Source organism: Drosophila persimilis, unplaced genomic scaffold (genome assembly GCF_003286085.1).
Source record: "Drosophila persimilis strain 14011-0111.01,24,50 unplaced genomic scaffold, DperRS2 tig00000002-arrow-pilon, whole genome shotgun sequence".
Classification (NCBI taxonomy): Eukaryota; Metazoa; Arthropoda; class Insecta; order Diptera; family Drosophilidae; genus Drosophila; species Drosophila persimilis.
In genome coordinates, this window is record NW_020825289.1 from 22,515,826 (window position 1) to 22,652,438 (window position 136,613).

At 48.3% G+C, this 136,613-nt stretch overlaps 15 protein-coding genes and 1 long non-coding RNA gene across 28 annotated transcripts in view; 10 read left to right on the top strand and 6 right to left on the bottom strand.

Moving 5' to 3' along the window:
• Nucleotides 1–1,855: 1,855 nt before the first annotated feature.
• On the top strand, nucleotides 1,856–6,157 carry LOC6601555. 4 transcript variants are annotated; one of them, XM_026986950.1, is made up of 4 exons: nucleotides 1,856–3,097; nucleotides 3,176–3,381; nucleotides 5,483–5,650; nucleotides 5,713–6,157. In XM_026986950.1, the coding sequence occupies exons 1-4, from the start codon at nucleotides 2,945–2,947 to the stop codon at nucleotides 5,741–5,743; spliced, it is 558 nt and encodes a 185-aa protein (XP_026842751.1). In that variant the 5' UTR covers nucleotides 1,856–2,944; the 3' UTR covers nucleotides 5,744–6,157. The 4 variants fall into 4 exon arrangements, with proteins under 4 accessions (XP_026842751.1, XP_026842752.1, XP_026842753.1 ...); XM_026986951.1 differs by having other exon boundaries at nucleotides 2,994–3,097; nucleotides 5,494–5,650; XM_026986952.1 differs by lacking the exon at nucleotides 5,713–6,157 and having other exon boundaries at nucleotides 2,994–3,097; nucleotides 5,345–5,532.
• On the bottom strand, nucleotides 3,606–5,225 carry LOC6601556 (serine protease grass). Of its 2 annotated transcripts, none has more exons than XM_002026640.2 (6): nucleotides 5,060–5,225; nucleotides 4,832–4,992; nucleotides 4,563–4,782; nucleotides 4,453–4,495; nucleotides 4,196–4,389; nucleotides 3,606–4,132 (listed from the first exon to the last, which is right to left on the bottom strand). In XM_002026640.2, the coding sequence occupies exons 1-6, from the start codon at nucleotides 5,136–5,138 to the stop codon at nucleotides 3,699–3,701; spliced, it is 1,131 nt and encodes a 376-aa protein (XP_002026676.1). In that variant the 5' UTR covers nucleotides 5,139–5,225; the 3' UTR covers nucleotides 3,606–3,698. The 2 variants fall into 2 exon arrangements, with proteins under 2 accessions (XP_002026676.1, XP_026842750.1); XM_026986949.1 differs by having other exon boundaries at nucleotides 5,049–5,108.
• A 124-nt stretch (nucleotides 6,158–6,281) lies between the features above and the next one.
• On the top strand, nucleotides 6,282–6,609 carry LOC6601557. The gene has a single exon (XM_002026641.2). It carries the CDS (start codon nucleotides 6,362–6,364, stop codon nucleotides 6,515–6,517), a length of 156 nt encoding a protein of 51 aa, XP_002026677.1. The 5' UTR covers nucleotides 6,282–6,361; the 3' UTR covers nucleotides 6,518–6,609.
• A 1,838-nt stretch (nucleotides 6,610–8,447) lies between these two features.
• Nucleotides 8,448–9,427, top strand: LOC6601558 (serine protease grass). Its single transcript, XM_002026642.2, has 4 exons — nucleotides 8,448–8,575; nucleotides 8,632–8,677; nucleotides 8,733–8,911; nucleotides 8,969–9,427. The coding sequence occupies exons 1-4, from the start codon at nucleotides 8,518–8,520 to the stop codon at nucleotides 9,376–9,378; spliced, it is 693 nt and encodes a 230-aa protein (XP_002026678.2). The 5' UTR covers nucleotides 8,448–8,517; the 3' UTR covers nucleotides 9,379–9,427.
• Nucleotides 9,428–9,981: 554 nt separating this feature from the next.
• On the top strand, nucleotides 9,982–11,216 carry LOC6601559 (serine protease grass). Its single transcript, XM_002026643.2, has 4 exons — nucleotides 9,982–10,207; nucleotides 10,267–10,312; nucleotides 10,365–10,549; nucleotides 10,610–11,216. The coding sequence occupies exons 1-4, from the start codon at nucleotides 9,982–9,984 to the stop codon at nucleotides 11,188–11,190; spliced, it is 1,038 nt and encodes a 345-aa protein (XP_002026679.1). The 3' UTR covers nucleotides 11,191–11,216.
• Nucleotides 11,217–11,801: 585 nt separating this feature from the next.
• Nucleotides 11,802–13,416, top strand: LOC6601560 (protein Cep89 homolog). The gene is made up of 3 exons (XM_026986208.1): nucleotides 11,802–12,038; nucleotides 12,100–12,609; nucleotides 12,698–13,416. The coding sequence occupies exons 1-3, from the start codon at nucleotides 11,820–11,822 to the stop codon at nucleotides 13,406–13,408; spliced, it is 1,440 nt and encodes a 479-aa protein (XP_026842009.1). The 5' UTR covers nucleotides 11,802–11,819; the 3' UTR covers nucleotides 13,409–13,416.
• Nucleotides 13,417–13,434: 18 nt separating this feature from the next.
• LOC6601561 (importin-11) lies at nucleotides 13,435–17,185 on the bottom strand. Its single transcript, XM_026986207.1, has 2 exons — nucleotides 15,018–17,185; nucleotides 13,435–14,627 (listed from the first exon to the last, which is right to left on the bottom strand). The coding sequence occupies exons 1-2, from the start codon at nucleotides 17,130–17,132 to the stop codon at nucleotides 13,530–13,532; spliced, it is 3,213 nt and encodes a 1,070-aa protein (XP_026842008.1). The 5' UTR covers nucleotides 17,133–17,185; the 3' UTR covers nucleotides 13,435–13,529.
• A 317-nt stretch (nucleotides 17,186–17,502) lies between these two features.
• LOC6601563 lies at nucleotides 17,503–18,252 on the top strand. Its single transcript, XM_002026647.2, has 3 exons — nucleotides 17,503–17,673; nucleotides 17,735–17,875; nucleotides 17,937–18,252. Exons 1-3 carry the CDS (start codon nucleotides 17,518–17,520, stop codon nucleotides 18,000–18,002), a joined length of 363 nt encoding a protein of 120 aa, XP_002026683.1. The 5' UTR covers nucleotides 17,503–17,517; the 3' UTR covers nucleotides 18,003–18,252.
• On the bottom strand, nucleotides 18,163–19,482 carry LOC6601564. 2 transcript variants are annotated; one of them, XR_003408446.1, is made up of 4 exons: nucleotides 19,334–19,482; nucleotides 19,093–19,276; nucleotides 18,826–19,033; nucleotides 18,163–18,737 (listed from the first exon to the last, which is right to left on the bottom strand). It is a non-coding gene; the product is annotated as an uncharacterized LOC6601564 (long non-coding RNA). The 2 variants fall into 2 exon arrangements; XR_003408445.1 differs by having other exon boundaries at nucleotides 19,085–19,276; nucleotides 19,334–19,481.
• Nucleotides 19,483–19,740: 258 nt separating this feature from the next.
• On the top strand, nucleotides 19,741–20,292 carry LOC6601565 (V-type proton ATPase subunit F 1). The gene has a single exon (XM_002026649.2). It carries the CDS (start codon nucleotides 19,804–19,806, stop codon nucleotides 20,176–20,178), a length of 375 nt encoding a protein of 124 aa, XP_002026685.1. The 5' UTR covers nucleotides 19,741–19,803; the 3' UTR covers nucleotides 20,179–20,292.
• Nucleotides 20,293–20,446: 154 nt separating this feature from the next.
• On the top strand, nucleotides 20,447–22,144 carry LOC6601566 (mannose-1-phosphate guanyltransferase alpha). Its single transcript, XM_002026650.2, has 4 exons — nucleotides 20,447–20,732; nucleotides 20,800–21,502; nucleotides 21,568–21,832; nucleotides 21,899–22,144. Exons 1-4 carry the CDS (start codon nucleotides 20,485–20,487, stop codon nucleotides 21,997–21,999), a joined length of 1,317 nt encoding a protein of 438 aa, XP_002026686.1. The 5' UTR covers nucleotides 20,447–20,484; the 3' UTR covers nucleotides 22,000–22,144.
• Nucleotides 22,145–22,207: 63 nt separating this feature from the next.
• Nucleotides 22,208–41,906, top strand: LOC6601567 (RNA-binding protein fusilli). Of its 6 annotated transcripts, XM_026985183.1 has the most exons (13): nucleotides 23,924–24,625; nucleotides 27,526–27,930; nucleotides 31,472–31,783; nucleotides 33,348–33,624; nucleotides 33,689–33,778; nucleotides 33,855–33,909; nucleotides 34,898–35,008; nucleotides 35,148–35,418; nucleotides 35,486–35,806; nucleotides 35,888–36,034; nucleotides 36,099–36,336; nucleotides 40,373–40,608; nucleotides 40,689–41,906. In XM_026985183.1, the coding sequence occupies exons 2-13, from the start codon at nucleotides 27,802–27,804 to the stop codon at nucleotides 41,151–41,153; spliced, it is 2,652 nt and encodes an 883-aa protein (XP_026840984.1). In that variant the 5' UTR covers nucleotides 23,924–24,625; nucleotides 27,526–27,801; the 3' UTR covers nucleotides 41,154–41,906. The 6 variants fall into 6 exon arrangements, with proteins under 6 accessions (XP_026840982.1, XP_026840981.1, XP_026840980.1 ...); XM_026985182.1 differs by having other exon boundaries at nucleotides 23,923–24,625; nucleotides 35,486–36,034; XM_026985181.1 differs by lacking the exons at nucleotides 23,924–24,625; nucleotides 40,373–40,608; nucleotides 40,689–41,906 and adding an exon at nucleotides 22,208–22,226 and having other exon boundaries at nucleotides 35,486–36,034; nucleotides 36,099–37,767.
• A 1,636-nt stretch (nucleotides 41,907–43,542) lies between these two features.
• On the bottom strand, nucleotides 43,543–70,884 carry LOC113565050. Its single transcript, XM_026985185.1, has 5 exons — nucleotides 70,828–70,884; nucleotides 62,762–62,978; nucleotides 56,618–56,671; nucleotides 43,793–43,890; nucleotides 43,543–43,736 (listed from the first exon to the last, which is right to left on the bottom strand). The coding sequence occupies exons 2-5, from the start codon at nucleotides 62,871–62,873 to the stop codon at nucleotides 43,680–43,682; spliced, it is 321 nt and encodes a 106-aa protein (XP_026840986.1). The 5' UTR covers nucleotides 62,874–62,978; nucleotides 70,828–70,884; the 3' UTR covers nucleotides 43,543–43,679.
• Nucleotides 70,885–127,649: 56,765 nt separating this feature from the next.
• LOC6601541 (zinc finger HIT domain-containing protein 3) lies at nucleotides 127,650–128,580 on the top strand. Its single transcript, XM_002026652.2, has 3 exons — nucleotides 127,650–128,042; nucleotides 128,097–128,269; nucleotides 128,325–128,580. Exons 1-3 carry the CDS (start codon nucleotides 127,840–127,842, stop codon nucleotides 128,525–128,527), a joined length of 579 nt encoding a protein of 192 aa, XP_002026688.2. The 5' UTR covers nucleotides 127,650–127,839; the 3' UTR covers nucleotides 128,528–128,580.
• Nucleotides 128,581–128,677: 97 nt separating this feature from the next.
• Nucleotides 128,678–131,253, bottom strand: LOC6601542 (beta-glucuronidase). Its single transcript, XM_002026653.2, has 5 exons — nucleotides 129,941–131,253; nucleotides 129,570–129,886; nucleotides 129,247–129,517; nucleotides 129,055–129,193; nucleotides 128,678–128,987 (listed from the first exon to the last, which is right to left on the bottom strand). The coding sequence occupies exons 1-5, from the start codon at nucleotides 131,102–131,104 to the stop codon at nucleotides 128,803–128,805; spliced, it is 2,076 nt and encodes a 691-aa protein (XP_002026689.1). The 5' UTR covers nucleotides 131,105–131,253; the 3' UTR covers nucleotides 128,678–128,802.
• Nucleotides 131,254–131,970: 717 nt separating this feature from the next.
• The window catches only part of LOC6601543 (beta-glucuronidase), a 5,279-nt gene continuing 636 nt past the window's right edge, over nucleotides 131,971–136,613 (bottom strand). The window contains exons 1-9 of one of the 3 annotated variants that reach the window (XM_002026654.2): nucleotides 135,807–135,867; nucleotides 134,031–134,434; nucleotides 133,655–133,967; nucleotides 133,052–133,589; nucleotides 132,841–132,984; nucleotides 132,701–132,785; nucleotides 132,467–132,643; nucleotides 132,268–132,406; nucleotides 131,971–132,203 (exon numbers count right to left, since the gene is read on the bottom strand). In XM_002026654.2, the coding sequence (XP_002026690.1) occupies nucleotides 132,022–132,203; nucleotides 132,268–132,406; nucleotides 132,467–132,643; nucleotides 132,701–132,785; nucleotides 132,841–132,984; nucleotides 133,052–133,589; nucleotides 133,655–133,967; nucleotides 134,031–134,434; nucleotides 135,807–135,852 (2,028 nt within the window). In that variant the 5' untranslated portion in view covers nucleotides 135,853–135,867 and the 3' untranslated portion in view covers nucleotides 131,971–132,021. Of the gene's footprint in view, nucleotides 132,204–132,267; nucleotides 132,407–132,466; nucleotides 132,644–132,700; nucleotides 132,786–132,840; nucleotides 132,985–133,051; nucleotides 133,590–133,654; nucleotides 133,968–134,030; nucleotides 134,435–135,159; nucleotides 135,233–135,806; nucleotides 135,868–136,613 lie in introns of those variants that run through there. The other 2 variants (XM_026986246.1, XM_026986245.1) reach the window with 2 other exon arrangements.

The window sequence follows — 136,613 nt, forward strand, 5'->3', positions numbered from 1 at the left end:
ACTAAAGCGATGTGAGGCCAACACGGTTCGGTGCTTTAACGTTGTTCAAACAACCGCCAGATTTTAATGAAGTTCAAGCTTAGAGGATACAGTGCCTGTCGATCCTTCAGATCCTTCAGTGAGAAGCCACTGGCCATATGGCCACATTGATATAGGATAACGTGCACTTGAAGCCACTCGACGTGGCTCGCATGTTTGCTCTGGCCTCACGCAACGATGACGGAGCCATCTCTTGGCAGCACTACTATTGGCACTGTCAAATGCGGATGTGGGTCGAGAGTGTGTGTATGTGAGTATGGCAGAGAGAGAGAGAGAGAGAGAGAGAGAGAGAGAGAGAGTGAAAGTTGACGCTTGTGGGAATCGATTTGATAAAGTCATCCAGCAGTCATCTGCTGCCATTCATTCCACTTACCACTGCATACGCTTTTAAAAGCCAGATATATATGTACATATTTATATGTATGTGCGGAATTAGCGCTAATCCGGATGTTTACTCGAGCATCGGATTCCAGATTGTGTTTATGGCACAGGCTCAAATTTAATTACCGTCGCCGAGGAGGTGCTTCTCTAGCGACTTTTAATGTGTTCCATGCAAATACGAATGGTGTTGGCTATAAGCACTCCGGTCTGCTCCATTCCATTCCTTATGCCAATTTCCGGGCATGGACAACAATTACGCGCATTATCCTTTAGACTGGATTTGAGCGCGGACTCGGACCAGGACACGGATCCGGACGATAACAAGCATTTGCTTAAACAAGCATAAATGGGAGATGCTAAGAGGACAGCAGGGATAAAAAACGGAAAACCCGAAGTAGCAATGCTCTACAGGAATCCAAAACTGATTGGCTGCCCATCCAGGAGCTGGATATCCCATATCAAACATCCAATCCTGCCTGTCCCGCCTTAAGACCAAGAATCTGGACTCCTAGAAAGGGTGCAGAAAGTGCTTTGCTCTGCAATTTTAATTTGGCTAAGTAGCAGCCAGTGACAGAAAGCGGGCCCAAGTTGGCGAATACCTTGTTACCCATTCTGGCCGTGGATCGACCCAAGGATATCCCAAGGGATGGGTTGCTACCTTGCAACCCTGCAGAGTCTGAAAAAACGCTAATTTAATTTTAACTTTCTGCAGCCTTTTGCCGGACTTCCTCCCCCCTATCCCAGCTCCGGGTGTGTCTCAGGCGCTGTGTTTGATTTTGTTGTCAGCGACTTTGGCACACTTTCGCATCGCATTAGAGAGCTCAGGCGGGAGAAGGAAATTTAGCGCTGAGACAGAGCCAGAAATGGAGCCAACGCATAAAAGAAGACCCGAAAGAGTAAAAGTAAAATATTTGTCATGCCAGGGAAGTTGCAAGTGAGCAGCGCTGATTGTGGCACTAAAATGAAACGAGTTCTTGTGCGGCGATAAGATTTCACCCTGCCTGCCCCAATGTAATCGGCCCTGAAGTTTTCCATTGCTTTAGACCCAGGTCCAGATCCGCACCCCACTTCCCTCCACTCTCTCGCCTCTCTATCTAATGTTGTTGGCAAACTTTTGTGACTGGCTTTGAAGCAGTTGGCACCTTGGTTCTCTGTTATTTACGCTGCCACGCCTGGGCCCGACAATCAACGGCAATTTGCCTCAGCTCCCCAGGACACGGGACCCCAAAACCCAGCACACAACGTTGACCGAATCCGCATTCGAATTCTTATTCACAAAGCATCCAATAAGCATAACAGTTGTCATCAGGAGTGGGTTTCGTCGTTTCGTGCCGCTGGCTCTCACCTCTAGTGAGGGTGCGGGGCGAGAGGGTGGAGGAGGAGGAGGGGGACGGGGATAGCGTCTGGGAACGGGGGTTGATAGAGGTGCGTTACCAACAAATCGTCGCCAGATGCCGGCGACAATAAAACGTTTTACAATGTAACCAAGGCGAGAAGAACACGCTGCTATCGCCCAAGAGCAAGGAGCACGGTGACTCCTTTCTCTCTCTCTCTGCTTGTGCCACCACCCATGTGGCAGTAACGTGCAACAAAGTTGATAATTGTTTATGGCGACGCCTTCGATTGGACTTTTATGTCTGCCAATACTGAGTAAGGGTGATGACCTACAAGTCCATTCCAGCAATCATTCACACAATGATTGAGTGCCCGTAGAATCCGTATAATCATAGCCCTGTTCATATAAATTACCCCGGCGATAGCAGTCTCAGATAAGCTCTCTCGAACAAAGACCGAGATCCATTGTAGCACACCCATCGATCGGGGCATTGGCTTGACGATGAAACTTGCCTCTATCTGCCGGGTGCCCATCCACGTCAGGGGTATCCTATCCTACCATCCTGCCTGGCTTCATTATATTGAAATTTTAGCATCGTTATTTTGCATAATTTGCGTTTCGCTTGAATGCAGCCACGCCACGCCACCTTGAAGTATTTCTATAACTACCAAGACGTTGAGGCTGATGTGAGACCAGAGTGGGATACGAGTGGAATAGGATACTGAGGGAGTTGTGTGTGACGGTTGTCAACGCTACCTGGGCACATGCGAAACGTGAACTTTGTGGCATCAAGTTAATGATTTTCACTTGTTGGAGCCCCTGCTCTCACATTCTTAGCAAGCAAAGTAATGAAGTTGATTTATTGTATTACAATCCGACTCCGGTTTCTTTGTACCTTCATCCCTCGTTCCTACGTTCCTTGCCTTACCGTTTTCCATTGTTTGAGAGCATTGAACTCTTCCCAATTGAACGATATAAATAGATCTAAATCCGTTGTGGTTTTCACGCCCGGAGAAGATCTGAGAACTGCGCATCTGTCTAGTTCCGTTAGAGCGCAGCACTTCCTTTGCGGCTATAAATAAAAAAACCAGTCGCATCCACAATACAACCCCAACCCCAACACCGATTCCGTCTGCGACTGCGACTCCGATTCTAGAGCGGCAGACACGCGTCTGCGTTCGTCAGCTGATGGAGCTATATATAGAAAATAGTGCCAGGGCCAGGCAGCCACCCAAAAGAGGAAGAGCCCAATCGAACGGACAAAGGGCTTCCATTCAGTGTATCGACGTGCGCGATGGAGTGCAGAGCTATTCCCATTCTTCCGAACTACGCCCAAGCCTGGTTCGTATCGCAGTTTACCCAAGACCCTCTCTCCCTGTCTAGAAGTAATTAAACCATCTTCCGCCTCTTCCGACACAGTGGGGATGTGTATATATCGCCACTTCCACGCAAGAGATCTTTGTGCCACACGCTGTTCGCCTACAGGACTCTGAACGATCCCGTCATCATTTTGATCACCTTGGCCGTAGTCGTCGGCTCCTTCTGTCTGCTGAGCGGCTTCATTCTGCTCTGCGTCGTCTCCAAAGCCTGGCAGGACGAGACCTCCGAGGCTATATTGCTAATGGGTAAGTGCTGCATCCCCTTGCATTCCATTCCATCCCACCCCATCCCGTCCTAATGTATTCATCGGTTGCTTAGGCATTGGTTTCTTCATCACATCCCTGTCCTGTGTATCGTGGAAGCTGACGAGAGCCCAGCGCCTCACCCAGATCGTGGAGGCCATCATTAATCGTGATACGACGGAGGCTGTTTAATTTTAAGCATTAGATGCCCAATTAGTCGGATCTAATTTATTTATATTCACTAAGCAAGAGAACTCTGTGTACCCAAGCTTATTTCATATATTTATTGCAATTATATTTACATCTGGGCGCTACTCCTGCTACTGGGCCACAGTCCGGGTGATCCAGGGAATGAATCTGGTGACGTCCGTGTAGACTGATGTCTGACCCTCCCCCGTCTCTCCCAGCTCCTTGTGGCCACAGTTTTCGGGGCCGTAGCTCACGATGCCGATCTGCACAAAGCGCTGTTTGCTCTTCTTGTACCAGAAGTTGAAGAGCAACGGGCCTCCAGAGTCGCCCTTGCAGCTGTCCTGGAGGGAGGCGCTGACGCAGATCTGGTTCTTGGCGATGGATCTGTTCTGCATAGCGGTGCAGCTGGCGAGGGGCAGGCGGGAGACCCCAGCCTCCATGGGAACATCGGAATCATTCCCATGGGCCGTCTGTCTGCCCCAGCCCGTCACTCGCATAACTTTCGTCTCCAGGATACTCTTTTGCAGCTCTACGTAGAGTGGCAGGCATATGGGATTAATGTGATCTGGCCATAGAGAATCCCACGTTACGACATGATATAGGATTTCCACGTGGAGGAAGCGCTTACCCTTAAACACCACGTCCCTCACCAGCTTGACGAGGGCTATATCATTCTTTTGGGTGAAACTCGAGTATCCCTCGTGCGGGATGATCTTTTCGATGCCAATGTCCTCGTAGGGCAGCTGACAACTTGTCTTCGAGTCCACAATCCTGCAGTCCACCTCAGAGGTAATATTGTGCTCTCCAAGCCTCACTGCCACGCTGCTCAGAGATCAGACTTAAATGATTAGTTGAATGGTTGGACAGAGGCTGAAATCTACTTACGGGAATCCATTGATCATGCAGTGAGCGGCGGTTAGGACGAAGCCTGCTTGCGGGAGGAGCGTTAGGACCAGTGAAACGATTCTTTCAGCGATGCAGGAAATTCTACTTACGTTTCGTGATAAGCGTGGCACCACACTGAAATTGGCCCCTTCCCTGGGTGCCGGGTTCTGTAGCATCATACTTTAGCAGAGCCATCCAAGGTCTCGATCCCATCTTGATTTCGCTGCCGCCAAGCACCTTGAGTCTCAAGAACTTGCCGCATGCCTCCTCAGACTGCTGTAGCAGCTCCAGTCCCGTTCCGTTCACGTGCTCTTCGCAGCAGACGAATGTCTACGGATCGTTGAGTGCACATTCCAAAGAGAATCATCATGTGACTTACCTTTTTGGTTGAGCAGCCAGCGTTTTCCTTGATCCTCGTTTCCTCCTCAGTTAGCGGTAATCCTTTCTTAATTTTCGTAACAAGATCCCTGAAGTAGGCACATTCTCCGAAGTGCTTACACCAGCCAGGCTTGTCCTCAAAGGTTGTGCAGAATAAGGGATCTGCAAGAACGGGGAGTCGGCATGAGTTCCTTTTCATCAGTAGCCCACTTCCAGACCATCGACAGACATTCTCCCCCTGCTCCAAAATGCTCCAACGACACCGACACCAGACACAGACATATCCCCAACAATTGTAGCCCCGTCATTCTCCTTTAGAAGCTACGTTCGGACTGAGCACCAATCAGTCCCGACTGTATGACATACATACATATGTACTATATAATGTTATATACTAGTATATGCACTCGTATCAGCGGATGATAGCGATTCTTAGAGAGAATCTCCGTCTCTATTCATCGCACGCTCTCCTGTAAAGAACATCTTTGTACTACGAGTTCCCACCATATTATAGATCATTGTACAGCCCTTACCCAAGAGCATCCCTATGTGTATTGTATAGCAGCTATGCAGCTGTGGCGTGGCGGGACAGAGGGCAGCTGCAACTGCATAGGGCTGGGGCTGTCGCTAAATGAAAACTTACCTGAAGAAGGCCTGCGCTAGCCGTTCATTTTCAGTTCGAGTCGCTACCTTGCCGAAAGATGCCGCACTTGCAGCGCCTTAACCCGACCTGGGCCAGGCATTCCATACACATCGCAAGAAGCCTCTGGCGCCGCTGTACCCAACTGTCGAGGAGTCCAAAGTTCCAGCGCTACGTGCGGTAAGCGAAAATTCATACATTCTCCCCCCAAGAGCCATCGCCAACTGATTCGATTGGTTCAGATTTCTACAGTCAAACCTGTGCCCCGTCTAGTCCGTGCTGCAGCTGCATTGCTGGAGTGGAGTTTGAGAGAAGATCGGGACTCTTTCAGCGGATGACAGCATCGGCAGCAAACTTTCTGCGATTCTTCCACCAAAAATGCGCAGCATTCGCAGTAATTGTGGCTGCTTTGAGAATCGACGCACGTAGGAGGGGTTGATGGATGCCAAAATTTAGCACACACTGCGCATTATTTATACACCATTATACCCCAAAGAAATGGCCAACGACCTTCACTCACTCCACAGAAATAGATCCACGGGAGCAATGGGATCCGCTGGAAGATTATAAAGACACCTCGTACTCACAATTCGTGAAGCATTTGCAAAAACTGCAATGAGATGGCGAGATGAAGAGGTCTACCTCTTATCGATGCCATGTCAATCACTTGATGATGACAGCGGGATCGAACGGGGCAATACCATAGCCCCGACTGGGAATCTACCCATTCTCGAACAGTATTCTCTTGGGGAAAACACATCCAGACGAGAACGCTGCCAGTGCAATAAATAGTAGGCGCGAGTGTTCATCGGCGTTCAGTCTCATTCTAAGCCTCAGCCCGATCGTGCCGGTACAGCTTTAAACCCGTAGCCCCAGCGAAATACTCTGAAAATGTTCACATCGATCAGATCTCACCAGCATCGCGCCGTCGGCCTGATCTTGCGGGCCCTCGCTGCTGGCAGTCTGTTGGTCCTGATGAGTGTCATCCACCAGGAGAACGACGACTCCGGATCCCACTACATCCACCCGCGGCACGCCATGCAATAGCCCCGACTAGGCCCGTCGCCGTATGGCCCAGACTACTTAATTATACTTGTAATAAGCTTAGGTTAAGTGCAATTAAAGCGTAATCTACAGTTCACAGTTTGTTTCCGGATAGCCGCGCTGATCGTGATTGCGCTCACCTACTGCTTCGGATAGTAAAAGCTGTAGAGATTAACCGGTTGCGGCCAGTGCGACATTACTAATGGCTCACACAGTGAATTTCCCTGATTCACACACCACCTATTTATAGACACAAATGTCGTTCAATTAATGTATATAATTTATGGAGGATGCCGCACTTTTCCGTGTACCAACTAAGTCTCTCCAGTCTGAATGTGTTTATTTATTTAGTTTGTGTCTAAGTAGACACACTTGAAATTCTGACCTCATATTATCGTATATTGAATTAATTTAATCTGTACAGCACTTAATAAAGTTAAACAGCTAAACAAATTTGTTGATTTTTTAAAAATAAATCAAAAAAATGTAGTATGCAAAGTATTATTTTATTTAAAATTCGATAGGTTTGACGCCACCTATCGCTGCCTGACAAGCGACTAATAGAAAGCTACCCTGTCTACGTCACACACACCTTTAGACTTCCTGCAGCTGCGCGTTCTGTAGCAGTGAGCCTTTTGACAGGCAGTGATTTGGCGGTTTCCAGTACTAGCCAGTTACGGCCAAATTTGAATTTAAAAATGTTATATAAATAACAATTTGTGTACCCTCGCTTTTATCTACACTTGGCAGATTTATTTATTTTTCTTTACCATTACCAAAAGGGTATGTAAGCCCAGAAGCCGAAAATGAAATAGTCCACCAATGCCAGCAGTTCTATAACCTAATATTCAAAATTAAAATTCAAAAGAGAAAACAGAACCAATCGATAAAATCATATAATCATACTAACTAGCCGAACTCCAGAGCCGAAGACCATGGGGATCAAATCCAGAAAGTTCGTTTGTATGAACTGCCACATCTATAAGCTTAATGCATTGTTAGTGATGCGACTGAAAATATTTCAGTATCCCTAACTGACAGTGCTACCCATTGTCAAAATGTACTGCCTCGAATGCAAAAAAAAAAAAAAATAAAAATAAAGAATTATTTGATTGAATTTTACAATGAAAACGAAGAAGGTGGCTTTCGTAGACTGGGGCTCATTCGCCGATAAGGTCTCCGAACAGGAATTGGTCGAGTCAATCACCACGAACCAGAACCTCAGGCAGAGCGTGGAGCAGAGTGGATGCATCTCGACGGGACGGTACTCACTCAGGTGAGACTGACGTGTTATCCTTCACATGGGCCACAAGCCCTACGGATGCTACATCTGCGGAAAATATTTCAACCGTGTCGGCAATCGGAACAACCACTTGTACGTGCACGGCATCAATTGGCCCCAACCATCAAACTGTGTGGTGACCTAACAATGACATATCAAGTAAAGAAACCTGTCATTTACTTTACTTCCTTTTTTATTTTGTTTTTATTTTGAGAAAAATATGATATAACGTAACTAAGCAAAGTGTGAAAAATATTAACAGAAGAACTAGAATTGCAGAATAAATTATCGAATTTATATAGAACTCACAGTCATTGACCTGTATCTAATTCCTGGGTCCGCTTCTATGCTTTATTATTCGTATATGTACAAGTGACAACACATACACAATCCGTGGTATCAGTTCTAAGGAACTTAAAATTAAAAATAAATAATAATAAATAAATAATACAAATTAATTGAAAATCAAAAATGCTGATTAACGGCATAGGTTCCCCTTGGTGTATATAAGTGCCCAACACGACTTAGTAGACATCAGTGTGTCCCAGTTCATTGCCTTGAAATGAAGATCATATTAGCTGCTGTTGCTGTGCTCGCTTGCCTGATCCTTTGTCATTCGGGATCTGGACAATTTCTACAGCCAGACTGCGGTGTCGTTCCTAATCATTTTACATTTAGAATAAAGGGGGGCACAGATGCAGCAATAGCCGCCAATCCGTGGATGGCATATTTGTATACGTCCTCAGCTTTCGTATGTGGCGGAACGCTTATCCACAAACGTAAGTCGTTAAACAGTAATAATCCATTTTGGAAAATACATTTTGTTTTTTTGCAGGGTTCGTTCTAACAGCAGCGCATTGCATCTCTCGCGAAATGCCACTGTAAGTACTTTCCTTGCAATTATAGTTGAAATATTGAAATGCTTTTGTTGTACAGAAAGGTTCGCCTGGGAGAGTTCGATGTCTCTAGTACTTCTGACTGCAGCGATTCGCAATGTCTTCCGCCCCATGAAGAATATTCCGTGGAAACGGCCTTTAGGAATCGTCTCTTCACTATGCAACTGGGAAGGCATGACATAGGTCTGCTCCGATTGACCACGGATGTGGAATATAAAGGTGGCCTATGCTATACAATATGAATGCTTTCAATAATCAAAAAATCCTCTCCCGTAGTCCACATTAGACCGATCTGTGTGTTCGTTGACCCTGAATTGCGGTCGTCGGTAGAGGCAATTGAGTCATTTACTGCCACTGGATGGGGTGTGACCGACAGCGGAAAGACAAGCCGAATACTTCAGAGAATAACCATCAACCGGCTCGACCGTAGCAAATGCAATCGCAAATTTCGGCAGACACTGCTACAGAGCCAGATCTGTGCAGGACACCGGCAAGGCGACACATGCAACGGGGACTCTGGCGGCCCATTGATAACATTTTTGAATGGAACCCAGAACCGCTACGTTCAGGTCGGAATTGTCAGTTATGGCAGCGCGAATTGCGATGGTCCGGGTATCTACACAGATGTTTTATACCATGCAGATTGGATCCAGCGCGTCGTGCGAGAAGACGAGATCAAGATCTGATTCAAACTTAAACAAAACAAAAAAAAAAACTATATATGTTACATATGTACTAGACTTTTCAGTTTTAAAAACCTAATCACAGCTATAGGCATCGATTTTTTTTAAACTGAGATCCCAATGTTTTTGTGGCATAAATTTTAACAATGGCGTGGGGCAGTAGGGATCAAAGGAAAGGGATTTCGTGGAACTGTTTAAGGCCTTGATCCGTATCGTAATAGGAGCTTTATGAGAACCATAATCATTAAAATTGCACTTGGCTGAAATTTCTCTTCTTTTGGGGAAAGCACACAATCTGCCCCTGCTTGATCTTTATGGTTACCAAGTTCTGGTTAATTGGACACTAAAATTTGAAATATTGGATTTATTTAATTGGAATCAAATAGCAACTTTTCTATTATTATCTTTATCATTTATTGTCGAGAGAATTTGGTGCTCATTTTGTAAGATCAAAATCTGACCTTATGCTCAAGAAAAGCCATACAATTTTTCGTAGGAAACAAGTTTTCTGGGAATTCAGTGATAACTAGGTGTCTGTTCTGATTAGTATTAATATGAGCGCCCCTCCTGGCTAGATATCAGTGTTCCCCGATTCGCTCAGTCGCAATGAAGAACCTAGTAGCGAGTATATTAATATTAGCTTGCTTGATCGTTTGCCAGTCGGGATCTGCACAATTTCTGGAGCAGAACTGCGGTGTTCGCGCAGGATCGGAAAGTTTGCTGAAGCCGAAAATAATTGACGGCTCTAATGCGGAAATAACTTCGAGTCCCTGGATGGCATATTTGCATACGTCTCCGGACTTTGTGTGTTCCGGGACGCTCATTCACAATCGTTCGTATTTGGAAGCTTGGCACTTTTTGCGCTAGAATAACACTTGGGTTCCTTTACAGAGTTCGTGCTGACTGCTGCGCATTGCATTCGTGATAGAGAAACGCTGTAAGTAGCCATAGCTAGATATAGGAGTACATATAGGATTTCGCTTAAACAGAAAGGTTCGCCTGGGAGACTACAACAGAAGGACAAGTACTGACTGCTCGGAAGCAGAAGCGGGCTGCCTTCCTCCAGCTGAAGAGTATGACGTTGATATGGCCATCAAAAATCGTTTTTACAACAGAAATGTGCATCCGAACGATATAGGACTGCTGCGACTGGCGCGAAAGGTCCAGTTCAAAAGTAAACAAGCACCTCCACAAGCAAAGATCCAGAATTGACGCTGCGATCTCTTTTTTGCAGTGCACATTCGACCAATCTGTCTGATCATGGATCCGAGGGTAACCCCTACGGTGGAGACACTTTCCTGGTTCACTGCCACTGGCTGGGGCAAAACCAGAAGTGGTAGCACCAGCGCCGTTCTTCAGACAATCACCTTGGACCGGTACCGTCGGAACGTGTGCAATGACCAATTCAGAGTATCGCTGGCAACGAATCAGTTCTGTGCCGGACACCGCACTGGCAACCTCTGCAACGGTGACTCCGGCGGGCCCTTGGGTAGAGTGGTAAAGTATCAGGGCCTGGAGCGCTACGTCCAGTTCGGGATTGCCAGCTACACCACCCGGAACTGTGTCGGCCCTTCTGTCTACACGGGTGTGGTCAGTCATGCAGAGTGGATCGCGCGTGTCATAAAGCTGTTCAACAATCCTGCTCCCACCAATAATCTACTATCTAGCCAGAAATTGGAAGGTCAAAAAACTAATCCACTATCCAGAAAGAATTTGGAAGGAGAACGTCCAACCAGTGAGGATTCAGATGCCCAGAAATCGGAAGAAGAAGCTCGCAATAGTACCGATATAGTGGCCCAGAATTCACTTTATTAATTTTTCTGAAAAAATTCCATTTGTACTGCGTTTTAAAACGAGATATATATAATAATATATAATAATAATATAATAAATGTGTCTAGCTAAAAATCTAGCTTTTTATGCCCGCTACTCACTTTTGAATATAGGGTATCTTACATTTGTGGTGAAAGTGGATGTGTGTAACTTCCAGAAGAAAGCGTTTTCGACCCATATATTCTTCTTAGCATCAATAGCTGAGTCGAGAGAGCCATGACTGTCTGTCTGTGGCATCCACAATTTGGAAGATACGAGAAAATTAAGAACGCACTATCATAGAGAATGACCACATCTGCCAGATTGCCGAATCTGGATCAGATCGAATCATTTTTATAACCAAAAGGTACAAATCAATTTGCACTTTGCAACGTTCCCCCTCGTTCTCACCCTCTCTTGCTCAGTACGTTCTCGCCGCAGCAGAGGGGTGACTATACCCGCGAAACAGGGTCAAACACAGGGTAGAACGTCATGGCAACGAGCGCCAGGACACATGACAGGTGTGTCGGCGGAGGTTGGTTGGCTGAGTTTGGGATTTGTTTACTTCGTCTCCACAGCAGGCTAGAGGCCCGGGCAGGAAATGTCAGAATTTGAATAAGAAAATTACTGAAATGAGTTCGCGGAGTGTAATGATCACGGATCTGGACCAGACCGACCAGGAGGAGGGGGTGGCGGAACGCCCGCCCACGCAGCCAAAGAGGAATCGGAAACCGCTGCAGACGCTGTCTGGAAACTTCAGTCGCCGCTCGAGGAGCGTGGAGGTGGAGCAACGCCAGCAGACGACACCCGCCGGGAGAAAGGATCGGAGGGATCGCACGCTCAACGGACTGGTAAGCAGCACCCCAAACCAAACCCAACCCAGCCACGCGCTCATCCCCATATCCGACACAGTTGCAGGCCAAGGACCAGCAGCTGGAGCAGCTGGTGCAGCGCCTTTCCACCCTGCATAAGTACAACGAACAGTTCGCCAAGGAGAACGAGCGGCTGCGCACCGACAGCTCCCAGCTGGAGAGCCGTCTAGCGGTGGCGGAGCAGCAGGTGACCAATTGCGACCGCTGCCAGGAGCTCAACCAGAAGCTGGGCGTCGTTCTTGGGCAGAACAGAACGCTGGTGAACGACGTGGACATGTTAAAGACTCTCGTCTTCCGTTTAAATGTGCAGATCGAGAACTACCAGGATCAGCGCAGGAACGGGGAGAAAGAATCGACGAGCTCGGCAGCGGCAGCCTGCTCCTCAGCCTTCACCGGCTGTCAGCCCCTGCCCACGCACACATTGGGCCCGCTACTGCAGGCCTACGACGAATCCATCCGCGACAAGGACGCTCTCCTGTTGCAGTACAACACAGAGTTCGAGCACTTCACGTGCGAGCTGAAGCGCGCCCTGGAGGATAACACAAAGCTGGTAAGTGACAGCCGTATCTCATACATCCCATATCCATAGGACACTCACCTGATCACTGACCACTGCTCTCTGCTGATGTCCCCTACAGTTGCAGTCCCAGGAGCAACTGCGCCGCGACCTGGGGGGATGGCGGGAAGAGCGTGTCTGCCTCCAGGCGCAGCTGGGCGTTTGCCGCTCAAAGGCCGAGGCGCAAACACGCAAGACCGACCTGGCCAAGGAGAAGCTGGTGGAGGTGATGCACTGCTACGAACAACGGATGCAGACGCTCCTTCTGGACATGGACCATCTGCAGGCGGCCTACGCCCGCACCAAATCGGAGCTTGCAGCCCTTAGGAGCACCGCTGTCCCCAATGCCACAAGCGCACCCAATGCAGCAGCAGGTCCAGTCGAGGTGGAGGCAATGCATCAGTGTCAGACTCTGCTGGAGGAACTGAAGCAGGAGCACGTCAGAGAGCGCTCCTCTCTGCAGGATCAGCTGAAGGCGAGCTCCATGCGGGCCGCCGCCCTTGCCCGCAGCACGGAGAAGGCCAAACACTCTCGGGACCGACTGAAAGCCCGTCTTCGCATGGCCCTGCAGTGGGCCCAGAAGCTGGAGGCGGGCCAGACGGAGATGAGGGAAACCTACGACGCAGTGCGACGCCTTGAGGTGCTCGTCAAGCACAAGGAGTCACAAATGCGCGGCCTGCACGCCCGCAACGTAGAGGAGCTGGACAAGCTGCGTCACAGGCTCGAGCAGAAGGACGAGACTATCCGCACCCTCCTGCGTGGCAAGCTGGAGCGACGCCCTGCCGTAGACTAGACCTGGACTAGACGCATTGACATGGCTAACAATTAAAAATATATAATTTCAATACAAAATACATTAATAACTTAGCGTAAAAAGCTTTCGAAGCACAGCAATGCTCGAGTTGCGTAGAGCATCAGCCGGACTCTACCGGCTCAGCCTCATTGGGAGCCTCTGCTCCTGAGCCGTCACCACCTCCTCCGCCAGCGCACACCACGCAGGCCTTGGGCACCGTCTGCTCTATGTACATGGTGATCCGTTCGAGCACCTCCGGGACGACGCTTCTGAGCAGCTGCTCGTAGCGGGCGGAGCCCAGCTGCGACTGGAGCGCCTGCAGCTGCCACTTGAGGTACTCGGTGAGGGGTATCTTGTAGACGGGATCCTTGAGCACCAGCTGCCGGTGGCGGTCATCGTGGTACGTCTTGGCGGGGTAGCCCTTCGAATGGAAGTCTTCGGTACATAACTGCTGCTGCAACTCGTCCAGTTCGTGCTCGTCGTGGATGACCAGGGAGTCGTAGTAGCGAGGCGTGGTCCTGGCGGCGCCATCCTCCGCCACCGCGAATTGCTTATCCATGACCTCGCCGAGCGTCTCGTCCACCAGCTGGAGGATGTGTGGCAGCCGGGCTAGCAGCAGTTCGTTGTTTCCGAAAATCGAGGCGAAGGCCAGGCAGAAGAGCTTTCTCTTCTCGGCGTGAGTGTCCGGCACCATGGGAAACATCTCGATCCACACGTCCAGGATGCGGGCCAGAGCGTCCGTGTGGGGCAGTTGCTGCACCACCGACATGAATACGGCTTGGTCGATGAGCAGCGTCCTAGCCACAATGGTTAGGTACCAGCCCATGGTCATGGGATACTCCTGCTTGAGGCAGACCTGCTGGAAGACGAAGGGCAGAGCGGGGCGCACCAATCGCAATCCCATCGACGCGTCCGTCTTGAGGCAGGTCTCGAAGATCCGCAGCATGGCGATGATGCCCTCAACGCGGATGTCCTCGAAGGAACGTACACAATAGTCCACGAACCCCTCGCCGTACCTACTCAGGTAGGCCTGGGCGTCCAGCAGGATGTACGCGTGGATGAGCTGGAGCACAGTCCGAAGGTTCTCCGACGACATCTCGATGATGGGCAGTAGGTGGTCGCACAGTGCCAGCAGTTCGGGGGTCAGGACAGTCGAATTTCCAATCACAGCCAGCCACAGCATGATTCCATCCTCGATGAGGTAGACGTGAGAGTGTTGCTGCAGGATGGAATGAATCACATTAGTCTGACGTAAATAACTGCATAAAAGAAGTAACACAAAGAAGTAAAACAAACTCTCGAGCACTCATGTATGCTGATGATGCTCTGTGTCGAGCATACAGCAATTCATTTCACTTTCTCTTGCAATCTCAATAATTTTCAGTCATAGTGTGTGCCAATTTGTTACCCCCCTTTTTGTTTCCTTACGTCTTTTGAGGGGTTCTCTTAAGCGAATTACCCTGGTTGATGATCTTGGTGTTCCTGATCACATTTATACCATGGTAGATAAGGCCATTATCGTGCTGGGGTTTATAGTTTAGAACAAAGGACACTAATAATTCCCTCTACCACTACTATATACTAATTCCCTTCCCAAAGAGTTACTCACCTGGAGGTCAGTGCTCAGCCTGATGACGCTGTAGAGGAAGGGTTTCATGGGCTCGGGCACATCTCGGATGGTGCGAACCAGCTGCTCCAAGGTGCCGATGATGGCGCAACGCAATAGGTCGTACTTCTCGCTCTCACGCCACAGCAGGGGAAGGTAGGCGATGAATTGCAGGGCCTGCGGTTCGATGTACTCGCTCATCTTTTCCACCAGCAGTGTCATGGTGCCCAGGACAACGATCTTGGTGTCGCACTCGCCGGCCTCGTGCAGCAGCAAGAAAAGAGCCTCGAACAACGGCGAGAAGTACGGGTGGAAGGCCTCCGGCATGAACTCAAAATCGTCTAACAGCAGGTTCAGGGTCCGGGCGGCGGCCAGTCGTGTGGGCATGTCCTCCTGGGGACGCAGCAGGTGAAGGCACGCCTCGTAGGCCAGCGGACGCAGCTCCCGCGGTAGCTGTACGCCCACCCAGTGTCCCACCATCCAGATGATGCGGCGTCTGAGAATTCGAAAGTTGGGGGCTTCGATGCGCAGCTCCGCCAGCAGCTGGGAGGTCAACCAGGAGCCAAAGTCCAGCTTGTTAAAGAAATGAAACGCCGCCTGTCCCACCGCATTGTAGATGGCGTCCTTTAGCAGGATAGCTTTGAGGTCGGAATCCGGCGAGAGCTGCAGCTGCTGTGCCCGGCGGACGAACTTCAGGACCTCGCCAATCATTACCGTCGAGTGCTGGGTGAAACAGGTGAAGTAGAGCGTTTCCACGCTAGGTCGTAGGGCGTATTTCCAGGCGTCGCCGCCGCCGTCGTCTTGGTCGTAGCCCTCGGGGTCCTGCTGCCACTCCTCCAGCTCCTGCTGGGTGAGCAGGAAGTAGTGGGTGACGATCTTCTCGCAGATGTACGTCACCCGCTCCACGGTGAAGAACTTGGCGTTGCTCTGAGCAGCCGAGGCGAGCAGTTCGTCCTCGAGGCTAGACCCAGCTCCGGTTCCTGTCGCCAGCTCCGTGGCCGCGGGGGCACAGATGCTGTCGTTGCCGCTCAACATGATGCCCTTGAGCATGTTCAGAGCCTGAATGGCAAAGTTGGTAAAGTTGATGCGGTCGCCGGCGTCAAAGATGAGGGCGGTGCCCTCGTGGAACACATAGTGGAAACTAAACTCCAGGGCCACAGACACAAATCGGGCAAAGGATATGGAGTGCCGCTCCACCAGTTCGTTCAGCGCCTTCATCATCTTCAGGATGAAGCGCTCCAGCTCGCTTATCAGTTGCGAGGCTCTGGCCGGGCCTGGTCCCATGCGCAGCTCGTAGCGCAGCTCCAGGCACTGGCGCAGGCGCTGAAACAGCTGCTCTACGAAATTCATGTGGTCAGTGGACTTGTACGGCTTGGAGCATCCGTAGACAATCAATTTCCTGAGGGATCGCATCACAATATAGGCCCGCTGCAGAGCGCTGAGGGCCTGAGCCTCCTCGCCGCTCTTTACCTGCTGCAGGAAGCGGCCGGTCAGAGTGGCCCAGATGTCCCACGCCAAGTAGCTAAAGATCTGGCTGCCCAGCTCCTCGAAGGCCCGCTGCTCGGCCATGAGGCGGCGCGAGGCCAGGGCTTTAATGACGTAGTGTAGGACTAAGAGAATTCTCTGTTGCAGTGCAGCGTCCGTCTCGCTGCTGCACGCCTGCAGCTGCTTCATCAGCGTGGGCAGCAGATCGGGCCAGAAGCGTGGGTAGTCGGTGCGAGCAAGGCGCCCAAACAGCACGGCCACCTGCAGTGCCACCTGGGGCACTTCTTCCGCGTCGTAGTGCTGCAGCAGGACGTCTCGTATCTGCTGCTTCTGCTCGGCCGGCAGCTCCTGCCGCGAATTAGGCCTCCAGTAGCGCTCGATGCCGTTCTTAAGGTAAACGGCTGCCATCCAACGGACCTTCAGCGCCACCTCCGCGTCAACCGCACTGCCGGGCAGCTTCACGCTCAGCCTGGCTATCGTGGGAAAGAACCCCGGCTGCTGCTCCCATTCGCTAAGTTGGGCTTCGGCCTTTTGCACAATCTCGTGGCTGGGGTTTGTGGCCGCCTGCAGGGTCTGGGCTACCAGCTGCTCGACCGCAGTAGTCGTCGTTGCTGTTCCCGTTGCCATTGCCATCTTCTTCCGCCCCACTTCCAACGTTTATAAGATGAAATGCAATGCAAAATTATTGACAAAATTATACGGCGCGTGCTGCTTCTTTCTTGAATAATGATATCGATAGCGTCACTAGCATTAGGGATGATAGATAGATCGATAACAAAAAATCAGGTAAAGGTTTAACAAATTCGACAAAACATATTGTAAATATTTCTATATTTCGCTCGTTTCGGTAAAATAGCATTGGTTAGTATTAATCGGCGTTCCAATTTTCGAATCTTAGTACTAACAGCACCAAAAACACAAACGGGATGATTTCTTATCGTTTTTCCATACCGAATTCATCCCTGATTGGGCTGTTCTGTGTCGTCACCATTAATTCAACCAAACAAGTAACGGGAAAATGGAACGTGCTGTGAATATCTGTTTTGTTCTCTCCGTAATTTTACTGAAATGTACACACGGTTACAAGGAGATGCCCGGATTGAGTGGCAAGATGTTCCCGAAGACTGCCACGTTCCACTTTCCAGAGTACGCCTACAAGGAGACGAGTAAGAATGTGCGTCCACGATGCTATTGATTTTTCTCCGGGCTGAATCGTTTACGTCTTTGACAAACAGGAAATAACCTACCACGAACAGGAGGTGGCCTGCGAGCAGCACACCCAGTGTGTCAATCTCAACGTGGGCGTGACCAAGATCAACTGCATAAGGCACTGCATATCTCCATCCTGCTACCAGGATATCTATGCCTTCAACGCGGTGAGTAAAATCAGTGAGAGGTCTCGCTTTCGAAACTCCTATTCCCATTGTGCTTCTGTAGCTGGAGGAGGGTGAAATCGATGTGAGACTGAACTCCTTCAAGGGGTGTGTCATCCAGAGGATGTAGCAAAAGTCCCCGCTCCTGCACCATCTATATCTCACGGATTACCTGCAGGAGATGCAATGGAAGATCACCGAATATCTTCGCCAGTGGATCCCCCTCGCCTAACCCTCTAGCTTTTTCTTAAGTATTCAGATGGGAACTGAGTCTACGACATTTACGATAATTTATGCATTAGTTAGAATACTTTATACATTCGATTGGACTGCCACATAAATACTATAACTGAATTAATAAACTGTCATATCAGTATGAAGTTCTCCTGGCCGCTTGCAGCAGTCGGCCTCATCGTGGACATTGTCATAGGTGGTACCATCGCAGATCAGAGCCTTGTCGCTGCCCTCGGCGGACTGTCAGCTGAAGTGATCCGCCCTGCAGTCCTTTCGTCACAGCGCCAGAAGGCGGATATACAGTCGTTGTTTATGTCACTACTCCCGCTACTTAAAATTATCTGGCCGGATACACGCCGTAGTTCTCCTTGTCCTGGGGGCACGAGCAAACGTCGTGAGTACTGTGTGTCACACCCCGCTGGCTATGCAGTTGTGGAAATAATTTGTGCGACTGTGCCGTGTGATTGCGCAGCACTTTCGCATCCAGTGTTCACACGGCCCGGATGTCGGTGAACTGCGACAGACAGATGCAGCTCCACGGAACGACGCTCTCCGTTGACAGTGATCCTCTCCAGTCCGGTCTTGTCGCCCAGCCAGTGCACAAATCCACCTAGGCGGCAATGTTGTTCACCTGCGGGATATGCATGGAAGCAAGGGTTTTTTTTAGAGAGGGAACAGGAGATTACACGTGTCCAGAGGTGTCCAATATGGTTGCTTACTTGTTCTTTCCATTGATGTCTACAACTTCTTCGGACTGTTGGTCCAGGTCCAGCGCCGTGACTTCTTACAGCTCCATACGCTCATTGCCATCGACTCGGACCCGAATGATGGCCTGATGGCTGCCAACATCTGTCGAGATGAGCAGACGCCTCGCTTTCATGGCATGCAAGGCAATGTTGCGAGGCTTCTGCGAGTTCGCCCAGGGAGCTAAAAGAGGAAACGTGTTAGAACACAGCTAAATAGGAGAGAGAGCTTCACCTGGGCACGGATATTCTTGCTGGACACCGGCAGCGGCACAATCGGGCAGTCTGTCGTAGCTGGGGGAGATGCAGGGCGTCGTTGTCGACATCTGCGTGATTGACTGGGGCAGCGCCGTCTCCACCGAACGTTGGTGTTGCCGTTAGCCGGTGTGGGTCCCAGTTTTCAGGCCAGTTTCAGCGATGGTCTGCTCTGTGGTCGGATTAATGGTTTGAAATGCTTTGCCCGATTTGCTCTTGTGCCACTTACTTGTTGATGAACACTACATTTAGAGCACCTCCGGAGTAGTCTGCGGGCTGAGACAGGGCGGAGTAGTGGGCCACAACTGCTGCAAAGGGCGCCGCCGGTCTTTAAAACAGCCGTAAACGGGAAAATCTCCCCCACAAAAATATAATATAGATTGTTTTGTTCCGCAATTGAGATGGCAGTGCTTCGATGAATCGTGATAGCTGATCGCTGGTGGTGACAGTTCCTCGATAGCATAATCGTAATCGATGCTATTAGTTAGTATCGATAGGCGGATAAAATATATCGTTTCGTGATATTTCCTCGTCAGGTGGCTCCGTGACAATTTCATCTCTGTGTAGTTGCGATGTAGAAACTCGAAGAAAAAGAAGAAGAAGGGTCATGTGATAGAGACCAACCAGCTGACCGAACAGAAAATAAAAGTTTTTCTTCAACTTGCAACTCCTCCGATCTAAAGTTAGCTAACAATCAACATGGCTCTACACTCTGCAATCAAAGGAAAGCTGATCTCTGTCATCGGCGATGAGGACACTTGCGTGGGATTCCTACTGGGTGGCGTGGGTGAGATAAACAAAAATCGCCACCCCAATTTCATGGTCGTGGACAAGAACACTCCCGTAAGCGAGTTGGAGGACTGCTTCAAGAGGTTCCTGAAGCGCGACGACATCGACATCATCTTGATTAACCAGAACTGCGCCGAGCTCATTCGCCATGTCATCGATGCCCACACTTCGCCAGTGCCAGCCGTCCTGGAGATTCCATCGAAGGACCACCCTTACGACGCCAGCAAGGACTCGATTTTGAGGCGTGCCCGTGGCATGTTCAACCCCGAGGATCTAGTGCGTTAAACAGCACTTTGGCATTGTTTGCAGCCATAGGAGTATTGCAGTTAAAGCCACCAACCCAATTCAATCTAATCCCCTACATTTCAGCTTTGTTTTGTATTAAAGACAAGTGTTAAAGTGTTTTTTGTTTTCAAATAAATAATATATATATGTATATCACATAATAGTACACTCCACTGTCTCCACGCCACCTAGCGGGTTTTCAGCGTACTACATACAATCAGCTGACCGAGAAGAGAATTTTTTCTGTTGCAACGTAAACACAAATAGACATAGTATTAGTCACAAGCTGCGCATTCCACGCACACCATGCTCAAGGCGGTTATCCTCATCGGCGGACCCCAGAAGGGTACTCGTTTCCGGCCACTCTCCCTCGACACGCCCAAGCCTCTGTTCCCGCTGGCCGGTCGACCCCTCATAGCCCATCACATTGAGGCCTGCGTCCAGCTGCCGGAACTCAAGGAGATCCTCATCATCGGATATTACCCCCAGACGCAGATGGAGGCCTTTGTGGGCGATATGCAGGCTCTGTATAGCAGCAGCAACATCAACATCAGGTGAGCAATAGTAGTGGCGTGGCAAGTGCAGATGGAGGATTGATGGAGTGACGTGTCCATTTCACAGGTACCTGCAGGAGTTCACATCTCTGGGCACGGCGGGCGGCATGTACCACTTTCGCGATCAGATACGGGCCGGAAATCCGCGGGCCTTCTTCGTGCTAAATGGCGACGTGTGCGCCGACTTTCCGCTGCAGGAACTGTACGACTTTCACACCCGGCGTCCCTCTAGCGCCCTGGTCACCATCATGAGCACGGAGGCGACTCGCCAGCAGTCCCTGCACTATGGCTGCCTCGTCTTCGATCGCGCCAGTGGAGCCGTCTCGCATTATGTGGAGAAGCCCAGCTCGTATGTGTCCACCTTCATCAACTGCGGCGTTTACGTCTGCTCTATGGACATTTTCACCCAGCTGGCGCAGATCTTCCATGCCCACGGACAGGAGTACGGCTGCGCGGGCTTCAGCAATGGGAACGGCAACGGAAATGGCCGTGATCAGGGCCACATCAAATGGGAACAGGAGGTGCTCACTCCTCTAGCGGGTACTAACCAGCTCTTTGCCATGACCGTGCCCAACTGGTGGTCCCAGCTGAAGACCGCCGGCTCGGCCATCTACGCCAATCGTCACTACCTGGGCCTCTATAAGCGCACACATCCGGAACGGCTGGCGAACGTGGGCTCGAAGCGCGGCGAGGGCGACGGCAACCTGATTTGCACTGTCCTGCCGGATGTATACGTGCATCCCAGTGCCACGGTCCACCACAGCGCAGTGGTGGGTAGCAGTTAATCTCAATTTTTGAATCTCCGGATTCATCCATCTCTCTTTATTGCATTCAGCTGGGCCCGAACGTGGCCATTGGGCCTGGTGTCACCATCGGCCCTGGGGTGCGCATCAAGGAGTCCATCGTGCTGGAGCAGGCCCAGATCCAGGACCACACGCTCATCCTTCACTCGATTGTGGGGCGGGGATCCACCATCGGCGCCTGGGCCCGCGTTGAGGGCACGCCAAGCGACCCGGACCCCAACAAGCCCTTCGCAAAGATGGAGAATCCGCCGCTGTTCAACAACGAGGGAAAACTAAATCCCTCCATAACGATACTGGGTAAGTGGGCGAGTGCACCGAAATGTAGCCTGAGACCTTCTGACCCCATCTAATTGCTCATTGCAGGCTGCTTCGTACAGGTGCCCGCCGAGAAGATACTGCTCAACAGTATTGTACTGCCGCACAAGGAGCTGAGTCGCAGTTTCAAGAACGAGATAATTCTGTGAAGAGAACCAATCATCCAGGGGAATCCGTTCCTACCCGTAGCCCCCATCAGTATGCCATTTTATAAAAATATTTATGTTGTGCAATATTCTTAAAGCTTATGCAATAAAAGCTTGTCACGCAGCGGCACAACGTTTCAGCCTGATATACGGAGTGTCCGTTCTTTCAGGAATAAGCCGATACTTATCGTAGCTTTCAACCGTGTCACGCGGCCAGCTCTAACGCACAGGTAAGCGACCCACGCACACACACACATGCACTCCCTCTCTCTGTCTCTCTATATATCTACAGTCGCTCTCTGCCTACCGTTTAGACCAAAACGCGTTTGGATTCCTCAAGTGTTAGCCATTAGGTCGCCGTCGTCGCTTGTTGCTTGTGGCGCTACAGCAGCTCCGCCAACGATCTAAAGAGTCTTATAATTAAGTAGTGGATTAATATTCGAATATATAAAATAGCCAACCGATGGCCAAAAGTGAATCTATATAATGTTCGAGCCTCTAGCGCTGCCCCCGAAAAACAAACAGGTATGTACGTAGGCAGTTTTGTTGGTAGTTGAGCAAGCGAAGAGGAAGAGCGGCGGTGCACAAACACAACGTAAAAAGTACAGGTGTATGCGTGCGGGTGCGCTTGTTGTATTGGTATTGGTGGAGCGGAGCAGGCGGCGCAGGTAACTTCTCCAGAGAGAATGACAGTAGAGAAAGAGAGCGAGCGTGTCACGCTCATTGAGCGTAACTGTCTTGCGTAGCGTGGGAAAACTACAAGCGAGGAGGGGGGTCGGGCAGAGGCGTCGTTGCAATCACAGCGCAAAGCTTGGGCCAAGTCAAAATAACGGTGTGCTTTGGCAAAGCTCTATTCGAATTGCAGTTCCATTCGAGCTTTGTCAACTCTCTCCTCTCTGCGGAGTTTGTTTACGGGCCACCAACCAACTTGAAGGTACATATGTATGTACATTCATATGTACATATGCCTATTGGCGAACAGACTCGAGAGAGCATTCGGGTTTTACATGGACTGCGTGTGCGTGCTGGAATCTGGCTTGGCATTCCACCACCACCTCCATACACCTGAGCCAAAGGCGCAAGCTCTCGCGAGAGTGCGCTCTCTCCAGTAGGTTGCGCTCTTGCGCACAAACACTCGAATCACACACGTTGAGCGCAGCTCATTTACCTTCGTACCTACCTGTGGGGGGATCAGTTTTTGTCCTCTCTCGGTGGGTTTTTCTCTCTCGGATGTAGTGGTGGCCACGTATATACAGTAGCGGCGAAAAAAATAGCACTGCTAGTCACAACAGTCTTTACGGAACACCAACAAAAATAGCACTGAAAACGCTTTTGTGAATTAAATTCCCAATTCTTTAAAATATGTTTCTAAGAAGAGAGACGCGAACAAAGGTCGCGATATTCCCATTTCCGGTAAAACTACTGGTTCGTGATAGCAAAGAGGACCTATTTAATTTGGCCACAGAGCTAAAAAGGAATCGTATGAAATCGCCAAGTACTAGGAAAGCTATATCTTGCTTACAAGAACGTAAAATGGGTGTCCGAGGAAAAGTCCACTTTTGACGGGAAGGAATGGGGGAAAAAATTGAGTATGCAAAATAGCACTAAAGTTGGCCCAAGGATAAATAAAAAACATCCTGTGGTCCGATGAATGCCAACATCTATTTTTTGGTGGAAAAGGGTCTTGATCTTATGTGAGACCACTACCTAATGTAGAACAATAACCCCCTAAATCATTAGAAATAGAGAAGCAAACATAATCGCTATTTTTTTCGCCGCAGCTGTATATATATGTACCATATATATATTCTTGTTTAGGAAAAGAGCGCGAATTACCGTTCGAATGTTCGTCGAGGCAGGTTCGGTTCGTTGCGCGCGCTCCATCGTCGCTCGTTTATTTCAAATCGCAGGAAAATTAAGATTCTTAACTATCCTATGGTTTTAGAACGAATTATACCAAAATATATCTAAATATTCTGTGCTGTCTCCCAGCTTGGATCAAAACGGACGCGACGGTCGCTTGAGTCGAAGAGCTGGACACACATACACGCAGATACACACTTACTCACACACCTCTCTTGCTCCGGCCAAAAACTAGAAAAAAGACAACAGCTAAAAGTGGTAGTAACAGGCGAAGAAGAAGCAGTAGCAGCAGCAGTGGAGGCAAAAAGTGACTTGTTTTTTGTTTGCTTGTATACGCCGACGTCGGCGCTAACGCTCCGATCCATACCCGCTCTGACTCCCCTTCGTCCGTATGTCGGTATTAAGATCGCGGTCTAAGCAAGTGTACTAGTCTCTAATCAAAGCAACTAGACGCCAAGGCAGTGCAGGCATTGGGTGCTAACAATACAAGATATCATATAAACATCAACACAACTACACACACAGGTGTGAGCGTGTAGGCGAGAAAAGAAAGTGCAATAAAAACCAAAAATTGTAAAAAAGCCAAAAGTGCAATATGTATACAAAGTGTTGAAAAGAGACAAGCAAAAAAAAAACAGTTAAATCGCCGCGCATCGAGTGATAGAGAACGAGCTGTCACAGAAGGAGGAGAGCAGAACAAGAAATCATTTACACACCAACCTGTTGCGTCAAGGAATCCGATTGAGTAGAGATTCTGTTGCCACAGGTGAGAAATCTACTGAGCATCATCACAAAAGAGTGAATGAACAGAGACAACGGCCCCGCCGTGTAAGGTGGATGCGCACACAAAGTGAAAACATATTTACAGTTAGCAAAGACCAAGAAAACGAAGAGAGAACTGAGTGAAAGAGCAGCAGTGGTAGAGGCTGGGACTTGTATAGGAGACCAATACCCTCCACAGAGTACGACATATAAGTTTAGGTGTGTGCCCGGTCATAGTTGAACCTTAAGTTAGAATGTCATTCGGATAAGATAATATAACAAGATACGACCCGACTTAAAACTCAATTCCGAAGTTCGATAAGTTCAGGAATGCTAGATACAAGCAATTTAACTGCAGGTGGAGTGCCAAATAGGGTATTTAGGAGTCGAATCGTCTTCGAAACAATAACCACCAGCTGCACTTGTTTCTTGCGTGAGAGCGAACATAAGAGTGAAAAGAGGGAGACAGAGAGAGAGAGAGAAAGAGTGCTGGCAGCCTGAACTAACGACTTACTTTTTTCTTTTCTGGCAAAATAACTTTGGCAATTGGCATTTCTGGCCAACAATTTGCGCAATCATTAGTTTCCTGTTGCCCCAACGGCCAGAGGCACACGACAGCCAGCAGATTTGCGAGCGGGAACAGTGTAGTGCATAAAACAGAAAAACTTGCGCAATTATTAATTTAATAAGCAAGACCAAAAAAAAAAAAACGCTGTAAAATCTACTCGCTTTCTGGTTTACCAATCAGCAGGCAACAATTCATTAATTGCATTGGCTTTTTGTTGCTCTTGTTGCTTTTGCTGCTGCGCCTGTCACTAATTTATATTTAATCACCAGCCTTATTGTATTGTCTTTCAAAAGCGTAACGGCCACCAGTCGTGGTCCGGTCTTCGGCTTCGGCTTTGGCTTCCACTTGGGCTTCGTCTCCGTTTAGTTTGATTTTGCGTTATAGTCGGTTATTTTAAGTTTCTTCTTTTAATTAATGCTCCAGCCCTGTTCCATTGTCTTCTGACCCATTCGTGCGGTCCATCTTAATTGGGCCCAAACGCGTGAACCGTTATTCATTAATGAAAAGCGCACGTTCAGGGAGGGAGGGTATTCCCGGTTTCCCAGGTTTCTCAAGTGCGCAACGAAAGTAAGAACTTTCATATATAACAGTACTGATCCCCCTGCCATTCCTCGACTTATGATAAAAGTGGTGGACCGAATTAGTAGATCAAGAAGTTTTCTAGTGTTTTTCGGCTTAAGTACTGGAAAGGAACAGTCCAGAACAGGAAATAAACTACTTTAGAACAAATTTTCCATTGCGACATTGATTCGGGGGTCAACAGGCAGACGGTTGCCGTGAACCTAACCCTAGGGATCGCACACGGGGGCTTTTGGCTGTCTGAAGTGCCCGGTAAACCAGTTTAAAGTTATAGCTAGTGACTCTATCCCATGGTGGGCACCTCCCAAAGTGTTCTTTAGGGCGTATCTGGGGCTCGCCAAACGTGGGAATCCACTAATCATGTGATAGTAGCGGCAAAAATGGTCACAGGGCGTATAAGGGGAGGGCGGCGATGCAAAAAGCATACAGTAAAACAGTAAAAAGCAAACGTCATAAATTGCAAAAGATTGCACAAGCACACAACCACAATCGCTCATTAAGAGATGGTCACTCTAAAGCCACCAAGGCTGGGATGAAGGAAGCCGAGAGTGAAAAGAGTCAACTAATCATGCGCTGCCTCCCCATCCTACCCCTCCAGTGTGCTATCGACCAGGTGGAAACAGGGAAAAAAGGGAGAGAGAGGGAGAGATAATAAATCTGCTTAAGCAGTTTGAGTTATTAGGCAAGTGTGGGACATTAAAGCAAGCCGAGCCGAGCGATATGCCATATATGTTCATATAGTACTCGTAGTACTCGCAGATCCCACTCGACTCGAATCGGATCGGACCCAGCTCGACCCGCGGGAAGTGCTTTTGCTTCTGGCTTAATTACGAATGCTTGGCCTTTTGCACGTACATATGCATTATTTTAAAATTTAATTGCAACAAAGAGTAATCCCATAAAGTGCGCTCCGCTCCATACAGAAACTGAGGACAGAGCAGATAGCAGTGAGCAGCGACAGCGCCTGCGCACCACGATTAACCCATGATCGCCATCTTGATGAACTTTGCCAGTAAGTCAGCGAGCCAGTCAGCCTGTGAGTCGGACAGAGAGTCGGAAAGACAGTCAGCTGGTCTGTTGCTTGGGCTCTGGAGTGTTTTTCTGTTTTCATTAAAAGTAAAAATTTTCACATTAAAAATTCTCATAAAATTGCACTGTAATTTTTCGTCGTTGGCGTTGTCGTTTTCGCCGTACTTCCACCTTGTCGTGGAGCGAAATTAAATTTCAAATCGCCATGCGGGTTAATACTTTAATTTCAATTTGACCCTTTTGACGTCAATGCAATGGTAGCAGTAGCAGCAGTCTTAGAAGGTACTACAAATGCAAGTGAACGGCGGCAAAGCTGCACGCTGAACTTGCTTCATTCCATGCTGGAAGCTCCATTCAGGGGAACAAGGAAACCAGAAAACTACTGGCAAAACAAACTGAAAACCTGGACAGCTGATTGAATTGCATATTCAAGGTGTCAAAGTGTCAAGCCTTGGCAAGTTTCACGAATAGTCGTCGGACTTTGACTTTCGTTTTTTGAATTTTTTTGTTGCTTTCCGTAATTTGTTTTTTTTTCGTTTTTTGTTTTGTTTAGTTTCGATTTGTTGGTTTGGAAATTTTTTAGTACGAGCCAATTCGCTTTGTTTGACATTTCTTGAACGCACTCGTAATTAGTGTTTTTATATGGCCAGCGGCCGGGCGGGTATACGTTTAAAGTCCAAGTGCCTTGTGCAATCATCCCAACTCTCGTTCTTCTGTTCCATTCGCAGGCACAGCTAATGGCCGAGAGGCAGCCGTGAGATGCAGTCCCGCTAAGCCAGCACAGTAAGAGAATGCTTGAAGTCCGCTAGAAGCACGGAACCGCCCGGAACCCCAAACACCAAAGCACTGAACGCTGGAATGTGGCATAATCATTATTATCATCAGCAGCCGCAGCAGCAGCAGCAGCATCAATAGCCAGATCGATCTCCTCAAAGATAATTAAACCATCATTAGCATCAACAGCTCCAGCACCAACTTTAGCTCCAGCGAGAGAGAAACATAAGATGCAGGTGCCCGAGCACGTTGTCTCCCTGTACATCGCCACCTGTGGCCAGAATGGACCCGGACTTGGATCTGACGAGAAGGAGATCATACTGCTCGTCTTCGTTCTGCTGGAGGTCGCCACGGGTCAGGTGAGTTATTGAACATTCATAAGGGGATACCGGCACCGTCCCTCTCTGATCTTTCTGGCGCCGCCCACTGTTCACCATTTTGTTTGACGGCTCATCATTCGCTCGACTCGGTCTCTTGCTCGTTCGCTGGCTCGGGCTTTCTTCTACGCCTTAATTAATGAATGCTGTGCGATAACGGTCCCCCACTTACACAACGACACACTCACAAACACCTACTCATGAGCATACTGCAGTTTGGCGTGGTATGGAGTGGTTTGGTATGGTGTGTCGCTCGTTGATTATGTTACAAAAGCAACGAAAACAAAACTCTCTTGCCTTTGATTCGCCACCAAAAACCAAGGCGAAGAAAACGCAACAGAGAAAGCCGAAGCCGGGAATACCCCTTAGAACATTAATCACCAGAGATTTAAATTCAAATAAGTGCAACTATATTCAAAGAGAGTAAAGAATCGAGCAATCTCTATCAATTTGGGATCCTCCAAAGAGGATCTCCTAAAGTAGAAGTGTTTGATTATGTTTTTGTAAATCCATCCCAAACGGAGGGAAACATTATATTGTAGACATAGATGGATATTTGCATATTTTAAGTTTACCAAGCGTTTGACACTCATAGTTTGGAAAAAAAGCTTTAAAAATCCGAGGGAAGGCGATGGCGGTTGCATCTTCTCGTAGACCCTCGCACGGCATTACGAAATCCCTTAACAAACTATCGCCCGAGACAGTCCGACTTGACTCAACTCGAGAGAAACAGCCATTAAAAACTGTTTGCTTTGGCTCCAAAGCTAAGTTTTCCAAGAAAGTACACAATCTAAAAATGAAAATGATGTAATGGTTTGGTTTTGGACTGGAGATGTCTCGAAAGTCCCAGTGTCGTCAGTGTATCTCCCATCCGTTCCAATCCAATCTGATCCAAACCAATCCAATATAATAACTCTATTAGTATCATCTGCTTTCCCCTGCGGGAGTCTCCTCCCCTGCCCCTGGTTTCAATGATGTTTTTAAATCGCAATTCTATTTGCCCAATACTCGACGACAGTCTTGACTGCACACAAACTTGGATGTCGCTGGATGTCGTTGTCTCGGGGGTTGGATGGAGCTGGACAGAGTTACGTGGCGGCCAGTCAATTGCCAGAGGAGGCTGCGTGTTTAGGCACTAGATATAAGTACCCGCCGATATAAGGTTGTTTCTCGAGCCCATGATGGAAATCGTTGCCATTTTCCGCCATTTGGGTTAGGGGAGGAGTGGGAGTGGTAGTTGGAAGAGGGATAGCTCTTGAAGCTATTTACGGGTATTTACCTGATGTTTGCCTGCACACGAAGTTGACATTGTCTCGATTCTATGAGTGGCCGAACGGAGCACGCAACCTTTTAGCAAATGCAGCCTCTCCTCCAACTTCTATACCGCTTAAGTGGCAATTAATGGCGGCAGGGGCAGAGTCAGAGACAGCATCTGCGGCAGTGGCACTGCGTGGTTCGCAATTATTTGAATCTCCGACCAAGTCGGACTTAACCGAAAGCCTTGACTCTGTGCCCTGTTCGGGTGTCATAGCATCTAGACCACGTCCATCTGTCCAGCTTTTGTTGTTGACGAGGCCGCCAAATTATTATCTATATAAATTAATTGCTCCGCTCTTCGGCTCTGACTATGGCTCTTTGCTTTACAGCGGCTTTCGCAAAACGTTTCGACTTTGGGGCCAATTTTTATGCTAATCTGTTCGGTGAGTCCCCGCCGCGGAAGCCATTCGAAAAGATGTTATTAGTGGAATTATGAGTATTTCATTTTTTTTTTTGCTAGTATTCGGACAGGTCATGGGGTCAAGCTTCGCTCGAATTTCTCCGAAATCCTATTCCTCCCCGCAGACACCCCCTTTACGCTTTAATGAGGTGCCCCTAGACCAGACCAGAGGGGACATCTGAATAAAATATAATTTTCTGGAATATATTCTACGAACATTTGAATACCAAATAAAGTCAGCGCGAAATTTATGGTAATTTGGTGAGCCACCTAATGGATGAACGGCAATGCGCGTCTGGTGGAATCCGCCTGAACCCGACGCGATGTCCCGTCCCGATTGATACCTATCTACATATATCGGAAGCAATTTCGGACTGATAACGTAATAAAGTGCTTCGTTTGGCCAGTGCTTCGCGGGCGGGCCAGGTCAGCCATCCGCAACGCCTTCGTCATCGTCATCGTGACGGGAATAGTGAGGGCGGTTGGACTTGGCCAGACATAGAAATCACAGGCAAATTATTATTGGATTTGCTGACGCGTCTGATAATGGGCAATATGCTTTCCGATTCCGACATCAATTGTAATGCCTAATGAAGCAGGCTTGTACTGGTATGGAAGGGTATACTCGTATGATATTAATATACGTATCTGAACAGTCCGAAGTAGAACGACGAAGATTAGAGTGTCTCGCTTTTCAAAATGGAGACTCGCTCTGAGAGCGATCTCAGGCGATGCTGAACCGTTTCCATGTCTATTGGTTTTTTCTGTTATAGATTTCTTGTTGAGGAGCAATTTACTTGATTTGATACGTGGAACATGTACAGCACAAAGGCGCAGTAATTGGCATGTTAATTGCAGGCTAGTTATGACTCGTATGGCAACAATTAAAGTTAATTAACATTCGATCACAAACTGCAAACAGTCGCCAGAGTGGGGAGAGTGAGGGGAATCTCTGCGAATCTCTGCTCTCTGGCTCCACTTCTCCAAAAATTTGAGCTCTTGGCTCTGGCGATAATTCAGCTTAAATTTCACTGAAATTTCATTCATGGCCACAGATTACGTCGAACTAATTATCAAGTGTGGCTAAATGCAACGATTTCCCATCCATCGCATTCGGGGACATCCATTCGAAAATTCGAATCGGCATAATTAGGGGCGGGCTTAACCCCAAACCCGAAACCCAATGTGGGGTGTAGTGCGAGGGCTCTTCGATGAATTTAACATGACCGACACTCATAAATATTTCATTATCTCTGTGACGATCCTCTGTATTGTTCAGGCATTCAATGGCTATGCAAATCGCTGGCCTCAAATCGGAAAACAAAGAAAAGTACAAGTTTAGTTCTCCTTTTGCCTCAGCAACCCCCACCACCCAGTCCGACCAGGGCCCAGCGATCCATTAGCATAGGGCCCAACTACCTGCAGGGGATACAGCTGGCTCCGATTCCGAAGCCTATTCCAATTCCAATTCCGATTCGTATCGTCTCCTTTGCATATCCGCTGACGTAAGTTCCAGTCTTGTTGCCCCCAGGGGTAGGGGAGACACGAAGGTACTCATTTGAAGGCTAAGAAAAATCCAGAAGCTTTGCTAGTGATTCGCAGGTGTACCCCACTATCGGATGTTAGAGATAGGAACCGCTGTTGTGGCCAAGAGCAGCGTGCCGTTGCCGGGTCCGTACCCGTGCCCGTGCCCCACTTGATAAGCGTAGGGGGAACAGCAGTCATGCTTACACAGACATTACTTTGATTAGGTAGCAACTCAAAGTAATTCCCACTAATGCTGCCATCTAAATCTCCCCTCTACAGATCATCGGCACCAAACAAATACTCGTCCGGCCCGATGGCTACTTCATCAAAGACCGCACCACCTCGACCTCCTCGGACCCCTCGAACGTCACCAGCAGCAACACGGCCTGCTCCCCGCCTCTGGCGGGCATTGGCATCGGAGCCATCGATGGCAATGTCAATGCGAATAGCAGCGCCTCGAGCAGCATCGGCAGCGGAACGGGGAATGGAAGCAGCTCAGCGAACGGCGTTCTCGAGAACAGCAGCGAGCTGATTCTGCCGATAGCCGAGGCCCAGGCAGCGGGAAAACCGCTCAACGAAGCCATCGAGGAGGTACGTATTCTCTAGGTGGAGAGAGTCGAAAGGTAGAGCACGTTGTTTGGGTTCTGTTTGGATTTGTTGTTATCAGGTGGAACCGGCTCCCAAATCCGATAAGATTAGGCCTACACCACACACCGAGCCGCTGCAGATCTAGAGGAGTGCGGGGGAAAGAGAAAGTGAAGGAAGGGGTGGAGAGATGAGAGCTATTTATGGAACCCACCCTCAAAGTGACTCGCTGCCAGAAATCTGAACCCACTCCAAAGTATTAATGGGGCAGGCATCGAGTTACGGTCTGCCAACAGGCAAAGATGAACGACATTAATGGTGTTGCGTGGTATATGAGGCACCAATGTATCTGATAAGAACCGATTCGGACTAGAATTCGGATTCAGAATACGATTTCAGAGAGAGACACGATAAGTGGACGCATTTATTGCTGCGTCATGGGGGATTGCATTTATTCCCTCGATTCCACATAACCTTTGGGGATTCGGATGGGTCACAGTCACCCCACCCCCGCGAGTCTGTTTCGGAGTCGGAGTCGGGGGAATACCTACTGGGGTAAGCCTCCATCCAGAGAAATCTACCAGCTGGCAGAGCCGGGAAATATCGTTCTGTAGACACCACATACATATTTACATATGTAACTACTTATTCGACGACACAGATAAAAGATCTCGATACGGACAGCGACAGCGAAGGCGACAATGACAGCGAGAGGCGCAGTATTGCGAAATGTTGGCCAGAGCTGATTCATTGCGGATTCTACTATTTGCATTTCCTCCGATTACATCCGATTAGAGCGAGTCATAATGAGTTTTCTTTCTTTCTATGCCTCTTGAAGGGGTTTTAAATGAACTCTGATCTATGTAGATTCATGGGATTCTCTTTCATCCATTAATCCACTTTATACAAAGGCTTACATAGGTGGAGACTAGAATCAATCCCATTGGCCATCGCATTTCTCACTTGGGAGTGCATCCGTGAGCGTCTTGTGACGCAAGTGTCTGAGAGAATGGCAGAGAAAAGAGCAGGAAACGCGAGCTTGAAATACTAATTGGCTGAATCGATAGGGCCAAGAAAAAGCCAAGGGCCAAGAGGGAGGGGATGCGAAAGTCAGCAGTCAGCTGCGGATGCAGATGCGAATGAACCCCTCTAATTCAAGGTGGATGCTATCAGTGGATTTTGTGATTGGATTGCTGTGATCTGGCTGGCGATTCCTTGGGGCCTGCCCCGGATTGTAATGCGACATTAAGCCGTGTTATTTTTACTCACGATGACATGGCTGAATGCCGCTGGTGTCTGCTGCTGGTTGCTGGCTGCTGCTCGTTTAATTGCCAATAATTGCCAGCAACTATGGCGGTGGCAGAGTCGACTAAACGGGTTTAGGCAAATGGCATTGGAGTGTAGTCGCAGCCTAGAAATGTGGCACCAATTGTGACCCGAGATACCTTTCGGCGAGAAGCGGTTGGAATGAAGCGGCATTTCACTTGCCACTGAACCTTTGCACCTCGATCTCTCTCCCTCGCCTGATTGGAAATTTTACTGACTCGTTGACTCTCCCTCCCGCTTGCAGTTCGATGACTACCTTCGGTCTCTATCGCTGCACGACACAGACATCCAGATGATCACGGATGGTCAGCTGCCCCTGAGGCAGTGCCTGCACCGCGAGGCCTGCGCCAAGGATGTGGAGCTGCCTGCCTACTACAATCGGTTCAGCGACCTGCGCAAAGAGTTCCTGCGCTACAAGTCCGGAGATCTGTCGCGGGCCCTGGTCCCCATCAAGGACATAAAGAAGATGCTGCAATCGCCCACACTGCCCGTGCCCCAGTCCATCGGAGAGATGCTGAATGGTGAGTGGCAGTCGATTTCATCTTCCTTTTACTAATTACACGATCCATTTTCCCCCTGGAACAGAGCTCAATACGACGTCGGTGGAGGACAACGGCTTCTACATACGCGAATCTCGCGACATGGTCACTGTGATTCAGACCCTCCTCCAGGCAGGTGAGTACACGATTCACATTGGTTTATCGTTTTATCGGTTTTGAGTGCTCTAAGTATATGCTCCTTTGCTTTTCAGGTCACAAATTCGCCTCAAACGAGTTGGTCACCCTGAACCTGGAACCTGGAATTTGGTGAGTAGCTCCCCTCTCGTTACTAAACAACTGCAAAAAGCGAGTAGCTGATTCAATTCTTGTCGTGCTCTTCGAGTGCCCCAAAAAATACTCACTCAAAGCAAAAAGCCGAGAACCGAACCCATAAAAATCGACTAAAAGATACCCCAAACACTGGAAGGCGGCACGAAGCTGCGCTGGAACGTGGTCGTCGTTGTGGTTGTCGCCTTCGTCTTTTTGGTTGCTGCCTCGTCAGTTGCCGTTTGGATTGGGGAGCGATAAGAGCTCGGGCGTCTTCGAGAAAATCGGTGGAGTACATACTGCCAGCCAGCTGTAAGGCGATCATCGGGTCAGAACGGATCGGATCGCGTCGTAACTGTGAACCAGAGTCGGCTTTTGTGTGTGTTTCGCATGGAATGAATGCACGGCTCTTGTTATCGCTATTGCCTTGGAAAATTCTACCAGCGTAGAAGGAAACGTCTTGCCCTCTGCCGGACCCTGGTCTGTTTCGAACTATACACTCATAAAAATATTCAATTAGTGGAAAGGTACTCTGCACTAGAATCCACCACCACTCCCCCTTCAACTCCAACTCCTTTGGAGTGGATCAGCCAACTGATTTGGTTATTTGTCGTCTGTCTGCCACCATTATTCATATTTTATTTTTTTTTCTGTTTCGGTTTCGGATTGCGTTTCATTTCACTTATTTTTTTTTTTCTGTTTGCTTGGCCCCTTTTATGGATGACATTCTCTGTGTGTTTTCTTGGTGTGTGTGTGTATTAGGAGAGTCAGCAAAAAATTTGTATACTCGTATGTAGTACGCCTTGGCTTGGTAATCGTCGAAAACTCTTGCTGCACATTAAAACGTCGACCAAGTCACGTTTCGCGATCGAAAAGTAGCGACAAAAAGAGACGACAACGCCACCCCCTCTCCATGTTGCATAACGTAGTCCTCTCTTTCCACTGCAATACCAATTCCAAGTATAATTCGAATGTCATCCAATTGCAGCTCAATCGACGACGAGGTCGACGGCAACTGCATCGTGCGCGCCCGCGGACTGCCCTGGCAGAGCAGCGACCAGGACATTGCCAAGTTCTTCCGTGGTCTCAACGTAGCCAAGTGAGTAGCGGAACGGCCAAGCCAACCCATTGATAAGCCTGCTCCCGATAGACGCGGGTTCAGCGGATCACCGTAGATTACAAGCGATCGTCTCTAATCTGGCTTTCTTTCCCTCCTCTCTCCTCCCTCCATCCTATAGGGGCGGTGTCGCTCTTTGTTTGTCCCCACTGGGCAGGCGTAACGGCGAGGCTCTAATCCGCTTCGTCTCCCAGGAGCACCGAGACATGGCGCTGAAGCGGCATAAGCACCACATCGGGGCCAGGTACATCGAGGTGTACCGCGCCTCGGGCGAGGACTTTCTCGCCATTGCCGGAGGCGCCTCCAATGAGGCGCAGGCCTTTCTATCCAAGGGGGCCCAGGTGATCATTCGAATGCGGGGACTGCCCTACGACTGCACGGCCAAGCAAGTGGTAAGTCCTATCAGAGTTTCCTTCCAGAGGGACGAAATTAATCTTTTCGCTCTCGTTTGATCCACAGCTCGAATTCTTTACCACGGGCGAGGCGCCCTGTCACGTGCTGGATGCGAGCGAGGGCGTTCTTTTCGTGAAGAAGCCGGATGGGAGGGCCACTGGAGACGCCTTCGTGCTGTTCGCCAACGAGGGGGATGCCCCGAAAGCGCTGGGGCGACACCGCGAGTCCATTGGGCAGCGATACATCGAGCTCTTTCGCTCGACCACCGCCGAGGTGCAGCAGGTCCTAAACCGCTCCATGGACCCCAAGACCTTTGAGACAAGCAGCCACAGCCAGCCGCCGCTAATCGCCCAGCTGCCCACTATGCAGCTGCCCCTGCTGCCCCAGGTGGGTGTCGTCACCCATGGCAATGGCCGCGTCCCAGTTCCAGTCCCAGCTAACCTGTGCCCACATCCCCATCCCCCACAGCACCTTATCACTTCGGGAACGACAAAGAACTGCATCAGGCTGCGCGGACTGCCCTACGAGGCCATGGTGGAGCACATTCTCCACTTCCTGGACGACTTTGCCAAGCACATCATTTACCAGGGCGTGCATATGGTGATTAATGCGCAGGTGAGTCGGGGATCTACCTTCAGCTATACTTTGGAGACTTTTGCTCAAGCAACTGTCATTCTAGGGCCAGCCCAGCGGCGAGGCCTTCATTCAGATGGACTCGGAGGACTCCGCGCGGCTCTGCGCCCAGCGCAAGCACAACCAGTTCATGGTCTTCGGAAAGAAGTTCCGCTACATCGAGGTGTTCCAGTGCTCCGGCGACGACATGAACATGGTCCTCAACGGCGGACTGGCCTCGCCCGTCGCCCAGGCACCGGCCCACCACGGCCACGCCCACAAGCAGCCCTCGCTGCTATCCACGGGTATGTTAGCTCAGTCGCCGCCGACTCCAACCGGCGCCCAGTCGGCCATCTCCGGCTCACACACACACCCGCACGCACACTCGCATTCGCACGCCCAGGGTCCCGTCTCCACTCACCATGGCTTGCCCACGTCCCCAGCACTCCTGGCGCCCCTTAGCTCCACCTCAGCCGCTGCTGCGTCCGCTGGCGGACTGGCCTCCTTCATGGCCTCTCAGCCATCGGCCGCCGCCGCCCACTCTTCGCTGCAGAACGCAGCCGTGGCCCTAAGCTCCCTGTCGGGCCAGGCCCCACCCGGATACCCCCTCAACTTCTCGCTGCCGCCGCCCTCCTCCCAGGCGGCCGCCAGTCCCGCCCTACTCGCACAGCAGCAGGCGCAGTTTATAGCCCAGCAGAGCCTTCTGGTGCGCCAGCAGGCCGCCGCAGCCCTGGCCGCCGAGCAGCAGCAGCAGCTTTACGCCAACGCCATGCTCCAGTCGCACCCCCTCTACCTGCAGCAGCACCAGCAGCAACAGCAGCAGCAGCAGCAGCTCTATGCCAATGCAATGCTGCAGTCGGGCCAGCCCCAGTTCGTGTTCATGCAGCGGCCTTACATGCCGCATTTTCCCCTTGGCTACATGCAAGCTGGAGCGGCTGGCAGTGCCTCTACCTCGGCCCTGGCCCTCGCACAGGCTCAAGCCCAGGCACAGGCTCAGGTGCAGCCACAGTCGATGAAGCGGTCGTACGAGAACGCCTTTCAGCAGGAGGCGGCTGGAGCAGCGGCTGCAGCCAGTGCGGCCAAGCGGGCGCTCACTCGCACGCCTAGTAGCGTCTACTCGTACTACAATCCGGGCATTTGAGGCAAGCCTCCGCATACAAGTCGATTTCGCGACATCTCCAGCACTTCGTGCACATTCCGCTTCGCTCCATTCCGTTTGCAATCCATTGTGAGTGGCGCCGGAGTGCTATATAAACATATACATAGACATATAAACCACACATCTATCCACGATCCACGCATATCATGTTCCATCATGGCAACCCACAGAGACACACACATGTATACCAGACATATTTTAGAGCTTTATTTTATAGTGAATCGATTTCGTTACCGGAAAAGAATGGAATGAGAGTAGCCTTAAGTAAATGAGTACTCTTCTTGTATGGAGTACTCGTAGCAGCATAAGCATTCCTGTCTATGGTCTAAGCATATACATCTATATAATATCGTACACACGCGCACACACGCACACGCGCTAGCGCACATACAGTCGCACTGCTACTCACACGCATATGAACACCCGTTAACGGAGGATCCCAGAATGATTTGCTCACCTTTCTTCCACATTCGGATGCTTTGAGTGTGTGTGTGTGTGCGCGTGTGCGTGTGGGACAGTGAGGGATTTGGGACGCATAGCTATGTGTGCATTGTTCCCAGTCCTGTCAAACACCCCCCACCGCGATTCGAAGGCAATCAACAGAGGCTAACGTCATTCGTGGAGGAAGTACGGCATGGCCTGGGCCTCGCCCACGCTCATACAGTGCAATCTACTTTTAATGTCTATTCCGGTTCAAACACCACTCCACACTCGCACTTCCCCTACGAATGGCGTCAGGTGTTGGCTCATGCGCTCAAATTTGAACGAAATTCTGTAAGACAATATGTGGAATATCCATAATCGATAAACGCCTAGATATAAGATCGTACCACTTGTAAAATTGGTTGGCATTAATTTTAATCAGTCTGCAATCATTTCCTGTGTCTTTCCTGAGCTCTGTTCTGAACTGAAGTGATCTGAAGGCAGACCTCGGCTGCGATGCGAAAAGCTAACCCTAGATCAAATCAAACCCTAATCCAATCCAATCCACCCACTGATATGCGTTCAATACTTGAATAATCTCGTTGTTTGAATTTCATATCGTGTGTGTGTGCACACATTGTACTATATATATATATATGTATTTAGCATAATCTAGATGTCAATCTGCGAGTATGGTGTAGCTCTTAAGTGTGCGTAACTGGTGTTAGTCGCAAACGGGAACTCTAATATTTCTATCTATCACTCTTTCTATTACTGTCACTCTCCTTTTCTGTGTTTTTTCCCTCGTCCTCACTAATTTAGTTGTTAGTCCTTGGAGGGATGTACGTCTATATATACATCTACATCTACAGACTCGTATGTAGTCCTAGGCCTAAGACCTGCTTATCGTACGTTCGGGCGCTTTAGTGTCTAGTGTGTCCTACTCTCTATGTACGTGATAACGGTAATTGGTGTCTTCCACGGGCTTACATCCACATACACACACACACAAACATGCGAATACGTCGATCGAAGAACGCAGAGCGCAGAGCGCAGAAGAAAGAACGATGGAAGTCGGTTTCCACCTGAACCTGAACCCTATCACTCCTTTTCACTCCCTCCTATCTATCCGCTTCTGATTCTGATGCTTCTCCTGCTGCGTCTAACATTCAGTTTCGTAATGCTAAGAGGGGCATAACGAATGAAAGCCACGGGAAAGATTCGCATAGACTTTAATCCTTAGCCTAATTTACCTTTAGCCTTTAGTACGAGTAGATTCTTTGCGAGTGCGAGTTTGTGGCAATCGAGTGGCTTCCGAATGGGTATGAGGCTAACAGACCCTCCTCCAGCGGCCACTTTAAAGATCTTAAACATCTTAAAAAAAACCAATTATTTACTTAACTAGTTCGTACGCAAACAACAACCAACGTTTTTATTGTGGAACAGATTTTACGATTTTGATATTCCATCTTTTTACCATTAGCTGTTAGTGATCTATCTTTGATTAATTTTTTAATTTTTTATTTTACATCAATAAAATACAACATACCGCCTAAAAACTATCAACGCTCTCTCTCTCCCTGTCTTTCTCTTTTTCTCTCTCTTTCTCTCTCTCTCTCTCTGTAATATACACTTTCTCTCACCCGCCCCCTCTCTCTCGTTCTCCGATTAAGTGTAGAGGATCGACCCCACCTACTAATCCACACAAACAGAAAAACCTACTAACCCATTTATCAATCGATTTCTGCGGGATAATTTTGTTTAAGTGTAACCCTCATTCCCTGTACCCTGTACCCGTACTCTCTCCCGCGATATCCAACGCCAGCCCACCTCACTCCTCCTTCATATATATACATGTAACTGGGCTTAGCTTTACACTCGATCGCGTTTTCAGCGGGGCTGCTCCGCCTCGCCTCGGAGCGGTTGGAGTTGGATGAAGCGGAGATGGAAGCTGCAATAGATGTTTCTGTTTGGGGCTCTGTTTCCGTTTCTGTTTCTGTTTTGGTAATATTCTCGTTTACGTATCCCTAAATGGAATCTCCATCACGATCGTACTAGTCATAGACGCATCTTGTATGTAACTCTGTCCGCTGGCAGGCTGGCCTTCTTCAGCTCTTCGGGTGCATAATCAAATTTTATCTCTAAAGGTTGGTGCTTGGATTAAACAAAAACAAAAAAAAAGGAATTAAAACAAAACTCAAAATTCAAATCAATCAACAAAAAAATCGGCAAATGTCTAAACTTATTCGTATGTGCCCAAATGTTTCATGGTCTCTGGGGTGATAAGAGGTGGTAAGAATACAATACCAATACCAATACTATATTTGTATGTCTCTCCTACCATTTGCAATGTCTAAACGGTGAGTGTTTTGAATACAATTTTACCTCTACTAATCACAAAATTTAATTACTTGTACTAAGATAAGGTCACACACTAACCCAAAAGCAGAAACAACAACAACTACTGCTACTGCAACAAGTGCAACAGTGAGACAAGAACAACAATAAAAACAAGAATAACTGCAACAAATAATTCTGATGAATACTATCGTATTATCTATAAATGTAGACAAATCTGAATCCACGCATATATATTGTATATGCCTAGTACTTCTTCCTTTCAACCAAGCCATACTCACAACACTTACGCCCCCTCCCCCTCCTCAAAATAGTATGCCCCATTATGCATAAGAGAGATTTCCCTTCCAATCGAACTTAAGTTTCTCCGAGTAATCCCCGAGTCTCCCGTCTCCATACAGGTGCCACTGTACTGGGTGCCCACTTCGGACCACCCTTCCAGGCCTACAGGGCAGCACCGCCGCCGTCTCACACGCCGCTCCTGGCCACGCCCCGAAACCACCACGCCCACCACCATCACCATCATGCGTCCACCTTCTATCCGCCACCGCTCGTCTACTGGCCCTACCCGAGCCCGCCCGTCTCGCCCACCACCTACTACAGCCAACCGGCAGCGCACTCGCCCTCGCAGCCTCTGGTGAGTGAAATCTACAGTACAGATACGGTCCCATATCTACATATATACACCGAAGAATACAAATTTGAATTCCTTTTCAGTACCCGCTCGACTTCTTCCCCCCATCACCGCTCTCACCGCCTAGCGTGGCCATTCCGCATACCAGCGCCGGCCTGATACTCACGACAACCAAGGCCGCCGTGTCCTTTGTGCCACCAAAACAGTTCTCTCCAACGACCACGGCCAGTGGCAGAAAGCTGTCCATTCCGATGCTAGGCTATGCTAGTCCGAGTACCAGCCAGCTCGGAGCTTCACCAGAGACTACCTTGAACGGAACCGGAGCGATGTCCTCTCCTACGGCCTCACCAACGGCTTCCGCTACTGGATCTACATTGACGTCGTCGTCGACGCTGCTTAGCATTGACATAAATCATGCCACGTCGACGTCCACGTCTATTCCCACACCATCGCCAGCGCCCATGCTGAAGACCAGCAGCCAGGGGGCGACGGGAGCTGCTTCCACGGCTCTAGTGAGCAACTCCTGCGTAGAGCTTTTCATATCATAGGCTCTCTATGGCTTACGTCCACACGTTTTTAGCAAAGCTTTTGTCTTGCCATTCGAAGAAACATGTCTGTAGTCTAGTTTAGAACCAAATCCGCGTTAGCCGAGTCGAATGGCGAAAGTGGTGAAAGCGGCGAGAGAACGCCGGAACTCCCGAAGTTCGAAAGTCGGACTTTACTGCCCGGAAGGAACAACGATGGAAGGAATCTCGCCGCCGTCTCCTGAATTTCTAAATACTATGTTATATTACCTTATCCGCTAGTGCTAAGTAGGTAGAACGCCCAGTGCAATTAGTGCAATTCAAGATTTTATTTATTCAAGCTGCTGCCCTATATCCAAATATACAATTATTAGCCAATTAGAAAAAGACGAAACCAGAAGAGCAGAAGCAGATAGCAAAAAGCAGATCGAAAAGCAAATACGACAAATTTATCCCTAGTCAATAGTCAAATTATTTATACAATTATCTATTTTTAGCTACATGTTAATGTTATTGAAATTTTGACACGAGTACACCTGCAAAAGTCCGTCGAGCTCAGATGCTGAAGCGATTTTCCATGTTGAGTCCTTACGCTAGAACATATTGTTATTCTTCTGTTATTCTAGACGGAATACCGAATCCAGAACGTAACCGAAGCGACCGTTTCAGATCTGATTTGTTTGTTACACCATTCTCAATGAAAAGATATTATCAATTGTTTATAAAAATATACAGATAAATAACTACGAGCATAAATATATGTAACATATCTCCCAATTGTACGACTTTAAATAGGCAAAATCATAAAAATTCTGGGTTTCCAACCCCATAAAGTATATATATTCTTGATCAGCATCAATAGCCGAGTCGATTGAGCCCTGTCTGTCTGTCCGTCCCTATTAGCGCCTAGTGCTCAAAGACTATAAGAGCTAGAGCAACGATCTTTTGGATCCAGACTTCTTTGATTATTTCAAAATGAAAACAAATGTGAATATTTCAAAACTTCGCCCCGCCCACTTCCGCTCCGCAAAGGACGAAAATCTGGGGATGTTCACAAATCTCAGAGACTATTAACGCTAGAGTAACCAAATTTGTATAAATGTAGAGTTGCGGTCTCCGCATCAAGTCACAACGTCCCCCCTCGTTTTAATTTGTTTTTACGCTATATCTCGGCGGAACAGCGGCATTCCTTCTCCTGATCGGATGTGTTATTAACTAAAATTATGTTTTTATTTATGGGCCGATCTGGCCGTTGCATGTCTTTTCCTGATCGGGAGAGTCCTGCCAACCGTTTGGATGTGCTATTCACGCCATGGCCTGACTAATTTAAATCATTAGAGCATTCTACTACTAAGTATTAAAAAATAACAACAACAATTGGTTAGGTTTCAATATAAAATCATTTATTTCATTAATTGTGAATAAGTGCAATTGTGAAATTGTGAATCAATTAGTTCCACTATCGGTAGGCGACATTATAAATAGCAGATGCGGCGACAACATCCGATATGGCGGTATCATAAATAATACAATACGAGCACTGGGGCGCGACGATGATGATAAATCGCTGACAAATGGCGTTACAAACGGACGAAAGTCCCACCGACCAGTTTAAGAGACACGGTCGTTGTGAACCATCGTCCGGTCGCACCGTACCATTACCGTTGCACATTTAAAATAGATTAAAAGTCGCCGCAGGTGGGACTGCTGGATTGCCGGCAGGAAGGGAGCAAGAGGGCTAGTTCTATGCAGAATCATTTGCTGCAGGTGCCATCTACATCCTTTTCTTGCTCACATGATAATTTATCAACGGCTGGCGCCGCTGCATTGGCCATCCAATAGACCTCCTCCTGGTCGGGGAGGATCCGGATCCATTCAAAAGTGCATTAGGCGTGCTTCTGCTGACAAGTCAGCCTGCGAACAAGAGAAGTAAATGAAAAACTGTTGGTTAATGCGCTGAGGGGCAGATGAAAATATGAGAGAGCGAGTTGCAGTCGCAGTCTCTGGGGGCAAGCATTTTTACGACCGCACACTTGACTAGGCACAGCGCACTGCACTTCCTCTAATGGCACGGAAATGGCCGTATAAATCTCATTTGTAATCGTAGAGCCGAAAAAACTATCGCTAGACAACGCCCCAAGTAGGCAGCCATAATAGAGACGCCGCGTAGAGAAATGGCTGCCTGCAAGAGTTGTAAAACTTTTCGGTGCTGCCACTCGAAACTAAGTCAATAAAAAATGTCCTCGCTCCCATCCCCATTCCATCCAATCCACAGCCAGTGCAACGGGAATGCAATAACAGGGCGGAGAATTGGCGTCGGCATATTTTCGGCAGCCGAGTTAGCAACGACTGCTGTCACCGCCACATCCAGGAAGTTGGGCGAAGGACCTCTTCCGCTTTGGTATTAAGCCATCGAAACTTTTATTGATTTAGGAATTTCATTGCGTTCCAGCGAGCATTTCAGTTGACAACGCCAGTTCCAGCGCCAGCATCAGAGCCGAAACAAAATCCACTTTCCATTGCGACCGCTGGCTCACTGTGAGCGAAAATTTAAGCCCTTATTCTTGGTGTCCTCTGAAACTGCCTTAAAACCTTGCCCGACTCCATCTACAAACAACACCGAACTCAACACCTGCACGGCAATTTTTTGACCAAATATTTACCGAGAGACATCCTGCCGTAGACTTGCTCTTCGTAGCCAATTGTTGGTCCTGTCTCTGTCCCTGGTCCTGAGTCTGTCTTCGCTTGTTGTCCTCTGCTGCTACAAAAAATCAATTTCAAGCACATTACCAGCCTGCCAACTTGATTTTATTATTTACTCGTATTTTCTGTTTGACAGATTCGCTTGGCTGCCCTCAAAATTTCAAGCGTACTTACTCACATTCGCTCCAGAGTTGGGCTAGAGATAGGGACTACTTGGGCTAAGATTGCGACTGGGACTGAACCTGGAAGTGTGGAGGGGCTTTAAAATTGCCCAAGGGGGGCACACAAGTAAAATGACTGCAGTGCGCCGTTTGCAAAGCGAAGGGCGAAGGCAGTCAGAGGAGATAAATCGAAATAATAAGAAAGAACAAGCTGGGAGGAAAAAGTCCATGAAATCCATGTGTTTGCTCACAAATCTTGGGCAAATAAACCTAGGAGAAGCTCGGTCTCGGGGCGGGACCGGAATCAGGAGAGACCGGGCGTGAGACGGAGGGTAGTGCGCCAAGATTTAACGTTTTCATTAGAGATTGTCTGTCTCAGAATCCTTTGCCTCGAGATCCTGCAACTTTAGCTTATTTTATAAACTATTTTAGGCAATTGATTGTGCGCGAGTGTATCTCTGTGTAAGAGAGCACATGAGTCAGTAAAAACGTTTGTTTGAGGTTGTGTTTTCTGAGTATCTGCGAGTGCTAAAAGGTGGCGGCAAACTGATATCTGCCCCAGTGTGCCCCGTGTCCTCCGTGGTCTCCGTGTTCCCTGTACTCCTTGGGCTCCCTGTGTTCTGTGTTTTTCTTTTCCACTTTCCTCTTGGCTCTTACACGATTTCATTTACTTTGTATAACACAAAGCCTAAGCACTCTATACGGGCGTGCATGTGTATGAGTGTGAGAACTCCAAGCAGTATGTGTATCTGTGTATCTGTGTCTCGGAGGCAATGAAGTGCATTTGAAGCACACTTGATGCACGTACAGCACGCAGCGCCTTTTTAGACGTATTGTAAATGACTGCAGTGGGCGGGGACCGGGCGTGAGAGGACAGCGCGGTTCGTTAGTTTGACACTCACACCCACGCACACAGAGATACAAAACCGCACGGACGGATGGACAGGCAGACAGACAGACCCGTACGACCGACAGATATACAGATATAGCATCGGGGCAGACAGGAAGTGTGTGGGCGGGCTGTGCATGTGGGCGTCTGTTTGATAAGTGGCTGTTTTTTTTTTTCTTTTGCCCCCTCAGCTGTTTTCTATTTTCTCTCTCCCACTTCTGATGGGGCTGTAGCTTTCCTCTTTTCCCTGGCTTTCGCCTCCGCTCGCTGACACTACGTCATCTTCTCCTACAACCATCCTTCACACTCTCCTGCAACGGGGGACCGGGCCACTAATGAAATTGTTAATTTTTGTCGGCAAAGTCACGTACACGATGTGTTGATGACGCTGAAGAGCCGTCGACGCTGATGCTTTTGGCAATTGGCACGGGCCACCTTCCAAGGAAGAAGGTTGACCCCTGACCCAAGAGAGGTTCTGGGGCGGCTGGCACTCATAAGTCAAATGGCCCTTGTAGTTTTTACCGCTTCGGCTGTTCTTGGAATCGGTTCTGCTGCTCCTTCTGCTCGATCTGCTGCCTCCTGCCGATGGTTTTCCCTCAACGATTTGCTGGTCTGGCATATTTATGAGCAACAGTATTCCATTAGCATTCGATTACTGCCAGTTGCGAGTCGAAAATCGAATATCCCTAAACATTCGAGTGATTTGTATGTTGCTGCACTGTCTGCCACACACACTCGAACACACACCGACTGACACAGAAATGATGTGGTATGGTGCGGTGCGGTGCACGTGCAACATACAATACAATACATAAAGGACATCAACAGCCAAAAAGCGAAAAGTCGCATTGCAGCAATTTCTGTTACGCTTGCCAACTGCTGCCAAAAAGAAGGTCGATCCTGTGTGCTTGTGCTTGTGCTGCCCATTAATACCGTTTACCCTTCTCGGGCCATCTCGGATCTGGATCCCTGGCACGTAGCCCAAGCTTCTTGCCCCTGCCAAAGGCATTGCGATTGTTGTTCGTGTTGCCGTTTCCGCTGTCCATATACGTATTACGTGTACGCCAAGTGGCTCGCTGGCTGCTTGCCTGACTGCGCCCTGTCGCTTCCGTCCGCCCGGTCCTTCTCCCATCTACCATCTCCGTTTGGCTTGGAACAGCTCGGTTCGGTTCGTTTCAGTTCAGCTCAGTGCAGCTGACTTCGGGGATAGCCATTTCGGAGGGCTTCTCGTATTGAATTTTATTCAAGTTTTTGCCCGCTTTCTTTGCCACTTTTTTTGTATTTGTTATATTGTGTTTTGTGTTGTTCGCTTTTGGCATTGTGCGCTTATGTGCAGTGCACAAGTGCAGAACGAAACAAAACTGAAGGCGCTATGTGGCCAGGCAGCCTTTCCTCCTCGCCTGCTGTGCTTTGCCGTGCGGTTTCTGCTATTTCTCCCACTTTGCATAAATTAGAATGCATGAAATTTCTTTGCAGAACCCACCAGTGCCCGTGCCGCGCCTTTACTCGGCAAGCAGCAGCAGCAACCACAGCACTAACAACAACAATAACAGCAACAACAGCAATTAAGCGAGATTTGGAGCATATGAGGGAGCTGAATTTCCATTTTTATACTAGATCCTAGCTTCTTGCCAACAAGGATTATTTGTCCCTTGGATTGCCCCCAGTTGGGGGTCCTGCACCTTCTTCTACTCCTGCTCATGGTCGTTGTCGTAACCATCATTGTCATTGCTTGTCGCTTTTTCAATTTGCAGTCCGTACAAGCTGTTACTTCTGTCGCTGCTGCTGCTCCTTTTCCCATTAGATTTGTTAATCTTTGCTCCGAACCCAATGCCCCTCCTCATCCTCTTGCTGCCACTGGAACTGCCAAAGCCACGTTGCGTATGCGTAATCTGTTTAAATGCACAATAAATAATGGAAAAATTGCATATAGGAAAATTTACATAAAAAGCCAAGCCGGAAAAATGTGCGATACACCATGCACACACACACACACATATCGCTGGGGAGCAGTATGCGGCACGTATTTTTTGGGGGCAATCATGAGCATGCCATAATGCTTGTGACCACGACTATTAAATCAACACGCGGCGCCAGGACTAAAGCATTGGCGCAAATGGCAACCCAACACAATGCCTCTTCCACATACACATACGCTTGGGCAGTGGCAGGGGGCAGTATGTGCGTTCTTTTGCTCTGAAAATATATATTTCACATGATTTATTATTATTTCGTGCGGTTGTTCTTTTTTCTCGCTATATTCTGCTATTATTTAAATTTTAAATAGCTGTAAAGTGCACACAGGCACATGCAAATAGGGGCACACACACCCACTAAAATGTGCTTCAGCTGGCTACCAATTCGGTGGCGGTGGTAGCCATTACAACGGCCTGGCTCCCTTTTCAGCTGTTGTTGTTGCTTTTTTTTCTACGTTTTTGTTGTTGCTGTTGTGTCATTATTATTATCGTTCATTGTTTGCTGGCATGTTGTTTCACTCCCTGTTGTTGTTTTTGGCAGCCATTTTGCGGTAAATAGAGTCGTTTAAATGCATACACAGACTGCACTCTTCCTGGCCTGAACCGACCTCATCTCCAGCCTCAGCCCCGAACTAGCGAGATTTTATAATAACATTCATAATGCAACGTTTGCATGTCATTCGCAACTGAAACTGCCACAGCCGCTGTGCCCCACACACACAAACACACACACACCGGAGTGAAGACACGCAAATGTAGTTCCAGCACAGCACACAGCACACTTTCCGGGGCACTCGCTCTCATAATAATGCAATAAAAGCAATGCACGACAGAGCTAATGGAATCAGCCAAATCTGAGGGATTTAATAAACTATGCAAAATCAGGAAAAGAAGGAGAGGCAGAGAGGGAGGGACGCTTTCCGCTTCCTCCTTCTGCTTTCGGGCTCATGACATGTCACGACGATGTGTGTGTGTCTAGGGCGCTTAGCGGATTTTGTGACAAGGCGACTGGCAGCAGCCACTGCTGTCGCCTGTCCGTCTTTGCTTCTCTTGGGCTTCTCTTCCCCACCCCCCGCTAATTCTGCTTAATGTACACTTCCTTAGAGCCCCTTCCCCTACTGTACTTCCAACGCCAAACCAATCATTTATGTTGTTGAGCTGTATCGATTTTCCAGCAAAAGACAAAAGTTATTAGCGCTTGAACAACACTTAATGGACTGGGAACACTGGGCATACGGGGCACACGAGGCAGGGAAAATTGAAAAATTCCACTCTGGCTACGATTGAGCGTGCAACAGTTGGGAGCGAACCATAACAAATTCCAGGGGATTTGATTAAACCCCCCCCCCCCCACGACACGGGAGAGTGTCCAATGTCAGCGTATACTCGAGGTGGCATGGCAGCTGCCGCTTCAGCTAGCCACCGAAAGAGGAGCGCAGATCCGAAGAAAAGCACGAACATTTTGATTCCAGCACGCTTCGCAGGATGTGCTCGGAGTATTCTACTGTATGCAGATGGGAAGATTCATGAAGATGGGTTTGGAGTTGGGTGCAGCTGGAGAACTGGGGCCTGGGGCTCCACAATAGCTGACATTCTGCAGTTTGGCCCATAGGCATGGGGCAGGGACAGAAGCAGGGTTAGGGGCAGGGCAAACAAAAAAACATAAAAACTAGAATGGCAAAATAAAACAAATATAAATTTATTGCCTGGAATTTATGACAATTCTCTGGCGCTGCTTGTGCCCTTGCCCCGTTGCACTTGGGTCTGGTTGCATGTGGCGCAGTAAGCTCTTGGAATGGTAAATAAAATGTTTTGAAATTTTTAGCAGAACGAATTTCACGAAAGAACAGACTTTATGGCGGCCACGTGTAAGGAAAGTGACACGAATATTGACTGCACATTTCCCGCAGGACACCTCTAGTCAGAGAGAGAGATGCCTGCCCCATAATTATCAACCAATCGCTGGACTAACGTGCTTTTCCCATCCCATGTCCCATTTCCATTCCCTCAGCCACTGAGATTTGGCCCTGGACAGAGAGATTCGCTGGCACATGTTCAAGAACGGATCCCGCGGATCCCCCCTCTCCTTTCTACCCCCATTGTGGTGTGTATAATTTCTTTTTTGTCTTTCCGCTTTCGATGCTGCCAAGTGCCAAAGTGTTCTTCACAGCCGTCGACTGCAGCACTTAAAATGCATTTTGCCCCTTGGCCAAGGTCCGCCTCTCCCTTGGCCCCTTCCGAGTCAGCGTCTAATTCGATTAAAATGTTGTAAATTATTGCACTCGCATGGAGGGACCATGTATGTGTGAGAGTGTGTGGGACTTGGCAATATTATATAATGCTTTATTGAATTTGCAATTCCAGGCTCCAGAGCTGTGAAAGGCGAGCTGGAAAAGCAGAGATGCCAGAGAGATAGCCAAAGATGGAAAATGTGTTTTCAATGAACGTTTTTATGCGTTGGCTCATAAATCTTTGCCGGCAGCAGGGCCGGGCACTGGGTGTAGCCAGCCAGTCAGACCCTTGCAGAGACAGATCGATTTGCAGTAGTAGTCAAGTCATATCAAATTTGTTATGGAACCCGGCAATCAAATTTGGAAATATAATTTATGGTTTATTTGCCATTACACTCAGGGAGGTCGCAGGATGGGTAGGGGGGGAGCAGCAAATTGGAGTAAATGAATAATTGTTGCAGTCCCTGTCCCAGCCCTAAACCGACGGAAGCCTGATATTAATGGGTGTTTTGTTTGTCCAGGGCAAAGGTATTTTCCTCCAATCCCGGGATCCCACGGGGAATCCAAAGGTTGATCCAGAGCCCATCTGCAAACCTGAGTAGGATTGATAAAAGGGAAATCGGTTGAATATTCAGTTTCTTCACATTATTACTCCGCAATAAGCACTGGTCATGGTAGCTTCGGCTTTTGTTGCGGTCGCCTATTGAAAAGTCAATCAACTTAATTACAAATGAATAAATATTTTAATTAAATATCAATCACAGCACCCACGCAACCCCCCTCACCCGTTCCCGTCCAAGCGGAAGCCAACCCCTTCAGTGATCAAATGGCAATGGAAATCCAATTAAGTTGCCACGGGATGAGTGTTAGTCGAGCGAATATCACGCACACGCAGCGTCTGTCGCATAGGATTTAATCGCTGGCTGATATTCGACTATTCATGTTTCATTGAGCAATATTCAAGGAAAGTATGGCTTAAAACGCGCCCGGCATGCATGCATAAATCATGGCATTGTTTTTAGATATTTGCACCTGGCCAGAGTCGCACGAGTCCTTTGGCAGCAGGAGCCGCTCCAGCGACTGCCAAAAGGGAACATAATTGTATGCGTGCACAATATATATTATTTATCGCCTCGTACAGGACATGGTTGAGAAGGACAGCCCCCGATCTGGGGTTTTGTCCTCGTTGTCCTCGCTGCTTCGTGGCTGTCCACACTGCTGCTGGCGATAATGGGAGCAAGTGACTTTTAATTTTAATTTAAAATGCAGTTTGCCGTTGCACCACCCATGTCCACCCATGCACCCATGCACCCAGGCACGCATGGCCACCCAGTGGCCTCAACCGAGCCACCACCGTCCCCATTCGGTTTGTCTGTGTTTATTCACGAAATGAGTTTTAAATTAATGCGATTTTGTTATTTATGAGCGCAACGCGGCGTATACGCAATGTTAGCTCAAAGCTCGCTCGCCCATTGACTTGTTCATTAAGTTTGAGTCAACATCCCCTACTCCTACTCCTCGTCCTGTGACCCGCATCTGTAACAAAACCAATTTAACTAATTTCCCAGCAGGCAGGAAGGCAGTCAGTTTCGAATCGAGTTCGCATCTAAATTGCAAACAAATCAATTGCTAGCCACAAAACAGGAAATCGCCAGAGCACCCGCACACGCACACGCACAGACCCACAGAGGAAGGGAGAATCAAAGAGGGAAGGATACACACAGACAGAAAGACAGTCGCAGAGAGAGACATTCCGAGAGTCATGCCCGAAATTGCATTCCATTTCAGTTTCTGCCTGAACTTAAACTCATTAAATATGCAATAAATTTCGAAGCTGCAAGTGGAAATGAATACATTTTCTGCCTTGACACTGCCACTGGCCCACCGTTCATCTTCCCATTTCCATTTCGATTTCCATTTCCATCTCCCCCGTTTTTCACCCTATCTCATCGGAAATTCTAATTGTTTTGGAAATTCATCAATGAGTCACACCACCCCCACCCCACTCGCCTTTCCCTTCCACCTTCGCTTACACATTGCCACAGAGTTTTCATCCCTTTTGAGAGCAGCAATTGATTTAATTGTGTGCCACAATTGATTATAAATTGCGACTGTCAGTAGTTTTAATACCCGTGTGTCAATCACATGGCCGCGCCCTATCCCTATCCCTAGTCCTCCCCTATCCCTTTCAGCCGTGATTGATACATATACTCGTATGATGGATTTAAATGCCTCAGCCTCCTATACTGATTGATCCTGTCCTGTCCCGCCTTGTCCAGCTTGCGGGGGCATGTGCAAATCCGAAGTGGCATAATTTCTGCTCTCGTTCCTGGAGCCAAGTTTTGAGCTGCGTCATGCCACGCACTTCCGCCAGCGGCTGGGCAAAAGCGAGGGGTGTGGGGTGTCTGATTGCGTCACGAAATTCATGGCGTGTTGCATGCAGCCAACCGTGTAAGTATGACAGGCAGACGCCTCGAGCAGTAGGCAGGAAGATGGGCTCGAACGCTTGAGTGCAGTTGCTCCCAGCTCCTGTCCACGCCCTGGCCCACGCTCACGTTTTGGCTGTATATAAATCCAGGATTCCTCATGGACATTTCAGTTTCCGCCTTCTGCCCTGAAACAAAGGGGAGGGGAAATGAGCGCTCAGAGTCAACATTTAGCAAGCAATTTGCAATATAATCAATGATACTCTCATTTGATGCGGGGGAAACTCCATGTAGCGGAGCAGTTCGTTCCGCCTGCTTTCCAGGTGGGAGCTTCGAAATCTTCTTTATTTATAATCACTCACATCCGACATCAAAGGCAAGGGGCAGGAGGCAGGGGTCAGGGACGGAACACACAATTCTTGGCCTTTTCTCTTGGCTGTTTGTTTGGCTTTGCTCACCCAGGGCGTGGTCGTGGTCGGGAAGTTCTATGGCACTTTAATTTGCGAATGGCCTCGTTCGGGGATACTCGTTTAATGATGCGTGCGGGAAAAGTCCGATTCGGTGCTGGAGGTGACGAGAGCGGGAGGTATGTCCTTCGCCTCCAAATTAATGGAGCTTGAAAGAGCGGAGAAGCGGATGAGTGGAGAATTTACAATGATTAAAACCGAATGGCAAGTGAATCGCACCGCCTGCAAGAGAATGGCCAGAAAGCGCTTAATCTTGTCTTCGCCGAAAAAGTGTCGCCAGCAAGCGGCGCCTTGCCTTCTGTGCCGCCCTTAGTCCCCCTCCTCACAGTCCTTGCAACTTTATGCAATTATGATAATAACAATGAAGCACAGTCAACGCCTCTTTGTGTGGCAGCAAAGCGGGCAGGGCAGAGTAGGGGGTAGGGGAGAAAAGTAAATGAAAATGCTGCCGCCAAGTTGGAGGCACCGCTGAAACTTTTCGAGTGCATAATTTCCAAGAGGCAAGGCAGAGGCAAAGGCAAGGCAGAGAAGGAGTCCGAGTGGGAATCTTCAGTTTGCTTTAGTCGGCTGAGGCCTCACACATAATGAAATAATTGCTACGACAGCCCAAAAAGCATGCAACGCCAGTTGCCAGCAGTTGAAGCAGCAAGGGTTCTAGCAGGGGCAGCGGGGAAAAGCAGTGAAAAGCAGCAAAAGATTGCCAACAATTTTAATATTGCAAAAAGGAGTTTGCTTTGCAGCCCCAAACATAATTTAATAAGTAATCCATGGCCCAAGCTGATGCTGCACCTCGCTCTCTCGCTCAATTTATGTCGTATATTCAATTTTCACGCCAACACACGGATATATGTACGTACACTTGTGTCTGGCTGGCTTTTGGCAATGGCCAAAGAGTTCTTTTTAGGCATTTTTTGGGATTGGCATTTCAGATTCCTTGGGAGCTTAACTTAATTGCCAGAAGCTGCACATCCCATAAATTTGTGGCTTATTGGCAGCCAGAGATAAACTTGGCTTGTAATTGAGAGCCCAGGGAGTGGGAAGAGGAGGGGCGATAGCAAGATGTAGAACATTTGCAGCTAATAAATTGTAATGTCTCCGCTCTTTCTCTCACTCTTACTCGTACATATGCATTACATGTGTAATTTGTTACGAAATTAGAACTTTTCTGCAGCTAAGAATACGCTCTCTCTTTCTCTTTCCTTCTGGGTACTAGTAGTCGCACTCAAACGTGAGTATAACCAACTTTTTTGCCGAATCTCTGGCTAAAGAAATAAACTGAATGAAGGAGGAGGAGGAAAAGGATGATCCACATCCTACGACGTATCCTTTTCATCCTTCTCACTTCGCACCCGGCCGAGACGGATACGAAAGTTGAGTAGTCTCTGGGCCAGATTAATTTGTAGCCATTGGGGAGGCCATCCCTAGCCCCGCCTCTGCACCACCCTTGACTCTGCCCGAATGCAGTTCAAGAAATTGAAAAACTTTTCCCTCCCTCTCTCTTTTTCTGTCTGTCCCCTCTGTTCTTTCGCTCTTTCGAGGATTTTTTTGTGCTGTTCATGCAGCAGTCAGTCAGTGCTTCATTCTTGTCTGCGGGCAAAAGAACACTGTTGAAAAGGGGAAGGAACAAAAAAAAAACACATATGCACATAAAGCTCACACCCACCCACATCAAGCCACGCCTCCTGCTGCAATGGCAACATGTGTTGCACAACGCCTCTCCATGGAAAAGAGCGGTGCTGGGTGCTGAAATTACTCAAACTTGACTGCTATAAAATTCAAATTAACTCCTTGGTGCCCCAGCCAAAGGATCTTTCGCTCTATGTGTCCGTTTGAGTCCGTGTGTCTGCGCCCGTGTCCGTGTGTGTGGCCCGCTTTATGTGGCAGCGCATTGCTGAGGGTGGGCGGGGGGCGTGGGCAGGCACTGAGGCGACAAGACCTAACGTTGCTTCACTCTAATATGAAAAACGAAAACAAATCTTAATTTAAAACGAGGGGGAACGTTGTGAGTTGCTGCTGCGACCGCAACCATACTATTATACCCGATACTTAGTCAGTATGTCTGTCCCCTCCCCTCCCCAGGCAGACGACGCGTACATTGGCGAAAATCAGTCTGAACGTGTCGTCCGCGCTGCGTAGCGACCGAAAATTGATTTTTTACTTTTGGCTATAATAATAATCCGATCTGATCAAACTTCGGCAATCTGGTCATTCTCTATGATTGTGCATTTTTAATTTTTCCGTATCTTCAAAATTGTGGATGCCACAGATTTTCGTTATTTGTTGGGCGGAAGGGTGTCACATGTAACAGTGAGATCTAAAAGGAGTGCTCTAGCTCATATAGTATCTGACCACTAGGCGATTATTGGGACGGAGAGACGGACGGACGGACAGACGGACAGACAGACATGGATCAATCGACTTGGCTATTGATGCTGATCAAGAATATATGTATATACTTTATGGACTCGTAAACGCTTCCTTCTGGACGTTACACACATCCATTTTCCCCACAAATCGAATATACCCCTATACTCATTTTGAGTATAGGGTATAATTATTGTTGACATTTGGCGCAACGCGTTCGTTCTGCACTTTTATGGACATCTACTCCACCACTCCTCCCGCTCTGCCGCTTTCTTTCACGACTCTTTTTTGTATGTGTGTATGGCTAACACAGATGAGTAGGCGGCAAACGAGGCGATTAAAATGGTAGCCTGCCGACTTCAACAAGTGCCACCCCATCCCCCTTTCCGCTAAATGAATGTTCCAGTTCGAGTGAATGCTGTATAAATACCCGAAACACTCGAAAATACTCAAGGGGAACGCAAACGGCAGGCGGGAAGCGGGGTCCTATGTGCTTCGAAATTTTTTATGGAGATCCCTAAATGTGGGGTGGAGTAAATATTTTATTGTATGCATGAGGAACGCGTCTCGTCTCTAATTTGGCCAACATGTGCAGGCCAGACGAAAAAAAAGATCCGCAGAGGTGGGCAGCCAGCCAGTGAGTGGTCCAAAGGTGGGGCCACATTTTGATTAATCGATCTATGGGGCATACTGAGAGTAAGCTGAGAGTCGTGCTCAAAATCGTCTAACATTCGAAAGAATTTGTAGCTTACTGAAAGTCGTGTAAGGAATGAGACGGGGGAGGCAGCTTTAAGCCCAAAGTGGATGCCATTTTGAATTTCGAAGCAAGTCAAGCGACTCTCCATTCCTCCCAGAGAGACTAGAGGGAAAGAAAGAGAGAGCGCTGTGGAACTCAAAAGTTTTGTTGCAGCAAAAGTTTTTGTTTAACTTTGTTACGCTTCTATTTTTTATGTGATATTAAGAACGCGTTTAACCCCCTGCCCCTTGCCCCTACTCCTTGGAAGCTCGAACAAAACTTTCGACTCACACACACACACACACAGCTCATGTGTAACTGTGTGTGTTTGTGCTTGGGTATGTAGGACACAATGTCGCATGCAAAAAAACATTCAATATACAAGGGACAAGAGAGACAAACATGTCCCTGGAACAAGTTTTCCGTGTGTCTACTTCGTTTCTCCATCCCTAACTCTCACTCTCTCTCCATCCTATTTGTGACTCGTTTTCAATTGGTTTTTATCACTGCATTTTGATTTTCCTCCTCAATGAGTTGCTCAATTGTTTGCCTTGTTGCAACTAGCAAGCAACTTGGAACTTGCCCCCCGGCACTGACAACTCCGGAACAACGGAGCTGCAGAGCAACTTGTGGCAGGAGCAAGTTTACTTTTATTGCATTGTCGTGCGGTTTCAAGTCGCCGAAAAGTATGCTTTTAATTCTCTTCATTGCATGTCTCCACTGCGTTGTTGCAAGGCATGTGGCATGTGGCGGGGGCACGGCAAAGAGCCAAGCCGACAAAACTTAAGCCATTTCAAGTAGCGAACAGAGAACTTGCAGCTGATTAAGCTCTGAAATATGACTCACTTAAGAGTTGCAAGTAGTCGCGAGGCAGTGGAGAAGCCGCACCCTTCGGACCGCAAAAGGACCAACAGCCATATCCATGAGGCTGCCACCAGGTGAGATCAATTCCCGGTTTCGTGTGGCAACCAAAGTCATTAAAGCCGGAGCGAGGGACTGCCGTTGAACATGCCCCTAAACTCGACTCAACTCGACTCATTTCGATGGCTGGGCGTGTTGGGATTAGTTGGGCTGCCGTGATGCCTCCTCCTGTCGCAAGCTCATAAAATTGTTTAACCAGCAAAACATAAAAAAATAAACTAAAGTACATATGTATGTATATAAATCGTGCGACAGTGCTGAGGAAGGGCGGAGCAGACACGCATCGTGTAATTAGCTTTGGTATAAAAACATAAAAGCAGAGAAAACAGAAGAGCGAACTGGAGTGGAGAGGAGAGGAGGGCAGGGGAGGGGAGGGCAGTGGAGAGGAGTGAAATGAAGTGGAGAGGCCGAAGAGGAACGGACCGGAAGCTGAAAACTGTCTGATAAAAGTTTTAGTGCGAATTGTTTGCCATTTAACGGCAACTAATTAAAATTAATTGTAAAGTAAAGCTGAAAGCTGAATACTGAATTTCGCACCATTTCCGTGGAAAAGGAGGTGTGACAGGGGGGGAACGGGATATGAGAAGCAGTAAAATATTTAACCCAAAACTTACCTGATGATGTCCATAACATCCGCACAGCACTGCCCGCATAGTCCGTCGACGAATCTGCAAATGAGGTTGAAATAATAATTTTAATAATGAAACCGGAACCAAGGAACAGGAGGAGGAAAGGGAGTGGGGGAATAAACTAGACAGCCATTTGCATAAATATGTTTTTAACGCCGGGGGAGGGGGCGTTAATGGGCAAATATATAATTTTTTCGCTTTATTGGCTTATAAAAGACGACTTCGGTTTTCCTTCGCTGCTCTAAGCTGAAAAATTTTTCCATGCCGCCACCGGCTATATGACTGCACACTCTCACACCCGCCTTTCAACCCATCCTCGAAGACCTATGGCTGTGGCACAGAGCTGTGTATAACGGGCGACCTTCAGAGTGTGAGAAAGCGTGCACCTTGCCAAGTTTCACGAGTGGCACGAAGGGGTGAAAGGGGGACCGGAAAAAATAGACACAAGGAAAAAAGAGGTTTATGCAGTTTTCCCGTTGCTACCAAGGAAAATGCATCGAGCAGAGAGAGAGAGAGAGTGAGAGAGAGAGAGAGAGAGGCTGGGAGGGAGAGGGACCTTACATTAAAATTGAAAAAAGAGACCTCGATATAGAATTATTTACATACGGGAATCGAATCAACCCGAACCGCATCATAGACATCTCCTCCAAGTGCTCCTCCACCTGCTCCAGCTCCTGCCACTCCTCCTGCGCCAGCGATGCGGCGGCTCCTTGTCAGCCTTCGTCTGCATTTCGAGCGCGTGGCCTCCCGTATTTTACACAACAATTTTAACTGCATCGTGGGGGCAGTGCCTTTCCTCGGGGGAGATTGGAACACAATTGATTTAAATGTTTGCGCGCATGTTCGGAGCAGAAAAAGTGCTGAAATTGCCACGGCCCGAAAGGATTCCACGTAATAATATGCAAAATGGAAACAGAGGCGACGATGCGAATGCGAATGTGGATGCAGATGCAATTGTCGCCACTGCCACTGCTACTGCCATTGTAATCGTTACTTCTCCGTGCGGCATGGGCACGATGTCAACATTTTTCCAACTCAATTACCCGGCTGCCGCGACGTGTGTGGCATTTGGAAAGAGAGCGAATCTCAAGCGGCAAGATTTGGTTGGTTATTTAGGTGCGGCCGGATCCGCCTTCAAGGCTTAAAGGCTCCGTGCAAATATAAAGGAAAATATGTGGCAGCAGCAGCAGCATCAGCAGCTCTAAGCTGGCGCACGTGCTGATCCCGAGCAGGAGCAGCTACCCACAATTCAGTTGTTTGCTTGCCACAAACAGACAGAGAGAGAGACTGAGTGGCAAACAACACCTTGCACTAATAAATAAACAGAACACAGAGAGAGAGATGAGAGGGAGAGAGGACACCGGCTAATCACTCATATAAATAAAGCCACCCAACAAAGCCTCGAAACACCTTTAGTGAGCCACCCGCCAGCTCCCACCTGCATCTGCTGCTACTGCTGTTGCTGCAGTCTGCACTCGAATACCCTTGACATGAGGCAGGCAGCAAAGCCACAAACAGATGAGCAGGGATACCCGGGGATTCGGTGCATCTCTGGGTTAACCCTCGCTTCAGCTTCAGCTGCTCCTGCTGCTGTTTGGCATATGTAAATTATGACAGTGCCAAGTCAGGCACTTAGCTTGAACCTGTCTGTGCCTCAACCTGCACGAGTGTGTGCCCCCAGTCACTCTGCTCGGATATTTGCGCTCCATCCTCGCATCATCCACAACATCCATGAAGAGGAGCAGCAGGAGCAGCTGCAGCCTTGCCTGCTGATTGCAAAAGTCAACTCTCTGCATCTGCCTCCGCCCCCTGCGTCGAGTGTGTTTGCTGGTTGCACTCGAGCGAGCAAATACTTTATTAACACAGTTTTTGGGGCAACGTTGCAGGGACTACTGGGGGGAGGTGGATGGGGATGCGAGCAGAGCAGAACTAATGAGCAGAGCAGCTCTTGTGTTTGCATTTTGTTTTCATTTTGGCTTACGGCTCTCGAGTGTTCTTTGCCGCACTCATAAACCGAAACTTAAACACTTCCCCTCCCCCCGAGCAGACCATGAAGCAGACTCTTTGCAGAAGGAACGGGCAAATTATAATTGATATCACAGGAAAGGACACTGCAGCAGACGGCAGGAAGGGACTCTCCCTCCACACTGATACTTTTAGGTTGCTGTGGCACATGCCAGGCGAGTCAACAGCTTGAGGAGATTTGGATGGAAGAAGCCACAGCCAATCGAGCGTCGAGTGGGCACTTCACTCGAGTATCCTTTCTTAGGGTAGGACTCTTTCTCTTCCCTCCCGCTGTCCAGCGACAGTCTTCCATCTATTTTTGTATTTCCATCTATCTACCGATGTCAGCTGCAGCCGCTGTTTTGTTTGTTTTCCCCAATCCCACCATTCCCCGATTACCCTTTCGGCTTTCCTTCTGGCTTGTCAAATTTTTTGATTGTCCTTTGCCTCCAGCCCAGTCTGCCCCGTTTGCATGTTGGCCACGCCCCCTATTACTAGCAGTTCGTGTCAGTTCGAGGGCACGTGTATGCGTGTATGTACGGTCGTATGTACAGCCAATCCATGTCACTATTTTCATATCTCTGCCCCCGAATACCACTTACTGGTGACGACGCCGTGGCAGTTAATAGTAGAACATCGCCTGACTCGGTATCGGATGTCTATCTATAGATATCAATCCGTTCATCTGTCTATCTGTCTGTCTATCTATCTATCTATCTATATATCTATATATCTATATATCTATATATCTATATATCTATATATCTATATATCTATATATCTATATATCTATATATCTATATATATATATCTATATATCTATCTATCTATCAATCTATCTATCAATCTATCTATCAATCTATCCATTCATCTATCCATTCATCTATCCTTGCTTCCTTCCATCCATTCCTCCATGTCTGTCGCGCCCTGCTTCCTTCCTTCCTGTCTGCCTCCCATCTGCCCCGTCTCATGTTGATTTCTGACATAATATTGACAGCTTAACAAATCCAATTATGCCCGACTCCCCGACTCGCCCCCAACTCCTTTCGCAGCTCCCTCGAGGAGCGAAATTGCTTGCGAAATATTTTAAATGGCAATGGAGACGGAGAAATGGCTTTAACCTCTCTCTCTGTCGCTTTCTCTCCTCACTGCTCAGTGGAGCGCTTTAAGCGCTTTGCATTCCAGGGCATTAGCGGCTGACCAGAAGCAGGCTGTCTTGCTCCTCTTCTTCCTTCTAGCCGGTAAATTGCGTAGGTGTGTAATTGAATTATTGCACTCGATGCACAAATACCAGCCCCACCATGCAGCATGCAGCATGCAACATGCACAGATACACACTGAGACTCTTGGCTGGTCATAAATATGAAATTTTCATCAAAATGAACGTAACGGAACGCCTCCTGCAACAATTGCAAGGCCTAAAAGTATGCATCACCATTCAGCCAGTCTCTCTCCACCTCTCTTCCTCTGTGCTCTGCAACCATTTTACGGTTTATTTTTGGGCATTGAATGCAAATATTGGCATAAATTTCGGGCATTTGTGGTTACAGCAGCAGAACCGCAAGCCAGACGAGGAAGTGGATGAGGAAGGATGTTGTGACATGGCCCAAGCAAAGTGGGGCTCATACTCATACTCATGTGACTGACTCCTGCATTGTTTGCCATGACGGACAGTATTGTCTTGGATTTTGGATATGGATTTGATTTTGGACTGTTTTGCCTTCTCACAAAATTGTGGCTTCAGAGCTCCGCTTGTGGGTTTGGGACTGGGGGCTGGCTTTCTGGTTTGAGGTTCAGTTCGGTTCAGTGGAAATCAATTGGCTTTTGTACTTGCCCCATCTCTAAGTGTGGCACTTTGTGGCTGGCCTTAGAAGGCCATGAATATCTGGGCCTGGCCAACAAATTTAATAACATTTACATGGCAACACCGGAAGCAGTCGGGAAAAGAGGCAGGCATCGGCATTAACATTGGCTTGTCACTCGCATATGTTTGCATGAGGCCGGCCAGTCGGCAAACTTTAACTAGTGTGTCCCCTTCGCCATAGATGGGCATATACTGGGACATATCAAATCCCATATATCCCAAATTCTTCAGACTTCAGATGCTCTTCAGCCATTTCCTTGCGACTGTCTCTGTCTCTGCCTTATCCACACATGCCTGTGATTTATGTGCTTGTTTTTGGCTGCCTGCTGGACATTTATCAAAGGAGTGGACAAAACATACAAAAAACAAAGGAGAACACACTTAGCGAATAAGAGAACAGGCCAACTTCGGCTTCTTGGAGCGTTTATTTTGTGGATGGCTGTGCTAGTTTAGCCATTTAAATTTCACTCAGAGGCCATCCCCAATCGATTGGATTTTGATTTGATTATATCTTTAATTCGGACTCAGTTCAAAATTATATTTTTCGCACATTTGTGGGCAGATTTCTATGTGTTTTGTGCCAGCCCTTCGTCGACTGACATTCAGAAACATATAAATATCCCGTATTTCTCGTACCTCTTCCTCCCACACACAACACATTTATCTGAGGGCCGCCCAAATCAATAAATTAAACGCTCTCGATACGCCCGCTCCCCCGACTGCCCTTAAAGTTTCCACCAAAAACTTTTCAACCACGATGTGTTTTTAAGGCTTTTCCGGAGCCCGTAAATTGTTGACGGAAATTGGCAAAAACATCGGAAAACTTTCGACTGCCTAAAACTATGCTAATTTCCGACGTGCGCGCATTGTCTACAGTTTGTTTCCAATCCAATCCCATTGCGGGGGCAAACCCCTGCCGGGGCATGCAATACGATGCGATGCCTCCTGCCACATGTGTCCTAGCGGTTACCCCAGAGAAGCATCAACCCCTGGACCAGACCTTATCCCAAATTCTTGACGGAATTAAGAGCATTGTTCCATAACAACAGACCCTCCAATCATCTAACCATCTTCCCATCTCCAAGAACAACAATTGACACAAATGCAAACAATTTCTGCAGGAGTGCAGCAGAAAGATACCTCTATGTACCTCTCAAATGGGATGTTTCAATGCTCCTGCTCGTATCCAATTAAAATAGTTCGCATTTTCGCATGTCATTTGATATTTCCTAATCCGCCCACGCCCTACGCTGAGAAGCTGTACCATTCCCACTTTTTAAAGGAGCTGTTGCCATAAAAGCATAAATTGCAAACGCAATTCGCAGACTCTGGCCTTGAACACATTTTAATTAGTCAGCAGGTCATTGCCACTCGATGGTTTTCATCCTCATGCTAGAGCTCCTCGTGAGGAGCATCCTGTGCCGTTGCTAGAGCTCAGCGGGTCTCTGATTTCAGGCAACAGCCTCAAAGAGTGATACAGATTTGTTCGTTTCATTTTATTCGCTAGTCGTTCGTCCTTTGCTTCCTTCATTTATAGAAAAGCTACTTAGACACGACTTTGGCAGCAGCAGAGGCAGCAGCAGGACAGTAGGACAGCAAAGGCAGCAGGACAGCAGCAGAGTCAACAATGGGGAGCAGGATGAAAGGCATTCCTCCGACTGATGTTCAGTTGCAAAACAATTAAGCTGAAAGCAAAGCTGTGTATTGAAGTGTGGCTGAAAGGAGGCCGGGCCAAAAACAGATGACGAGACGAGGCGAGGCGGCATTTGAAAAATGCAAGGAGATAGGCGAATGGATGGCCAGGGGATGTGGATGCCCAAGCCGATGGCAGGCAGATGTGCCAGGGAAGAAGAACGATGCCCCGACATTAGCATTAATAGTGTGGCATTAATTTTGCGGCCGTGGCAGCTTTAAGGAATAAAGTGTGCTCCAGCTCTTAGCCTGGCAATTATCCGAAAGAGGAACCTCTATTAATTTTGCAGACCTCGTCTGCAAGCCCTTACCCCCAGCTCCCGACCCCCTCTCCGACTCTGCCACAGCTTAGGCCTGCCTTTAAAATGCATATAAGCCCATTAAGTATACCATGTAGAGATGGGAGGGGGCTTCCTGTTCGTGAGGAGCCCACTTGACAGGACGAGGCCGAGGGAGAACAAATGTTTGCATATGTCAGCCCCGCCCTGCATAAATAATTAATTTAAAGCATCCTTTTAGGCGCCTCCCCGTAAAACTGTAGACAAAACTGCTTAAATATGCATAATTACCTGAAGCGTCCAAGTCAAGTCTTCCATGCTCCATGCCCCACGATCCCGGAGCCCAGAGCCACCGGAGGAGAGTCGAGAGCCAAAAGTCAAGCCAAGTCAAGTCCGGGGCCATCCATTACATTCCGGAAGTGCCTACGTGTACAAGTGTGTGGAGTATGAAGCGTGGAGGGTCTGTATGTGTGCGGGTAAGTGCGTCCTGTGTGGCATGCAGCTTGGCCTGAAAGAGCAGAACGGGCAAATTAGTTGCAGAAATACAAGTATCAGCCATATTCATGAGCAACAATACCTAAGAACCCACGTGAATTAATACAATTCTCGAATACTTTCGAGCAATTTGCAAGGAGTCTGACAAAAAACCCGCAGAAATATTCGACTAATTGTGGAAACCCCATATTCCATCCTGGTTGTTGCCACTCGAGCACGACTCCCGAGTACATCAATAAAAATCAGATTAATGTACTGCTAATGCGATTTAAGTCGCTCTCTCAGCCGGCAACAGCCTGTCGCCCTCAGTCTTTAGTGGCACGCAACATTGTCATGGCATGCCACACTCCCCAACATTCCTCCTCCTCCATCCCCATCCTCTGTAACATTCCCATAAATATAATTACAATAATAAAGGAAATATTTACAACAATTGTAAATACTTTGGAGTCGACCCCGAATCCGGCTCTACTCGACACGCACGGCCTCAAATTAATAAACTCCAATTGGTCTCCTTTCCCTTTCCACGTACTACCCTACGTCCTCATCCTCTTCTGTCCTTATTGCCGGGGCTTCCCGACGAGCGTGTGAGCCCATAAAGACTTCCTGCCTCTAGGGTCGGCTCTCGGGGGTGCGGTGCGTGTGCCAAGGAGAAGCAGAAGCAGGGACTGCTGATGGGGAGAGGCCGCATAGGGCGTGTCGAACTGTGACACTTGTCACTGCCACTGCCAATGGGAGAGCGCTGACTATTACTTTTACAGCCTTTGCGTTGGCCTATGCCGGAGAATATTTTGCACCTTCCTCGACCGAATCTCTACAGGGATCGGCAGGGCACCCCCCTGTTATCCGTTGCGATAGTAATATCGTGATTAAACTGGAGGCACACGCCACAATGTCATCATAGTAAATGTAGTTAAGAGCTTAAGAGGACTCCGATTCCGAGTTTTCTCTGTTGGCCACCCCGCAGCCCCCCCTTAACTACTTTGTGGTGCCCTCTGGGCGTGGCATCTGTGCCCCCATTCGCTGGACAATGGCAGAAGAGATCCTTGAGGAACGACACGACACTTCAGCCGCCACGAAATTTATGATTAAACCACGCAGCGCTTCCCCTGCTCACCCTCCCGCCTCCCCCCCACGCCATGCTGCTCCCCTACTTCCTGCTTCCTACTACCCCTCTGGCTGTATGCTAAAGAGATCAGTAGATGGAAACAGTGGGCCACAATGGACGACGTTTACCGCAAGCCAAAGTGCCACACTTAAGTGAATTACAAAGGCAGCCGACTGGGGCAGGACTTGGGCAGGACTGGGACTGGGACTGTTCGAATTGGGGCAGGACTACCAGAGAAATGGAGATGGAGGTAGAGGTAGAGGTAGAGCAGTCAACGCGTTGACAGCCACAACAAGCGGCTTAATCGCATTAGTGCGCCACCCCGCCACACAGTAAAGCACATGGCAAGGCGGTAAGGGGAAGGGGACGGAGGAGTCAAAGGGGAACGATCCAAGAGGCAAGTGCGAACTGTGAAAACTGATTGTGCGGCGCCTCCAGCTGGGGGGAACGGAAACCTAAGCTGCGGCATTGTGAGGCAGCGTCACTATTTATACAAAGGGAAAAGCCAGCAGGCGGTGGAAGCAGCAGATGTGGCAGGGGCAGAGCCAGGGGCACGCAGGCAGCTATAGGTACCAGGAACGGCAGCAGGCAATCCTCAGGACACAAAAGTTCAGCAGGAAATAAAAAATTCGTATTTATATTACACAAAAATGTTTTTTCCAGCCCCAGAAAGGGATGGATGGAGGAAAGGAGCGGGAGGGAGCCTCACCCCAAAAAAAAACAATTAATCTACGACACAAGGCTGGGACATGGCAGGGGGCAGAAGGCACGAGGCACGAGGCAAAAAGCAAGAGGAGGCCAAGCCAGTCAGTGGCAGAGAGAGAGCGAGAGCCAGTGCCAGTGGCAGTGTGGCACTGGCCGGGGCAAAGGCAAAAAGTGCTTATTCCTGCTTCCTGCCAGCAAATCCAATAACTTATCTTGATTTTATGGTTATTTCAACAAAGGCCGGAAGTAGTAGGTGCAGTCTCGAACCCAGGACCCGTATCCGGACCCGGCAAGGACCAGGACGACAACGAGGAGCGAGGACGAACAATTGGCGAAAAGTTCTGTAGAGTCCGGCAAGAGAAGGTCTTGCATTTTGCACTTGACATGTCATTGTGTGTGGTAGGGTGGCAGGGTTTTGATGAGGGCTGGTGGGAGAGATAGGGTAGGATGTCTGTTGCAAGGACTACCATCCAGACTGTTTGCCACTTCTTTATGCGACACTGTGCAACGGCAATTGACATATGGCTTCTTTTCATTTCGGTCTTCGAGTTGTAAATTTTAAATTAAATATTTTATTAAACTGTCCTACAAATTCCCTGCCTATACCTCTGCCCCTGCCAATCCTTTCACTTCTGTGAGTATTCCCACAGCAGGTGATGGGACTCTGATTATTGACATTGTCACCTGTTCCCGCCCCTCAATCCCGTCCCGGCCGTTGTCCTGCCGCTTAAGCTGACATCAAAAAGATTAATTGTGTGGAAGGTAACACGGAAATCTGTGTGCAGGTGCGTCTACCGTCCGGCTGTCTTTGACATTTATGAGCCGCATAAATCTCTTGGCCCTCCCCACCCCCCACCTACAACCATAAAACACAGAAATAGACAGCATTTAAATGCAACATAATTCGCCTGGCACTTCCCGCTTGCCGCTCTACCCACTTGCCCCTCACCACTAATTGATTACACAATCCCCAGCCACTTAATGGATCCTCGTCTGTCCTTCCCCTAAGCAGTCGTAGTGGAAAACTGCCCGAGATTAGTCGGGGATTAGTCTTAAAGAGTCAAAAGGCCCCACAGGGCTGTGTCTGTGTCCGTCCCACTCTGGGGAAGGTTCTATCCTGAGAGCTTCAATTAATATTTAAATATATTCCCCGTACTCGACGCTCGCCCCAAAAGTTAATAATCAAATTATTTTGTATGTAGCTCCGAAAGTACAGCGTCAATTTCAAGTTGAGATTGAAAAACGTAGCAGAGTGGCTGTGGCATGGGGCATGTAGCTGTGGGACGCACCCAATGGGAGGCGCATTAAGCAGGAGCAGGAGCAGCTGCCAGCAGCAGAAAAACAGAGCCAGGGATGGGACTGTGTCTGATAGAAAGCATTGTTATAGAGCAACTTTTACGGCAGTGCGAGAGGCAGAGACAGAGGCTGATAAGCGGCAACTTTTTTCCACCCATTACATATTCATTAAATTAGAACAGAGAGCAAAGCAGATGGGGCGAAACAAAGCCTTAGATACTCTTGCATTTGAGTACATCTTTTCGATGTAACCTTCTCTTGAGCGGCAAAGATCTAAGCCATATCGCTGAGCCATTTATACTTATTGGTAATGGGAGAGGCCTCATCCCCTTTTCCTCCTTACGCTTCACACCTCCAGTTCTGGCCTTGTCAACGGCACAGACGGCGGATGGAGAAAAAAACTCGTTTCCGCGGCTGGAAATTACGCAATTCGGACTCTTGGCCGTGCGCTCTGAGGTCTGGGATCTGCCATATGCGACGCGGAGTGGGAGCTCGGAAATCATTGCACAAATATTTCCTCGGGGGGATCCATAGACTGATGTCATTCTGTGGAATGGGAGGGGCCACCGACGCCGCTACAGTTTGGTCTGCAGTTCATTCGAGACATACTTGCCAATATTTTATAATTAAATGACATTAAACGTCTAAAAAATTACGCGCGATAGCAGGGCGCGCTGTAGGGTGGGTTTTGTGAGGTAGAAAATCGTACAAAAATTAAAAATCGAATAAAGCGAGCAAAAACCGCGAATGTGGCAGTATGCGGGACCATCATTTCTCTCATATAATTCATGCCCCATGTTGTGTCTATTATCACACGATGCAATCAGAAGGGGGAGAGCGATATTTATGTGGAAGGAAGGGGAGACGTGTCTGCCGTCTCTCTTTAAAAGGAAGGACAAATATACAAACGAAAATTATGGCCCACAAATGCGTTCATTTGTATACAATGCCAAAAGGCAGTTTAATGGCCGTAAGCCACGAACCATGGGTCATGGGTCCCTCATATGCAAACAGCTAAAACGAGCCTATCCCGATTTCTCGGGCAGGATATGCGTAATCGAAATACATATCAAATAAATGCCAGAAAATAATGTTCAACTGGCAAAGTGATTTAAATGCCTATTGACGAAATGAGTGCCGCTAATTTGTGTACAGGCGGGGAGGGAGGGGGCGATGAATGAAAACTGCAAAATTGAAAAACTGATTTTTATATTGGAAAATTTATTTATTCAGCACTTATTTGTATCCGTGAGGCACGTGCGTGTGCGTTCATTGCAGCCGGAAACTGCCCACAAAATATCCGCAATTAAACAATCAGAACAAAAATTACTATTGTTGAGTAGGAAGTCGATACATCGCTGACAATGTTGTTAGTTGTTGGCATTAATTTATTGATCCCCGGCCCACGGCCTGTGGCACGGCAATTAACTTTTCAACAAGGCGCATGACAATTGCGCCGAGGAATTGAATGGCGAATGGATGGGATACCATTCAATGGCTGGCTGGATTTATGGGCCAAGTTTTGTGGCCCCTTCCAAGACGAGTGGGTGCCCATATCTTGGCAAACATTCATTCATCTTTATCGCGCTTGGGCGGCTCATTCCATCAAGCAAATGTTTGCTCTGCTCCGAGAAGCCGTAGGAAGGAAGAATGGTCTCTGCCACTGACTCTGCCACTGCCTCTGCCTCCACCTCTGTATGATTGATATGTTAATGCAGCACGTATACGCCGCGTGTGCACCGTCATCTTCAACGCCCTCATCTTCCTCAACTGAATGCTGCTGCTGCTGCTCCTACTCCACTTTTCCTGCTCCTCTTTTGGTCTCCTGTAGAGATTTGCATATAGACATAAAATGCAAATATCTACCGCCATCCAGCGATGTGTCTGCTCAGAAGAGCGTTGTAGGGGCGGGGGCTCTGGTTGGGGAAAGAAACGTATCTGGAAAGTTGTGAATATGCTGCAGATGTTGACAAAATGTGTGTAAGCATAAATTTACGCAAGTGCAGGATGGCGGCAGGCCACCAGCCACACCATTTCTCGAGTTGGATAAACATTTTCCGCACGTTCCCATCCCCCACCGCCACCGCCCGCGCCTCTGCCCGATTATCATTTTCCAACAACTCCTTTGAATTGGCTTATTAGACGCGTCGCTGATAGGGGGAGGGAAAGCGGGCGACAGGGACTCCTTTAACGAGATGAACTGCAGGTGGCCGCCCCTCCAGATCCCAGATCCATCTCTGTCGCTGTTGCTATCTCTGCCTCTGACACTGCAGTGTGACATGACCTGCCGCTGACAATGTTGCTCGTTTGTTGCCAGGTGAACCTGCTTCCCTCCTTCGTCCACGTTCTCGCCCTTGTTCTCCGCCGGAGCTGTTCGCTTTTGTTTGTGCGATTGGTAGTGATTTGTTGGCTCGCCTCAGTCCATGGGCTTGTTTTTTCGGGCCCAGTTCTTTGGGTCATCCTCTGCCACAGCCCTGCCCCCACACGAACTTCCTTCTTACCACACACATCCTACATACTGTCGTGTCCTGTACTGTAAAAATAAAAAGCCGCCACACAAAGGCCAGATTCAGAGACATAGTCGTTGGTTGTGCTTTCATGTTTCAAGCTGTGCTCTGGTCCATGCCATATGTCCTTTGTATAAACTCCCACACCCAATCTTAATACCCCTCTCACCCTTCTTGCTGCTGTTTTTTGCCTGCTGGCTGGTCCTTTTTTAGCCATTTCCCCTAAGCTGATTTGGGGCGTTTGCTGTTTTCACTCTCTCCTTTTTTATGTTGCTACAAATGGGCGTATGAGCGATATTCTTGTTTTTGCTTGCGCCTTTTTTTGGCAACAATTGATTGATTGAATGATTGATTAATTGAGCGTTTTGATAAGTGCTGTCTGTCTACCAGTCTATCTGGTGGTCGGTCTGTCTGTCAGTGAGGCCAGGACTGCCTTTTATGGACTGCCGACCAAGGAGCAACGGACTCGCTCTTTACGAGATCCGTCCAGGATTAACAGCAGCGCAGATCCAATTTGAAGATCTCTCTCCGGCCAACAGGAGTCGTCGATGCACAGCTGTCCAGACAGCAGTACCCTCGACACAGAGCACTCGAAGCTAGTCAGAGCTCTCGAGGGCTGGCAGCTCAGGAACTTGGGAACGAACTCGCAAGAGTTCCTCCAAGACAAAGAGTACAGACTCCAGTCGCACTCGAAACGGATTTCGTTGTAATGCAACCAGCCCAATAACAATGCGGCAGTGTGGCAAGCCCGAAGCACGAGGGAGGAGAGTTTATTCTTGGCACAAACTTCAATGCACAAACTTGCAGCTGCATTCATGCGGAGCAGTGGAGAAGAGGAGCATCGCCTTGCAATTAGCACGCATCAATAGGCACGCTCGTGCACTCCACTCCGCTGGAGAGGATGCTGCGTGCAGCAGAGGATGCACGCGGCACAAAGGAAATAAAATGGCTAAGACGAATGCTAATCAAGTGCCGACCAAAAGTCATCCACCTCTGGGAGAGACAGAGACTCTCCAGAGTCTATTCTCTGCCACGTCCATGGTCTCCCGTGGCCGTCCGTGGAGTCCACACATGCCAAGTGCCATAGATCATAGTCACTTCCAGCTGCGAGACATAAAAAGCACAAAATAAGCAAACGCCAAGGCGGAACTGTAGGAGAACTCCGAGAGCTGTGTGTCTGTGTTTGGGTGTGGCAGCAACCGCGCGGTGGCACATGTTGTTTTTCCTGGCCAGAACTTTTGGCACAATTCATGTAAATGTTGAATATGTTTAATTGTCGACAGGCATGCCATAACAGGACGGTGGATACCCCTCCTCCACTCCTCCTGGATGCAAATCCCCCTGAGACTTCTCCGACAACAGCGGGCTTTGAGGATCGAAGAAAATGGCAAGTCTTATACCATTTCGTACTCCAAAAGCGTGTAAATTAAAGCGTTCCAAAGAGAGAGATAGAGACAAAATAATAGCTGGCGATGTGGCTTAAAGGGTTTCGGGCTGGAGTTAGGTTTAAGTTACAATCAATTACTGTGGATCCTCTTCGCATTGTTAACCTGTCCGACACATTTAAATGCAATTTAATGCAATTTATGGCCAGGGAGAACCTGTTCAGCCACTGAATCCTCCCCTCCCTCCCCCTGGATGGTTTATTGTTATGCAAAAGCATATGCATGCCACAGCGTCTCCTTCTGCACTTCTGCTGCTGCCACTACAACTGCTGCTGCTGCTGGTGTTGCCACAGAGAACAACGACTCTTATTAAAAGCGGAAACAATGCGCATTTCCGCCTCAATTGTGCGTGTATGCGTTTGAGTGTGCGTGTGTGCACGTGTCTGTGTGTGTTTGTCCGAGTTGGCTGTACATGTATAAGGGCCTGCTTTTCGCCCCGCGGCAGGCACGCAATGCGAGGCACTGACTTATTATTCATGCTGCTGCTGGTGCTGCCGCTGCTCCTGTTTGTTGCGGCTGATAAAACTTAACAATTTATGGATGGGGCTGGAGGGGGGCAAGCAGCAGGGGGCGTGCCCCATTGAAAACACTTGAATGCACTCAAATAACGAGGCCCATAAATAAGCAAAGTTCAATTAAGCGGGTCCTTCGAGAGAGTCCAGTCTTACGTTGCGTATACGTAATATACGAACTCAATGAAGGAACGAAGCAACGAAGTACAGGCTGCGAAGGGTTAACGTCCCAAGAAGTTGCTCTCCAAGCAGGACTCTTAATATTTTTCCAAGAAATTCTGCCGCTTACCTCATCTGGAATTTTCCAGAGCCAAAAGCAGGAGCGAGGAGTAGGAACCAGTAACCAGATACCGAAAAAACATCTGAAGAAGAGAAGAAGAAACAAAAGAAATATTAGATAAAGTTCTTGCTTTTCCTTCCCTCAGCTCAAAATCAACATAAAATTCACATTTGTCACGAAAGAACCCTCAACTTTAAAGGAAGCCATCCAGCACCAGAGCCAAAGCCAGAAGCTAAGCAACAAAACCGCTCAGATATATCAATCCGCAGTCACATGGATGTGTGGGTTGGGGGCAACCACGCCACGCCCACTTGTAAGACACAGCCAAATGGGTGTAACTTTATCAGATCTCCCCCTCCCCTTCTCGAGATTCTTCTGGCCCTGCCACTTCCAGACGCGTTCTCAGCAGTTTGTGCGCTTTTTGTTGTGTTTGTTGTCTCTTCGTCCTTTGTGAAAGGGCAGGGGTTAAGCGGCCGTCGGTCAGAAGTGATTTCTGGGTTGTCTCTCTAAACTTATTTGGCCGTTTTTAATGCCATTTTAAATACAACTAACTGAGGGCCAAGATGCTGGAACGAAACGAAAGCAAACCAAACCAAGCCGAAAGCCATGGAAGCGGAAGTGCCACCTAAAACTTGCCACAGGCACACACACGAAGCAGGGGCAGGCAGAGGCAGAGAACGACAGAGGCACATATAGACAGAGACAGAGAAGCAGAGTAGTGGCTGTGGCTGTGGGTCACAAAATATGCTGTCATCACGATTATCCTTAACGTCGTACGGTTGCCAATGCCAGTTGTTTCCTTTTCCGTTATAGCCATGACTAGTACAGTCACAAACACACACACAGGCACTGACAATCACATGTGATGCTATTGCGGATGTGTACGAATCTGTAAAACGAGCCACAGGACAAGAAAAGACAGAGACAGAAGCAGCGACAGAGTCCAGGGCCAGGACCTGTTAGGAAAAACGCATCGAATACTATTCGATAAAAGCCAAAAAAGCAGAAGGTACAGGCACAACGAAATGCTACCCAATCGTCTCTTCGGATTGTGCGTTAGCTACCGTTGTCTCCCACACAGACACACCCACATACACAGCCCTGTGTGGCCTCGAAAAAACGATTTCGATTCCGTCCTTCGTTGGCCTCACCAGTTAAGGGGGGAGAGGAGGTCAGAGAAGATAGCGATAGAGGACTCTTTGTTGTCTACTAATTTTGATTCTAGCAATTTTTGTGTCTCGAAGTTTTCCACCGTTCTCCCTCTCTCCACCTCTTAACTCTGTATTTTTTCCTTTTTATTTGCTTTTCATTTCTTTTCTCGTGGTATGCATAATTTTCTCTTCGTTTTCTTTGTCGACTGCAAATTGAAATTTAAAATGTATGCAAGTTTTCCTGCTGTCCGCCCCGAAAGGGTTTTCCAGTCGGTTAATGGCCACAGGGCCCCAGACACACACACATACAGGGCAGAGTGGAGATGAGGCAAGGACTTACATTTGATTCTAATTTTTGGTCCCCTTTTGGTGTTGGTAATTGCCCCACAAAGAGAGCAAAAAGCAGCCGAAAAGGCGACGGTCCGCCAACTGCCACGCCCTGCAGTCAGGCTGTGGCAGGAGGGGTGCCGCTGGGGGGACTCGTGTCTAAAATCTCCTGCCATTCCATTCCAGTCCGCTTAATCACTGTCCAGCACGCAGTCCCATCCTGTCGGTCGGCGACACATCCAACATCACACACGAATAGGGGATCACCATCGCCATCACAGCGTGCCATTAATTAAAAACAAACAAATTTGAAAATGCACGACAGGCACACAGAGAGGAGCAGAGAGTCGAGGCTGGAGAGGATGGGAATGGGATGCGACAGCCAAACTGTCAATGAACAATGCCAACCAAGCCGCCTGCGGCGATGCCCAGCGATGACCAGCACGAAGCCCAGTTCCAGGCCCAATTCCAATGGACACTGTCAGACTGTAGTGGCGGGTGTGGAGCCTAGTAGGCGACAATGCTGCTGCCCTAAGCGTTTTTTAATGCACAGCGCAGATTTCCTACAGCTGCCAGAAGAAGAACTCGGACACTCTGCCTCTCTTCCTCTCTGCTGCTGCTTTTGCTACCTCTTTGCCACTCCCTTTGGTAATTTCATTTTATTATTTTGCAGCTTTCTGCTGCCATCTCGCTGCGTCCTGCCCCACTTTGCAAATATAAAATTATGAGAAGAGAGCGCAAAAAATTTCTGAAATTTCCCAAATGGAAACAGGAAGAAGGGCACGGAGACACGAACATGGTCGCAAAAACAGATAACAGTTCCGCTTAAGGTCGTAGTAACTACAGTCTGCCATCTGCAGTCGCAGGTTATGGGACTAGGTGGATCCTTTCCTGCCAGCACCCTGTAATAGCCAATTTTAAGGCAGCTTTCAGCTGAAGATATATCGAGTCTAGGGAACCGCGTAGTCGGTTCTGATCAGCTTTAAGTTTCTGGCTTCACGGCCGCTTAGGCACAGAAAATCCTCAGCACAATGCGGATACATATACCTAGTGCTGCGAGTGCCACTCGCTTGCAACCAGTGCCATATGCAGCAAATGGCATTACCCACCGAGCAGGTGCAGGGGCAGGGCTACAAAAAGTGCACAGTCGGAGGGAGAATTCATACATGGATATGCCCAATGACGGTCATCGTGCTAACTGCTTTAAGTGCAGACAGAGGCAATGGGAGTGGCGGTGGTAAAGGCAGAGAGCCAGCGTAGGAGGTAGAGAAATAGGTGGAGCAGCTGCAACAGCAGGCACTTCAGTGAAAAATTGAAATTGAAAAAACGACAAAAGTTTGCGGCCGCATCCGGAGCAGAGTCCTCATACGAGTCGTACCCATCCGAGTCGCCATCATCCTTATCCGTGTCCGTGTGCCTGCTGCTGTCGTTTGTCGCATGCAATAAGTGCTAGTTGAGTGGCGGCACTTGAAACCAGAGCCACACATTCAATTGGCCATCTCTGGGCTCCAACCCCAACTGCCCTTCCTGCCTGCATATATCCTGGCCTCGATCCTGGCCTGGCCCTGGCCCCGACCGGTCCGACTGCATGTGTTTTCTGGCAGTGCTTCGGATTTCACTTTTGGCCCTGGGTGTCGTTGGTGGCGACCTGACGCCGCCATTTCCGCCATCCTGCACGGAAGTGGTGGGAATTCTCCTCCCCCTGCTCCCTCTGGTTGGTGGGGGATTCGGTGCCGTGGCCATTGCATACAAAATATGTTGCATACTTTTCCGGGCAGCAGGAAGCAGTGCGGACGGGCAGCGGCGAGCGGCACTGCTAGGCAAAGGCAATGGCAGAAAAAAACAAACCACACGACAAAAAAAGCCAGCAATCAAAATGGAAATAAAACGCGAGCGGCCAGGGGATAGCCAGAGCGAATGTCGACCAAAAGTTTCGTACTCGTACAAATAGTGGCCGTGCCGGAGGAGCTACGCGAGCGGGGAGCTCCAGAAAGAGGAGCAGCAGACAGGACATCAGCAGACCGCTTAGAAGCTTTTTCTTTCGTTGCTTCTTTCATTGGCTGTTGCAGGTTTTGTTCCTGCTCAAAGCCGCCGCTTTATATGCATATATGTACATGGGACAGGACACATACACCCCAACCACGTGTGCCCCTCTCTTTGTGTGTTCTGTAACGAGCCTGCTGACAAGGACAGGGCACGAGGAGAAGGAGCTGGAAAAACAGGAATGGGTAATGTCCTTCAGTGGCAGTGGCAGCCATTTGCCAGTTTGCGGTTTCCGCTTCGCGTCCTTTCGTCGTGCAATTTTAGTTTTAGTTAAGTTTTTAGTGGCGTCCACATCGGCCATTTAAGCACATTTGTCGTCTCATTGTCCTGCCCCACAATACACATCCACTTACACACCCCCCTCACAACCCTTCTGGTAGCCGCCATCTCCTTGTCTCGCTGACCACCGCTGACAGTGTGCTAATTAGAAGTCCTTGTTGCTTGTGGCCACAACAAAACAGACGTCGTCCCTCAGACCCTACCCAGTCGCTGCCACAGCACGGAACAGGACAGCCCCCACACCAGAACAGACCAGACCAGGACATAAAACCAAGGCAGGGAAAACAATGAAAACTACTTTCAGGCCAAAGTCAGACGAGGCAATGCTCGTAGATGGCCAGAGGGAGTGTGGGAAGGGAAGCCTTGCTTTTTGGCCATAAAATGCATGGATGTCCTGTCACGTTCTGCGTGCACTGCAAATTTTTATAGCGATTCCTTCTCCAATTCCCAGTTGCGGCTCTCCTTCCGATATGTGACTTTAATTTCGCCCAAAAAGGGGGGCTGGAAGAGCGCGTGTGTCTGCCCAAAAATCCCCCCCGCAAGCCACACATGAGAGGCCAAATCGTTGGCCAAAAAATATAAATAATTGCTTTGTTCGCTCAACTGTGAGAGGTGACGATGCGGGGATAGCGGGGATTGCAGGGATTGTGGATTGTGGCTGGCATTGTCTTCCAGTGCAACGCACACTAGTTCTCGTCTCAGCCAATCCCAATCCTATCCTTGGCTACTGACTTCAAGCCTCGGGACCACCACATGACTTCATTTTTCCGCCACCCGAAAGTACGTTTATAAAATAAAATTTGTTTATTATGAAAATGCAGCGATGCGAGGATAAGCAAGTGCCAGGCGAAGCCGCAACAGAGTTGGCCACTTGACTGGCCAAGAGAAGAGTGATCTCCCCGCTGCCCCAGCCACAGCCACAGTCCGTGCCGACTCCTCTTTGTTAATTGCTGCGGTTTCCAGCTCCATCTCCATCTCCTGGATAGCCTCCTCCTGCTCCTGCTCCTGCTCCTGCTCCTACTTCATTGGTTGCGTTTGCCAACAGAAATAAATGAATATTTTTGCGCCAGCTTAGACATGAGTGCAGAATAAATTGCTTGGCATCTTCCGAGCTGAATTATGCTGCATTTGTCTCTTTGCCTCTGCCTCTGCCTCTGCATCTCCCACTGCAACTCTATCTGCATCTGTGAGCTGTATATGTATCTGTATATGCGAGTGTTGTGTGTTGTGTATGTCTTGCAGAATATGGCAGGGAATGCGCTCGAGGCACTTGGCTCAGACTATGGACTTGTCTGAGGAATTGCCAGAGCATAAATAAGACACCCCTCCCACATCCTCCCCTTGCCTCTATCTTTTGATAACTCAATGAAGTTTTATGCGCTTTGTTTGCTCCGCGCTCGAGCGGAAACGGAAATACGAGCTTAGCAGCGGCTTCCAGGGTAGATGGATGTTGTTTATAGGTGAATCGCAGTGGTGGCCATTCCGTGACATAACAATTTAATGGCTCCATAAAGAAGCTAATAATTAAAGTAGAAATCAGGCCGAAAGGTGGACTGGAACTGGCACTGACACTCCCAAAAGAAAACTCATGAAGGAAAATCGATTGTCGAGCATTTCCTTAATGCCCTGCATGGTCCTTGCTCAATCGGTGGTGCTGCTGCTGTGCATAATTTATGCTGGCCATAACTCAGAGCAGACCTGCGATGGGGATTGGTTAAAAATGTCTTCCAAGTGGACTCATAATTCCTGCAGCCCGAATGCCGTAAATCATGGAATTTCCATCTTGGGTTCGGAAGCTCTGGGCTGGGAAAAGGAAGAAGTGCAAAATGCAACACATGACATTAACACGTGACACAATCAGGGAAGGTGCAGGGGGGATGGGGGGTGTGTGTGTGTGTGGTTCACATCTCCCTGCCACTGCTGCTGCAGTTGCTGATGTTGCCATTGCCCCACTGCCTTTGCCATGCTGTTAATTTCATTCATTATTTAGGGTTTACCTCAAAAACGCATCAGACGTCAGGAGGGGGAAGGTGGGAGGCGGCAGCTAGCAGTTGTAGCATGCCACACAGTAACACTTTTAATTAACAAACGCACGAAAATGCTAGAGAGAGGGAGAGAGGATACCTGGGGCATTTTTCTTATAAAAAGAGAGAGAGACTTGCAACCACTCAGACTCTTGCGAGAGAGAGAGAGAGACTTGCAACTAATCAGACTCCTGCGCCTCGAGGGAGTTTTTGTGTCTGTTCTTTTCTTTCGTGCCCCAAATCCGTATGCCCACATCCGCTCCCACTCTCTCCCCCACTACCACGCAATTAAGAGCTCGCATTAATCAACAGGCAGCCATTTCAAAATGCGAAAGGACACCCCATTCTCTGTGTGTCTGTGATCGGGAAACTACTGTAGTTTTTTGGCACCCCCTCTCTGCCCCTACGCTTCTCTGCCGCTTCCACTCTCCCGGGAGAGTGCTTTAATTTATTTAGACCAAATACAACGCAAGCGAAAAATGGCAAACGACAGAAATTTATCTCCTGCACGCCTTGTCGCATAAATTATGTCGAAGAAGAATTCCGCAGTTTGTCCCTCCCATCAGCCACCCCTGCAGTACCCCTCAAGCATCCTGCTGTCTGGTAAAATTAATGAAAGCAGCGCAGCGCAGTACAGGCGAAAAGAACCGAAGCAGCATAAAACATGAGACAAAAGACAGTTAAAATGAACTAAAATCAAATGAAATGTGGCCTCATGGAGGATGATGAGATGGTGGGGGAAATGCGGCGCCTAATGACAACTACAATAGAGCAAAGAGGGAGAGAGAGACAGAGAGGAGAATAGGAAAGGGAGAAATGACAAGGACAACGCCAAAGATGCGAATCTGTGGAAAGCAGATGACACTCTGGAGGGGGGGGGGGGGGGTTAAGGGACACAGTTGGTAGCGAAAGAGTCGTAGGAATGGGAATCCAACAAATCACAAGTGCAGCAGCAGAAGCAGCAGCACCAGCAAATGTAGCATGGAAAATGCGATTGTCAAGCAATGACCTCATTAAGGAGGCGTGTCAGAGATGCAGAGAGGAGACTGGAAGCTGCAAACCCCCCCCCCCCCCCCCCCCCCTTCCCCTGCTAATAGCTGCCAACCGCAAACAATTACAGCGCGCCAGGGAGCAGAGAGCAGGGAGATGGCCAACACCTCAGATCCAGTCTAAACACAAGTGTGGCAGGATTCAAGGGATGTGGCGGAGACTGTTGCCCCAGGCAGAGCTGTCAGCATGCATGCAACGTCATACGCGTCAACTAAATGAGGGGAGAGGCCTTCCGGGTAGCAGGTTCTAAGAAGGGCGATATAATCAGCGCTAACAAAAAGCGACAAGGTTTTTCCAGCAGCAACAGAAACTGGGGGCATGCCACACAAAGGTGACAAAATGTGACAGGGCAAAATAGGGAACAATAACATAGCCACGAAACACGACTTCCGTCCAAGACTCACCTTTATTTCTCCTACCAAAAAATAAACGCATTGCGCCCTTCCCCTCCCCTCCGTTCCGCCCACAGACACCTGTCAACCGTACTCAGATCTGTAAACTGTCATATCCTTAAAGTTGGCTTAGCCCCCACTAAGGAAACTAAAACCAAACCCAAGAACAAATTACGTCGCATTTAAGTTTCATAATATGCTTAAACGCAAAAACTTTGCCAGACTTTTCCCTGCCGCAAGGGGGTGGAGGAGATTAGATAGAGGGCGCCTATCTAATGCATTGGAGTATTTCTTTAAAGAATTGTTAGAAACTAAAGCCAACAAAAAAAAAAACACCTGCAAGCTTACAGAACGCCACCTGACACACCATGACAACACTCTCCGAGAAGGCGGAGCGGCGTGGGGTACAGGTTGGAGCCAGAGTCCGCCTCTGTCGCCGTCTCCGTCTCCGTCGCCGTCTCTACGTCCTGGCCAAGACAATGGGCTGCGACAAGTGCAGGAGTCTATAAAAACAGATGAGCTGCGCGGTGGGAGGTAGAGGAGAGAAGATTTTGGGAGCAGACAAAAACTAAAAACTTGCAAATGCACAACAGAACGAGCAAGAGGAGGAGCAGCAGAAGCAGCTGGAGGAGTGGTGCAAGCCGCATGCTCGACATGGAATAGAAAGAATAAACCAAAGAACTTGTAACTACAACAACTTTCTATGTGTTCCTATAGCTCACAGAAAGACAGACAGCCAGACAGACAGACGGACGGACTAGCTCTGAAAAGGGAGTAGGAAAGAAGTAGGGACGGGGGACGGGGTCATGTCTCACATCTTATTGTCTGCTTTCGACGGCTGCCAGTCCTCTCAGTTTCTGGATCCTTGCAACAGCAACATACCATCCACCGAACAAACATACAACTGTGTGTGTGTGTCGGTGCCGCTGTTCCGCTGTGGTTTTTGCTTCTTTTTTCTGGTTGCACCACACACACATAAGCAAGCATAAGTACATTTTGGATGCAGTTTTACTTACACTTTATTGACCTGAAATCATCTTTAAAATGTTTACTGAATTTAATGCTTGCACAGCTGACAGCCAACAGCTTTCCCACACCCTTTTCCCTCAAGCCCCAGCTTGCTCAAGGCCTAAATAATTTAAAGATTATTAATTGACTTTCCATTTGCTGTTAATTTGTTTTCTGCTGTTTTCTGTCCGAATTTTCTCTGTGTGGCGCAATGTGACTGGCGCAAGCTTCAATTTTGAACTAGCAATAAATTCAGGCACTTCACTCCCACCTCCATCTAACAAATATTTTACCTGCGGCAATATATAACGAATCATTCAAAGAAATCCCTCTATGAAAGGGGCTCTTCGACAAAAAAAGAAGCAAAGCAGAGAAAAATCTCGGAAAATCTCCAGCTCTTCTTTTGGGTGCAGTTTTCATAAATAATGGAAAAGGACACGTAAGCGTCCACACACGTAAGTGTGTGTGTGTTTGTGTGTTTGTGTGTTATAACATAGTCCTGATTATGGTCCTTTTCCTCCTCCTCCACCTTGTGGGTCACTTGGAAATTATGACAACCTGGAGCTGGACCTGGACTGGAAACAGAATAGAATAGAAGTGGAATGGCGTTGCACACAGTGGCGTGGCGTTGCAAGGAGTGGAGTGGAGTGAAGTGGCATGCCAGGGGCTGGCATGGCATGGCATTGCATGTGTCCTTATGGTGTTGGTCTTCTTCTCCTTTCTGGAGAATTCATGTGCTCTTGGCAGGCAGCCCAGCAGATTCGGGCAGATGCAACTAAAATGGCAGCGGAGGAGGCAGGACCTGAGGCAGAAGCCTACGCCAATTGGCAGAAAACAAAACACGGCAGGAGGCAGTGCCGGAGGAGATAGGCTGCCACTCATTGCCAAAAATGCTTTCCACCTTTCTGCATCGAAGAGCTAGGTAGGCGTGGCACAGGTTTTGCCTCCTGGCCAAGGACTATTTCTCCCTCTTCTCCTCTGCCCTTAACTGCTGGCCATTCCTTGTCCCACTCCTGGCCCCATTTTTGGCAATCAGCTTCATCTTGCTGCCACTCGGCTCGGCTCGTTCTTGCTCCTTTCCTTTCATGTTTGCCAAACGGAACTTTGGCTCGTTAATATTTTTGCACAGCGGGCGTAAAAAGGATTCCTCTCCCTGCCACTGCCACTGTTTGTTGCCACAATGAGCCTCTATGGGTGCACGCGTGTGTATGTGTGCAACATACAAAAAAAATCAAAAAGTTCGAGACAAACGGCCCAAGCGATGGAAACAAGTTTTATAAATCTGCATAAACTAGAAACAGAGGCGCCTCCAGAAGGACTTCCACCACCACTCCCCCTCCTCCCAATTCCTTTGAAAATTTGTTGCAATATTATTTTCCAAACAGCAAGCAGCCGTGCTTCATAAATTTTGTGACTCGGCCTTTTGTGAGTTAACAAAAAATAATGTGGCACATGAAAAATTCATTTGACGACGCTCGAAAGCAGGCAACACAAAACAAATACACACAAAATATTGTGTGTAGTATTGTATTGTAATGGAGATGGCCCCTAACTCAAGGGTGCTCCAAAAGGGAAAGAGGGAGAGAAAGGGAGAGAGCCAGGATTAGTAAAGACTTACAAAATAAAATTGCGCACAAAATTTGAATGCATATCCAATTATTTAATTTGACGCCACATAAAAATGGACACCGCAGCCCGGAAAAGTGCCCCGGGAAACTGTTTGAACAGCCAAGAGGCCAGGATGTGGTAACGTGGACATGGGCGTGGTTTTCCATGCGTGTGTGGCTTGTCAGGGAGAAGGGGTTTGGCGAAAAATACAACAAAAGCAATGCCAGGCAAAAGTCCCGTAATTACTTTGATGAAAAATGGCAGTTCCAGTGATTAAGGAAAGCCAGCAAAAAGGGACTAGAAGAGTGGGGGGAAGAGAGCCATGTGCCAGTGTTTGGCATGTGGCACCATTCACTTGATTACACATACGCCACGCTGTACGAAGAGGAAATTAAGACTGGTCTAACCGGAAGTAGCCAAAGCCAAGACCCACATGTGCAAGAGTGTATGTGTGTACATGAGCCTAATGATGTCAGAAGCAGCAGCAGCAGAGCGACTTCAACACGCAGTTGCCACATTAGTTGTAATTTCCGCGGCATGTTCTTCAAGGAGGCAGCGTCCCCCCTCCACCCTCTCATTCCCTCTTATATCCGTCGGATTGCCCATAACTCAACAGGAGTCGAGTTCTCTGTGGGGTTTTAAGTAAATATCGACAAAATATGCCCGGCCACACTCATTCCCTCGTTTACTCACTGCAATCCGCATCCTGCAGCCTGCACCCAACTCTCCCCACTCCACTCTTACACTAACTGAAAAACCCGCGGGACCAAAGATCCGTGATGACATGAAAGATTTTGCGCGAAAAACATCTTGCCATAAAGAATGCGACAGAAAAATTGAAATGACGATAGGTCCATCAGAAACGTCAAGCAGCAAAAGAACTGCAACAGCAAAAATGACAATAAATTGCTGGAAAAATGAGCAATGAGTAATTCATATGCTCAGACAGAAACTGAAGGCAGTCAGGGGAATAGATGTGGCCGCAGCAGCAGGGGTAGCGGCAGCGGCAGCAGGGCGAGCAATTCAACGGGCCATCAATCTTGACTGGCTCCTGCTCCTCCTCTGATGCTCCTCCTGTTCCTTGACTCTCGTTGGCGCCGCAGAGTCTACATCAATTTGGCAGGACCAGCAGAAGCAAGAGCAGCAGCAGCCACCAGAAGAGCGGACTCTGTGGACAGACATGGAACGGACATGACGCGCTTTTATGTGGCTGCTGGGAATTGAAGATCCAGTAGCAGGAAAGAGACGAGGAGAAGCGGACAAGCTGTACGTGAGATTTGAGCGTTTGTAATATGCTTGTAAAATGCAATAAATTTTGTTAGCTACCCGGGCAAAGTCGGGGCCCAAACAGCAGCCGAGGAGTGAGGCATTGTGGCAGCAACATTGACGATGGCAAGCCATAAAACGCGTTTTTGATTTGCCCCAAAATTTATGTGGGCACATTAAAAGCGTGGCAGCCAAAGAGTGGCAGGGACTGGCGCAGTGGCAGTGGCTGAGAGGAAGCTGAAAGGACCCACGGCCGCCAAGCAACAGATTGTTGAGCGCCATAATCTCGGCGTGTTATCAGTCTCTGACGCCGAGTGGCAACAACAGCCACGAGCGACAGGTGTTGTCGTTATGAACCATAATCTGCCTGACAGCCCACTGCATATTAAAGCCATGCCGCCGCCTACCCCCCATCCAACCAAATGGTTGCAACATACTCTGGCAGAAGGTACCCTGAGGCTGAAGGTTTTCCTGTAGTGCCACTTATTTGCATTCGCACAGTGATGGTCGCTTTCTCTCTCTCTCTCTCTCTCTCTAGCACTCTCTTCGCTCTCTATCTCTCTCTCTTTCCACAACTGTGTATCGCGAAATCTTTATTTGTTTATAGCTAGTTTTATGTATCGCCCAAATTCGCAAAACGGCAAACATGTGGCTATCATCCCATCCCATACTCTGCGTACGGCACATCTGCGTACGCTGTCTGCTATCTGCTGTCCGATGCGTTGACGCAATGCATGGAAATAGCCGACAATTATTCAGGCCCAAACATTTCCAACTCTTTGTTTATGGCCAGAGCAGGTTGGGCTCTCACTGCCAGTGGACTTGACAGGGAAGGGTACCAGGGCGAATAGAGGAGTGAAGGGGAATTGCGTGGAGTTGATCTAAGGCCTTTTGGCTTGATTAAAAGAGGGATCGAGAGGGATCGTAAACTTTACAAAAGCAGAGTTGAGCTCTGAATGAGCTAATGATGTCCTTGCTCCAGATTGACTGCTAGTCCATTCATTTCATCCTTAGAGCATCCTTGATGTCAATTTAGTTCTTGCACTTCAACTGCACGAATTGCAATCACATTCTGTGGAAAAATCTTAACAAATTGCACTCCACCAAAGCACCAGAAGAAGCCATGGATTGCCATGGATCGCTGCCGAATGGATGGGATTGCAATGGAATTGTATATTTATTCAGTTCGCCCAAAAACTTGAACCAAAAATCATGCAAATTGTTATATATTTCAATATTTTATTAGTCCAGTGAAACGGAAGCCAAATCCGAACTTGGGGCATGGTCATAAATTGCAGCGGTTGTTCCGATTGGACCGAAGTTGGTGGAAGGAAGGACTTGTTGGCCATAAATATCGCAGCCATTACACAAAATAAAACTGCACAGAGCGACAGAGGGAATCAGAGAAAGAGAGAGAGGGAGAGGTTTCGTAGAGATAGAGAAACATGAATGGCACAATAAATAAATCGGGAAGCGACTTTTTAAAATAAATAGAAAGAAAAATATTTACAAATAAAACAAAAAACAGGAAAACAAAACAATGCCAAATGCATAACAGCGGGGGGCAGGGGAAGGGCCACGAGTGCGAAAGCCAGAGTGCCAGAGGGGAGAGTGGAGCAGTCGCGGCCAAAGAGCGAAGTGAAATTTGCATATTTTGCGCTTAAAGTCTCGTATCAGCAAAAACAACGAAACGAATAAAATACAGCTACTACGCTCCGGAGATGTGCAAAGTCAAAGTCAGCAGAAGCTAGCAGCAGAAGCAGGCAGCAGCATGAGAAACAGAATCTATCTACCTATATAGACAGAAGCTATAGTACGGTCATGTTATCGGCTATTGAACAAGTATCCCTCCTCTGGTGGGAGGGCGGTAAGCGGATGCTGATGAAGATTCTTTTTATGTGCATATTCCGCTGTTGCTAGGCTCCGAAATCCACCGGTCCCCAGGTCCCAGGTCTTATTTATAAATAAACGTCTCATCTTTATGTATTGTATTTCTGTTCCCTGAATTCGGATGATGAGGATGATGATTTTAAAGGTGCGGCGCCTGTTTTGCTCTTCTTTTGATAGAGTTTCTCCATCGGCTTTTAAGTAGAGACTAGACCCATCCGAGTACAAAGAGAACTTTCATTCCCTCAAACTGACCCATCCCACTCTCTCTCTCTTTCCACCCAGTCTGTCGTTCTCTGTTTACAGTGTCCTCTGTCCTTTGTCATCAGGAATCACTTGAAGTCCTATTCGGACTCAAAAACTTTGGCAAATCGATACATTTTTCAACACATTTGATTAAACCGGGTCCTAGACTGATCCTTTTTCTGTGTCTCTGCTATTACATCCTTCCCTCGCCACTGCCCCTTTGTAGTCACTCCTCATTGTTAATGATGGCCCTGCCACAACGTTTATCTTCCACACTTTTCTCTCCGGATCTGCATCCGCCTCTCCCTATCCCCCTTCTACTCTTATCTCAGTATCAATATATTAATTTGCAAACTTTGTCGCTTCCATTTGATTCTGGTTTTCGGTCTCTTTATCTCTTTCTATACCCTCCTTCTTTCGGTCTTTTTTTTGCCTTTTAATTTTTTGTGTGCAAATTTTCGTCTGTTTCAAATTTCGTTTCATCGTCGGGGTAGGGGTATCTTGTAGAGCGATGCTCTCGTTTCCGTTCCGTTTGGTTCGGTTCGGTTCAGCTCTGTTCAGTCGGTGGCTGGCTTAATGTAATTTGGTTTTCTCTTCTTTAGCCCTCTGCTCCTACCCCCCACAGGCCACACATCTTTTGCCTCCCTGCCACTCTGGCACTCTCCTTCCGTTGCGATACTTGTTTTTGGCCAACTCGAACTAGTACTGGAACATCAGCGGCTACAACTAGGACAACTATGGGTTCCAGTGCGATGGCAGTTTGCTCGACAGACAGTTAACATGCTCCGGCATTGCCTCCATCTCTTACCCCATTCCCCCCCAACCGTGTGTGTGTGTGTGTATACGCGAGTTTTTTGTTTTTAGCTATTGAATTGGTTTCATGCTCATGCATTTTATATGAAATTGTCTGCATGTCTGTCTGACTTTTTGCCCATCGTGTCACGCCCCCAATCGCACCGTAAATAGTTCCCCGCTCCGCCCACAGCTCCCACTACTCCCTGCCCTTTGAAGAATCGTTGCACCATTTAGAGCCCAAAAATTTACATCGCTTAATTCGTTGCCCGAGAAAATGTTTTTCGCCTGCAATTAGTGGAGAACATTTGTTATCCAAACACTTTGCCAACAGAGAGAGATAGAGATAGAAAGAGATTGAGAGAGAGAGGCAGTGCAGGGGAGGAGGGTTGCAAATGAGGAAGAGAGGAGTAGGGGTGGAGGGGGTGGATGCCTTCTTTCCCTGGCAATAGGCAATGCAGGTGGCAGCTCCAAGTAGAGCTCTTATCTTTATTACAACAAAAACACAAAAAAAAAGAGACGAAACGGAAAAGAATGCTAAAAAGAGCCGGCAAGAAGAAAAATGTGGGCACGGAACACAAAAAAAGAAAAAGCTGAAAAACTTAAACCGAAATAAGAAGGAATAAGAGAGGGGAAGGGGGAGGTGGAGTTGGAAGGACGGGCGGAGGAGTAGAAAAAATGGGAAAATGGATGGGAAAATTGGTTCCTCCCGTACGAGTGTATGCTCGACTTTTATTTGAAGTAGAATTTTAATCCATGGTTTTTTAATGCGGGCGATAAACTTTTACGGCAATTGTCGACGGCATTAGCCAGAGGAAAGGGGAAAGTGGTAAGGGGACAATCAGTAGGGAGTCGGTTGAATGAAGTGGAGGAGCTTTTTAATTTCCTTTAGTTATTTGGCAGCCACCTAGCTGATCGGGCGGTTCCGTTAACTCTGGCAACTGTTCAGGTGTTTATACACCTTTTATATACCACATACACATACAAACATACACACTCCCTCCCTCCCCATTCCAACCCAGGCACACAGACAGAAAATCCGTTTCATTATGATCCGTCGTTGTCGCTTTTGATGTTTAATACTTTAATTAAATGTTTCATTAGCACGCTCATCGGGGGGGGGGGGGGGGCTGTCCCCAGCCGCACTCACAACCCCTCCACCCACCTCAACTATTACTGTAACTAGAATTAGCGGAACACTCAATGGAATAAAAACCGCAAAGTGGCATAGTGGCATGGAATTGGGCCTAAGTATAATTCTTAAGATTGAATGATATCTGGAGAAGGTGGTGCTTTGCAATTTGAAAGTTTTCTTGATAGATCCTGCAGGTTGTGGATTGAATTACAGTCGAACTACATGTCAGATTTCAACACTTATATATACTTAAAACACTTAAACATCAATATCAAATTCCCAATCCGTCTGTATATGATTTCTGTCGGCTAACTTTGAACAATATTTCGGTAGATGATCGTTCAGCAATTAAGGATTACCCTCCCAATGGGTGATGGGTGATGTGATGTGCTTACAGCTATTTTGGATATGGCTTACCCGATTTTCTATCTTTCAGATCTATTGAGTTTCTCTTCAATTTTTGTTTCCGAAGCGAACCCCACAGATCATTCACAATTTCGGTTTCTGCTAGTTTTGTGATCTTCAGTTGCGGCTTTTGTGTGCTTTTGTTTGTGTTGTTGTTTATTCGGGGCCGTAAAAAATCCATTTTGGCCAGGCCAACACGCCAAACCAGTCAGTCGGTCCACTCGGGGCGGAGTGTAGCTGAGTGGAGTCTAGCATTTTTTATAAATTTACTTCTCTCTCCCGCTCTCTCTCTCTTTCTCTATGTTACTTTGTGTATGTCTCACTCTATTGCTGCTGCTGCTCGATGGGAGGGCAGGAGCGACCTTAGCCAAGGCTGAGATTCGAAGGATGACAAAGATGGCTGCTCGTGCCTGTGCATTTGCCTCTGCCTGTGCTGGGGTCCAGAGTGTGTGCAACATCCGGTTAGCCGTGGCTGCCTCTGATTCTCTCGTCTGTGTGTGTGTGTGCATACATATGTGAAATACAAATTCCAGACAGCGCCGGGCGACGGCAGTGTAGCGCCGGCAGCGGCGTCTGAGTCTCAGTCTGGGGCTCGCATTCTGATAACTGTAGTCTGCAGCCAGCCTCTGCCTCTGCCGTCTGCTATCTCTGGGTGTGTATGTGAGGTGAGATGTCTGGCCAGCCGGTCGTTTCGCACTTTGTAATTGTAACTGTTCAACTGCATGCGTGTGTCTGGTTGTGTGAGTGAGTGTCTGCTGCGATAGCACCGCTTTTATTTCAAGATTGAGTGAATGAGCGAATGACGCATTGTCTGGCTGGGCGCCGATTTATTGTTTTCTTTTCGACTCGATGTAATGTTCACTTTTCGCACTTTTCTTTTTCACTGTTACTGTTTTTTTTTTCGTATTGTGTATGGCTTTGCTTAAAATTTGCACTGACTGGCGGCTGTTCCGTCTATGTGTCCGCTGTGGGTGTGTGCGAGTAGAGTAGAGAGTGGAGAAGAGCGGCAGCGGCAGTGGTAGTGGCAGTCCAGGTTGAAGATGGAGCGGAGATACAAAAAGAGCCAACCGGCACAGACAAGAATGAATAAACGAATGAATGAAGTTGGCAGCTCTGGACAGCAGCAGAGCGTTGAAACGACAAACGCCGACGACGACTGCAGTCCGACGACACGACGGCGAAGCAGACACGAAGTCAAAGCAGCGTTGCCGTTTTCGCTCTCTCTCGCTCTCTCTGTCTCCCAATCTCTGCCGCTACTGCTCAGGCGTGTAGGTCGTCTAGAGGCCGTTGTCGCGCTCTTCTGTTTGGGGCCGACTCTCTTCGCTGGCTGGCACAACATTCTTTGGCCCGCTGCTTGGCTAAAAACTGCAAATCAAAGTCGAGGTCGTTGTACGAATGAAAGAATGTCGGCAAGTGATTGTTGTTGCTGCTGCTAACGACTCTGTCGGCGTCGCAGTTGCTGCTGCGGCTGCTCCTAGTTGTACTCCCTCCGCCGCCGTCGCTGCTGCTGAATGATGTTTAATGCTTGGGCCCGATCTGCCTGCTGCCGCCACCCAACTCCCACTTTGCACTCCCCTTCCCTCTCTCTGCTACTGGTGCTGCTGCTGCTGCTGCATTATGCTGCCATGTATCTGTCGCTTCATGTACAGTTTTGTGTGTGTGTGTGTGTGTGTTCCTCTCTCCCTGTCTCTTTCTCTCTCTTTTGGTGGCATGCCTTAACTTGGCTTTCTTTTGAATAATGTTGCTTCATGCTTTCGCAGTTTTGGTCGTCATCTGTCGCCCTCTCTCCCTTCTCTCGCTCTGTTTCTCTCTCCTCTCTCTCACTCCCTCTCTGTCATCGTCTGCCTAGGCAAAAATGCTGTTACTTTTTATACGGAGCCCCTTGGCCCACCTCTCCCTTCATGCTCATTTCTAAGAAGGAATTCAGTTAGCCCGCTCGCTTTGCCCATTTTTACTTATTTTTACTACTTATTTTTCCACTTTTTCCCCCTTTTTTTAATACATTTTCGGCAGCTTTTCGGGAGTCTCTCCGCTTTCGCGCGTTTGTAATAAAAACTCGTTATAAGTAGAAATTCTTTCTACTTTCCTGCCCTGCCCCCTCCGTTCCACCATGCCATTCTTATACCTGGCCCCTATCCATCTCTAACCCCCATCGCTCCACCTTCTAAAGTTAGCACTCATCTATTTCCATTCTTTAAGCACTCTTCGCGGCCACTTTTCTTTATTATGATTTCTCTGTCTTTCTCTGCTCTCCTCGGCCACTGCTCGGTGGCCTATTCTGTGGGCCTGTGGGCAAAAGACCAAAAGACCGAAATAAAATAGACCGCTAAAGCAGCGGCTCACGGCTTTAGAAGTTGGTTAACGCCCCCAATTCGATGCTATATCTGCACACCCCTAGCCCTTGCCTTTCACTCTTCTCTCCTCTCACTCTCTCCCGCGCTCGCTTTTGGGGGGCCAGAGCAAACAATTATAGCACCTTTTGGAGGCTAATTTGCTTATCAGCGCGTAGAGCAGAGGCAGATAGGGGCGGGATAGATGTACCAAGTGCCCGCCAAATGAAATTGTCACCTTCGAGCAGCTGATAAGAGCGGCACGGGTCCACTCCCGCTGATAGCATACCCCCATAAGATGGGGTTGTTCCCCTAAACATATCGCCACGCCGCACACGTGTGGAGCTGAATCGGGGCGAAATTAGTTTCTTCTGACCTCCTCGCAAACTGCAAATTCATCTCGGCCACGGACTATTTAACATCATTTATCGTGAGCCGTACACAAAGCACATCTCTCGCGCAATAGGAGGTAGTTGGGTGGGGTGGGGGGATGCTGAGACGAATGATTGGGCAAAAAGCTATTGGCAGAAGGCTATTGACCGTCATCGGGCTTTTGTGCAATCGGGCTGTGGAAAGAGCGAAACGGAATTTGCATTGGGCCAAAAATATGTATTGCTATTGGCTGGGAGGAGCTGAAAGGAATCTGCTGATGAATCGGTTCGGTTGGATGGATGGATGATGACTAGAGGCATGCCCAAAATTACTTGAGTAATGCTTTTGGGATAGGCTTAAGGCGGAATAAAGGATCCTAAGTAAGGGAGTAGTAGCATCCATAGTAGCTCTTCAATCTCTAAACGTGTGCCATGTCGATTCCCTCCAATCGTGAGATCTCTCAGCTACACTGCACTTCAATCTCTCTCTGACATTTGTTCAGCACTTTTATCACTTAATTATAGGCAAATGTTGCATCTGTATTTGTTCACTCACCTGTCATTCCATGGCTCGGGGAATTTTCAGCATTTGTATGTAATATTTAATTTTTTATTCTCTCTCTATCTCTCTGTCTCTTTTTAAATTCTCTCTGTCTCTCTGTTCACGGTGCAGTGTGTGTGTTTGCTTGTTGGGTGTCTCGTTGACGTTTATTGTAGGCGACGCGACGTGAAATGCAAATGGATTACTGCGAATTGATTATGGCCGCGTCGGGTCGAATGGAGTCGAGTTACGCGATTACCATATGAGAACTACACACACGCATACCCCAGACATTAGCAGATCCAGTTGCAAATACAATTACTGATCGCAGTATAGTTGGGGGCAGGGTCTTAGGTTGCTGCAGCAACTTTCTGCTATCATTCCGCGGACTGGCTGATCACTTAATCGACGACTTTCGTTTGGCTTTTGCTCACTAAGACTGCGGGCACAGTCAGTTTTTGTCTGGCAAACACTGCGTATGCGCAACATGCAACATGCATCCAGATGGGGCACCGTATGGGTCGACTGTCTTGCCCTAGCGTCGGAGCTCGACTGTCGAGGCTCTTCTCGACGATGCACTGGGAAACTGTCGGAACTCCTTGCCAAATCTCTGTACGAGAACGCAATGCTCTGTGTGAAAATCTGGAAAGTCGACAGTGAACAGTGGATCACCGCCGCTGGCCAACCTCTACTGGCGGAATTGCCATTTCAACTGAATGCCAGCTTCACGGGGACTTACCCAACGAGAACTGCTGTGTGCCATGACGGCGTCTCTGCCGAAACTCCGCCACAGTCAGCGCGGGCAGTGGCATTAACGAAGGTGAAGGTGGGGGCTTCCCAATAATGGTAAGCAAGAGAGAGAGAGAGAGACAGAGAGAGATAGCCCGATGCTACCGCTTCTGCTGCTGCTGCTTCTGCTGGCGTCGGTGCACTGCTGCAGTGGCGCGAAGCGGGGGCTTCGGGGCCCGACTGCGCCAGACAACGAGTGCATTGGCATAGTAAACTCTTGCGCGAGGCGCCAACGTCGCACTGCCTCTTTCTTTCTCTCTCTCTTCCTCTCTCTCTCTCTCTCTCTCTCTGTCTCTTTGTAGCTCGCTGTGGCGTGACGTGGACCGGCCCGACGCCGTTAGATGCGCACTTGACGTCTGGCGTCGCAACAAGTCTGCGGCAGCGAAGCGAGCAGAGCGCCCATCGGCTGTCTGTCTAGTGTGGTGGCGCTTGGGTGTTCGGTTCGCATCCCTTCGGCTCGGATAGGATCGGCTCGGTTCGTTTCGCTTCGCACTAAGCAGGCACAAAGGGCGAACCGAACATTCAGCGTCGACGTCAGCGAAGTTTTCCTCTGAGGGTCGCTCGCGAAGCTTCCTTTTGAAAGTCAGTTCCATCGGAAAAGTGGAAACCAGACTGAAATGAGATAGGATATGGATTAGTCACAGATTAGGGCACAGGATAAACCACTCAAAATTGAGAGACTCCATTCGAAGAGACCACAAAACAGTGCAGTGAAGTTGGCCCTCTGTAATCCAGCCAAGTAGAGATTACAATAGAAGACTTGGTTGCGGAAGCGGAACGGGGCAGGCGGCGGGCGTGGAAAAGGGAGCACTGGCAGAGACGCCAGCAGCGGAAGCACACGGAAAGCTTCAATTTAGCCGGCATTTTGCAGTGCATCCGCTCGGCAATCGGTGGTTGCTCAGCTCGGCTTTTGTTTGAGCCTTTGACTCTGAAACTGCCGCTGCCACTGCCAGTGCCGCTGTTGCTGTCGCTGCCTCTGCTGCTCTGCCTTGTGGGGTTGATTGAGAGCCAGCGCCAAGGAAAGAGAGCGGAGGCGGAAGAGCGCAGGACTTAAGAGAAAGTGCTACCCGCTCTTCATTTGCGGATTGGGGCAGGTCAGTCTGCAGGGAGAAAGTGAGAGAGAGAGAGAGCCAGCTGGCGGACGTAGGGAGCTCTGAATGCGGCGCTCAGAACTTGAGGACCCGGACTCCGGCCCTTTATTAGATTTATCTTGTTTATCGCTTAAGCAGCTGGAGTATGCCCCTGGACAGGACCTGGGTCTGGGTCTGGTCCTGTGTCGGAATGTGGTTCGGGGGGAATCCCCAACTGACCATAAACTCCTCTTGCCGGCTTCCATGCTTTATGGCCGCATACTCGACCTCTGCTTCCCTCCACTCGGCCACTTTGCTCATCATTATGCCACTAGGATTTTTATGCTCGGCATCTGCAACGTTTCATTAAAATGATTATTAGCACATCTTCAGCCGAAGATGGAGATGGAGCTGGTCCTGGAGTGCACTGGGAGCTGGGAGCATTCCTCTGGCTCGGAATTTGGCTGGTTTTTGTGGCATTCAAAACATCTAATTAGACCGCTTCTCAAGCTGACGCCTGATTAGGCCGAGAGTACTTCAGTTCAAGCCCATCCAATTGGCATTGTCCTGCCGATGGCCTTTAATTCCATTCAACTCCTGGCCACACGCGAGACGAAAGCAATTAAATTATCAAACAATTTCCGAACTGCAGAATTATTATTAAATTTTCCACCGCTCTCGGATATACACATACAAGTACGTACGTATGTATGTACATATATGTAAATGTCCAGATTTTGCCGAGAATATCCCTCCGCCCACATTCTGTGGAGGACATTCTGCACACATGTCGCCCATTAACCGCTTACAATTTTCATATGCAAAATTGGCAAAATTCTCGATATGACCAAAAATATGCAACGAAATACTAGTCGCAGTGGGCCCTGTCCCCGAGGGATTACAGGAGGAAGATATGGTGGTGATATGGTGGTGTTAAAGTACAACCATATGGCAGGTGGAAGCCTCCACACTTTGATTTTCCAAGCATTTTGGTTAAAATTTATTTGATTTATTTGGCGGTCTTGCAAAGTATTCCATTTCAATATTTCATCTGTTTAGAACAGCTTTTAAAGATTATCCTGTGGCACTCTGGTCCCTTAAGGACCCAATTATCTGTTTTTTCTAGTGATCATAGCATGGCGGAGTCTTGATAGACTTACTCCCTTCAGTCCCATTTTGGGGATGTCTAAGGTACCACATCCATCATTAGCAACACTCACTGTATCATTGGTATCTGTATGCGGGTGTTTGTGGAAATTCCGCATTCTGCCACCAGTGCCAACCCCAACCCCCCCACAATGTTTGAAACTGCATTTTAGGCATTTTGTCGCTAAATTGAGTTCCGGTTTTAGATGGCTTTTGTGTGGGTTTTCCAACAGCCCAGCCTCCAATCCAATGCCACGGAATTCCGCTGCATGTTTCCGTAATTTTTTGTTTGTTTTTGCGTGTGTTTATTTTATGGCCGTCGCTGTTTGTTTTACAAATATTTTTATCCCGGCAAAATAAATTCGCATAAAACGCCGCGCTGAGCGTCGTCGGCCGAAAATTGGGCTGCAATTAAGACCGAAATAATGCTGCCAAAAATAGCAGTCCCAGACCCCAATCCATTGCCAGTAACAAGAAGTTGGCAGCAATTAGCGATGGACACAAATAAATTATTTAAAATTGTTTTTGCATGCGGGCCACAAACAATCCATAACGAATGGCCAGGCAGAGGCACTGCCACACTGCCACCCGTACGAGTATTTTTACATTCAAATGATATTTAATGGGAAAAAGAAAAGCGGAAAAGTGGAAAATTATGGCAGAGGCCACGAGAGCTTTAATTAAACATTAAAACGATGCTAATCAGGCGATCCCAGGGCAATTCCAATTCAAAACTAAAAGCCTGCATTAAAGCCGGCCTAAAGGGGCTGTATCGGTGGGAGGGAAGGGGAGTGGTGTGGCACAGCCATTAGATGTTGCACAAAAAAAGAAAGCGTATATATATGCGCAAAATATTCAAATGCATCTAAATAAATATGAAAATTGTATAATTTCATACACAGATAGTCGACAGCAGGCATAGGGCGAAAAATCATTGTTGTTTTCACCCCCTACCCTATCCCATACCACCTCTCCTCCATTCTGAGCCACCCCCTCTGGTTCGATGATAGTGAAAAGGATTAACGTTGATCAGAAATGTTGGGCCCTGGACAGTGGCACAAATTAAGCTAATTGCGCGCCAGATATGCAAACGGGGGAGGGGAGAGGAGGAGGGAGAGACTGTACTCAGGCGGAAGTTGGTGAACCACTGGACTGGGCAGGGTGGCCCATCACACGCACATTAATAGCCGTGTTTGCATACAGTGCACCAGACGCACACACACTCGGACAAGCACAAACATAGACACTCTCTCTCTCTCTCTCTCTCTCTCTCTCTCTCTCTCTCTATCTATCTCTGTCTCAGTCTCTGGGGCGGCGACCCGTTGATGAAATGTCCTGTCAAACTGATAGCAGACCACCAAAGAGTAGACCAATACCCTTCCAGATCCAATGAAGCATATAGTGGCACACTTCAGGTCAGTTTTCCTCCCAAAGGATGACCGCAAACATACACTGAAAGTCAAAATACCCTCGGCAAGGGTATAAAATCCATCTCCGTCCGACTCTGAATGAGAAGTGCCTAAAGCTCTACACCAGACTATATAATGCCTGATTGACAGAACAAGTCAGTCTTTATTGTGACACGAATTGACTTTGAATTATGCAAAAACCCCGGAAACACAGGGAGCAATCGAATGCGCAGTGGAGTCAGCAGATATTTGATGGCTGCGGCAGACTGGATCTGGCAGTAAACTATCCCCAAATCTCCAGCGAGAATCCGCGAGGATGCAATAAATTCCCAGTTTAAAGCTGCCTGATTCCGCCTAATTGATTTGATTTCCTTGATCCACAGTCAAACTGAGAAAAACTCTTAGACAAACTCCGCTCTTTGTAGCAGAACTCAATTAGTTCAAGGTGGCAGCAGAAGAGTGAAAACTTTTAAGCTGCCGAATTAAATGAACTGTGGCCGTGCCTCACTCCCATAGACATTGTCAAACGCAAATTCCGCAAAAAAACTGATTCCTAGAAAGCCATCTCTCACGGAGAAGAGAACTCTAACGGAGAACAGAGGTAGCTAACCGAAAAGCCAAATTCCGCGTGCAACTTGATGTATACTTAATCTTTCTGGCATACACAATGGATGCGGGGGATAAGTCTTGTGTACTCCGCTTTCAGAGGACATCTCAAATGGGTTAACAGGAATCTCTCAGAACTCTTGACACACTCTCCAGAGCAGAGCAGAGCACAGCAGCGCTTGGGGAAGATTCAATGCAAATATAAACAAATCAGCGAACAACGAGAGGAGTCAGCGAAAATGACAAGCTACCGAACGGCGGACCGGCAGACCGGCGGAAAGGATAACGATAGATGGGATGGTGTTGGAAATGGGGGAGGGGGGGTGGTTAATTTAAAAACTTGCACATCAGCAGAAGCCTGCAGCAGCTGCCACAACCCCCTACACACACACACACACACACACGGACACCAGGATTCATGGGCTCGTGGAAAACATATGGAAATTAAATTTCTTCTACACACACAACAAAAAGAACGAAGGAAACGGAAAGCGAACAAAAAATGTAAATTTTTGTTGCAGCATTTTTGGCGCAGCCTGGCGCAAATATCCTCGTCGTATGTACATATATGTTTGTAGGCAGTTTTCCATCTTGATTTTTAGAAAATGAAACTTTCCATAGTGGCATCGTGATCCTCTCTTCTAAGCGGGAGAGCTCGGAGAGCACCGAGCACCGCTGAGAACTGGAGAACTGGAAAGCGCTGCCCACACAACTGCGGCTGCAAAAGCACTTAATCATCTTAAACCGTTGTTTGCATGGCTTGCCGCAGACGTGGTTGCCTACACCCCCACCCAAACCCAAACACACACACATGGCAATACACACTTTGCTGGTCCTACATGTGTTTTTCATATGCTACGTAGCACGCAAAACAAAAACGAATACGTAAAAATAGGAAACACAGCAAAAAGAGTCGAAGACTAGATTCCCTAGCTCTCCGGTCAACACCGCGAAGTGCCGCCACAACTAATATGATACTATCCTTAATCGTTACAACCTTAATGTCCCAGGAAGGGCATTCTCAGTTGTCACCAGGTAAAAACCGAAAAACAGTCAAGCGAACAAAAAGGGGATACTATATAGCATCCAGCTTCAGCTCCAGCTCCGTTCTCACTGCCTCTTCCGGAATTGTGCCCACATTGACCAGTTGCGCAGCACTAAACACGTGCCAGCACCTGTCCAACCGTGCCTCTCGCATCCAGCCTCTCCCTCCCCTACACCCCTGTGGCAACCACATTTCATACAGTTTCCAAAGCTGAACCGCATTTAGCGCGCGTTTAGTGGTCGCCATTCTGTTTGCCGTGCCGTGCCGTTCCGTTCCGTGCCCCGTGCTGCAGCCCAGATTTATGCAATGGAAATATGCCGTTGTCCAAAGTTTCAAGTGCCACTCAGGCACTTCGTCTGGAACCGCCCCCCCTTTGGTGCTCCCCTTCAGGACAATCCTTGGATCCGCGCCCACACATGGCAGAGCAAACACTGATACCAGAATGTGACCCAAAGGGGTAGAAGGTAGAACTTTGCCTGGGTTTTTGGTAATTACAAAAATATCTTACTTATATGCAAATCAATTAGTATGAACCCCGCCCAGTCCCACCCCCCCTGCACCCAGCACGAGGAGGAGGAGCCGAAAGCAATATATGCCAGTGAATTTTTGCTCTGCCGCTTGCGGCCTTCGTCTAATTTGCATCTGTGGCAACATTCGGCGGTGGCTTCTAGAAAAGGATGGAAATGAAAAGAAAACGATCATCCGAATTATGAGCCTGATTTGCCCTGCCTCTCCTAAGACATGAGTATAACACTCTATGCAGATCCCTGACAGGGAATCGACAGGTACTCGTAGTCGAAGTCGTAGTCGTACAGGGCTTTTTTGATGACTCGGAGGCAGCAACAGTTTGCTTTGCACTGCGGCCGTGTCCTGTGGCCAGGGTGAGGGTGTCTCTGCCAGGATGCTTTGCATATTGTCTACTTAACTTGTTTGACTGCCACCCTGCCCTGGCCTGGGTAACGATAGGAGAGGGAGAAGCAGCAACAAGCGGCAAACGACGGAAAGTTCCTCTCGCAGCGCCGCACGACACACACAACTCTTCGAAGCCAAAGGGCAGAAACTTGCCATCTTCTGTGGCAGTTTCTGCTGCTGCTCCTGCTGCTCCTTGGGACCCGGCGTGGCATCTCGCATTTCAACAGCAAGAAAACAACTAAAAGTCAAATAAACAATTCAACTCTGCGCTGTCAACGGGAGAATGCAGCAGCAGACGGGGCAGAGAGCAAGGAGCAAGAGTGTGGCAGGAGCAGGCAATAGCAACAGCAACATCATCATCGCTCATAATAATATGAGTACAAGGAGCCAGGGAACTAGGAGGCCACTGAAGGAGCAGCCATCCAGCCAGCAGCCTTTCAGCCTGGCATCCTCCATAGTTTCTTGTTTCGTTGCTTTGCATCTTTTATTTATTGTTCGCCAGCTCCTTCCTTCTGGGTCCTTCCTCCAGACCCTTCTATATCTTGCTCGCTCTCGCTCTCTCTAGTGTCGCCGGCAAAGGTTACAGCTCTTGACTTTAATTGTTAACAAGTGACTGCCGTGAGTTTGAATTATTGAAGGGACCCGAAGGACAGAACACACCTATGCGAGACCCAGAGATCATATTTTAAATTTTCTCGGTCCGTCCCTGCACCTTGTACATATTTTCTGCTTAAGCATGCACTGAAGATGATGACAAATGCCCGATCCTGATTAGATTAGCATTCAAAGACGACCACTCATCATCAGCAATCCACGTACATATATGTAGTGCGTACACGCTTAGATATTCACAGATTCAGAGACTCAGAGATGACACAAATAGTGACACTTAGCACGCTGAAACGGAGGAAAATCCGTCGGCTCTGACAGCAGGTGCGAGATGCAAAAAGATCCACAGTTGCTGCTGCGACCGCAACTCTACATTTATGTATACCCGATACATACATAGTCAGTGCGTGCGGGAGAGACAGAAAACGTGTCTGAACATGTCGTCGGACGCTGCGTAGCCACTGTAAATTGATTTTTTACTTTTGGCTATAAAAATTATCCGATCTGATTCAGATTCAGCAAACTAGTAGATATGGTCATTCTTTATGATTGTGCGTTTTTAGTTTTCTCGTATCTTCAATATTGTGGATGCCCCCACAGATTTTCGTTCTTTGTGGGGGCAGAAGGGGGTTACAGAGAGACAGAGCGAGAAAGAACGAAATTGTTTTCATCATTCGGGCTATAATAATTATACGATCTGGTTCAGATACATATAGTCATTATCTTCGATTCTCCGTTTCCTGTTTTCTCGTATCTTTGAAATTGTGGATGCCACAGATTTTCGCTCATTTTGAGTATCGGGTATAACAATTAATAGTTTTTGTGCTTTTCGTGAGAAAGGGGAGAGTGGGAAAGAACGACAGAAGAAGAAGCGAATGAATCATGAATAGACGGAACAGGAAGAGGGGGGTGGAGATAAGAAGAGAGGAGTGAAGAGAAGAGAATGTAAATTGAAGTGGCAAATTCTAAGCTGGCCAATTGAGCTCTAACTGGCTGCTGCTCGGGAAAAAAACGTCCCAGCAATCGAACAGAAAGTCAGAGCCAGAACATTTGAAATTCAATGAATTTTGTACCCAGGTAAGAGGATGAATTGCTGTCAAGAGTGTCCCCCAGGGGGACGGGGACGGGGTGGCTTTGCAATGTCGATTGGTTGCCACTTGAGCAGAGGAAGAAGCTAGTGGCAGCTCTTGGAGGTGCTGCAACATTCTGCATTATGGATGACTCTGGTCAGCAAATGGCGCACTGCTGCCACTTCCCTTCTCGGATTCAATTTGCGACAACCCAACCCCGGGTTGAGGAATGTCCTCTCAAAGTATCATAAATTGTGCAAGGACTCTGCTCCATCCCGGACAGCTGCTTGCTAATTATCAAGAGTGCTCGACGAAATGCATTAAAAATGCCCCGACTTGGCATCGTAACTCATCTACCCCTCTTATTTATGGCCAAAAAGGGGATTATTCAGGACAATTAAAGCACTGATGATGCCTCATGCCTGCTGTCTGTTTTCCTGCTTTCTGCTTAAAATTGCAAATCCGATTTAAATTTTAACACCAATCGCATCAAAATTGCAAGATTATTAGCCCCAGTTCAGAAGCCAATAAACAAAGTGGCCCCAGGGTCTCGGCCATCCGAACAGGCCATCATGGCCAGCATGGACTACGCAATAACAATTACAAAAGAGCCGCAAAGCCAATTTGCAACAGAAGCAGACAACAGAAACATCAACGGAAGCTGCAACAACAAGTTCCAGTTTTGGGGCGTGGAAATTCCTTGAGGATCAGGACAACAAGCAGCAACAAATTGAATTTAATTTGATTCTCCTGTTGTCTCCTGCCAGGGACTTTTGGCCTAGCCATGCCAAGCCAAACATGATATCCCCCTAGACAGGCTGGTCAGAGCCAGTGCATTGGACAAGGAAAAGTTGTCAAGTTGCTCAATTAATAAATCAATTGGTTTCCTCTTACTTAATTTTGCATTAATTTGCTGTCATTTATCGTTGGGGCTGCAGCTCCCAGACACACTTAAACGTCAAAAGCTCAACAGCTAGGGAACTCTCTCTGCCTCCTCTCCTTCCTCGAGTGGAGAAGTCAGACCAAGTCAATCCTACCAGAGACACAGCCAATTCAATTTTGGAAAATCAAAGTGCGAAAAGCGTTCATTCCGCGGGGGAAAAGGGAACAGGCGAGTGAAGAGGGTTGTGGTAATCATGCAAGACACGCTCAGCTCGTGGTGGAGAAGCCGCGAAAATACGAGTACACATAAATCACGAGGCTATTTTAAGAACACGAAAAAAGAGGCATCTGCCAGGGTATACCCTACCAAGCAGATGATGAACAGTTAGGCTAGTCCGGCTCTGACTCCGGATCCGCATGTCGTCAGGTAAATAACCTAAAAGTACGGCGCGTGCAGAGACAGCAACAGTAACAAAGTAAACGATCGGCGAGAGAAATGAGATTGCCACACTTTCGGTTCGAAACGGACCAATCCAGAACATGCGGGAACGGTGGGGGGTGGGGGCAATACAGCAGAGATGTAGAAAGATACATAGGTAGATATACAGGTAGGTAGGTGGGGGCGGGGGGCTTATCACCACATTTGAATGAACAGCGTCGACGCTGGCGCAAGTTCATTCATACGACACTCGAACAAGCAAACAATCAAAGAAACAAACGAAAAACGAAAAAAGCGTTAAACAGCTGACAGCAGTCGACGCTGCTGGCGATGCCGGCGTCTGCGGTACGCCGCTGCTGACGGCGTCTGTGATTATGCAATGCTTTAAAACTGTAAACGGTAAAAACACTCTGCCCAAAGGCCAGCGTCGGCATCAGCGGCAGAAGCCGAAGCACCAACAGCAGCAGCTGATGGCGGGCTCCTCAAGCGTGGCCTGAGTCTCGACGGGACAGGGGGGAATAGTGGCATGCCTCGGTCGCCCCAGCTGAGAACTTGCGGTAGTTTTCTACTACACTGGGAGAAAATGTTCGATCTCTTCTCTCACCTATCTCCTGTCTCCGAGCCTCGGTTTGTGTCGCTGCAACCTTTACTTCCTCAATGGCTCCGTTTTCTGGTTTGTCTAGTTTTGCCGGCAACACAGCTCTTCGCGCTTCTCCCATCCCTTTCCTCTGGTGGTGCGGTGCGGTGCTCGAGCTGCCGCGCTGGCTGCACAACTTGGCCATCGCCGTCGGAATGTGGAGAAAGTAGGCCACGATCGTTGAGCCACAGCCAGAGCCAGAGCTTAAGTCCGGAGTCTAGGTACTGCCTCCGTCTGGCTGGTCTGGCGGGTCTCAGGCATTCTGAGAGCGCGACTCAGCTTGTCGCGTGCATGCAACATTCCATGCCACAGCAAGAGCAGAAGCAGAAGCTGATGCTGTGGCTGGGGCTGCGGGTTGGGGCACAGCGGCAGACTAACAGTTAGCCACCCGTTGCAGTTCCGTTTGCTGCAAGCGGATTTCTGAGCCACACTAATTGGTCTCAATCTGTCTGAGGCGGTGCGATGGCAGCGATAGAGAGGCTCTAGCCACCGACTATGACGCGGCAAGGTTGTTGCACGTCTGAGTTATTAGCGCAACATTGTTGCAGCCATAAAGCTAATGCCTTGGCCATTAGTCTGGCGGATCGGACCCTGTCGGGGGAGGGCTAAAAAGAGATGAGACGGCACCTTACGAGCGTTACTACAGCCTTTCATTTGGTGTCTCGCAGTGTATGGCCCTCTGCCCTTGTTTGCCAAATTTCCGCTTAGAATATGCAAATAATTATGGACGACAGTCTGCGTGTGCGTGTGGCTATCAGCAGAATCTTTATCGTTGGTCAGGCCCCCGCCGCGGCGGATTGAATTTGCGCAGCAGTTCGCCAAACAAAACAGAATCAGCAGACGGCAATCGAACCGGGAAGAACGAACTCGCAATGCTCTCTCCGAGTCCCTGACCTATTAAGAGTCTGTGTATTATTCGCGTGAGAATTCAAAGATAAGCTCAAGCTTAAAAACTCTTTATACTCTGCTTGAACGCTCACATACCTCTCCCCATGCCCGCACTTTTCCTTCTCTTCCCCCGTAGTAGTAGTTGCTGCGTAGTAGCCCAGCGAGAGAGCAGAGCCGGCTCCCGTACTGCCGCTCCCTGCACACCACCAACCCACCCACTCACATGGCAGACAGACAAAGTACTTAAAGTTTTCAACTGCTTCAAGAGTGAGGACTGTGTGTCTGTGTACCGCTGAGAATGTGTGTAGGGAAACCGATTGTACAAATATGTATAGAGATTTGCGTTTTGCAATTGTCGACTTTGACACACACGTTTCATCCAGCATGAACGAGAGAGAGATAGACAGGGATTGCGAGTGGGAAAGGGAAAGGGGGTATTGGCTATCGACAATTCACCCAAAAACTTTTCTTTATCGCAGTTATGAAATTTTAAGCGAACCGGAAGTTCGTTCACCTTTCGAAAGTTGTCCCCCAAACTAAACGCAGATAGCCACAGATAGGCAGCTTCAGGCACTGCCAGCAAAGAGAGTGTTTGAAGAGAGCTTTCGCAGCTGTAAATGACAATGATCTCTCTTAGTAAGGTCTCTTCCGCTGCCGCTCTCTTTGAGCACCAAACGAACTTGACATACTGACGCAGTTTTTGCTGCTTATTGAGGTAGCGGACGGTAGTGGGCAGATGAGAGCTCATAGATCGTACGGCTCTCTGCTCAAACGGTTAAGCGAATGACTGTGTAGCTGCAGCTCTGTCGACGCAGGCAGCGGCGCTTTATGTGTGCCGTTTGATTTATTTGGCGTTTGCACTTGAATATGTATTCTCTCTTCGTTCTCTGTTCTCATCTGCTGTCTTCACTAGTCTGGCACCTCTCTCTCTCTCTTTATAGCTGGCTGCAACTTGTTTAACTGCACTTTACTGGTGGTGGTGCTGCTACTTGAAATTACAGTTAAGCGCGGCCGTTAATCGCTTACTCATGCGGTCCACCTTCCAGTCCCATGTCTGTCTGGAGCCGCTCAGAAGGTTGTGAACCAGAGAGCCGGCTCTGGACTGCCCACTGCTCGTTTCCCCCTTTCAGTTCTATCTGATCACTGATCTATAATTAAAGTGTGACCAAGCTCGCCAGCTATTGTGACGTCATTCGCATACAGAGTGACTGCGCAACATCTTATGGACATAAAGCCCCCTTCAATCCACTCGATATCCACTCAGAAGAACGCAAATACAAGAGAAGAGAACGCAAATCTGCCATGCATTACCCTGTGCTCCCTTCTTTTTAGACTTAGTAGCTTGTATCTCTGTTTGCGGTCTCACACGAAGGCGATATACCCTTGTTCTCTGCAATTATCGGGATAAAAAGGGTGAAAGAATAGAGCAATGTCCCTCCATCACTCAGAGACACAGAGAGAGAGAGAGACAGAAGGAGTTGATCTCGTCTATAATTTATAGTTTTTAATGACAACATTTACAACAGCCTGCCTCACTGTGATGGCACAGGGCCACACACACACACAAAAGGAAGTGCGTGCCGTGCCAGAGTTCAGGCACTCTTGCAACTCCCTCGCTGTTGCCTGTTCCGCGGGCAGCAGTGAACACATTGTTGTGTTAATTAAATGTCATACGTGAGAAAATTGGCGCCATATTGGATTTTATCTGTGGCTAGGACTGACCAGCAGGAGCAGCGGGAGCATAGGGGAGTGGAATCAGAGAGGAGCAACTTTTGCATGCTGCAAGTGGAACAACAGCAGCAGCGCCATCAGCAGTCCCTGTGCTTATCTGGCTTTGGCTTTTGGCAAATTAATGAGCCACCTTCTGGACGGGACACACAGTGCCCTTTGGCTGCACTTGCCTCCCCCAATCACCCATCTCCTCCCCCAAGTTTCCTCCTGCTCCTGCTGGTTCTGTTGGCTTGTTTCGTCCTGCGCCTTGTGGCCGGGCCAACCAACTTATAAGTAAAACATGTAATTTCAATTTTGTGGCTCTTGTTCTTTCCTTTTGTGGTTGTTGCCCCAGTGGTTGTTGTTGTTGTCGCTGTTTTTGCAGCACATCACGTATGCAGCGCAGGTTTTTCCGCTGCTTGTTGTTGTTGTTGTGGTTTCCACTTTTTGCGGCAGCAACCGAACAACGTACGTCGACAACAAAATTGAAGTTGATAATAATGCAGTGCGATTTCTTTTGCGGCTCCCGCTCATGATGTAAGCAAACAGCAGGAGAGGAACCAGTGGCGGCAGCGGCAGCGGGCCAGAGCACGGTCGGGCAAGGTGGGAGGCGTGGCAGCGTTGGCGGCTGCAGTTCATATGTCAAATTTTTTGGCACATGTCCAACAGAGAAAAACAACAAAAAAAAAGGGAAGGAAGAAGGTTTACGGGCGGACGGGCGAGAGAGGGTAGTGCCACAAAAACTGGGTGGCAGACTAAAAATCAACGAGGAGCGGTATAAAGGGCAAGGTGCGGGAATGCCTCCGAGTTCTTGGTGAGTGTTGGAAAACGGCAACACTTAGACAGAGCCAAAAAGGGGTGGGCGGCATAACAGGCCAAAACAAATGGACAAAATAGATGCCACCCGCAACATCGCTCCCCTCCTTCGTCTATCGGCACTTTCAATCTTGGTCTTTTCCCCTCTCCAGTTTGGCTTTGGCTGTGGGTCGGTCTTTGGTGATGCAACGGAAGCGGATGTTCGTATTTGCACTTTTGCATTTTCGCTAAATGCGCAATTTTGGTATGCGCCACTGGCTAACGGGCCAGACCAGGCCACGCCCACCTGAACGGCCACAGCCTTTCTTTCACACCAGTAGCTCTCTTATTTTTTTTGGGACTGCTCGGCATATAAGGCGTAAGTATAATATTTTTTTTTGTCGCTTTCCCCGCTTCCGGAAACGGAGACCGAAAGGTCTGCTGGAGCTGTTGTTTTTTTGTGGATTTCAAATATTTTTCTAATTAGTTAAAAGCCGAACACAAGACCGACTGACTGACGAACTGACTGACTGATTGACAAACGAGTGTTGTCGGATTGTCATAAGTTTTTATCGCTCGAAGAGACGACTACAACGATGGTGATGAGGCAAGTCTTTAGGCTAATGAACGGGTTTGATGAATAGAGCAGAATGGCAGAACAGAGAAACGAAGGGAGAAAGAAACATAGAGATGGAGATGGAAAAAATTAAACTTAGACAAAAGGCAAAAGTTTTCCCTTCTCCCATAATCAAATTGCATTTTGTGCAATCAACGCATAGATATATATATATATATACATATATATGTATATATGGATAGAAAAGTCTAGAGGGATATAGAGAGAAGGCGCGACAGAGAACCAAGACAATATGACAAAAATTTAAAATGAAATACAAACGTTCTGGGTGAACGGCTCGGATACGGACTTAAGCCGGAAGCGGAAACGTAAACATTACTTTCAATATTTGGAGCCCAAAGTGGCTGGCAGTGCCATTCAGTCAACCGGGAGGGACGAGAGGCGGGGTCTTGTGCAACGAGCGTATGAAAGCTGAGCCAGGTCCTGTACTGCCATGGCATGTCCTGTCAGGCCACAAACGCAAACTGCATACCAAATGCGTGTGTCGCAAAAAAATGGCAAAGAGAAAGGGTAGCAAATAGCAAATGGAGAGGCACCAGGACAGAGCGGTGGAGCAGGGAAGGGTGTAGAAGGGTAGGCCAGTTGGGCAATCTTTTTGCAGGACATTACAATAAATCTAAAATAAATATACAACCAACGAAGGAACTCAAGGATAGGACACGACAGCCCCAAAAAAACAGGAACAACAAGAAAGGAGAATACGTTCGGACACGGAAAATAACTTTTTGGAAGTTCCTTTCCTTTCATTTTTGTTCCTTTTGCAACTCATTTCCTCGGGGGCCTCCTTCGAAATTAGGTGCAAAATGAGCACACAAAATAAATTTTCAATTGCAGCTCCCCCCTCCCTCTCTATCTCACCATGCACATGCCGCCATTACCCAGCAAAAGGCGAAACAACAGGGCCATAAAAATGGACAATAGAGTGGGGAGCCTCAACGATTTGCCCGCACTTAAATCGAACGAAAGGCCACCTTAAAAAGCATCCACTGGATCGAAGAATTTTATATTTTGGGAAGAGGTAAGGCAGAGCCTAGCAGCCACACATTATAGCTAATATATCTTGAATGAAGGATACCTTAAATGAAGTGCTGGCATAATTGTTTATCGAAATATGAATCCCAAATACACGACAACCGCATCTGCTCTTCCTCCCTTTTCGTGGCATGCAACGCACACGACTGAGAACAGACATGGAAATGCACAAACCAGAATCTGAATCCAGAATATTCCCCTATCCATGTGTGTCGTGTGTGTATGTCATATGTGTCGTGTGCGTCGTGTGATTGTGGGAGTAGAGGAGTACCAGAAGAAGAAGAGGAACCTGGGACCTGCCTGGTAGCCAGGAGCCACACGCCAGAAGCCCAGGACTTGCAGTGTAAATGCGTTAATCTACAGTTTTGGCAGCAAGCGAACTGCAACCTGAAACCTGGTAACAAAACAATTAAAGCAATATGCAATTTTGATGTGTTTATTTGTTGCAGGTTGTCTGCCTCTCAGGGGAAGCTGGAGGCAGGTATCGAGCAGCGAGCGGGGAAGGGCGGGTCACAGGCAACTACATTTAGATCACATAAGAGGCTTCAGGCTTCGGGATTTTGTAATTGCATTCAGTTTTGGGCTCCGGCTTTCGGTGAAGTTCTCATTCTCTACTGAAAAACGAGAGCACGAGGATGAGAAAAGACGAATGGGGAATGACGACACTCTGCTTGTTGGATGGTTATTTGACGTACAGTTTAGCTCAGTTTTCGAAAATATCACTCGGCCTGGTGCAGCAGCTGCAGAGCATTCTTAGGCAAAAGATGTCACAGTGGGACAAAAGCAACCTCTGCAGAGTATCTGTCAGGCCAGGGAGAAAGCCTGTTTCCATAGTACCTTTTGGGCAAATGGAATTAAATTAGGAAACCGCTGACCGAATGCAGCAGAATAGCTTTTTAATGCCCCTCTTAATCCTTGAGGCCACATGAATTGTCAACAAATTATCTGCCCCTTTGTCCATTCTGCTAATTGCAACTGCAGCAATTTGCAGATTTTCAAACTATTTTCCACATCATTTTTGTGGTTTGCTGCAAAGACCTTTGTGCATCCACCCATTAATTCCAGCCCCAGCCACGCCTACTCATCAGCCGGGATTATTGACCGATAAATGTGATTAACTTTCGAACATTTGATGCACCACTAACTTTGACGGCATCGGCAACGGCAGCGTCGACTGCGGTCGGGTGGTGCGCTGGTTAATTGTGGTTTGGACTGCTGCCGCCGCCGCTGTCCCATCTTTGCGGCTCCTGCGGCATAGGTTGTTGGCATTTCTGACTTGTACGGCTTGATGACAGCGCAAAGCATGCAGCACCACGCGGCCGTCGGTTGTATAACCGATAACTTTTCTCCGATCCGACTTGACAGTGGCAAAACAGTTATTTCGGACTACGCCCGGAAGTATGCTACAAATTCATCTTTCCTTATGACAAGCTGTTGTGCGTGGTGGCACTTATACCCCAAGCCACCGAAATCCTTGGATCCCCACTCTTGTGGGCAATTTAACAAACATATCCGCATTAAGGCTACAAACTTTTAACTGTATGCTTGTTACGAGACACTCTGCCACACACAAACACACACAAATAGTGGCAGGGACATAGTTCAAGGGTCGCAGCTGCCACTTGCCATCTTCCAGAGGGAGAGGTGCGAAGGCAGTGGCTGGGTCGTGGGCAGGGGCAGGGGCAGGGAAAAGCTCCGCACTAATTAAAATTCGCGCGCATTCCGCGTTGGTCAAGCGAAACGCCGAAACAGCAACAAGAACAACTTTTGGCCCACATGATGTTTCTTTTTGGGCTTTTTCAGAAGAGGGAGACGTGAGGGGGCTGGGTAAGGGATAGGCGCTGAAAATTCCCAACAGCATTTTAACCTTTTTTCCTTACATTTTATCCTGCTTTTTTGGCCCGTTTTTTGTGTTTTGTTTTGCTTTGGGATTGTTATTAATTTTACTCTTCTTTTTTTAGAGTTTCTGTTTGTTCTTGGGGGAACTTGGACTCCCAGGCTCCCCTGCTCCACTGCCTGTGCTCCATCCTTTTCCATGCGACTTGTATGTCACTCTCGTGCGATTGTTGGTGTTGTTGCAGCCACATTCTAATGAAGTTTACCCACCAGCAATTGTGTTTAGGAAACGTGCCTTGGCCTACGTTTAAACGATTTTTTTGTCAACGCGCGCACAAAAATGGCCAAGACCAAAGGGCTGGACGGGGACAGGGAGAGGGAGAGAGGGATAGGGAGATCATTGTTTGTCTTTTGTTGCTTCTGTTGTAGTTGTTTGTTGTTTGTAGTTGTCCTGCTGCTATTGCCGCCTTATTGGGTGCATGTTTGGACTTTTCCGGGCAGAAAGTTGCTTTTTATACCCGATACTCAAAATGAGTATAGGGGTATATTAGATTTATGGTGAAATTGGATGTGTGTAACGTCCAGAAGGACGCGTTTTGTATAAAGTATATATTCCTGATCAGCATGAATAGCCGAGTCGATTGAGCCATATCTGTTTGTCCGTCCCTATGAGCGCCTAGTGCTCAAAACCTATAAGAGCTAGCACAACGACATTTTGTATCTAGACTTCTGTAATATGTCACTGTTACAAGTATATTTCAAAACATCGCCTCGCGCACTTCCGCCCCCACAAAGGACGAAAATCTGTGGCATCCACAATTTTAAAGATACGAGAAAATCAAAAACGCAGAATCGTAGAGAATGAAAAAAAATTTGGTATCCACACTCCTGTTAAATCGGACCTTGACAAGTTTAGTTAAGAATTTCGCCCCACCCCTTTCTGCGCCCGCAAAAGGACGATGATCTGGGGCATCTACAAATCGAAGAGACTATTAAGGCTAGAGTAACCAAGTTTAGTATCCGCACTCCTGTTAGATCTCACTATAAATCGTGTATTTCAAAATTTCGCCCCACCTTCCATCCCCACAAAGAACGAAAATCTGTTGCATCCACAATATTGAAGATACGAGAAAACTAAAAACGCACACTCATAGAGATCTATCAGATTGCCGAACATGGATCAAATCGGATCATTTTTATAGCCAAAAGGAAGAAATCAATTTGCAGTGGCTACGCAGCGCCCGACGACATGTTCACACATGTTTTCTGTCTCTCACGCACGTACTCTGTCGCTCAATGTAGCCATAAGGACTATGTATGTATCGGGTATAAATGTAGAGTTGCGGTCGCAGCAGCAATTCACAACTTTACCCCTCGTTGAGTTTTTTCTTGTTGTCGTAAGTGTAATTCTTTTTGCTGCGGAGCCTTCTTTCTTGACCTCCTCAGCCTCTTCTGCTTGATTTAATAGAATTTAAAGCTGCCAAGCAGCGACACATTTGCCAACTGGCCGTAAAAAAGCCACAATCCGTGGCCAGACGGGGATCCTTCCCCGTGTCCTTTGGCTGCTTTATGTGCCACAATAAACATGAAGAGAGCCATAAATGCTTTTTCTCTCCTTTTTAGCCAATTCCCCGAAAAGGAGCTTCAATCAAATAAAACAAGCAGCAAAGACTAGTCCCGAGAAGAAAAGCCGACCATATGGACACCCTATTGCAGGCTGAAAAAAGGCCTCTCGATAGTTTTAGGTATATCTTTCTTTCTTCAGTTTATTTAGACTCGATATCTTTCTCTCTCTCTCTCAACCTTTAAAAAAGTGGGTCCGATTCGATAGGCACTCTCTCTTCTCTCGTATCGATATTTCTTTTACGTTATATACTATTGTAACTGCCACAGAGTGTTCCGATGGTGTGATAGATAAAAACTCGCGCTGTGTATTATTTATATGCGTATTGTTACAATTGTTACTATCGCTACAATAGCTATCTTATATCTTTTCTAGTCGTACCGGAGGAGAGACTTACAGCCCTGCCACGCACTGTACCAAGGGGCAAAAAAGTGGAAACATGACAGAAACCCAATAAAGTGTAAGTAACGGCAATGGGAAAACGAAAATGGTTCAAAAGGGAATGGGAGTAGGATGGGGGAACGCGGAAATAGACACCAAAATATTGGCAGCTTGTTTAAGCTTTTGGCATTTGCCATTGTGTGTGTGGCTTTTGTTTTTGGTAAGAGGATAGGGCAAGGCAGGCCAGGGCACAAAAATATTGCGGTTAACAACACAGTGGTCAACCGCAAGTGTGGTGTGGCAGATTGTGTGTTGCAGGGGCGGGAGTAGGAAGAGAAAAAAGATATGGCAAAAAGTTTCATTTATTAAAAAGTTTTTCACGCGTGTGTCTGATGCTGGCCTTCTGTTGTTTTCGTTTGCTGGTCAACATTTTTGTAATGAGTGGCAATTGTTCACGTGTTTGCCATGACAATTGCACTGCTCTCTCTCTCTCTCTCTCTCTCTCTCTTCCTCTCTCCCTTTCCCTCTTTTAGTGGCTCTGTCTCTTTCCAATTAGTAAGCAGTTGGCCTGCAACTCATTTGCTGTTTACACTGCCAAAGACAATTTATCTTGCCATAACTCGAAATTGTCGCGCCATTTTGCGCGGGACAGGAAACGGGAAATGTGAGGCGGGAGGCAACATTCAATGGAAACATGCCGCAAGTTCATAAATTCACTGACGCAATCTTCTCAGTCCTCAGCTTTCAGCCCTTGCCCCACTCTTTGCGATGGCAACGCAGCTGTAAATTTGGTGGCGCGCATGTGATTTATAAAAATGTTGATTGGAATTTTCGAGCATTGCATACTGGCATGGTGGGGCATTTCAAGTGAATATCGATTGCACAGCTTTTGTGTCGCCCCCGATGAAGCACGACTTTTCATAATTTGTTATGCCTTTTAATGTGTGTTGCCGCATCCGGAGGAATCAGCAGCAGCAGGCGTAGACCAGCAGCTGAGTCCGTGCACTGCGGCGTATGAGTAATATTTGTTATTTATGCAAATGAAGTTTGTGGAAGTGCCCCCCTGGAGAATGGGCTTTAAATGGTTGAAAGTCGAAGTGGCAGGGGCAGCACTTAAAGACTTCCGTTCGTAGCATTTGTGTAGCTCAAACGTCCTGTCAAACACCGAAACATCAAAAGCCGAACAGCAATAAATTGCATAAGTGACAAAATGCATTGGCTGCAAACGCCGACTTGCAACATAGGAATAAACAAGACCAGCAACAACTGACCACTTTATGGGGAGAGGGCAGGGGAACTGCTTCTGTGTCTGAGGCAAACAGTTGGCAACTTTTTCTTGACTGCCTCCGCTGCAAGTTCTTGTTCCTGTGCCTTTTGAGGCACCGGCTAAGGCACTGGCACTGGCACTAGCCCTGGCTTGTTGCTTTGTTTTTTGCGCCTTTAGTTATGTGCTGCAGATGCACTAAAAAATGGCAAAGTAAACACGAAACGAAACTAAACGAAACGAAAGTAAAGCAAAGAAAAGGGTTGCCCCCAGCCACCACCCACCAGTTCCGTATCCATCCCCATACCCATTACCCACCCACTGGCTCCTGCGACTTTGCTACGAGCAACATGCGCCACGCAAATGGAGAAACTGCAACTCCTTGCTGCATGCGAAATTGGCGGCGTATCTGCAGCGTTAAGTGGGTCGTCGCCCAACAGGACAGCGCTCCACTACACTCCACTACACTGCACTTCACTCCACTCGACTCCAGTACACTTCTCTCGTCCCAGCACCAGCCCCAGTCCCTGACACGACACGACCTGAGGCACACAGCAGACCCAGTCAGGCGTTAAGGATACACGCAGCCAGTAAGAGAGGGTGAGGGGTGCACTGAAGGCCAACTTCCGGACTGATGTTGTCCATTACCAAAAAAAAACTAGTCCCCGCTGAGCTGCTGCCCGCGCTGCTGCGCCGCCACCAAAGACTTGCCGCAACGATTTATCAAGCGAGACGCAGACGAAGGCAGCCAACAAATTGATTATGCTAATTACAGACCCATCCGAAGGCTATATCCGACCTATCATTTGGTTTGTGCAGTACCAAAGGCTGTAGATATAGATAACAGAGCTCTCCTGTTTGCTGGCAGGGTATGCCGCTATATTACTTTATAGAAAGACATCTATTAGGGACAGTTAAGTTAATGATTCTCATTATGTAATGACAACTTAGAGGGGATACCCGGCTTTTGCAATAACAACAACAAATAACAACAATACAACTGCTACCGACTGCTCCTTCGGCCAAGATAGAAAACAAAGCGAAACCGAAAATTGTGCAGAATATTCAATTTACATATAACCATGAAATTGGGAATCTTTATCGTGGCTGTTGCCGAATGTTGGATGGTGGGATGGTTGGCTGTTGGCTGTCAGAGAATGAGCTGACAGTTCAGCGAAGGCGACACCAGAACGGGTCCTGAACGGGTGAGAGTGGAGATGGGAATGGGCACGGGGACCGTCAATTGTTTACTTGCCAGAAGATGATGACAGCAGTTTTGTTTAATTTCAGTTTTAGTTTACCCATCGCTCTCCCTTTGCTTTCCTGTCCCGCCCACCCTTCACCCTCTGGCAAATAAAACAATTTATACGCTGGTTGCAGGGACAGGATGGGACAGAGGGGCAGGCAGGCAGGAGCATGGGCAAATTAAAAATTTTTCCACAAATATAAAAATCGACAAAAGTTTTTTTTCGCTGCCGCCGCTGCTGCTGCTCTGCTGCATGGCACCAAAAAATGTTGTCAACTTTTATTATAACTTTTTATTTGTTGGTGCCACTCCCACCTACTGCTGTTGCCGGAGCTGTTGTCGTTGCTGTTGCAACTCTGACACTTAATTGATGGTGGCAAGCCGTGATTGGTGCCAGCGGGCGCTTAGCGGTGGGAGAGCGGGAGGTTGGGAGCGGGGCAGCTATCAAATGAAATTGGCGCGAAAATCGTTTTAGCAATTGCAGTTTTAGTCAGTTTTCCCCGCCATTAAAGCAGTTAGCAGTCAGCAGCAGAAAAAGCACGAAAATTTTGGGGAATGCGCTTATGCTACTTTTCCTTTTATGTTTTTTATTGTAAACAAATCAAAAAACGAAGGAGAAAAAATATGGAATTACTCATACGCAGAGTGGGCCACTTGGAAGAGCCTCGCTCCCGAAGAGCAGAGCCGTAAATCAAGCCGGGCAATCGGAGCACCGGAGCACCTGGCGGCTCGTTGCCGTATCCGCTTTCCCTTTAAATGATGTTATCATGGGGCAGAATGTAATTAAGGACGATGGGCCTTCGGTGTGTCAATCAACGGCAAATAAAGCCAGGGAGAAGGCAGGCAGCCAGGCAGTAGGTAGGAAGGGGGTCAATCTCAATGTTTAAGCAGATAATAAAGTAGACAAGAGAAGCGAGAAGCCGAGTGTCAGCAGCAAAAGGAGGGTACACAAAGCTCGGAGCGACCTGCCGCACGCAGGAGCCGGAGCACAAGCACGGACATGGGGCATGAGCAGGGTTATCATTCTTGCGACGACCCTCATACTGAGGTACATTTTGCATATTGCCTCTCCTCACAGACATGAACCGAGAGGGAGAGACAAGCAGAGAGGTAGGGAATGCACGAAATTGACTTTTGCCATACTGCAATGCATTTATATTTGCAGCTCCGGCTTTGGCTGCAGCTACTGCTTCCGCCTCAGCCTCAGACTCCGATTCAGATCCAACTGCCGTTGCAATTGCCACGAACACGACGCAAGCCGACAAGTTGCAAGACAGCAGCCACGGCAGGAGGAGGGGCAAGTGAGATGAGAGGCAGAGAAGAGAGGATGATAGTTGCCCGCTTCACGCACTCGAGTGTAACGTGATAATTTGTCTGACGTTACGTTGATGCCACCGCCACCGCCTCGTCTCCAAGGAGACAGAGATTTCCAGGCGAGGCCACGGCAGCGCAAGGCAGGGCAGGCTTGACTCGGCTCGGGTTGGCTTGTTTTGGTTTTCCCTTTGGTCCTTGGGTCCTCAAGGATGGTCGTTCATCCGTCGTGCTATTGGCTCCCATGCTGCCGTTCTCCTCCTGCCAGTGCTGGCTGCCACTCATCAATCTGTCACCTGAGTAACAATTATAACTGCTGGCGTTTTAAGTGTGCGATTGCAAGGGAATCACCGACTGCCTGCCTTGACTGACTGTGGATATATCTGTGTGAAGGATCATCTCTTAGTTGGATATTTGTGTGTTCGTTAACTGTGCCACACTTGACTTGCCACTTACTGTTTGCTTATGCGAAGGAGAGGACTGGCTGGGCCCTGAAATCAATCAGCAGCCAGAACAAAAGTCAATCGCAATTGGAAAAAGCTGTGAAAACTTGCTCGAATCGAAAAATTGACTTTATCAAAAGTTTCCTAAAAGGAGCGAAAGCTCAGCAGAACGAAGGCTGAGGGAGGAATAGCTTGTACAACGAATGCTGGCTCTAAAAATGGTGTGTTAAAAATCGATGAAGTTGCTAGCATTCCATCGGATGTCGATTAAATCAGAAACCAGATAGAATCGACGAACTCTGTCTGAGGCGAGACATAGGAAGCCAACAACGAGTGGCATTAATCAATTGGTTTTATTGCGAGACTTGGGTCCAGGATGAGGCTGAGGATGAAGCTAAAACCGAAGCCAGAACGCGTTTTCGATCATAAATTATTAGCTGGAAGGGATCCGAGGAAGGGAGGCAGGATGTATGCTTCTGCTTTTGGTCCCACGGATCATACACGAAACTCTGAGCCAGCGACAACCATGACGACAAATTCCCGCTGCCCAAAAACCTAATTAAGCCAGGAGCCAGGATAGTCCAATCCATAGCAGCCTCAACCTGGAAGTGAGAAGACGACAGGCCATCCATTCCCCCTGCCATGACTGTTCCTGTTCCTGCTCCAGCTCCCGTCGTTGTTTGGGTTGGTGTTTGCATGGCGCCAACGCCGCTCAAGTGTTGCTTTCGTGGTTAATGCTTAAGTAATTACAATGCCTGGCCAATTAACTATGCACAGGAGGGACCCAGAGCCAGCCCGGGGCCAGAGAGGGGCTGTGTGGGTTACTGGCCTAAAGGCTAAAGCTATTCCCATGATTCTCCCCGATGCTGATGCCGATGCTGTGGCCAGCTAATGAAGCCTCCTCATATTAACAACAACAACGACAACCTCTGGACATGGGATGTTGCAGCAACAATGGGAGGGCACAAGGCACAGAACGGAACGGAACAGGGAACACTGATGTGGCACAGCTTGCAGCTAATTATCACACTTGAACGTGCTTCCTGGCATACTCCGATTCAGAGCCTAACAAATGAGCCACAAACAAAGCCAGACCCAGTCACAGACCCAGCTTTTTATAGAAATTTATGGATGGATTGTCCATCCACGGATTGTGGAATGCCAACGGAGTTGCTCTGACCAACGAGGATGCCACAGGTTACAGGATATATCTGCTCTAGAGCGTATAGAGAGTATAGTATTCATTGCCTTCGATCTGTCGCCCAATTTGCCAAAGCGGTTTTTTATGGAAATTGATGTTATGAACCCGTCGACAGGCGACGGGGGACGGGCGACGTGGAGCCAAAGCCAGAGCCTGCATCGATCTCGGCTGCCGCTTTTGATTGATTGACACTTGGCGTGAGCTTCATGCCGAAGCTCTCCGGCGTTCTCTTCCCTTCCCCAGGCTGCCCGACGAAGCTGCGGCCAAAGACTTGGCCGCAGACTTACTGACGCTACGAGTGTGGTGCCCATGATTATTTTTCATGCACAGCTATACCCTCTCGAGGGGCAGCCCTCCTCCACATGGAGACCTAGACTCATCCTGTACAGAGGACTGTCGTGTCCCTTCTCGTGGCATAAGCCCACAAAATTCTAAATACTAAACCAAATTGGAAAGGCAAACAGTTTGCGGCACACATCATCGAAGTTTTTCCGCATATCCGCTTGCGCGGCCGCTGCCGCCTGCTTTCTACTGTTTGCCGTTTGCCCCGTTACTTGGTCAAGGGTATTCAGGTTTCGTCCTTCAGGCCCTAGCCCCGGTCTCGGTTCATTCTTTATGTTACCAAGAAATGTTTTTGTTTGTGCGCCCCACTCCACCCCTCAACCACATCACATAAGCCACTTAAGTTTTTGTGGAACACGCGCCTCGGCCACAATTTAGCGCCAAGTTTTTTTTCGGGGCGTCATCGATGCCAAGGCGTCTGCCAAACGCATTTACCAGAGGAGGGGAGTGATAGAGGGAAGGGCAACGCTGCATACTTTAAGGAAGTTCTAGCAAGACAGACATGGCCCATAAATTGTTGGGCGCTGCAAAAGCGGCTTAAACGAATTGCCGCAGCCCGCAACAACTTGGCTTGGACCGCGTTTCGGTGCCACTGCATCTTCCTACGCGGCACTGTCCAGCCCCATCCTCTCTTCATTTCCAGGCGCGCGCCACTTCAGTTGCTTCCACCACGATTGTGGCAAGTTTAAGTTGGTCTCGAGTTTAGCGCAATTTATAAATAGTTTGTTTAGTTTTAAAGTTTCTCCCCTGCCCTGTCCTGCCGTCTCCTGCCCTCCCTGCCCTCCCTGCCCTCGTCCTACCCTTCTCTGCTGTCCGCTTAGTCATTATCTGCCTTAAAGTTTTGGATACTTTGCCCGTAATATATATATACTTTCAACCCTCCCTCCGGCAGTTCTGGGAAGACGAACAAAGGAATTTATTGGCAAATTAGATTTGGCGCAGAAATGTACGCAATGAGGAAAGTAATTTATGGCTGAAGCCCAACCATCCTCTTATAAACTGTCTTTTGATAGTGTAAGTTCTGCAAAGTGGAATAATGATATGGGGGATAAAGTTCCTCCACTTCATCAAGGGATAATACCGGTTATACTGCCTGGTTACTACGAATCATGTGAATCTCAAAGAGAAACACCGACCGGGAACCGGGATAAATGCTGCAGAAATATCTGAAATAATTCTCCAGCGCCCAGCAGCTATGCGATTGTTAAATGTTCAATGAGGCATTTGGCATTCGACGCATTCCAGATGCTCTCCATCGTAGCTCACCCCACCACATCCCCCTCGCTGATAGTTCAATGCAGTGAGAGAGAGAGACAGAGAACGTTTGACAAATCTGACAACGCGACTAAGCGACGCCTTGCCCTGCGACTGCCACTGGGAAGTGGCATGCTTTTAGCATATTTTACATGCCAATCTCTGGGGCACTGCGTCTGCAGTCAGAGTCAGTACAGTGGTGGCTGGCGGGGCACGACTGGAAGTGGAAAGCGGGATGCGCCAGAATGGCAATGACTGCATTTATGCAAGTCGTAAGTAAAACTTTTCTCACGCAAAACGCAACTCGTAGAGTAAACACAGTCGAAAACTAAGTTTTTCCTTACCGAAAAGAGAACTGCTGCAGGTCGGGGAAGTGGAAAAGTGAGGGAAGGGTGCACAGTGGAAGTGTAGTGGAAAATGGTGGAAAAGCGAAGCAAGGCTTTCGGGGTCTTTCTGGGTCTTGCGCTCAATTTGCGCATTTTTTGCGCGCAATTACTCAGCGAAGGCTTAAAGTGCAGCCACACCGCTGCTGCTGCTGCCACTGCCGTTGCTGTCTCTGTGCCTCGTGCCATCCCTTGCCACGTTACCCCTCCGCCCTCCTGCTGGATGGATGCGTACCAAGCAAAGAGCCAAGACGACAGGCAAGTGAGCCCCGGTTTTGGCACTGGCTTGGCTTCCTCGACCCCCACCCTGCGTGGCCATAAGCCGCCAGAAAGGTGCAAAAAGTAACTGCCTTAAGCGGCTTTCGACCTGCTCTTGTCCATGCCCCCGCACCTCCGGACTCACCTGCATCATTTTTTATGCCCCGCCAAGCGACAACGTTGTTGACTGTTGTCACATGGCGTATGCGTAATTTTTGGCGCAGCGACAAAACTTTGACAGAGACAAAGACCTGAATTTGCATTTCCATTAACTGCTTTTTAATTGCTAGCCTGCTCCCGGCCCTTGGCCACATAAATCTAGCCAGAAAACTCACACACTCCTGCACACGCACACGCACGCACATGCGGCAAGCCACTTCTCTTCCACTTATTCGGGCATCCTTTGCCCGCCTCCGCCGGACACTCAACAGCTTGTCAAATCGACTTTTAATCTGCTGCATATGGCCAAGACCCAGCTGACCGACACTAATACCCACAGGCCCCTCCACATTCATCCCCAGATCCACCCACACGTCCTTCTGCTGTGACAAATGCGGCTCGTTCATTAGAGAAGAGAGACAGAAAAGGCGGGGCAGAATGGAGGATGGAGGAACGGCACGAAAAGCTGAGATGCGCATTTTTGCTTCCTTCTTTGCTTCAAAGGGAAGCTATGCTTTTTGGATGAAGGTTTTGTGATCTCTAGGGCTCAGGCAAGGAGCTCTGACTCAGTGTCCTGCATCCTTGCTGCAGTAGCAGGAGCGGAGTAAGAGATGCCTCAATACCCAATGCCTTTCCGGTCAATCAACCCGTGCATGTGTGATCAAAGCTGTTTCCTGAACATATCAATTGAAATTGGAATTGCCTTCCATTTGCACAAACGATCTATTCTGGGACATCCCTTTCATTCGCCAAGAGGCATCCTTTTTCTTCTTCAAGAGAGAGTGGAAAATTACAGGCGACACACGGCTCAAAGGATAGCTGCTCCTTCTGGTTAGCAAAATTTATGCGCTTGTTTATTGGGGATGGAGCAAGGACCAGGGCGCGGGACTATTCATTTAACGTTTTATTTATTGCGCATTTCATTGCGGCCAACAGCATGTCAAGTACTGTTCGGTGTCCTTCGTCCTTTCTCTGGCTAATGGATTGCAGCACACAAATCTTTAAAATTACCCGTGAAACTTTTAAATTAGCCAAACAGCAAAAATATGTATCGGCTGGCCCGGAACATGGGCAAAAATAGTCAGAGAACTGCCTGGGACTGCTTCCTGTGGTCCCCGCCTAGAAGCCGTCTCCGGCCCGTCCGGCTAATTTTTAGTTTGGATTTGATCAAAGGCCAAGTGCAGCCGTGCAGGCCGTGAGCAGTGCTGCTGCACATGTCGCTGGCCATTTCGTTGTACAAATTGTTTGTATTTAAAGTTTAAACACTAATTGAAGGCCAGACTTGAGCAGAGTTTGACTTGGCACGCCCCAGGACCTCCTACCTCTGCGGGAGAGCAGATAAACCCTTTGCAAAATAAATGCATAAACCACCATCGGTCGATCCAGACAGATCGGCTCAGACCCAATGGCTGACAGGCGACACAACTTTTGCAAGCCCCAAATCGCAAAATCCCAGGCATATAAAAACCGGAGAGGACCCGGGAGCGAGAGGACACCACTGCGAATAAGTAACATAAGAGTCCTCGCACACACACATACATCTGAATGACCGGAACGTAGCGTAAATCGTAAAATTTTCCTGAATGCAATTCCCATGCAAACCAACAACACACACACACACACGCAAACCAGTGCCACAGTATGCATGTGTGTGTGGAAAAAGTCAAACTACAGCATTGCGGATGTTTCAGGACATTCAACTGCACTTTGACCCATATTCCATTCCATTCTGTTGCAAATACGAGTAGCTCGCTGCAGCAGCAGCACAGAAGGAGCAGTAGCACGAGCAGGCGATGCAGCAGCAGGTCCACACCACTCCCCTCTGGCCCCCTCCATTTCGATCAACCACAGCTGTGGAGCTATGGAGCTGTTGGCAGGCTCAAGCGGCGACTGCTGCACGTGCAGGCCATGGAAGGCGATTTAGGTTTGAGTTATGTCCCGCTGCAGCCGCATCAGAAGCACAGGAAAAAGGCACTCGCACCTTGGATGCCTCCAGAGGATGCCTCCTAATCCCAGCAATAAGTAAACGCCATGAGATTTGGAAAGATGGAGGGACGAGGGGGAGCACAGCCACCACATGGCCAAGGCTAGCTAAATACTTGGCTGACACTTTAACATCCAGTTACCTCTGGAGTGTCCCTAAAGTTTTGTAACATTTTTTGCTTGCTAAATATATCATTTGAAGGGTAAAACGTTGGATTTATGGGTTAGCTGCTATAGGATATATTCAGATCCAACCAGATTCCTGTCATACGCATGGAAATAATCAAAATACTTCCAAAAATATATGTATAAACTGGAATGAGCAGAGATCTGGCAATTAAAAGTGCTCACAGCATATCCCATGCACTCCGAGATGCTGCGGAATGGCCAAACTTGAAGCCAACGTGTCCTATCCCCTCCCAGCGGAGGACACTGCAGTTATTTTTGGGGCACTTTGCGAAACAAACACAGTCATATTTCATCAAACAAAAGGACGAAACGATAGCAATAATATAAGAGCCAAAGGCCCGAGACACAGACCGGAAGAGATAAAGCATTGCTCATTGGCTCGCACGCAGGCGACAAACGATGAACAGACCTGGGTACCATTAGAGGTACATACATACGTTGTGGCATGCCTTCCCTGTGGCGACACAAACACACGCACATTACAATTCGGCAGACGGCGCAGTTCTCGAGCACATCCGCAATGCAAGGTAATAAACCAAAAAAAATACGTCAACAAAGAGGCCAAAAACCCTCAGAGAGTTGCAGATCCACATACGTGACAGGTAAACGAGGTAATTTTAATTATGGCCACATTGGAGTCGTGTACAATCGATGTCGATGTCTTCCTTGGTTCATCAGCATGCCGCCAGCGTGTGCTTCTGCGTCTGCGGAGTGCTGAGTATGATGAGGTTGCCACCACCCACTACAGCTCCCGCCAGGGCCGTTATGGATGCGCGCCAAATTGGGATGGAAGGGCTACAGGACTGGATCTGTCTGTGTTTGCCTCTTAGCCAAATTACATAATTTAGCAGCGGCCTTTTTTTCGACTCAGTTTTCGGTTTTTCAGTTTTTTGGATTTTTTGTTTTTCAGCTGCCACTCGCCAAAATCAAAGCTGCAAAATTTAATGGTCTCCCGTGTAAGAGATTTCAAAAGGACGCACTGTCAGCGCGAGAGAAAGAAAATGCCACATGTGGGGGATATTTTTAGGACTGGCCAGAAATGTACGGCTAGCCCCAAAGGGGGGTTTGCAATGCGCACAGAGGGAGGGCGTCACAGGGGGTTGAGAGTGATGGATGCATCCCACCCGGCAGGACGAGGGGGACGTCGAGGACTTCCCCATTTGGATTTTTTGCCACAGCTACATTACTATTGCTGATTTCATTAGAATCCATGTACCTCTGTTGTTGCTGGCGGTGCTTCAATGCTTTCGTGGTGTACCTTCTTTTTTTTTTTTTGTTCTGTCCTCTCCTCTTTTGGTGGTGCACCACTGCGTATACGTAATGTTGCATTTTTAGTGCCCATCGCAGTCATCGTCGCAGTCGTCGACGACGACGTTGTCTGCGGCTGCTGTTGTACATTTTTGGTGCAGTTTGGGAATTGGTTGCCCCATCCTGCCCTTGACTGCCCCGCCGTGCCACTGCATGTCTCCGTCTCCTTTCCCCTCTGACTGTTCTGTTTGAGTGTGTTGTGCATTTTTGCGCATACCTTTGGCATTTTGGCAAAGTCAAAGGTCGCCCAGCCCCAACCCCCTTCTGACCATTTTCTTGTTGCGTTTCTTTTGCGGTAATAAAATGGAGCCACGGAGACAGGTTGGTCCTGCTCCTATTCATGGTCCTGGGCAAAATATGGGCCCAGCTCTCTCGCACATCGCATCGAAAGAGGTAATTTAATTTATGATGCAGTAAAATTGAAAATCCTCACGGGCATAGCAGTGCCCAGTGTGGAGCGTAGAGACGGGCAATGGGTGGGCACTGGTACTCGTATCTTGTGCCTTTTTGGTGACATGCTGCTCGGCAGATTGTGGGACTGCAGAGGGGGATGCAGAGGGCAGGTGGCTGGACTGGTTGGCTAACTTAGAGGTGAGTGTAGATTTTGCATGACAACGCATGATGGACACGGGGAGATAGGGTTTACACTGAGCGAAGAGAGGATTGGAAAGGGCAGAGCATACGAGACCTAGGAATGGAACCATGCGACATTGATTCTCTCAGTGTGGCTTTTGTCAACGCAGCAGTCCCCAAGGAGGCCATGCAGCAGGATCCATCAGCCATCAAACAGCAGCAGCAGCAGGAGCCGCTGAAGCCGCCACAACAGCAGGTGGGAATATAGCCTATCATTTTGCAGGATAGCCCAGAAACAGGGAAATAAAACCCACAAAAACTACGGAAAACTGATAACACAATGCCCACAGCATCGCATCGGTTGCTCCTGTTCCTGCTTTTGGAGTTTTTTTTTTTTTTGCTGCACCATCTTCCGCCATGTGGCAGTGCATCCATCTGTGGCTATGTGGCTCCGTGGGACTGTGGCTGTGGCCCTCATGGCTTTGCATATTAAATATGCAATGGAGGCACGCGCAGAGCTCAGCTCAACCACGACAAGGCCATAAAGTACCTGGGACTGCCACGGCAACGACACCGACAACACGACACACGCAGCAGCAGCAGAACCTGCAACAGCAACAACAATTGAGCCTATCGCAGGCGCCGTAAAAGAATTACGGGCTGGCAACGGACACGACAGAGAACAGGACAGGCCAGGAGTTGAGGCTGAGGCTAGTGCTGGTCCTGGTCCTCGAACTGGAGGACTGCGCTGTAGATATGACGTGCATCCAATCATTTTAACACAACAGATGGCGATGCGTGTGCCTCTTGAAAGTTGATGCACGAGTAAGCGCGTTAACTGGCGATGGGATGCTGGGAGGGGCTAGTGGCAGAGTGGAGCCCGGAGGGACAGACAAGCATACGTTGGGCACATGGCTGCAACATGGCAGCTTATCACAGCAGTAAGGGCGCACTGGCCTCATAAGATGGTCCTGGCTTATGCTACTCGCAGTAGTGGCCTGCGGTCACTTGTGGCATGCCACCCCCCTCCTCCGCTCACTCTTTGTTTGCGCTGCGGTTGTTCGGTGCCGCCTTCCAATTGGAAATTTTGTCGCATTTACCAAAGTGCAACAGCAACGGCAGCTTGTGGCAAGAGAGCTCTTCTGCCTCTGCTCCTGCTGCTGCTCCTGCAGATAAATCTCATGAAATAATTACACGTGTTACAGTAAATGCTGTTAAATTGCCGTGCCCCTTCTCCTGCTCCTGCCTCTTGCCTCCTGCCGCCCAGAAGAACTCCCGTTGCAGGCTGTGAAGGCGAGGCCCGTGCTTTGTAAATGCATTCATGAATGAGTGAAATCTCCTCTCCGTCCGTCGGATTGTGGACAGTTGACTGCATAAATGCCGAGGACAACCAACAGGATCTGTGAGTGTTTCAATTTACACACAAAGGGGATAGGACAGGGGCAGGGGTAGGTCAGTCGCAGAACTTATGCCCAATTGGGAAAATTATTTTGTGCCACTGCGGCAAAAAAAAGAGAAGCAGGGTACGAAAAAACAACACCAAATAGTACTATATATGTATATGTAGAACAGCGTGTACAAATATGGTCTGTGGAGGGCAGTTCTGTGTTCATAATGGAGCAGTTCTCTCTCTGTTTTTAAATATAAATTGAATATCAGCTGTGTGGCATGGCGCGGCAACTGCGGACAGGCAGGTGCTCATTAGCGGTCAGCGGCGAAAGTGCTGCTGCAAGAGTGCTGCTGCAGCCTACTTTTTGGGGCATTATGTCTGGCAAATGTTAATTGCAATTTAGACTGTAGCAATAATTTTATGCATATTTATTTCAGCTTCCTCCTGTATCGCAGAATGTTTGCAGTCAATGAATATGGGGTGGGGGGAGGATCCAGGGATTCCCACTCCAGTTTCCGATACCCCATCTTCCTTCCCCGGCCAAACGGCTTAATTTTTTTCGAGGTTTTGCGCAACCCCGCCGCATTGAAGTAATCACATAAATCACGCAGCGCTGCAGAGTGAGAGGTAGGGGGGGGATCCAAAAATCGAAATCTCGAATCGTGAGCGGGGCTGTAAAAGCGTCGCCGGCGCCCATTATGACTCGCAGATAAAACCCTCCGCCAGATGCATAGAAATAAAAAGCGAGTAACTGTGGCAGAAGCACTCACTGTCTGCTTTATTAAGCATAATGCGGCCATAAAGCCGTTCGAGCCAATCGAGCCAGTCGGTCCGGTCGGCGAAGAGGCAGGGCAGGATGCAGGGCTTCAGAGAGGTGGAGGTGAAGGAGATTGGCTGGCAGATTGGGGGGCAGATGAGTACTCTGTGCCCTGAGTACTTGCAGCAAAAGGATTACGCCAAGGTATGGACAGGCAGGCAGTCCATGATTGATGGGGCATTGCGGCTAATTCTTGGCGTTGCCTTTGTCTCGCCGCCTGCGGCGTCTCTCAATAAGCTGTAAATCATGCTCATATCCCTGCCCCTGCCACAGCTCCTGCCTCTGTTGCGTGCCAAGTCATAAATACCCCCCAACTGCACGGCCTCCTCTGGGGAGACTCTTTCTAAAGCGGCATGCAGCTTTTTTAATTAAGGCACAAGGATAGCCGTAAAGAGAAAAAAGCGCAGCAAAAGGAGCAGCCATCCACGGGGCAACGATTCAACGATTAGGAGATACCCTAACGGTGGCTACCAGAAGGCTAATCCTGACAGACTCTGCACTAAAGCTGTGCTATCCCGCTGGGGTACTGGAGGCACTATCAAATATCAACAGCAGAACGTAAAGAGAAAGACAAATGCCAAGGCGCGAAATGTTTGACAAGTGCGTCGGACTGCGTCACCCCGCCGTCATCCATCAAAGTGAAAGCCCGGGGAATGTAGAATGTAGAATGGGGGGTAAATTGAAATGGCAGGCACTGCAATTATCGCGTCAGCTGCCTTCTGCCCCCCGCCTTCTGCCCCCATCGGCTGGCCATTTCCCGCTAGATTAGGCCCGCTGACAATACAAAACTGAATTAGCACCACGGGGTCGCACTTTTATAGGACAATTCGAGTGCCCATGGCCCATTATCCGTTCCATCGAGAGTCTGCCTGCCAGTCATGCATCATTCGAAGCTGCAGCCTGTAATTTTTGCAACATTTTTCGGGGCGAGAAACCGAACTCCACCACACTCGAATAGACTCATCTTCTCGTCATGGAGCTAGATTTATTAACTTTTGGGGTCCGGGGTCTCTTCCTGGCAATATTGTAAATCATTTCCAAATTATTTAGTCGCTATCCATTCATACACATATATATATTCATATTTTTGGCGCCTTTACTCTGTTCCTTCGGAGCTCTGTTGCGCCGTGGCTCTGTGAAACGGGCCTCGAATGTGCCACGTGATTGCATTAAATTACAAGTCATTGTCTGTCCCTGCCCCTTCCCCTTCCCTGCCGCAAGTGCTCCCCGAGATAAGAAGCAGTGAAACAGGATGAACCCAAACGGAATTTTAATCCATTTGATGACCCACTAATTCAGTACACCCTTCCATTGAACCAGCTGACATATGTCGTTTTCGCATGCCAGCCAGCGCCAATAGGTGGCGTACCAGCGTACAAGGATCGCCTTGCCTCTCTCCTTGGCGCACATTTAATGGCAGTTCTGTTGTAGCATGTAATTTAATATTCATTATATGTAGGTATATGCTGCCATTATGATTGCATGATCTGTCAATATGCCCAATTGCCAGGCCCATGCCCCACCTCAATCTGACCCGCAGGAGTCAAGCTCCAGGTGCAGTAGGAGCCGAGTTTTCCTTTGGCCTTTCGGGCGATAAAAGCGAAGCGAAAAGTGCCGCTATCTATTAATATCGCTTTTGGCTTTTTGCTGGCGGGGTGAAAGGGGGATAAACGGGTTGAATGGGAAACGCTGAAAACTCCTAACAAACGACACCTGCACGGAGCGAACGAAGTTGCCATGTCCTGCTCCTGCAATACCCTGCCCCCCGAGTATGCCCCTGGCGTGTAGCGTGTGTCCCGCTTCTTCTTTCTGTTTGCATTGGTTGCCCCATTCTTTTTTGCGATACACTGAATTTGCTGTCGTTGCCGCTGCCCCAACGCTGCCTCTGCCGCTGGCTGTGCCGCTGCCTGCGCTGCTGTTGCTGCTGATGTTGCACGAATGTTGTAAATCAAAAGTAGGCGAGTCACACGAAGGCTCTTCCTCTAGCGGCAGCCGCTACTGCGCCTATTGACTGGCAGGCCGAGCGGATAACGCTGGCAATTATCGCGCTTGTGTTGCACGAACGGCGGAAGCGGCAGAGGCGCCACATCATGTTACCCTTGGCCCCACACCCTCACCCTTCCTATCCACATCCCACCCATGTTTGCCGGCATCCTCTTTGCAGCTCTCTGCTTTCTTTTCAGCCTTTTTACTGCCTTTTTCTTTGTGCAATCCAATTGGCAGCGAACAAAGCAAAACAAGTTGCACGTTGCTGTGCCTCCTGCTACAAGTCCCCAAAAAATATGGCGAAACGAGTACCATCTTCCCCTACCGTGCCACCCGTTCCTACTCCACCATCCGGTCAGTCAGCCATTGAAGTCATTTATTGCCACCAGAAGTTTCGTTTGGCTTTTTGTTGTTGCTTCAAACTGTAGTTGCTCCAGTGGTGGTTGACCAAGAGCTGGAGCTGAAGCTCGTGCTGGGGATCGGGCTCGGACCGTTCCGTTCCGTGTGCAGGATGTGTTTACAATTTGTGGACACGCCGACCGCCATTTGATTGTTCCCTTCGCGCTGCCGCTATTCCTGGGCCCCCCCCCCCGCACCCAACACCCGATTCCTCCGTTAATTCGCCAGGTGGCCCGAAACTGCGCATTGCTTTGATGATTGAGGAACCCCGGCCATCCCCAGCATTTCATGGCCCTTCGGCATACCCCACTCGTTTGTTTGCTCAGGAACGGCACGGAAGATGACGTGCCTTGGATTGGCCATAAATGAGACTGACTAAAGCAAACATGCCACATAGGAGCGAAAACGAGTCCCAGAAGACAGGAGGAAACGCCTTTTTTATCTAATTCGTTTGAGTTTTCCTAAAATTTTCGAAGCTTGACAATTTTTACACACGTACGTAGAAAACAACCAATGACTACACATTAACTACATGTACAGCCCCACTAGCGCCAGAGTGTGCGTAGAACTTAAAATCCAAATTTTAATGTCAAAAATATTAGAATTAAGCGATTCAGAAACATACACACACGTTAACTAGTCTGTTCATTTAATTTAAACACAAAATTTCAATGCGACCGGCCGATATTCTCCGTATTTTACTGTTTTTCGCGATGCGCTTCGCGTTCAACTTTTTCCTACTCTACCGCCGAAAAAACGCCGCCCAAAACCAAAATGGCGCTAACTGAAGTTGGTATATCGCCATCTAGGGCATAATTTAGAAATGCAATTATCTACTGCCACCACCAGCGATCAACTGTTGCGATATATCGAAGCACTGCCATCTCAATTGCGGAACAAGTAAGCTGCAGAAATATATAAAAATTTAATGTTAGCACAAACGACAATGTGGGAGCCGCCTCGAATACCTTTTTTGAATTCTCGCTATTTCAAATCGTGCTTCCGTGCATCATTTATTCCAATGGATTGCATCTAAATACTTGACGCGCATTCAGATTCAAACAATTTTTATTTGGCGCTCAAGTTTGGTGGGACTTTTTTGGGATTTTTTCTGATGGGATTTTTCCGCTCCACAATGTCTTTACATTCCATACTCACTTACGTTTTCTTATGTTGCTGGCAACATTAAATTTGAATGGGCCAGACTCATGTGCCGAGAAATCTAGAAGCACTGGGCAACATTTTGCATACCCTGGGGAAATGGATGATCTAGAATTGAGAATATGTTTGTCATCCATTGCACCAATAAAGGCCAAAACTAGTCAGTCTCTGTTTTAAAGGTATTTCAACGAAATTTGGAAGGTCACTACCTTCTTACAGAAACCAAGAATGGGAATCGGGATCGAGATATATTTACAAGACCCTAACCATATGCATGATATGTCTAAAACATATCAATTTGAGATATTTTCTTTATTAATTACGTTTTAAAACAGCTTTGAAAAAAGTTTCTTCATATAATATTAACGAAATAGGGTACACCTGTTCCCAAACTCCGGTTGACGTGATATTTCATACTCACTTAGGTTGCCACTGTTTTTTTGTTTACCTTTTTTGTTTAAACCTTGATGTAGTCAAAATACAATAAAAAAGAGTACATTAAAATATCCAATCTTGTAGAGAATTTATTCATCAATGGCCTAAAATGATATGGGCAAAGCTAAAGATTTTAGTTAGTCAGCATAATTAAACGGAATATAAAAATGAAGGAATAGGAACGATTTTTCTCTTACTTTTTATTACGTTATTACGTTTTATTTAGTTTAACCTTTTTCGCTAAAACCTTTTTTCAGACAAAATCCAATAAAAGCAAGTATTAAGAATAAGCCATTTTGATAAAAAATTGATTCATTAATCGGATAAAATTATGTGGGCATGGCTAAATGTTCTATATAGCTAGTAATATTCGACGGAAGATCATAATTGCGCAATATGGTTTGCAATCCTTGACTGAGGACGATTAACCTATTATAAGCCAAGGGGGTACTTCAATTTTCCACCGAAAGTAATGAAAATTTAATAATGTTAGCGCAGTTCAGGGAAAAAATATAGTGTTTTTTTTTAAGTCCAGAGGGAAAATGGCATGGATCTACAAGAAAAATGTACAATCGTTAATATTTTCCGCTATTTACCTGAAGTAGTAAACATAGGGGGCTTAAGTGGGCTATACATTGTTTTTGACTATATTGTTGTGGAGGCAAAAAAACAACAAAGCTGCAGAATGGAATGTGCAATTTGCGCGCAAGCCCCAAGGAAATACAAATGCAACAAGTGTATGGCTCCCTAGTAAGTAACTATCTAGCTGTAGTTCTTCAGTTTGATCAAATTGTGTATCCGCAGCTGTTCAGTGAAGTGCTACAAGGTTCACGTGGACTCTATGGAGTGTACGACAGCTCAACAAGCAGCGTCTTTGAAAAACGAAGACTCACAGAACATTGTCGAGGAAGAACCCACACTGCATGCCCCCTTCCCCAGCGATGACACTGTGCCGCCAGAGAAGCTGCAGGAGCTAAGTGAGTCGCGCAACGCATCCGACTATCATTTCCGCTAACATTTTCCTTTCCGCAGATACCTGCGGGCCCCTACGCCAGCTGCTCAACAATCCCCACCTACGGGGTTTGCTCAAACAGATCGACGTGGCGCACAACGTTCATTTGGCCATGACAGCGGCCATGCACGAGCCGCTCTTCCTCGAGTTCGCTGACGCGTGCATGCAGGTCGTGGAGCCCATGTCTCTAGCGGAGCGTAACGAATACGAACTATGCTCTTAAAATTTCAAGTGATTTCGTGTCTGTGTAATTAATAAATCTTTATGTAATGTTAATACATCCGTATATTTGTGGCTAATGTGTGCTATAAACAAGATACATCCCATGAAAGCATGGATCCGAGATCTATGTAGTTGCAGGAATACAAGTGGATTAAGTGGATACAGTCGGGATATACTTAAAGATATAGATATTTTCTATCTATATTGCAAATAGTTTTAAAATCACTTTGGCCAATGTTTTGGCAAGCTAAAGCTTCGTTTCCTAAATAATGACCTCTATAGCTCAATGTGTGCCTGCCCGGTCTGGCTGGAAATGTACACATTTAGATGCTTAGGCACGGGTACCCTGTCCAACTCCTTTGCGAGGGCAAAGTACCGCCAGCGCAGAATATGGGCAACCTCCTTCGGCTGTCGGGCACGCGTAAAGACGCCCTTTTTATTACCACCCACTCGGGTGTAGGCTGAAAGAGAAAAGGGAGAGCATAAGAGATCTTGAGATGCTCGAGAATAGGCTCCTATGGCACCCACTCTGGGCCGTCTTGAAGTCGGCAAAGTTCCACACAAACTCCCCGATGAACCACTTCTGCTTTCGCAGCTTGTCAAAAGCCTTAAAGTGCTGGGAGAAAAGTGCCACTTGATAGTCCTCGGACCAGATGTAGGCTGGGAGCTGCAAGGGATCAATCAGAGCATATTAAAATAATTCTGGAGTCATTTTCCTACCGAGTGTAGGCCCTCCATGGTGTCGGCACCGTATTCGAAGAGGATCACGGGCTTCCCGAAGTTCTGGTGCCAGCGCTGGGCCTCCTCTGTCAGCAGATTGACGATCATGTCCGTGCGTCCCGAGTTCTGGTACCAAGCGTTGTATCGATTGAATCCGACGATGTCCAGGAAAGGAGCCAGGTGGCACTGCTTGGGTGGATCGGGGCTGGCATTTATAGCTGCCGTTAGAGGTCGTCCGTGGGCTATACTCCTAGTGTAATTTACCAGGGCCCTGGGTCGACAGATACCGATTAACCCTGCTCTACAAAGGCGATGCCACTTACTGGAAGTAGCCGAGGGCCCCCATCTTGAAGGAGCGCGGTTCGTTGGCCACCGACCAGGCGATGACACTAGCGTGGTTGCGGTCCCTGTGGATGAGCTGTTCCAGCGCGGACATGTGATTGCTCAGCAGTTCCGGCTCGAAAAGGTCTATGTTGACGGCGGAGCATTCGTCTATGACCATGATCCCATGCTCGTCCGCGAACTGCATCGATTCTTCCGAGTAGGGGTAATGCGAGGTTCGGTAGGCGTTGGCCCCTACCCACTTGATTAGGTTAATGTCCCGAGCGAGGAGTGCATTGTCCAGACCCTTGCCCCGAATCTGCAAAATGCAAATTAGATTGAAAGGATAGACATGGGTGATAATGTGACTCACATCAGAATCCTCGTGACGGCCAAATCCTCGGAGGTACAGAGGTTTCTCATTCAGGAGCAGGCTCGTAGTCGTCCAGCTAAGGGTGCGGATACCCACGGGCAGTCTGTAGGCGTCTAGAAGCTCCTTCCCATCATCGCCGTCGTTCCTGGACATGAATAGTTCGAACTCCAGACTGTAGAGGTATCCTGGGTCGGGGTGCATAAGGTAGGGCCACCAGAGTTTCGGGCCTGGCACCAGGAGAGTTCCATTGTAGACAGCGCGGTTGAATTGCTGGGCCGCTACAACTCCATCCCTATCCCGCAGCTGAACGAGAACATGCGTTGGCTGCACCGTAGAATCTTCCGTGGTTCCATCTAACCAAATGCGGTAGTCAATGCGTCCCACTTGGTCGGAGGATAGCTGCGTGCTGATGGCAATATCGCTAATGTGAACCACGGGTGTAGTGTAAAGGTGGACGGAGCGGTGTATTCCGGCGTAGTTGAAGAAGTCGAAGGTATAGCTCTGGATAGGAGTCTCGCCATTATCCGTCTTCACTGTAGATACCTGCCCCTGGGGAACAGTGCGGTTGGTCAGGCGGTTGTTGCACATAACCGTGATCCGATTCTCGCCACCAAAATTCAGGAGGTTGGTGATCTCCGCCTCAAATGGCAGATGCCCAATGCTGTGGCGCATGGCATTTCTCCCGTTGATCCACACGACCGCCGCATAGTGGACACTGCCGAAACGCAACCAGGTTCGGCGTTTTTCTATCCAGTAGCGGGGTACGAAGAAAGTTCGTTCGTACCAGACGGTGCCGACGTGGTCGCGCAGGTTATTGTCCGTGGTTATGTCGTTGTAGGAGGCCGGGACTGGCATGGGGATAATCTCCTGACCAGTCTTCTGCAGACTGTTCTCGTACCACTTCTCCCGAATCCCCTGGAGCGGATCATTAGGTTGGCTCATAAGCAGGCGCCACATTCCGTCCAGGCTGCGCACCTCCCGCGTCTCCGATTCGCGTGGATACAGCAATCCAGTGGTGGCGATGGGCGCTGTCCAATTTTCGTGCAGAAACACTGGGTGCAGCTCCATCCCATCGTGTTCGTTGTTTTCTCCGTGGCCAGTGACAGCCAGGACCAGGAGAAGGCCGAACAGAAGCCACATCGAAGGCCAAGCTTGCCCTTGCATGATAGGTTGTCCAGCTGGAAAAACTCTCTTTGTTTCAATTGATATTAGTTTTTAGTTATTGTATTTTGGCTAGATTTTGTTGTCAACCGGTTATTACGACGAATTTCTTGTTTTTGATCTTCCATCAAATATTACTAGCTATCTAGATCTTTCAGCCCTACCCACATAATTTTATCCAATTAATGAACCTATTTTCTACTTGACTGATTCATTTTAAATACTTGACTTTGAACGTTTTTGCGTCAATTTCAGTTCCTCAATAGCAATATAGCTTCTCGTATGATGAAAAATCGAGCTTAGCCCACTTAAGCCCCCTATATTTAAATAGTTGAACTGCTTGAATTAGTAATGAGGTTTGTAATATAAAGTAGTATAATACTACTTGTAAAACTTGTAAATCCATCCTATACCAAATACCCCACGATATCTTTCACCTAAGCTGAGACAGAATTATTAAAATTTCATAATTCTTGTGGATTGTATTTTAACACACATAGATAACTTTAAAATATTTTATTTTATTATGAAAATGAAGAAATATTTCAAATCGCTACTAGCAGCTCCTTGTCGGGTACGATCTCCTCGACATTCATATTATCATCTGAGCTTTGAGGAGCTTTGAGCTTTTTAAGGATTAAATTAAATAAAAATGGAAGAAAAAAACTGCAATACCCTCATAATTTCCAATCCCTATTTTTAAAAACTATGACAGCAAGCCATTTGTGTATTAGACAAAAAAACCATAACGCACTTTATTTTTAATTTAGTTTAGCTTAACAGTACCTATAAAAGTACAATGCACTAAAACTATAAATTTTAGATTGTAAAATTCAATACAACGGAATGAAAAATGCAACGATGGCAGATCAAGGATCACACGTATTAAAATATATTTACAGTAGCCAAGTGTCCGGCTACTACGTATTCTCCTCTACCTTGCCCATGTCGGCGATGTAGGTAAAGAGATCTTCCGGGAAGCTGGAATCGTCTAGTTCCCGGGCAAGGGCAAAGTATCGCTTGCGCAGCAGGTGAGCCGAGGCTTTCGGCTGTCGGGCACGAGTGAAGACTCCCTTCTTATTGCCGCCTACGCGGGTGTAGCCTGAAAGGATATGGAAACAGCTTCAGTCATGATGCAGTTTATTAGAGAAAACGATGACACCCACTCTGGGCCGTCTTGAAGTCGGCAAAGTTCCATACAAACTCGCCGATGAACCAGCCCTTCTTCCGCAGGATATCGAACGCCTTGAAGTGACGTGCGAATACCTCTGTCTGAAACTCCTCTGACCAGACGTAAGCCGGTTGCTGCAGGCGAGAGAGGGAAATGAAAAACAATAGTCCCAGCGAAGATGCCCCACAAATTACCAGGTGCAGTCCTTCCAGGGTATCGGCGCCGTACTCCGCCATGATTACGGGTTTGTTGTAGTGTTTGTTCCAAGCAACGGCCTCCTCAACCACCTTCTTCGTGACCATGTCCAGCCGACCTGTGTTGGAGTACCACGCATTGTAGCGATTGAAACTGATTATATCCAAAAAGCGTCCCTGCAAAGAAAGCTCTGTTACACGGATCAAGGGGAATCCGGAGGGCCCTATACATACCGCCTTGTCATCGGTCCAGGGAGTGGCAATGGCGGCCGTGATTGGCCGTGTCTTGTCGAGGGACCGTGTCAGGTTGGCAACAAGTCTGTGAAGATACAAAATTAAGCAATCGGGCGGAGAAGACCCAGTGAGTCACCCACTGGAAGTACGAATCCGCATTCATTTCGCGGGTGCGCGGCTCGTTGGCTATGGACCACATGACCACGCTGGGATGGTTGCGGTCTCGGTGGATGAGCTGCTCCAGCGACGATTTGTGTTTGCCCAGCAACTCCTGGTTGTAGTTCCTGAAAGGCGAGAGCAATCACAATTACACTCTGCCTTTGCAGGGAACTCATCACACAACAGACTCACTCCGCATCGACGCTAGGACACTCGTCAACAATCATGATCCCGTGTTCGTCCGCAAACTGCATCGACTCCTCAGAGTAGGGGTAGTGCGAGGTACGGTAGGCATTGGCACCGATCCACTTAAGCAGATTGAAGTCCCGCACCATCAGGGCATTGTCCAGGCCCTTGCCTCGGACATCGGCATCCTCGTGTCGACCGAAGCCGCGGAAGTAGACCGGCCTGCCATTGATCTGGAATGTAGCGTTGCTCCAGCTGAGGGTACGAACGCCCACCTTCAAGCGATAGACGTCGAGTAGATCATCGTTGGAGGCGTGTAGCTTTACCTCCAACTGGTAGAGATAGCCCGGTTCCGGGTGCATGAGGTACGGCCACCATGGGTTCACATTGTCCACCTGCAGACTTCCACAAAGCTCCTCATCCGAGGTGCCATTGGCCACCAACTTGCCCTCCCGGTCGTACAGCTGGGCTCGTACGTACAGGGAATTGTCTGCTTCGTTGACGGCGCTTCCATTAAATTTGACGCTATAGATGACTTCCCCACCTAGGAAGCGGATTAAGCCCAGGAGGTAACTGGTGACTGACAAGATCATGGACGCTTTCTCTTACCGACATTGTCCTTGGACAGGTTTGTGGTTATCACTACCTCCTCGATGAACGTCTTGGGCGTGGTGTACAGGTGGACGGAGCGATGGATTCCGGCATAGTTGAAGAAGTCGAACGTGTAGCTCTGGACTATCGTCATGCCGTCGTCGTTGGGCAGCTCTGTTATCCTACCCTGTGGCACAGTAGTCTGTATCAGTGCGTTATCGCACATCACCGTGATGCGGTTCTCTGCGCCGTAGTTCAGCAGATGCGTGACCTCCGCCTCAAACGGCAGGTGCCCGATCTCGTGCTTGACCACTTTCTGGCCGTTGACCCACTGCGAGAAAGACAGAACTTTAGAGATGCCATATTGATGTTGATTACCTCATCTCGAGCTTACCACATAGGCCTCGTAGTGGACGCTCCCGAATCTCAGCCAGACCCGCTGATCCACGGCCCAGGAGCGTGGGGCAAAGAACTTGCGGTCGTACCACACGGTGCCCACGTGGTCGCGCAGATTGTCGGTGGTTATATCATTGTAGGAAGCGGGCACGGGCATCGGAATGGTGGGCCTGCTCCTGCTCAGGTCCTTGCCGTACCACTCTTCACGCACACCCTGCGTTGGGTTCGTCTGGTCGGAGCGCACAAAGTTCCAGATTCCGTCCAGGGAACGCACCTCCCGCGTCTCCGACTCCCGAGGATAAAGCATTCCGCGCGACTGTGGTACTTCCTTGTTGATCAGAATCAGAGCTATGGAGAAGTGCAGCAAAACCAGCCCAGAGACAAATGAGAATAACCAGAGAGCTGCAAATACAACCAAAGTCAATATTCAGAGAGAAATGAGTACTTGTGGTATCTGGAGTTCATATAAAGATAACAGCGTCTATCTGTGGTTTCCAATAGTTGATAAGACGGAATACCTGACAGAAATCGATCGGCACGAGGTCGTCGGAGGGACGTTTGACGGAGCCCTTCTCTAGTCTTCTTTTAAAATTATTTTAGGGTCAAAGCTTTCCACTGTTTATCTCATCTCTGTTGTAACGGTATTGCTAAAGAGGTGTGCATACTCACATTGAAATGAATTGTTTTTGTTATTTCTCAAAGTCGGCGTGCGAAACGGAACGGAACGATACGCAGCGCATCAAAAGGAAACGGAAATGAAATTGTATATTCTACATTATTGTGGGTTAACAGTTGCATGCAACAATGCAACAGATAGAACAATTGCCAAACAACGCCAAAACTAAAGCCAAGAGAGTGTGAGAGAGGGAAAGCATTTCAAGGGCCAAACCAAGCACCTGGCCAAAACAGCTGTTTCTAAAAGCTTTCTCTCTCTCGCGCGCAATGTCTCTCTCGCTGAATGTGTCATCAGGCAGATGATAGCGAATCTGTTTAGATTCAGTTTTGGTTTTGTTTTTGTTGCGATTCATTAATGTTAATTTAATGAACGCATTGTTGTGCACTTTGTTTCGCTAATAAATCACGTTTAGCATCGCGACACAATGAATATCGAGGGGCACCAACATTACATTTCAGAAATCTCCACAATCCCATAATATTTTTATTGCGGAGTGCGGCAAGCTGAACTTTGCCTCTCTCTCACGTTCGCCCGTCGGAGGCACACTGTGCAGCACTCGCTTCCTCTATTTATTATTTATCTACCGCTAGAGTGCACGTTATCGTCTGATTAGACGAAAGCTCAAAAGGAAAAGCTGTCGATCGATTTGATTTGGGCCTTCTTACTCATTTGAATTGATATCTTCCACAATAGTGACGGCGTTATTCCCAGCATTGGAGAGGAGAGTGGGATGTGAATATCTCAAGGGATTTTGACAAAATTGACATGGGTTCCTTCCTTTAAAGTAAATGCACGGGATACGATTGGCTTACTCATTTCGGACTCCGGTTGCGACTACCTCTGCTCTGCGGCCTCAACTGAGATTGCACTTGTGGCGGGTTCCCGCTTTTAAAGCGGCTTGGTTCTGTGTTCTGGCTTTGGGTTCTGGCTCTGGGTTTTGGCTCTGGCTCCGACTTCAGTCCGTGCAGCGGGGGAGTGGGTGGGAGGTTCGGCTCCAATTGAAATGCCAAAAGGCACCGCAGGTGTACCGTTCGGTGCGATATTAGCATAACGACGGGTGGGGTGTATCAATGACAACAGGAATGTGGCGGAGCTTACCCCAAATTTCATATTTGCGACACTTGAGGTGGATCTTGAGATGCATGTTGGCCACAGGGCATAGGTGCATTCAGGGCACTGGCGACTAAACTGCTGCTGCTCATGCGATGGTGGGCAAGTGGCTACTAAATTTGAATTATCCGCAGTTGTCTGCCGGTGACCCGGGCCTGGGCCTTTGCCAGTCTCTTGCGGCTTCAGTCACACGGATCCGCGTCTACCCAAGCGGATGTCATTAGGAAAGGTAATTGTAAACTGTACTGCAGCTCTGTTTCAGGTTCTCTTTGGGGCACAGCACACAAAGGTCGTCTTGCTCTGCGTCTTTGCTGGCCTGTGGGTGTTTGGGGGTTTAGGCGCATGGGCGGAAGCTCCAGCTTAGAGCACGCACGCACCGCCAGAGCTAAAGCCAAAGCCAACGGATCTCAGTGCAATAAATGTGCCCCTAATTAAGCCCTGCCCCAGCCCAACCCCTACCGCCCTCCGATAAACAACGGCGTCCCAAATCCAGAAGCCACTGTGTTGCCTCATTTGGGGTCAACGGCTAGAAAACGAGTGGAAGCAACTCCTATGCCGTGGTGCCGTTGCTAGAAGCGAGGGTGGGGCGTAGCAGGGCAGGAATAAATTTCCAATTAAGCGTTTCTGCCTCAGACATAGACTGTAGATTAATTAGTGTTGATTGCGAGCGAAATGCGGAACTTCTTGCTCCAAATGGGAACTCTAAATTTCTTCAGCCTTTCACCCTGCCATCCCATTCTAATCTCCGGGAGAGTCCATCAATGTGCAAGCACAGAGGCTCCCTATACTGGGAAT

Bases quoted from the DNA above. Each gene is read 5' to 3' on its own strand.
- LOC6601555 (XM_026986950.1), top strand. From the start codon at position 2,945: ATGGAGCTATATATAGAAAATAGTGCCAGGGCCAGGCAGCCACCCAAA. The intron at 3,382-5,482 runs GTAAGTGCTGCA...TACCTGAAGAAG, and splicing joins CGAGGCTATATTGCTAATGG to GCCTGCGCTAGCCGTTCATT. The intron at 5,651-5,712 runs GTAAGCGAAAAT...CGATTGGTTCAG, and splicing joins AAGTTCCAGCGCTACGTGCG to ATTTCTACAGTCAAACCTGT.
- LOC6601556 (XM_002026640.2), bottom strand. From the start codon at position 5,138: ATGACGGGGCTACAATTGTTGGGGATATGTCTGTGTCTGGTGTCGGTG. The intron at 4,993-5,059 runs GTCTGTCGATGG...CCGTTCTTGCAG, and splicing joins TTTTGGAGCAGGGGGAGAAT to ATCCCTTATTCTGCACAACC. The intron at 4,496-4,562 runs GTAAGTAGAATT...TCCCGCAAGCAG, and splicing joins TGCCACGCTTATCACGAAAC to GCTTCGTCCTAACCGCCGCT.
- LOC6601557 (XM_002026641.2), top strand. From the start codon at position 6,362: ATGTTCACATCGATCAGATCTCACCAGCATCGCGCCGTCGGCCTGATC.
- LOC6601558 (XM_002026642.2), top strand. From the start codon at position 8,518: ATGGCATATTTGTATACGTCCTCAGCTTTCGTATGTGGCGGAACGCTT. The intron at 8,576-8,631 runs GTAAGTCGTTAA...GTTTTTTTGCAG, and splicing joins CGGAACGCTTATCCACAAAC to GGTTCGTTCTAACAGCAGCG. The intron at 8,912-8,968 runs GTGGCCTATGCT...CCTCTCCCGTAG, and splicing joins CACGGATGTGGAATATAAAG to TCCACATTAGACCGATCTGT.
- LOC6601559 (XM_002026643.2), top strand. From the start codon at position 9,982: ATGAAGAACCTAGTAGCGAGTATATTAATATTAGCTTGCTTGATCGTT. The intron at 10,208-10,266 runs GTTCGTATTTGG...GTTCCTTTACAG, and splicing joins CGGGACGCTCATTCACAATC to AGTTCGTGCTGACTGCTGCG. The intron at 10,550-10,609 runs GTAAACAAGCAC...TCTTTTTTGCAG, and splicing joins GCGAAAGGTCCAGTTCAAAA to TGCACATTCGACCAATCTGT.
- LOC6601560 (XM_026986208.1), top strand. From the start codon at position 11,820: ATGAGTTCGCGGAGTGTAATGATCACGGATCTGGACCAGACCGACCAG. The intron at 12,039-12,099 runs GTAAGCAGCACC...TATCCGACACAG, and splicing joins ATCGCACGCTCAACGGACTG to TTGCAGGCCAAGGACCAGCA. The intron at 12,610-12,697 runs GTAAGTGACAGC...TGTCCCCTACAG, and splicing joins TGGAGGATAACACAAAGCTG to TTGCAGTCCCAGGAGCAACT.
- LOC6601561 (XM_026986207.1), bottom strand. From the start codon at position 17,132: ATGGCAATGGCAACGGGAACAGCAACGACGACTACTGCGGTCGAGCAG. The intron at 14,628-15,017 runs GTGAGTAACTCT...TCCATCCTGCAG, and splicing joins GGCTGAGCACTGACCTCCAG to CAACACTCTCACGTCTACCT.
- LOC6601563 (XM_002026647.2), top strand. From the start codon at position 17,518: ATGGAACGTGCTGTGAATATCTGTTTTGTTCTCTCCGTAATTTTACTG. The intron at 17,674-17,734 runs GTGCGTCCACGA...TTTGACAAACAG, and splicing joins ACAAGGAGACGAGTAAGAAT to GAAATAACCTACCACGAACA. The intron at 17,876-17,936 runs GTGAGTAAAATC...GTGCTTCTGTAG, and splicing joins ATATCTATGCCTTCAACGCG to CTGGAGGAGGGTGAAATCGA.
- LOC6601565 (XM_002026649.2), top strand. From the start codon at position 19,804: ATGGCTCTACACTCTGCAATCAAAGGAAAGCTGATCTCTGTCATCGGC.
- LOC6601566 (XM_002026650.2), top strand. From the start codon at position 20,485: ATGCTCAAGGCGGTTATCCTCATCGGCGGACCCCAGAAGGGTACTCGT. The intron at 20,733-20,799 runs GTGAGCAATAGT...TCCATTTCACAG, and splicing joins AGCAGCAACATCAACATCAG to GTACCTGCAGGAGTTCACAT. The intron at 21,503-21,567 runs GTGGGTAGCAGT...TATTGCATTCAG, and splicing joins CGGTCCACCACAGCGCAGTG to CTGGGCCCGAACGTGGCCAT.
- LOC6601567 (XM_026985181.1), top strand. From the start codon at position 27,802: ATGCAGGTGCCCGAGCACGTTGTCTCCCTGTACATCGCCACCTGTGGC. The intron at 27,931-31,471 runs GTGAGTTATTGA...TCCCCTCTACAG, and splicing joins TGGAGGTCGCCACGGGTCAG to ATCATCGGCACCAAACAAAT. The intron at 35,009-35,147 runs GTGAGTAGCGGA...TCCATCCTATAG, and splicing joins CGTGGTCTCAACGTAGCCAA to GGGCGGTGTCGCTCTTTGTT.
- LOC113565050 (XM_026985185.1), bottom strand. From the start codon at position 62,873: ATGGCCCCGGACTTGACTTGGCTTGACTTTTGGCTCTCGACTCTCCTC. The intron at 43,891-56,617 runs GTAAGTTTTGGG...GATTTTTTGTAG, and splicing joins GATGTTATGGACATCATCAG to CAGCAGAGGACAACAAGCGA. The intron at 43,737-43,792 runs GTAAATATTTGG...TGTTGTTTGTAG, and splicing joins CTACGGCAGGATGTCTCTCG to ATGGAGTCGGGCAAGGTTTT.
- LOC6601541 (XM_002026652.2), top strand. From the start codon at position 127,840: ATGGATCTACAAGAAAAATGTACAATCGTTAATATTTTCCGCTATTTA. The intron at 128,043-128,096 runs GTAAGTAACTAT...GTGTATCCGCAG, and splicing joins AACAAGTGTATGGCTCCCTA to CTGTTCAGTGAAGTGCTACA. The intron at 128,270-128,324 runs GTGAGTCGCGCA...TCCTTTCCGCAG, and splicing joins AGAGAAGCTGCAGGAGCTAA to ATACCTGCGGGCCCCTACGC.
- LOC6601542 (XM_002026653.2), bottom strand. From the start codon at position 131,104: ATGCAAGGGCAAGCTTGGCCTTCGATGTGGCTTCTGTTCGGCCTTCTC. The intron at 129,887-129,940 runs GTGAGTCACATT...TGCATTTTGCAG, and splicing joins GCCGTCACGAGGATTCTGAT to ATTCGGGGCAAGGGTCTGGA. The intron at 129,518-129,569 runs GTAAGTGGCATC...CTGTCGACCCAG, and splicing joins GGGGCCCTCGGCTACTTCCA to GGCCCTGGTAAATTACACTA.